The following is a 143,398-nucleotide window of genomic DNA, read 5'->3' on the forward strand; positions in this document are numbered from 1 at the left end:
GTAACCTGTTGGTAGGAATATTTTAATTCCACATAACCCGCAGAGTGCATCATCCTAGAAGCTGATGAGGTTTTAGAGTATTGGTTGAGACTGATGTGCAGATAAATGAAGGAGCATTGGTGTGAACCATTAATCTCATATCCTGCTCAGCTTCTTGTCTGCACACTTTCCCCTGATCCACTCAGTTTTCTTTCCCCTTCTTCTTCTTTTTAAAAAATATTTATTTATTTATTTGGTTGCACCAGGTCTTAGTTGCGGCAGGCAGGCTCCCTAGTTGTGGCTCCCAGGCTCCTTAGTTGTGGCATGTGAACTCTTAGTTGCAGCATGCATGTGGGATCTAGTTCCCTGACCAGGGATCGAACCAAGGCCCACTGCACTGGGAGCGCAGAGTCTTATCCACTGCGCCACCAGGGAAGCCCCTTCCTTCCCCTTCTTAATGAGTGTCTGCTCACTGCCTCCTATGAAAATTGCCCAGTGACTTGGCACAGGTGAATTCCTGATCTGCCTTGTGAACTCCTGCTTCACATAACCCTTTCTTTAGAACAAGAATGTGTATGTGAAAAAAGGTTAATCTGCTTTGATGCATTTATTATTTCTGGCTTGTAATAGTTTTCCCTCATGTTTCCAAAAGGTAAGTTGTTCGCTTCAAAAATTAATATATATTGCTGTGAATTAAAAGGTAATTTATTCTCTGTGGTTACACTCCCATCCTCACCTAACCTCTGTATGGTAGTAGTTCTCAAGGTTTAGTGTGGGGAGAATCACCTGGCAAGCTTGGTGAAGTGTGGGTTTCTGGAAAGATTCAGTCAGTCAGCCATGGGTGTCAGGAATCCTAGACAAGCATCCCCTGGCCCCTGTCATAGGTGTGGTTGGGGAATTCCACTACAGAAGCATTGCTCTATTGTACTGTCCAATGGGCATATGGTGTGAGCCACACATAATTTAAGATTTTCTAGTTGCCACATTAAAAAAAGTAAAAAGAAACAGCTGAAATGTTAATATGTATTTTATTAACCTAGAATGATATTAATCTAAAATATCATTTTAACATATAATCAATATAAAAATTATGAGCAAGATACTTTACTTTTTTTTGGTAATAAGTCTTCAAATTCTGGTATGTATTTTACATTCAGAGCTCATCAGATTCAAATTAGCCAATTTCAAGTACTCAGTCACACGTGGCTAGTGGCTATTTGTTTTGTTCTGGTCTCAGCTTACAGATAATGGTGCTACAGCTAGAAATGCCTGGGGAGGATTCACCTGCACCCTGGGTGCGCCCCGGACAGACATTTCCTCTTTCAGAGCTGATGTTGTGGCTGGACCAGCACTTGCAGTTCTTATTAGAATTGTAAGACACCCTCAGCAGCAACCATCAGGGAGCTTTGCAGACACAAGGGTCATGACTCACAGCTTTCAGAGGGTGCACAGCACGCCCCGGCCATACAGCAAGGTCAGTACTGGTTTGATATTTGTCTGTGAGCCAATTTAATTTCAATTCAGAAGTGACTTTTGATCCAGCAGATAATTGGGTGTTTTTGGAAAGAAATTGTAGGCATCTTGCTCATCCTAGGAGGGTGGTCCAATCAGCCCAACTCGGATAAAGTGAAATCTAATTCTCCATCACGTGGCTCCTGACCATTTGGCAAGACCGTATTTATGGTCTTTAGGTCAAAAAGCTTTGCCCCCCAAACTAAGACCCGAGGTGTGAATGTCAGGGAGCAAAAGTTAACAGCATGTGGTTCGTCATTGCAGGCTTCTTCCCCATCTTCCCACGCCCGCACTGTTTTCAACCACTCTGCAATGTTCCAAGCATCTTCTCCCCTCTCTTCTTTCCTTTTTGTATTTCTCTTTTCTTCTTTCCTTCACTACCCTCTTCTTCAAGTGAGAAGCAGAGTTCAGTAGAAAACAGCTGAAGGGTTGGGGAGACAGAAAAGGGAAAGATGAAAAGGAACAAATCTTGTCCTCCTACCGCTGGGCCTTGAGTCCTAGGAAAAGTCAAGAAAAACAGTGGTGTCCTCTATCCTCAGAGTCAGGGTTTCCCCCTCTGGTGTGAACTGAGCAAAAGGGTGCCCCCCCCCCCCCACCAGGCAGGCAGGAGTAGGATCGGCGCAAGTCTGCACTGGGGTCCGAGGTCTACTCAGCAGACACGAGGCCGTCCGCTGCCCTTGGTCTCGGACGTGGCCTCTGCTGGGTGCCACCAGCCAGGGGAACGTACTCAACAAGTGCACTGGCTCTTCTCCCTCGGCCCCGGGGCCGTGAGGACAGGACTGGAATCCAGGGGGAGGCTGCCCAGGGGGCCCTCCCCATACAAGGGCAGGCTATGGCGGGCCATCAGCTCCCTGGCCATCAGCACGAAGACCTCGTCGATGTTCTTGGACTCCTTGGCAGATGTCTCCAAGACAGCCAGGAGGCCGTGTTTCTCAGCTAGCGTGCAGGCATCCTCAAACAGAACGTGCCGTTTTTCCCACATGTCACATTTGTTCCCTGGGAGTGAGAGAGAAGCAGATATTCCGATGAGTAACTTAATCTGGTTTTTTATTTTTAATTTTTTAATTTTTTAAATTTTATTTTATTTTTTTTTTGCTGTACACAGGCCTCGCACTGTTGTGGCCTCTCCCGTTGCGGAGCACAGGCTCTGGATGCGCAGGCTCAGCGGCCATGGCTCACGGGCCCAGCCGCTCCGCGGCATGTGGGATCTTCCCGGACCGGAGCGCGAACCCGCGTCCCCTGCATCACCAGGCGGACTCTCAACCACTGCGCCACCAGGGAAGCCCTTAATCTGGTTTTTTTAAAAGGTGAACTTGAAAAAGAACATTTTAGTTTAGCAATAATGCACACATGCATTTGTTCACAAATAGTTACTGATGGCAGATTTACTGAAAATGAACCCAACGATGAATGGAAACAGAGCCACTATCTTTTTTTTTTTAATTGAAGTACAGTTGATTTACAATGTTGTGTTAGTTTCTGGTATACAGCAAAGTGATTCATATATATATATAAAATTTCAGATTTTTTCCATTATAGTTTATTACAAGATATTGAATATAGTTCCTTGTGCTGTACAGTAGGTCCTTGTTGGTTGTCTATTTTATGTTTAGTAGTGTGTATCTCTTAATCCTAAACTCTTAATTTATCCTTCCCCCACCTTTCTCCTTTGGTAACCATAAGTTTGTTTTCTACATCTGTGAGTCTGGCTCTGTTTTGTAAATAAGTTCATTTGTATCATTTTTTTAGATTCCACATATAAGTGATATCATATGATATTTGTCTTTGTCTGACTTACTTCATTCAGTGTAATCTCTAGGTCCATCCATGTTGCTGCAAATGGCATTATTTCATTCTTTTTTTTTTTTTTTTTTTTTGCGGTACGCAGGCCTCTCACTGTTGTGGCCTCTCCCGTTGCGGAGCACAGGCTCCGGACGCGCAGGCTCAGCGGCCATGGCTCACAGGCCCAGCCGCTCCGCGGCATGTGGGATCCTCCCGGACCAGGGCACGAACCCGTGTCCCCTGCATCGGCAGGTGGATTCTCAACCACTGCGCCACCAGGGAAGCCCTATTTCATTCTTTTTTATGGCTGAGTAAAATTCCATCGTATATATGTGCCGCATCTTCTTTATGCATTCATCTGTTGATGGACACTTAGATTGCTTCCATGGTTTGGTTATTGTAAATAGTGCTGCTGTGAACATTGGGGTGCACGTGTCTTTTCGACTCAGAGTATTCATGGAGCTGCTGTCTTAATTCACTGTCCTGTAAGAGCATTAAGAGCTGCTAGGAATGGGCTGGAGGTGTGTGTTTTATTGCCCAGGACAGGTGGAGCCCCTGTATTTGGGGACCATCATTCGTGCCAAGTGTGACGAGGTGAAGGCTGTGCTGGTGACCCTCTCTGGCTTCTCTCTACTTGCTTCATATCTTTTTCCTCTTTTCACTTTTTTTTTTTCCCAAGTGACTGTAGAGATGGGGCCTGGTCTCACTGAGGAGACTGTGATAAGATTTGTTGGATTCAAGGCATGGAGTGAATAGTGAAGGACAGAGCTATAATTTACATGCAATAAAATGCACAGACTTGAAGCAGACAGGTCAGTGAGTTTTGACAAATGTCTATGTCCCATAACCGCCATCCCCCTCAAGACACAGAACATTTGCAATTCCCCCAGAAGGCTCGATGAGGGATTTTGCCAGCACAGCCCAGGATTTACTGTAAGAGGAGAAGTACCCCATTTCTTTTCCTCCTCCTCCTCAATCCTACATTCATCTAATCACTGGACTTTGATCTCTCGGAGGCAGGAATCTAAAGGCGAAATTACTTTCTCACCAGGTTTGTTTCACTAGACATCAAGATTTATTACAAAGCTACAGTAATTAAGATGGGCTAGACCAGTGTTTCTTTATTGTCCTCATAGAGGGTCTTTTTAGATCTTTTTTCCCCCTAACTACCCCTTCGCCTCTGAAAAACAGTAAAACTTCCTATTTGGAAGAAAAATTTAGATTCACAGGAAATTGCACACACACACACACACACACGCGCGCGCGCGCACGCTATATATATATACAGAGAGGTCCAGTGTACTCTTCACCCAGTTTCCCCCAATGGTAACCTCTTGCACAACTACAGTACAGCATCAAAACCAGGAAATTAACACTAATACAACCCACAGAGCTTATTCAGATTTCACAAATTATACACACATTCCTTTGTGTTTATGTGTGCATATGTATGTGTGCAATTTGATCACGTGTAGATTCCTACACCTACCAGTGCAGTCAAGATACAGAACAGTTCCATCACCACGAAGTGCTCACTGTGCTACCATTTACAACCTCCCACCGGCTCTAATCCCTGACCCCCTGTTAACTAATCTGTTCTCCATCTGTATAATTTTGTCATTTCAAGAATGTTATGTAGGGACTTCCCTGGTGGTGCAGTGGTTAAGAATCCACCTGCCAATGCAGGGGACACAGATTCAAGCCCTGGTCCGGGAAGATCCCACATGCCGTGGAACAACTAAGCCCGTGCGCCACAACTACTGAGCCTGTGCTCTAGAGCCCATGCTCCGCAACAAGAGAAGCCACCGCAATGAGAGGCCCATGCACCGCAATGAAGAGTAGCCCTAGCTCCCTGCAACTAGAGAAAGCCCACGCACAGCAACAAAGACCCAATGCAGCAAAAATAAATAAATAAATTTTTTTTTAAAAAAAGAATCATACAGTAGGTAGCCTTTGGAGATTGGCTTTTCTCAGCATAATTCTTGAGATCCATCAGAGTAATGTATGTATCAGTAGTTTCTTTTTTATTGCTGAGTCATGTTCCATGGTATGGATGTACCACAGTTCGTTTAACTATCCACCGATATGAAGGAAACTGAGTTGATTCTAGTTTTTTATTATTATGAATAGTGCTTTAGTGAACATTTGTGTACAGACCCTACAAAATTTGTGTACAGACCCTACAGATACACTGTATATCTGGCCCTTTGGGGGCCACAAACCACTGTAATATCTAAAATATTTTTGTCCTCCAAGAGAATGCATGAAATAGACCAGTAGAGTAGAATAAAAAGCTCAGAAACAAACTCAGAAATATATGTACCCTTCACAGAAAGATGGTGCCACAGAGCAGTGGACAAGATTGCCTTTTTAGTCAATAGTACTGAGGCAATTGGATCTTTACATGAATAGTTACAAGTTTTTGGCCCAGACCTCTCACTGTACACCAGAATCAATGCTGGGTAGATTGCAGATCTAAATGTAAAAGTCATAATAAATTATAAACAAACAAATACAGCAAGCAAGGGAGGGTGGGAGGGAGACACAAGAGGGAGGAGATATGGGGATATATGTATATGTATAGCTGTTTCACTTTGTTATACAGCAGAAACTAACACACCATTGTAAAGCAATTATACTTCAATAAAGATGTTAAAAACACAGGGCTTCCCTGGTGGCGCAGTGGTTGAGGGTCTGCCTGCTAATGCGGGGGACGCGGGTTCGAGCCCTAGTCTGGGGGTAATCCCACATGCCGCGGAGCAACTGGGCCCGTGAGCCACAACTGCTGAGCCTGTGCGTCTGGAGCCTGTGCTCCGCGACAAGAGAGGCCGCGATAGTGAGAGGCCCGCGCACTGCGATGAAGAGTGGCCCCTGCTTACCACAGCTAGAGAGGGCCCTCGCGCAGAAACAAAGACCCAACACAGCATAAATTAATTAATTAATTAATAAACTCCTACCCCCAACATCTTCTTTAAAAAAAAAAAAAAAGATGTTAGAAAAACGAAAAACAAATAAATACAGCAAGCAAGCTTCAAAAGGTAATGTAAAGCTATGTTAATGATTTCAATTAGGGTAAATTTTCCTACATAGGATACAGGAAGCAATAATCATTAAGGAAAAGTTTGATGGATTGAAATATATTAAAATTAAAAATGTCTATTTATCAAAATACACCATCAGGAGAGTGAAGAGGAGAGTAAAAGCGAAAGATGAGGGACTTCCCTGGTGGTCCAGTGGTTAAGACTCTGAGCTTCCAATGCAGGGGGTGTGGGTTCGATTCCTGGTCGGGGAACTAAGATGCCACATGCCGCACGGCACGGCCAAAACATTAAAAAAATCAATAAATAAAATTTAAAATAAATAAATAAAAGTGAAAGATGTATTTGCAACACATGCAGTTGACAAAGGGCTCAGAGCTCCTTCAAGAGAACTGACTTCTGGAAGCATAGGTGACCCCAGCCCAGCTGCTCCCCCACTGTCCTCCGCCAGCTGGTGCAGAGGCCCCAGCACAGGGAGGCACTAACGCAGGCCCCTGCTGCAGAGACCAGGGTTCCATTCGTCTACCAGGCAGCTTTGGTTCAGGGCTGAACGAACCTTTCTTAGACACCATCCTCCTTCCTCCCTTCTCTCCTTTCCAGGGGCAGGTCTGCATCACATAGAAGACTCTCCCTGCCTCCTGCTCCTTCCTCTTTACCCCTCACAGCCATTTATCCCAATAAATCTCTTGCATGTCTATCAGATCCTGTACTGACATCTTCCTGGAACACCCGAACCAACATAGATTATTTACAGAAAACATAAGGTACTTGTAGGGATCAATAAGAAAAAGACAAAACAACAGGTAGAAAAATGGGCATGAGAATTGAAAAGAGAATATCCAAATAGCTAACAAGTGTATGAAAAGGTGCTTGACCTCAACAATGAATAGGGACCTGCAAATAAAAAACGCTAGTGATATCACGACACACTTATCAGGATGGAAGAAATGAAAAGGTCTGATAATAGCAAGTGCTGGTGAGGATGTAGAACAACCGGAACTTGCAGACCCTGCCGGCAGGAATATGGAGTCTGAGATGATCTTACTAGAATTGCAGGAGTGTGCAGTTCTGCTCCCAGGTGGGTACGCAACAGAAACGTGTGCCCATGTGGCATCAATAAACATAAACAAGGATGTTCAGAACAGCAATTTTCCTAATCGTCCCAAACTGAAAAAACTCAAATGTCTATCACCAATAGAAAGAAGAGAGACTTTGCAAAGGAAGATTATACAAATCATGCAAAAGAATAGGTTACAGTGACATGCAACACTATGGATGAAACTCATAAACTCCATGTTGAGGCAAAGAAGCTTAGACATAAAAGATATTTGTGTCAGGACTTCCCTGGTGGCGCAGTGGTTAAGACTCCGTGCTCCCAATGCAGGGGCCCGGGTTCGATCTCTGGTCTGGGAACTAGATCCCACATGCATGCCACAACTAAGGAGCCGGCGCAACCAAATAAATAAATAAATATATTTTTTAAAGATATTTGTATGACTCCACTTCTATAGAGTTCAAAAACAATAGCAAAACAAAACTGCAGCATTTAGTGATGTGGGCTTAGGGGGTAAGATGATATTGAGATTGTGTTTACCTTGTGGGGAGGAGAGGGAGTAACTGGGAGGGGCATGAAGAGGAGACTGAAGGGAGGGTGCTGCTGGCCATATTCTTTTTTTTTTTTTTTTTTTTTTTGTGGTACGCGGGCCTCTCACTGCCGTGGCCTCTCCCGTTGCGGAGCACAGGCTCCGGACGCGCAGGCTCAGCGGCCACGGCTCACGGGCCCAGCAGCTCCGCGGCACGTGGGATCTTCCCGGACCGGGGCACGAACCCGCGTCCCCTGCATCGGCAGGCGGACTCTCAACCACTGCGCCACCAGGGAAGCCCCCAAGAATTTTTTCAGTGGACATTACCCCTTCTGGTACTGTGGCAGGCTGAACAATGGTCCCCAAGGTACCAGGTTCTAATCCTTGGAAACTGTAACCATTACCTTATTTGGAAAAATGGTATTTGCAGATGTGATTAAGTTAAGGGCCTTGAGATGGGAGTGGGGCCTGGGGAGAGGAAGATATCTTGGATTAGCTACGTGGGCCCTAAACATGATTATGTACAGTATCCTTATAAGAGCCCGGTAGAGGGAGACTTGAGTACAAACATTGAGGATGTGAAGACGGCAGACACCGGAGTGATGGGGCCACAAGCCAGAGAATGATGGCAGCCATCAGAAGCTAGCGAGGCAAGGAACAGTCTCTTCCCAGAGCCTCCAGAGGGAGCACGGCCCTGCTGACACCTTGATTTCGGCCCAGTGACACTGAGTTCAGATTTCTGGCATCCGCAACTGAGAGAGATCAAATTTCTGTTGTTTTAAGCTGCTCGGTTTATGGTAATTAGTTATAGCAGCCACCGGAAACATTCAGGTACTACCTTCAAGAGAACTACATGCATCTGTGTAGCTAGTGAGGTTTAAGCTGGGGGCAAAGCCCTGCTTCTTGGTTGGTAGGGGAAGGGATGCTGTGGAAGTAGGAATCCCTGAGCCCAGAGTCTGGTCTCCTGCTCTGCATTCCTCACTTTGATCTATGGGGTTCTGGGCCGGGTTGCATTTATAATCTGCTCCTCCCATCACCGCAGCAGATTAATAGCCCTGACTCTCTGCCGTGCAGCCTCCCCAAAGCTGGTGGCTGCACACCTCAGGATGGACCCGGACGCCTGGTGGAAGGGAAAGAAACTGTGTGCTTGCTACATGGAATCCAAGTCCTTGCTTGCTAAGTGCTCTATGTTGGGCACCCAGAGAGATATGGGAAGGGGTCTTCATCTTGTCAGGGAGGCGTGAGAGACACACGGACAGTTAAATAGCCGTACAAGCATTTACCAGGCAGAGACAGGTCAGGAAATACTATATACTAAGGACCAGGTGAGAGGTATGAGTTGTTAGTAGTACAGACATGCAATCCCTTATCTGCCTTTCCCAAATCCGAAACACTCCACAACTCCTAAGTTTTTTGGTAATTCATCTGACAGTAAAATCTGCCCTCAACTGGCCATTTGAAGTTTTTATTCAACCTGATTTGTACGACTATTCATACATTTCACTGCATAAATATTAATGCATTTGACCACAGGGCCTTGGCCCAGACCCTTAGGGTATTATGTAACATAGAATGCACCCTTCTAAGATCTGCCAAATTCTGAACTGTGAAATCTTGTGTTCTAAGAGCTTTTTGCTGAGAGATTGTGGACCTTTAAATATAACAGGGGTTTAAGTGGAAAGTTTGCCCGAGATCCTAAGGGGACAAATAGCAGATGCCAAAGTATGTTAAGAGACAGAACAGCCACATAACCTACAAAAGGAAGTTGGCTCCCAAACCCTTACTCTGAGGGAGTAAGAAGAGTTAAGAAGTTAGAAACAGAGCAGTGGGGGATGAGAAAAAGATAAGAAGCAGCCATCTCCAGGGGGAAAGCAGGGCACCTTGTGAATGATGTTCAGGAATTTGTGCGTTATCTTGGGGGTGATGGGGACACCTAAGGTTTTAAACAGCGGGACAGGGGCTTCCCTGGTGGCACAGTGGTTAAGAATCCGCCTGCCAATTCAGGGGACACGGTTTCGAGCCCTGGGCCGGGAAGATCCCACATGCTGTGGAGCAACTAAGCCCGTGCGCCACAACTACTGAGCCTGCACTCTAGAGCCCGCGAGCTGCAGCTACTGAGCCGTGTGCCACAACTACTGAAGCTCACGCACCTAGACCCCATGCTCTGCAACAAGAGAAGCCACTGCAATGAGAAGCCTGCACACTGCAACGAAGAGTAGCCACCGCTCACCGCAACTAGAGAAAGTCCGCATGCAGCAACGAAGACCCAATGCAGCCAAAAATAAATAAATAAAAATAAAATTAAAAAAAATTTTTAGGGTCTCCCTGGTGGCGCAGTGGTTGGGAGTCCGCCTGCCGATGCGGGGGACACGGGTTCGTGCCCCGGTCCGGGAGGATCCCGCGTGCTGCGGAGCGGCTGGGCCCGTGAGTCATGGCCGCTGGGCCTGCGCGTCCAGAGCCTGTGCTCCGCAGCGGGAGAGGCCGCGGCAGTGAGAGGCCCACGTACACCAAAAAAAAAAAAAAAAAAAAAAAAATTAAAATAAGTAAACAGAGAGACGTTACTGAGGAGCTGGGTTCCCTGTGAATGGCTGGAGGGGGAGGAACAGGACAAATCAACGCACAGTCGTCTCTTTGATTTTGTATGGTGGTGACATTGGCCTCTAGGGGCTGAGAGAGAAAGAGCCATTGTGTGAAGAACCACGGAGACAGAATGGAAAATATGGTGCAAGCGGCAGGGACACTTCTGTGAGGAACAGCACAGTTGGCTATCCCAGATTAAGGCGAGGAGGCCACGGACAGGAAGACCCGTGGTGTCAGCCCTTGGGATTGGGTGCGTCATAAGAGGGAACACTGATCATCTTTGGGGGCGTTTCTAGAACCAGTTAAGAAGTGGGGCAGAGATATTTGTTACAACAGACAGACGAGGGAGTAAATATCAAGCAAAAGTTGTGAGACTCGTGGAAATCCCACCACGTCTTGGCATTTGTTCCCCTACACTCACCTGTTTCTGCAGTAGGGGGAGGAGGAGCGAAGGACCGTGCCGGTGGGGGGCGGGGCCAGCAAGGGGCGGGGCCAGCAAGGGAGGAGAAGGCGGCGGTGGAGAAGGGGTGAGGCCTTCCAAAGACACGGTAGAGGGGATGGCTGGGCAGAGTGGCTTTGCATGGCAGCTTTCAAGGTTCTTCTGCTTCAACGTGTCCTGGGAAGCCTGTGAATTTAATGGAAGAGGGATCCAGCCCACCTTCCTGGGTAACCGCCGGTGAAATTAGGACTGCATGGTTCCGCTCAGCGAGATGCAAGGGGTTCACACCCAAGCTTCCCTTCCCTGGGAGCTACTCTTGGTGGGGTTCCCACCTTCCCTGCCGGCTCAGCTATGTCCCCTCTCTCCGGGGGATGCCCTCTGAGCCCCTCATTCAGCAGGGCAGGACAGCTTTCCTGGATTGAGGTCTCAGCACTGTGCTAAGTGCTTTGTATGCTACCTTGTTTAATCCTTTCAATTCAACAATACCTTTGAGGCAGGTACCAGTTTTATAGATGAGTAAGTAGAAATGTAGAGTGAGGGATGAGACCAAGTTCAGACAGGAAGGACAGAGAGGGAGATTTGAACCCAAATCTGTCTGACTGCAAAGTCCAGGCACCGGAGTGGACGAGACATTGCCTCAACCAGAGCTTCAGGGGGCCTCCGGGGCGATGTCAGCCTCACCAGCTACTGGAAAGTGGTTGGACAGGAACTGAACCACCGGGGCTCTGATTCAAATCCTGCCTCACCCGTCAGTAGGTAACTCAGCTGAGCTCCTTGGCAGGATACTTAACCTCCAGAGGCCTCGGTTTCCTGCTGGGAGACGAGGATGGTCGTCTCTGCTTCTCAGGATGGTTGTGAGGATTAAATGAAGGGACCCAGGGGCAGACTCAGAGTGGAGTTTAGTAAATGTCACCTGTCATCAGATCTTCTTGTCGCCCCTCCTGGTCCTCACACTTCAGGAGCAGCTGTCGTGAAGGGTGTCAGAAACCTTGGCCAGTGCCCGCCTCGGTGCTTCGAAGAAGTGGTTATTGAGGAAGAAATACGGCTCTGTTGGGGTCAGTGTTTATTTTTATAACTCTGAACTCTGCCTTTTTCTTTTTCTTTTCTTAAAAATAGATTTATTTATTTATTTATTTATCTATTTTTGGCTGCGTAGGCTCTTCGTTGCTGTGCGCGAGCTCTCTCTAGCTGCGGCGAGCGGGGGCTACTCTGTTGCAGTGCGCGGGCTTCTCATTGCGGTGACTTCTCTTTGTTGCTGAGCACGGGGTCTAGGTGCGCGGGCTTCAGTAGGTGTGGTTCACGGGCTCTAGAGCGCAGGCTCAGTCGTTGTGGCGCACGGGCTTAGTTGCTCCGTGGCATGTGGGATCTTCCCGGACCAGGGCTCAAACCCGAGTCCCCTGCACTGGCAGGCAGATTCTTAACCACTGCGCCACCAGGGAAGCCCCCTTCTTTAAAAAAAAAAATAAATAAATAAATTTGTTTATTTGTGGCTGCGTTGGGTCTTCGTTGCTGCATGCGGGCTTTCTCTAGTGTTCTTTATATCTGAAGTCAAATCAAAAAAGTTTCTGGTCCCAGAGGGGACCTTTGGCTGAGATGTAACAAGAGAGAGGAGGCAGCTCACTCTTCTCCGAAAAGACAAGTCGCCCTCCGTGTGGAAGATGCTTCCCAGTCTCACTCATCTCTCCTGGTTTCTGCCATGAGGGAAAAGACACAGCCCCTCTGAAAAAAGGGGCTAAGTTTGAGGCGCATTTTCTTTGGCAGCTGGCTGTGGATAGGGAGCTTTTGATCGGATGCAGCACGAAGGAACGAGCCCCGTCTAGGCTCTTGGAATGACTTTGCTTCTTAAGTTACAAGGAGCAGAATGACTTACAAAGCAGCATTCTCTTCAAGGCCGTGCATGTGACAGGGGCTAGACTGTGACTTAAAACAGCAAAGAAAGGGAAAACGTGGTTCTAGAATAACAAGTCCTTTTTGGAATCGCAATGGTAATAATAAATGGGCTAGATGTGCCAGCGATGTGTGCCAGTGACCTCTTCTGTGGACTGTCTGCAGCCCGGCTATGCTTCCTGTCACTGCCTCACCCCCTCAGGGCCCAGTTGTTTGGTCCAGGCCGGGCACCTTACCCCAGGCCTGCCCGCCCGGGGGGTTGGCCAGCAGCCTGGGCCAGCCTTTGCCATGAGAAAGTGGAATGGGGCGGGACTTCTCTGATGGTCCAGTGGTTAAGACTCCGCGCTCCCAATGCAGGGGGCCTGGGTTGGATTACCTGGTCAGGGAACTAGATCCCGCGTGCGTGCCGCAACTGAAAGATGCTGTGTGCTGCAACTAAGACCCGGCGTAGCCGAAAACATAAATAAATAAATATTTTTTTAAAATTAAGTATTAAAAAAAAAGGAATGAGGCAATGGGATTTCCTTTCTGAGGAATGTGAGCTAGAGGGTAGGAGAGAATGAGGGCTTTTGTGGCAGGAGCAGGTGGGGATGATGCTTTGAGGAGCCCAGGAGGGAGTATTCAGGGGGAGAGAGTGCTGCAGGCCCACAGTGTCCTGAATGTAAGAAGCAGCTCGGAGAGGAGACAACCCAGATACACAATGGTGGAGGAGGCTGGTACACAGAGCCCAGCCCTGAGAGGAGGGTCCCCAACTTCCTGCTTGCGATGGGTGGCCTGGCTCCACTGTGTCTCCCGCTCTGGCTGGGCTTGACTGCTGGGCTGGGTTTTCCTAGGTCCCAGGGACTTGTACCCTCACCATAAGCACCCCACCCCATTGTTTAAGGAATACAGAGGAGTTAGTTCCCTCAAACAAACGAACCTTCTAGAAACAAATCCCACACCCGTTATGAAGCACCCACTATGTGCCAGGCACTGTCAAGCGATGTATACACATTATCTCATCACATCTTTACAAGAACCCTAGTGAATACTGATTGCATATTATAGATGAGGAAACTAAGGCTCAGAAGGTAACTTACCACACAGCTAGGATATTCCTGTCCATGGATAAATAATCCACTAAACATGGTATGTTTAGCTCTCAGTCCCACAGCAGCTGTCTAGACCTGTGCTCTGCAAACTTTAATTTGCATATGAATCTCTCTAGGATCCTGTTAAAACGAAGATTCAGATTCAGTAGGTCTGGAATGGGGCCTGAGATGGGGCACTTTTAACAAACCCCAACGTGATGGTGATGCTGTGGATTTTTAGGGCAGTGAAAATACTCTCTATGATATCATCATGGTGGAGACTTGTCATTAGACATTTGTCCAAACCCACAGAAAGTACAACACCAAGAATGAGCCATAATGTAAACTATGATGTTCAGATGACTATGATGTGTCAATGTAGGTTCATCCTTTGTAACAAATGGACCACATTGGTAGGAGATGTTGATATGGGAGAGGCTATGCATGTGTAAGTACAGGGGGCATATGGGCAATCTCCATACCTTCCCAATTTTGCTGAGAACCTTAAAAACTGCTCTGAAAAAATAAGTCTTAATACAAAAAAAAAAAAGGAAAAGAAACCTAAAACCCAAAACGCCAGTGATTCTGGTGCTGCTGGTCCGTGGACCACACTTTGAGTAGCAAGAACCTAAACCAACTTGCCAAAATTAAGCAGCCACTTGGTAAACATTAGTGTCCTTAGGAGGGGCACTGCTTGCAAAGCTAATACTATAGGGAAGTGACAGCACGTTACCCGTTTCTGAATGCACAGTGTGACGGCACGTATTTCAAGCTGTGAGTTCGCTTTGTGTAGTTGAAGTTGCGGTTAATTTTGATGTTGGCTTGTGAAGATTTGCTCAGCATCTTAGCAGGTGTGAGAAGTCATTCAAGAGTGTTGTCAGTCACAGTCATCTGAGTGGCCCCTCCGGGGACTAAGAGCCATCTGACGCCGTGAAGCTCAGACTACAGAATACTTCCTGTGTAGTCTGTACAGACGTGTGTCGAATCAGCCAGGGTGTACCTTCATCTAGATGTCTGGCCCCATCTCAGGTTTTAGCAGTGAGAAACTCTAGGGTGGGGCCCTGGCATCTGCATTCTCAACGAGTTCAAGCCACCCCACTCTCATGCTCAAGTGAACCTGATGGGAATTTCTGGCCCAGATGTTTTCTGAGGTCCCATCCGCCACGTGCACTTTTATGGCTTCCTGTTCCACTGCCATTGGAAACACAGAGAAAGCTGAGCATGGGGGGCGGCGGGCAGTCAAGGAAAGCGAAACACTTTGAAATCGACCTACCAATCAGCATGATGACCAAGTTTGCCGCCCCGTATTTCTCTATCTCGTGAATCCAGTGAGGAACAGACTCGAACGTGGACCGCCGGGTGAGGTCGTAGGCAATGATGGCCGCGTGGGCACTGCGGTAGTAGCTTTGGGTGATGGTCCGGAAGCGCTCCTGGCCTGCAGTGTCCCACACCTGCATCTGGAGAAGGGCAGGAAAGGGGGTCCGCATCAGGAGTTCCCACCCCCGATGGGAACTTGCTTGCCTAAGTCGTTCCCTGGGTCTCAGTTCTAGAGATCCAGATTCAGGAGGTCTGGGGTGGGGCCCAGGAATCTGGGTTTTTTTCAGTTGCTCCCCAGGGTAATCTGGATGTGCTTTCAGGTTGGGGGCCGTCACCTAAGGTGCCCTTCAGTGGGAGAGGCAGATCCAATGTCCTAAGGTCTGGTGTTTTTTTTGCCTTCCTACCATACTCATCCCTTCGTCCAGATGTTGAGCTTTATCTTTTGAGTCTGTCCACTGATGTTAATGCCTGAAAAGGTGATAGCATTGGCTGAACTGTTTTGATTTTAAAGGACCATTCGGCTGTTCATGTTTAGAAGTGTTATCATAATACTACCTTCCCAATTACTGTCCCAGGCAGTGGCGTCAATTTATACCCCCTCCAACAATGTCTGAAGGTACCTGTTTCTTCATACTCACATTATTTATAAAATGTATTTTTTAAAGAAGGTTTGCAAACATACACAAAACTAGAGGGAATAAAACAGTGAACCCTCATATATCCATATAATTATCAAGATTTTGCCACTCTTGCTTCATGGAACCATTTCTGTTGATTTCTTTGACGTATTATTTTAAAGAGAGTCCCAGACTTCATGTCATTTCATGCCTACTCCCATCAATGTACATTCCGAATACAAATGGACATTTTCTTATGTGACCATAACACCATTATCACTGCTAATAAACTTTTCAATAACTCCTTAGTATCATCTAATACTCAGATCATATTAAAATTTCCTGATTGGCTCCAAATGTCTTTTTTTTTTTTAGAAATTGCACTTTTGTTTGATTTAATTTAAAAAAATTTTTTAGCTGCACGGTGCGGCACATGACATCTTAGTTCCCGGACCAGGGATCAAAACTGCGCCTGCCCCCCACCCGCCAATAAAGCAGAAACTAACACACCATTGTAAAGCAATTATACTCCAATAAAGATGCTTAATAAATAGATAAATTAATAAATTAATAAATAAATTAATTAATTCAAAAACAAAACAAAACAAACCTGTGCCCCCTGCATTGGTAGCGTGGAGTCTTAACCACGGGCTTGCCAGGGGAGTCCCTCCAAAATGTCTTTTACTATTGTGTTTGTTTAATAAGGATCCCACGCAAAATCCACTTATTACATTTTCACCAACACTTTTTGATCTTCTTTGATCAAATGGGTAAATGATATTATCTCACCTATTTTAATTTCATTTCTTTAATTATGAGTAACAATGGGCACCTTTACTTTTTCACAAAAATGTATGAGCCAGTTTATATAACATCTGTGAAGTAGCTGTTTTGTCTAATCTGTGAAGTGCCTACATTTTGTATTTGGTTGTTGGTCTTTTCTTTGATGTTTATCAGAGCTCTTTTCACATCAGAGAAATTAGCTCTCTGTCAGTTCCATATTTGCAAATGTTTCTTTCCAGTTTGTCACTCATCTTTGACTTTGTTTATGGTATTTTTGAGTAAGTAGAAATTTCACCTTTATATGATCATATAGAAGAGTATTAATTTGACCTTTAAATAGTTAGAGGGAGCAATATTTTCCCTCATGGCTTCTGGATTCTTGTCTTACTTTAAAGCCTGATTTCTCTATTCCTCAATGATAAAAATAAATACTCCTATGGTTTTTTTTCCTGGTATTTTAATGATTTCATATTTTATATTTAAATCTTTCACTCCTCAGGCATGTGTTTCGGGGTTAGGAACCACGGCTGAAAGAGGCAGACCCACCGCTGTCCCCCTCTGACCTTCACTTTCTTGCCGTTGATCTCCAGGGCACGCACAGTGAAGTCCACCCCAATGGTGTTCTGCTGCGTCTCAGTGTAGACCCCGGACGTGAAATGCCGCACCACACACGTCTTCCCCACGTTGGAATCCCCGATGAGGATAATCTTGAACAAATAGTCAAAGTTCTCATCCGCTGCCCTGGCTGAGCCGGAGAATTGCATGGCTCTTGCCACCTAGGACAGATCAAGGAAGAAGAGAAGGAATTCAGTCTCTCTTTATTTTATTATTTTTTTTTTTTGCGGTACGCGGGGCCTCTCACTGCTGTGGCCTCTCCCGTTGCGGAGCACAGGCTCCGGACCCGCAGGCTCAGCGGCCATGGCTCACGGGCCCAGCCGCTCCGCGGCATGTGGGATCTTCCCGGACCGGGGCACGAACCCGTGTCCCCTGCATCGGCAGGCGGACTCTCAACCACTGCGCCACCAGGGAAGCCCCAGTCTCTCTTTAGTGCAGCCGCCCTCAACCTTTTCGGCACCAGGTTTCGTGGAAGACAAGTTTTACTCGGACGGGGTGCGGGGCCAGGATGGTTCAGGAGGCAAGGCGAGCGGTGGGGAGAGGCTGTCAATACAGATGAAGCTTCGCTCACTCGCCCGCCGCTCACCTCCTGCTGTGCGGCCCGGTTCCTAACAGGCAGGACCGGTACTGGTCCACAGCCCGGGGTTTGAGGACCCCTGTGTCAGTGACCAGCTACCAGGGGCCGGGCAGTATTCTTGGCACTCGGGATTCAGCACAGGACAGGACAGGTCACTGTTCTCCTAGCACTGCCATCCTCGTGGGAGAAGGATGTTAATTACTGGCCAGGTAAGAGGGAGCTGCCCGCACAGCCCCCACCTGTCCTAGGTGAGTTAACATTACTTTAGGGGTGACCTTGGAATGAAGAGGTTCTACAGCTGTTCTCTGCTGGGCCCAGTACACGGTCAGCACTCTCAGGTGCCAGCATTGACTGGGACGTCCCTGGCAGTCCAGGGGGGTTAAGACGCCATGCTTCCAGCGCTTCCACTGCAGGGGGTGGCGGGTTTGATCCCTGGTCCGGGAACTAAGATCCACATGCCTCGGGGCCCAGCAAGGAGTGTTCTACCTGCCAGTCATCAGGTGGGAGACACGCCTAGCTGTCAGCCTATCTCCATGTCACACTGGAGGAAGACAAGTTACTGGAAGACTGAATGGCCAGGCAACCAGCAGCAAGCATCAATGAGCCCTGACAGACAAGTCAGTTTCGGGAAGAGTCACAGAGCCCTTTTCTTCTGGTTGGCACCTGCTTTTTCTTGTCCTGCAAATTACGACTCTGAGAATATTCAAAATGGAAACTGTGGGGAATTCCCTGGCAGTCCAGTGGTTAGGACTCTGCGCTTTCACTGTCAAGGGCCCCGTTTCAGTCCCTGGTTGGAGAACTAAGATCCCACAAGCCTCGAGGTGCAACAACACAAAACAAAACAAACAAAAAAACCCCCTGTGGTTCGAATGTTTGTGCCATACTCTACCATAGGCTGGAAAAGAAAGTTTCTCATGACAGTGTCTCCCAAACGAACTGATTATCAGAATTACCTGGGAAGATAATTAAATATATATATATATATATATTCCTGGAGCCCATCTTAGGTCTGCTAAATAGATTTAAAAACATGCACACACTCCCAGGTGATTTTGAGGACTGGCTAGCCTTGGGAAGTGTTGACCGACACAATCACCCACCTGAAACTTTATTACCACCTTCAGCGTCTCTGCTTAAATATCCACAACATCTCAGATCACAAGGAGCTCACTACCTCCTGAAAAAAATCTATGTTGTGTGCACTGCTCTAACTTACATGGGCTTGAAATCTATCTCCCCGAGGTTTCCATCTGTGGACCCTCATGCTACATCAGGACTCCTATTCCTCATGACAGCAGATTCCTACTCCACGGCCCAGCAGATATCTGGAGCAGCAACCATGTCCCCTCATGGCAGATATACCGGGGCCCTTCAACTGTTCTTCGGTTGTGTTGGGTCTCCTCGTCAGATGTCTCTTAAAAATACAGGAAACCTTATTTCTTTTTTTTTGTAGTACGCGGGCCTCTCACTGCTGTGGCCTCTCCAGTTGCGGAGCACAGGCTCCGGACGCGCAGGCTCAGCGGCCATGGCTCACGGGCCCAGCAGCTCCGCGGCACGTGGGATCCTCCCGGACCGGGGCACGAACCCGTGTCCCCTGCATCGGCAGGCGGACCCTCAACCACTGCGCCACCAGGGAAGCCCGGCAACCTTATTTCATTTGATGACGAAATTTGATGTGCTGCAAATTGTTCCTGCCTACGACACCCTTCTTCATTTCCCCCAGTTTTAGTTTTTGGTTTTCTGAGAAGTCCTAGAAAAGCCCAAGTCTGTATCATCGCACAAATTAAAATCTGTACGTAAAAACCACGAGCTTTAAACGGATGGAGGATCCTACACTTCTCTTGGACTCCTCTGAAATCACTATGGCTAAATGATCCAGCAGACACGAGACATAATCAAACAACTCTTCCCCGGGCTTTTCAAGTAAAGAAAGCCATTCCACTTCCGGTGTCTTATCCCTGTAATTTGAGCTGAAATCTTACTTCCATGCCCGACCCCCACACCAAGTAAGTCCTCAGAGTTTCCACAAAAACCCCCTGCACCTCAGCCAACACGCCCTGCAAGGAGAAACAAGCGATGTCCACCCTCCCAACACCCTCTATCCTGCATCCTGTAACCTGCACCTGTTGCTTACCTGTCTGGCTCTCTCACCTCTGCCAGTAGGTAATGTTTGCTCTTTCTCCTGGTTTTCCTTTTGGTCCTCCGTGCCCCTTCTTCCTCCTGTCTCGAGGCGTGGTGGGAACTGTAGTTCTGTCCCCAGGTGTCAGGTTTGGTGGCCTGAGAAAGCGAAAGGAAAGTGTCAACCCTCCCTCCCTCCGCCTCCGCCTCCCTCCCCATCCGGAGGAGCTGCCACTGGGTACAAAGCACGGGGTGAGGCCACACGAGGTCACCTTTCCTCCGCTTCTTAGCATCACATGTTATCCAGCAAACCCCAAATGAAAAGGACTAGCCTGCCACCTCAGCCAACACCTACTGAGCCGCCCTGTTCTTTCTTTCAGCTCACATTCTCTTAGGCGGCCCTTACCCCCAGTTTTTCCTGCTGTCCCCTGTTAGGCTGGGGTGGGAGTGGCTAGTTGAAGGACAGCACCTTAGAGGAGGGTACAGATCTGGGTTTTGAGTCATTTAACTGTTTTGTGGACTTGAATAACCTTTTCTGAGGAGCCACTGAGAGAAAGGAGGTGATCCAAAGAGAAGATTAAGAAGCGAAAACAACTTTGAATTTGCAGGGGAAGAAAGAGCTGAAAAAAAAAACCGCTTCCTTCCGCCCACAAGGTGTACCGCAGAACCAAGGTTAAATTTCTAGGAAGACCTGGAGTTCGTCAGTCCCTGATGCTGGCAGGAGAAGCGTAGAGCTGAGGTGAATTTTCCTTTTTATTTGTTCCCCACAGAGTCTGGAAGAGTCACTGCTTCTAGCATGGGGACCAGATCAGCTCCGCTCTGTGGAATGTGCTGAGCAGGCAGTTAAGCTATAGGCACAACATGCAAAACAGAAACATCCCGGTCGATAAAATATTAAACTGGTGTAGTGTTTTCAGACTGTGGGCTGAGGCCCGTTAATGAGTCATGAAGTCAAATGTAGTGGGTTGTAACCAGCGTTTTCACAGAAAAGATTAGGAAACCAATTCAGAATGCATTCTATGGAGTAAGAGTATTGTGGCGTGAGCTGTTTGGATCAGTTGTGAACAGGCACGTGTGTGCTGGGGGTGATGTGAGATGTATTTCTTACTGTGGGTTGAGGCCTAGCACTGAAATAGAGGACAATTTATTCACTACTCAAGAACATTTCTCCAGAAAACCTGTAAATGACGATTTCTCTTACCCCAAATTCCATTGACACATCACTTTCAGGAACCTCTCTTTTGGGGAGGACAAACCCAGCGTTGGCAGGTAGAGCAAGAAAACAAAAGACACTGCCAAATACTGCTGCTGCACACCGTGCTGTGCTGTGTTTTTAAAAAAATTTTATTTTATTTATTTTTTTCCCCGTGCCATGCAGCATACAGGATCCTAGTTCGCATTGAGCATGCCAGATATTAGTTCCCTGAGGAGGGAGTGAACCCCCATGCCCCCGGCAATGGAAGCACATAGTCCTAACCACTGGACTACCAGGGAAGGCCCTGCAGACTGTGCTCTGAAAGCCACAGTCATGCGTATGCAGCTTGAAAATGAAATGTAGGTCAAGATCCACGACAAATGTATGGGCAGGGGCAGGAAATAAAACCCGTGAGATTGTGTCAGTGAGGTTAGCTGTCAAAATGTTTTCTTCTTCTGGTAATGATTACTGATAAAGAAAAAAAGAAAAAAAAAAAAAACCCAAACCAAAAAACCCCAGCTGACTCAGACTTTGCACTTGGAGAGCAAATAGAATTCGAACGGTAAAATGCCCGAATGGTTATGGACGTCAAGGAGAGATGCTGCTTTTCCCTACCCCGACCCTCTCCACCAATGCCGACTATAAGTGCAAAGAGCAGAACTTGGGTTATGGGGACGAAGGCATTCTTTTTTTTTGCGGAGCACAGGCTCCGGACGCGCAGGCTCAGCGGCCATGGCTCACGGGCCCAGCTGCTCCGCGGCATGTGGGATCCTCCCGGACCGGGGCACGAACCCGCGTCCCCTGCATCGGCAGGCAGACTCTCAACCACTGTGCCACCAGGGAGGCCCCACGAAGCAGGCATTCTTGACCTGGGTGGTGGTGATGCAGGTGATATACTTATACACACATACATATGTGCATATACACACATATATTTCACAATATATATAATTTACCATTTTAACCATTTTTAAGTATATCATCCAGTGGTTGGTCTTAAATATATTCACATTGTTGTGCAGCCATCACCACCATCCGCCTCCAGAACTTTTTCATCATCTCCAACTGAAACTCTATATCCTGTTAAACAAGAACTCCCATTTCCCCTTCCCCCCAGCCCTTGGTAACCATTATTCGACTTTCTGGCTCAATAAATTTGATTACCCTAGGTACCTCATACAAGTGGAATCATCCAGTAAGTGTCCTTTTGTGTCTGGCTTATCTCACTTAGTTTAATGTTTTCAGGGTTCATCCATGTTGTAGCATGGGTCATAATTTCATTCCTTTCAAGGTGAATAATTGTCCACAATTTGTTTTTTACAATAAATGTGAAATGCCTGGTCTGGTTGATTTATGGTTGCTCCCCATAATATCACATTTCCCCAGCCACACCCTCTGATGACTGGAAACAAAACTACCCCTGCCTGTGTAAAGGCAAATACAAATTAAAGGTAAGAGACTTAATTCTCCTTCTTGAAAATAAGGGAAGAGGACCCCCCTCCCTCCTTTTTCTTTCAAAATTTCTGTCCTTTTTGAATATATGTATATCTTTATAATGGCTAAATAACCTCTGCCGGTCTCACAACTCTGGAATGTTTCCTCCAGGACCTGGGAGCCATCTTTTGAAATTCAAACATCCGGGGAGCTATTGCCCCTAACTCCCAGTTCCTGTGGCAGGATGGGAGGCTAACTTCCGTGGGGGCCTTGCTCCAATTTGCAAAACCATCTCCTGTCCTAAAGGTGTGAGAAGTTTGTTTGTGTAAAGGTGTGAGAAGTTCTCTGGATACGCCAACTCAGGTGGTCTTCCCAGTGACGGTGATGAAGTTAGGAGAACTATTTGTGACACCAGGTCCAGTCGAGTCCTCTCACTTGAGGAGTCGTGATTATCTGAGAACTTGCCTGGAGTGGGCAGTGTCTGCCTGGCAATGTAACGGGGAGATTCCTTTCTTCCTTTGCTACCTCTTAGCGCGTTGCCTGTGATGTGTGTCACAGTCTGGTTCAAAGCGTATTCAATAATAAAACTGTTTTCTAATCTGCTATCTTTGTGGACAGGTTTTCTGGGTTGAAAGACTTAATTTTTTGTTTTGTTTTTTCCCCTAGCAGTTGAAAGACAGCCCAGGAGGGCAAAAGACCCTTGTTCAGAGTCGTGTGTTGTAATGCCTTAAGTTTTTGCTTGAGGCTGCCAGGATCTTAACACTCATTTATTTGTTTGGGTGATGGGGGTGGGAAGTACAACAGTGAATTATACCGACAGACTAATAACCCTGTCCTTATGGGCAACTGTATTTCATTCAACAAAATTTAAAGCTTATGCCCTCATGGCAGGTCAGTAGCGCACCTAGCAGCGCGTTTCTTTCTCTCAAAACAAAATGCAGAATAAAGGCTTTTTGAAAAAAAGATGATTTATATATACATCATTTCTTCCCAGATTATATCTTCTCTCTCCCGCACTGCTTCTTTCCTAACAGTCCTGGCCGGTGTCCGTCCCTCCAACCCCCACTTCCCCCTCGGAGCTGCCGGGTCCACCCAGGCCTCCGCGGCGTCTGGAAGCCGACACTCCTCCTCCCCTCCCCCTCCCCTCCCCTCCCCTCCCCTCCCCTCCCCTCCCCTCCCCTCCCCTCCCCTCCCCTCCCCTCCCCTCCCTTCCCCTCCCCTCCCCTCCCCTCCCCTCCCCTCCCCTCCCCTCCCCTCCCCTCCCCTCCCCTCCCCTCCCCTCCCCTCCCCTCCCCTCCCCGCCCAGTGGCCCTCAGGTAAAGCCGCGCGGTCGGACTACAACTCCCAGCAAGCCGCGGGCACCGATCACATGAGTTCCCGGAAACCCTGGCTGCGGCGGCGCCGGTGAGGTGGCGGCGGGAGTGGCAAGCTTGCGGGCGCGGCGGAGCGAGAGAAGCTGGCTGGAGCGCAACTACTATTGCGGCACTCGGGTGCGCGAGGGGCGGCGCGCCGGGCCCGAGCCGAGAAGGGCCGAAACCCGGTTTGGGGTGGGGGTGGGGGTGGGGGTGGGGGGCGCTACAGGCGAGGGCAGGTCCGAGGAGCTTCCAGGCGACGAGGGGACGGGGCGGAGAGGCATAAGGTGGCGGCCGGTGGGTGTGGCGCCGTGGGCAAGGCCGGCCACCCCTCGTTCCCTCCACGCTGGGCCTGGTTCCTCGGCGCCCAGGTGCTCCGGGACCTGGGGGGCCGGCGAGTACCGTAGCGGAGGGGAGCGGGAGGATCGGGAGGGCCTCCGGGGAGAGCCGGCGGCCGGGCCCCACGCCAGCGCGGTGGCGGGGGCGTCTGTGCAAGAAAAGGGTTTGTCGTCTAGACCAGGTGAAAGGGTACTTCACAGGTAGGCCGGGCAGGCTTTTGGAGAGGGTGTAGTGAGGCCACAGAGGGAGAAGGGTCTTAGTGGAATAACTGGGCTTTGCTTTTTGGTAACTACCACGGTCTCGGGCAGGAATTTATCTGATCGCTTTTTCGTCATTAACTCAGTATTCTTGTTTGCAGAATGTGGTCTGTTTATTCTCACTTCTCACGGGATTATGGGAACGTGTCCACAGGGTTTTTGGTGTTTCCAGAAACTAGGCGATCTCCTCATAACTTACTGAAAGGATGTAGGGAGTTCCTGGGGTGAGCAAAATATGATTCTTAATGGCCACCTTCTTTCTTCAGCGTTTTGAGGCTTGAATTCTTTTTTTTTTCCATTTGTTGAATGTTTGCTGTATGCCAGGCACTGTACTTACTTAATTTAATTTTGGCTGCGTTGGGTCTTTTTAAAAAAATTATTTATTTATTTTTGGCTGCGTTGGGTCTTCATAGACGCGTGCGGGCTTGTCTCTAGTTGTGGCGAGTGGGGGCTACTCTTCGTTGCGGTGCGCGGGCTTCTCATTGCATTGGCTTCTCTGGTTGTAGAGCACGGGCTCTAGAGCGCAGGCTCAGTGGTTGTGGCGCACGGGCTTAGTTGCTCCGCGGCATGTGGGATCTTCCCGGATTAGGGCTCTAACCCGTGTCCCCTGCATTGGCAGGCGGATTCTTAACCACTGTATCACGAGGGAAGCCCCGGGTGCTGTACTGAGAACTCTCTATAAATTGTCTCATTTAATCTTTCAGTGAGGAAATTGAGACTCAAAGAAGTTAAGTGGAGGGTCTTGAATTCCAACTGGAACTTTCATGCCTTTGTGTGGGCCACGGTGTGGCTTCAGATGACAATCTTCTATTAATCTTTGATATCTGGTCTCTGCATCAGAAAATAACCCTGAAACGATACTTTCATAGGCTCAAAGTCGGTGCACCGTCTTGTTGTTCACTAGCTGTCAGGATTCATTGTCTCAGGTTCTGATTTGTCTTGTTCACCAGTGATAAGGAAGTGCCACAGCAATGACCATTAAGTTGAGTATAAGTCCTTTGTCTAGGAGAGTGAAAGATTTTATCTTGAAAACTTGTCTTTGGAATATGTTCAAAATAGGTAGGAAGAACGTGGTTTGAGGAACCCTGAGAGAATTTTACAGAAAAGTGCTAGGTATTTTACATCTGTGGTAAGGAACAATTTAAGAAGAGAGACAAATTACAGGAAGACTTGAGTTTCGAATAAAAGGATTTACATGATACAGGGAAACGACTTCAAATGAGGTCTTGTGGGGTAAAAAAGATACTGTGTAAGTTACAGCACGCACAACTGTCACAATAGGTGCAACTGTCACAATAGGTGAGCTCAACTATCCTTTTAGTACTTTTCCCCTTACCTCTTTATACTGAGTATACATAATCATTTTACTTTGCAAACATAAAAACTGAAGTCTAGGGAGTGAAGTAATTGCCCTTCTTATTTAAGCGTGTGCGAGAACCACAGTTACTAACTAATAAGGTGCTTTTTTTCCATCCTGGATCTATACTTCTGTGTTTAATGTGTGATATTTGTAATTACTGTGTTTTACCCAACTTGGGATATTTTAACCTTTTAACCTTCCCTCTTACACAATATAACGTAGGGTCTAGGGTCAGGTCTGGGTTTGAATGCTCCTTTCACCTTCTAAGAGATAATACTTTTTAAAATCCATTTTTTTATCTGAAAGATGTGGTGAGAACTAAATGCAATGGTGCATGGTAAGTGCCTAGCACAGGGCCTGGCACTTTGAAAGCATTCAGTGTTGGCCATCAGTCAAAGCATTCATTCATTCAGAAAATCTTTACTGATCATTCTAAATGCTCTGCTAGGACCTGGGGTTATAGCTGTGGTGTTAAGACAGATGTGGAACTTAACAGATGAACAATAAACATGTGAACAATTAAAGCAGATAATTAGATTGGGAGAAATGCTGTGAAGGGAAAAAACAAATGGAGATGGGAGAGGTAGTAACGGAGGGAGGCCATTTTAGATAGGACGATCCAGGCAGCCACTCTAGGGGATGACACTTGAGGCTGAGCCAAGAAAAGGCAAGAGCAAGACATTTGCAAAGAACCAGGAGAAAAGCATGTCAGACAACAGAACCGCAAATGCGAAGTCCCAAAGCAAAGAAGGGCTTGGTGTGTTCAGGGGCAAGAAAGGGATTGGGTGCTAGGGAGACGGTAGCCCTGTGGAGGAGTGATGCTGCTGGGGGCGGAGCAAGGCGGGCACAGAGGAGAAGGAAACGGCTAGCTCCACACTGTGTACATAGCTCCACACTGTGTACACCGGCAAAGGATTGGGAACCACCCAGATGTCCCGCAGGAGACTGGACTGCGGCAGCTCTGTAGGTGCAGATGGGGCGGACCTCCAGCCTCTGATAAGTGAAGAAAAAAAATGGTGCAGGACAGTGTGTGTTGTACGCTCCCATTTGTGTATGTGTGAGTGTGCGTCTACGCCTGGAATGCACGCACAGGTGCAGATTCTGCAAGAATGCAGAAGCAATGGTAGGAGCCCTGGGCGACTGCGAACAGGGAGGGAGGTGTCACTGTGTATATACCCTTTGAACTTTCTACCGTGTGTGTATAGCATCTACTGCATACAGGTTTTGGAGGCCATGGCAAAACTCTTGTTTTGTGGTTCTATATGAGTCTTGGGAAACCGTGAAGGCATTTTAAGCAGAAGAATGACAGCTGATTTATGGTTTTGTTTTTTTTTTTTTTTCTCGGTACGTGGGCCTCTCACTGTTGTGGCCTCTCTTGTTGTGTAGCACGGGCTCCGGACACGCAGGCCCAGAGGCCATGGCTCACGGGCCCAGCCGCTCCGCGGCATATGGGATCTTCCCGGACCGGGCACGAACCCGTGTCCCCTGCATCGGCAGGCGGACTGTCAACCACTGCTGCCACCTGGGAAGCCCAGTACCATCTTCTGAGGGCAGTGCTGGGGACAGATGGGTGTGGAGGGAGGAAGTGAAGAATTGTGAAATTGTGTTTTAGTTCCAAGGAGGGCTCTCAGGTGGTTGGTTGGCTGTGCCGCTGAGAGCCCTGGAGGGTCCGAGTTCGAGCTGGGCTGGCACTCTGGGAATCACTGGCAGAAAGCCGTGGTACCAGGTGAAGGGGACAGAGAGCTTGGAGGTTTAGAGAGAGAAGTGTAAGTGGTTATCTTAGATGTTGAGAAGGCAGGTCTTTAGGGAAGTGTGGACTTGCTGGGCAGAGTTGCATGCCCTCTGAGGTTTGTGGTTTTGAATCTGAAAAGTGAAACCAGCCCGCCTCTTTGATTTTTCTCTGGCAAAACTCAGCCACTTGGGCCCAGGGGAGGAGGCCAGAGGCAAGCGAGGAAAAAAAGCCCGTAAGGGAGATAGTCCAGATTCTAAGTTGGGAAAGAAGGGAATGAGGACAGGAGGAGGGTCATGGATGAAGGGAAAAAATGGGGAGGTGGTGACCTAATTGGGAGCTTGCTGAGGTAAAATGACTTTGGAGTGGGGAGTATGAAGTAAGCAGTTTTCTGGAAGGAAACAAAGCAAGATGTTTGAAGTGCAGTTTGGGAGGTGATGCGCTTACTGCTTAGTAGATGACACGGGCCGGGTTTTGACCACGGAGTGGGTTTTGCTCGTGGGATAGAGGAAAAGATTGGTGGGAAGAGGACAAGGGTCTGCTAGGCTACCCATCTGGGTGTTGACATGAGACAGAGCGGAGGGGGCACAGCAGGTGACCAGGAGACGACGGCTGTGAGGGGCAGTGGAGAGCGAGGCCCAGGAGCTTCGGAGAAACTGGGGTCTCGCAAGGAGGAGGAGTGGTTGTGAGAAGGAAGATTGCCTCTGCCTGAGAGACCCCAGAGGAAGCAGTGTTATCTGGGGGCAGACAGGAGTCCGCCAGGGTAGGAAAGGCAAGAGCTCGCAGAACAGGGTCATGGTATGGAGAAGTAGATTAACTGCTTCTCTCCATTTCCGGAGAGCATTTCCTTCCAGTGGGGGTGGGGTGAGGATGGGGCCGATGAGAGGGAGGTGGCAGGTGATCTCCTTTTCTGCCAGTCTCGCCCCTTTCCACCCTGCAGTCTGTTTCCCCCAAAGTGTTCCTAATACGAGACTTTATTTATTTATTATTAAAAAAAAATTAAATTATTTATCTTTGGCTGCGTTGGGTCTTCGTTGCTATGCACGGGCTTTCTCTAGTTGCGGCGAGCGGGGGCTACTCTTCGTTGCGGTGCGCGGGCTTCTCATTGCGGTGGCTTCTCTTGTTGTGGAGCACGGCTCTAGGTGCACGAGCTTCAGTAGTTGTGGCTCGCGGGCTCCAGAGCGCAGGCTCTGTAGTTGTGGCACACGGGTGTAGTTGCTTTACAGCACGTGGGATCTTCCCGGACCAGGGCATGAACCCGTGTCTCCTGCATCGGCAGGCGGATTCTTAACCACTGCGCCACCAGGGAAGTTCCTACAAGACAACTTTAAATCTTACTATGTTTGAGTTGGAATGGACTCTAAATATGTATGGAAAGTGAAATTTGGGGAATGTTTTATATTCCAAGGCAGTGTTTATAAGGGGGAGATTGCCCTCTGCCTGGGCGTGTCACATGTGAAGCCATCTTTTTATTTAGCCTCGATCACACAATATGGAGTGTTCCATCCTGGAAAGTATGTTGTGTGGGTGATCCTATAGGATCTCAGAAAGCTTCTTACAAATCAGATGAATTAATGATCATGAACTAGCCTTGAAAAGTAGAATAAGGCTCAGTGGTTCTGCATCCTTTTGGATGGCAGGGATCTTACTTTTTATAAGTTTTTTTTTTTTTAAGGTATTCTTGTTGTCACATTACAGTTGTATATTTAGTATCCATGGATTAAGAAAATACTAAATGACAAGCTCCTATTCAGAAACACTTAAAATGAATTTTGGCTTTATTAATTGTAACAGCATTTACATACACTTGAAAAATGTTAGACATTTGTTCAGTCTATATTCAGAGCCAGAAGGGAAATGGTCTAAAAGTAGGATGTGCTTAATAGAGTTGGACTTGGCAAAAACTCTGTGCTTCTGCAGGGCTCCAGAGCTCACAGATGATCAGAAATCACTTCTGTGATGTAGGACATATAAATGCAAGGTATTGTTATTAATGATTATAATTATATAGGACCAGATGTTATAATAGTATTCATTTAAAATGGCATTCTGCCAACATCAGATGAATGTTTAAACTATTTTCCCATTGAACTTATTAAGCATTTTCTTCCCTGTCACTGTAGCTAAGGAGAAGGTGGTTTATTTAGAAACTAAATCCAGATGGTCTCAAACAGCTTGGTAGTCATTTAACACCATTAGTGTAACTGTACAGGCCTGAAATCCACAACCATTATTGCGGAAGCAAGTAATTCCAATCTGTTGGAGCATACATTTTTGGAATTATTCTCTTACCTAATTAATTATAGAATTTCATAGCCCACAGCCTTTTCTGAAGTATTCAGTACAGTGTTGTTGTTGTTTTTTTGTTTTTTTTTTTCAGTACAGTGTTTTGAGTTGTGAGTGTGTTCAGGTCAAAGAGCTATGATTTATAAAGAATGGTTAAAACTTTAAGTTGTTTCACTTGGGTGTCATGTTTAATTTGGGGGATAGAGGTAAATTTAGCAGTAACACTAGTAGCTCTAGGGTTTGTAACTTCCTGGAATTACAGACAAAGTTTATTTACATTTTGTGAGTGGAAATTTGTTGTCTTACTTGGCTCATAATTTTGTTTTAACATTTTTCAAGGAGAATGATTATTTGAAATTAACTATTTTCTCCTGATGTGGGATTAACCCTGGGCAGATCAGTGGCTAAAATAATTATCTTAATACCTTATATGCATTGTTTGTTTTGGTCTCAGAAGAGATAGGCCATTTTACACATGACAGTCTGTGCTTCAGAGAGATTGATGTGTCCAAGGGCTCACAGCCAGTAAGTGAATCAGCTATAATGTTTATATAACTTTAACCATCTCAACTTTGTATCTTTTATCCAAAAGTTTCAAGAATGGCCTTTCAGCTGGGTCTCTCAGCATTTAAGGTTTTGGGTTTATCTACCAATCAGTAGTATAAATTGTAATAGAGAACAGGAGTATAAATAGCAGTCACAGGGAACACAGCCTTGGGCAAAGTCCAGTGATTCACTAATTTTAGTGCTGGAAGCTTTTGAGTTTGTCTCCTACTTGACTATTATTGTAGTACGTTTATCATACAAGGTATTTTGTTAATTTAATTTTTTTTAAAGCTTTTTTTGTTTTTGTTTTTAATTTATTTATTTTTGGCTGCATTGGGTCTTCGTTGCTGCACGCGGGCTTCCTCTAGTTGCGGCGAGCAGGAGCTACTCTTCTTTGTGGTGCGTTGGCTTCTCATTGTGATGGCTTCTCTTGTTGCGGAGCACGGGCTCTAGGCATCCAGGCTTCAGTAGTGGTGGCACATGGGCTCAGTAGTTGTGGCACGCGAGCTCTAGAGCACGGGCTCAGTAGTTGTGGCGCACGGGCTTAGTTGCTCCACAGCATGTGGGATCTTCCCGGACCAGGGCTTGAACCCATGTCCCTTGCATTAGCAGGTGGATTCTTAACCACTGCACCACCAGCGAAGCCCCTGTTAATTTAATTTTATTTTTTCCTAACATGAAGATAAACTATAGGACTTTTACAATGCTGTGGATGTTTTCCCTCCTGATTATAAAATTAATATATATATTTATTGTAGAATTTTTAGGAAAATATATAGAAAAGTAAAATTACCCATAATTCCACTGCCCAGAGAGAACTGTATATTCCCTGTTTACTTGTAAATATGTAAATCTAGAGTTCAGTTGATTATAAGTCATATCCTACACGTTTCACTTGCCATTTACTCATTATTATAGTCTTAATCATCATGTCAAATGATAAAATATTCAGCCATTTGGATATACCATAATCTGTTTAATTATTCCCCTCTTATTGCATGTTTAGGTTGTTTCTGCAGACTCATAGCTGGAGACATTAAGTGTAGATGCTTACTTTATGCTTAATTAGTCTTGGTGTCAGAGCGTGGATGTGGCTTTCCGAGAGGACAGAGGAGAGGGGAGAGGGGAGAGGAAGTAGTGGAAAGTGATGGCAGAGGTGTGGCGCTGTCTCTCCCCTGTTCCTTTATGACTGGCACAAAGTTCATTTCTTCACATGAGAGAGCTCTTCCGACTTTGTGAAAATTACCTTTGTGTATAGAGCTGAATGCATGCTGTATTTCTTTAGGAATGAATGCCTGGAAATTGAATTTTTGTGTCAAAGGCTCTCAATGCACGTGGCCAGATCGTCTTCCTATAAAATTGTGTTAATTTTCACTTCCATCAGCAGTGTATGAGAGTTCAGGATCATTAGACCTTAAGCTGCATTGAGCACAGTCTTTTTTAACTATGCAAACTTTGTTACCATAATTAGCATTTCTTACGTTCTAATGAGATTGGAACTCTTATTTGATAAGTTTAATAGCTATTTCATTTCTTCTTGTCTGTTCATTTCCGTTGCTCATTTTCCAGTCAGAATTAGTGATTTTCTTATCAGTTTGTGAGAGTTTGTTCTGTTAGGAGGTAATCTTTCATCAAGGATTTTAAAAAATAATAATAAATTTATTTATTTATTTATTGGCTGTCTTGGGTCTTTGTTGTTGCGTGCAGGCTTTCTCTAGTTGTGGCGAACAGGGGCTACTCTTTGAGTGGGGGCTACTCTTTGTTGTGGTGCATGGGCTTCTCATTGCGGTGGCTTCTCTTATTGCGGAGCACCGGCTCTAGGTGCACGGACTTCAGTAGTTGTGGCACATGGGCTCAGTAGTTGTGTTGTACAGGCTCGGTAGTGTGGCTCGTGGGCTCTGGAGCGCTGGCTCAGTAGTTGTGGCGTACGGGCTTAGTTGCTCTGCACCATGTGAGATCTTCCTGGACCAGGGCTCGAACCCGTGTCCCCTGCATAGGCAGGCACATTCTTAACAACTGCGCTGCCAGGGAAGCCCCAAGGATTTCTTTTTAAAGGACTGGTTAATAGCTATAAAACATAATTATTAATCTAGTTTTCTGGTGTCAACTAATCCATGTAATTTTTATTTTTCTAGGTCTGATTATACAGTGACTGGTTGTAAGTCTAAATAATTCTGTTTTTGGATAATATGCCTATTATGAGTAATGTTAATAATGTGTTTTGTTTTTCCAGAAAGAAGAAATGATGTAAACCATTCACTATCCAGACTTTAAGGTCAAGGTGAGAAGGAAGGTCAGGAGGAACATGGCCTGGCCAAATATTTTTCAAAGAGGAACTTTGCTCTCCCAGTTCAGCCATCATCATGTGACAGTGTTCCTGCTCACCTTCTTCAGGTAAGTGGGCCACTGAAACTCTTCTCTTGTTGTTCTTGTCCTTGTTTTCCTTTTGAAGGAGCTGTTTATTGCATGGCAAGTGCCTAATGCAGTGATTGGCCTGGGCTAGTCATGAGCTAGACCAGCTAGTCCTTCTGCAGTACTTTATGATCGCTCTAATACAGTGGTTCTCGAGGGCTGTCTTGCCCATATTTGGCAATGTCTGGAGACATTTTTAGTTGTCACACTGGGGGAAGGGGTGCTACTTGGATCTAGTGGTTTGAGACCAGAGATGCTGTTACACATCCTGCAGTGCACGGGACAGCCCTCCACAACAGAGAATTTGGGGGGCCCAAAATGTCAATACTGCTATGATTGAAAAGCCTTGCTCTAACATAAAGTCCTTTAATTGTTAAAACCAGGAGCTTGCGAACAAAGGATGTGCGTATTCAGGGAATGCTCTGTGCCTCCTTGAGCAGTAAAGATGGTAGGAGACCTCTTTGAGAAACTTTGGTCACTCGTGTGAGAGCCTGACCAGTCAGTGTGACTGAAGAATCATCCATGTCTGACTCAGTGGCCCTCAGTGGCTCTCTTTAGTGGTTTGTAGATGACTTCTGCCAGGCTTTTTGGTGTGTAGGGCACGTTTTTCATAACCCTGTGACTCAGCTATTTCAATTATTTCTTCTGAATAGATTTTATTTATTATTAATCTTTATTGAAGGCATCGCAAGTGTTGATGATGGTTGTTTTTTTTTTCTTTTAAGGCAGAAACTAGGAAAATGGTTTTCTAATTACATGAGTTGATAGGTAATTTTGGATGCTTGCTTTAGGGGAAATCCATTCGTGAGGGGTTGAGGGAGGCATCAGTATGAGGAAAAGAAAGGCCCCAAGGAAAAAGCCAATGAATGGCTAGTGCAGTGAGTGGCCAGTGGTTGGTAAAGACTTAAAATCCTTTACAGAATTGCAACCATGATTTAAAGGGGTTGCAGTCCATCACATCTCCATCTTCTAGGTCCAGAGACATGTTATGAGTGAATGTGGGGGCTCATACTGAAGAAGACAACTTAATTGTTTCTTTGTTTACCAGAGACTGTTTCAGTGGATAGTTCTTATAAAGCAGTTCCTTCCCTCCCTCTTTCTCTCTCTCTCTTTCTTTCTGAATTTCTCTTTTTTAAAAGAGAAGAATTCCAAATTGTATAAAACAAATGGGAATATATCTGTGATTTTATTGAATCCGTTTTTCTTTCATTCAGCTGTCTTTCTTCTCTCTTTTGTAGTTACTCGTTGCTCCATGCATCAAGAAAAACATTCAGCAATGTCAAAGTCAGTATCTCTAAGCAGTGGACCCCAAGTGCTTTTAACAAGTCAGTTGAACTGCCTGTAGAGGTAAGTAGAACGAAGTTCTGGGGTGGATTTAAGAAGGGAACCATGCCCACCCATAAAATCTTCTAAGTTCTGTTTTGTTTCATTCATCCTTAGGAGGATGGCTTACTATTTCCTATGGCATAAAATCCAAACTATTCTGCCTGATTTCTTAGCTTGCTCTGATTCAGGTCTGTTTTAAACCATTTCAGCCAACTTATTTCTCACTGTTTTGAAATCACACAATTCTGGCTAGGCTGTTTTTTTCATCGAGTTTCGCAAGTACCATGCTTATTTCTGCCTTTGAGATTTTGCCTGTGTTCTTTTGTATGATCTTTCACCTTCCTTACACCCATCTAAATTTTGCTTTTTCCTTTGTGTCAAGATAAAATGCCACTTTTTCTATCAAGTTTTTTTCCCAGCTTCTGCTGATTTTTTTTCCCCTCCTGAACTGTGTGCATTGCATATTACATAGTTTAATGTCTAGGTACTTATGTACTTTATAATCATTTCACTTGTTTTTATCTCGTTTAAGTGACTTGAAGTCAGGGAGTCTGTATCCAGTTCTTATATTCATTTTTGTTTGTTTGTTTTGCTTTTGTTTTTTTGGCTGTGCTGTGTGGCTTGTGGGATCTTAGTTCCCCGACCAGGGATCGAACCCAGGCCCCGGCAGTGAAAGTGCCGAGTCCTAACCACTGGACCTCCAGGGAATTCCCTCTTATATTCATTTTGGACCAAGTAAATTCTTTGATGACTATTTGGAATGGAGATGCTATTCTTTTTTTTAAAATAAATTTATTTATTTTTGACTGCATTGGGTCTTCATTGCTGCGTGCAGGCTTTCTCTAGTTGCGGGAAGTGGGGGCTACTCTTCGTTGCGGTGCACAGGCTTCTCATTGCGGTAGCTTCTCTTGTTGTGGAGCACGGACTCTAGGCTCAGCGGCTTCAGTAGCTGTGGCTTATGGGCTCTAGAGTGCAGGCTCAGTAGTTGTGGTGCATGGGCTTAGTTGCTCTGCAGCATGTGGGATCTTCCGGGACCAGGACTCGAATGCGTGTTCCCTGCATTGGCAGGCGGATTCTTAACCACTGCGTCACCAGGAAAGTCCTGGAGATGCTATTCTTTATGATGCCATATCTCAATACAAAAATCCATACCTGTCAAACTTTACTATATTGTTTGAGTTCTACTTATGTGAAATTATAGGTATATGTTAATATGCTTTGCACTTTTAAAAATATTTATTTATTTATTTTTGGCTGCGTTGGGTCTTCGTTGCTGCGCGCAGGCTTTCTCTAGTTGTGGCGAGCCGGGGCTACTCTTCATTGTGGTGCGCAGGCTTCTCATTGCAGTGGCTTCTCTTGTTGTGGAGCATGGTCTCTAGGCGCATAGGCTTCAGTAGTTGTGGACTGCGGGCTCAGTAGTTGTGGCTCACGGGCTCTAGGGCACAGGCTCAGTAGTTGTGGCGCAGGGGCTTAGTTGCTCTGCGGCATGTGGGATCTTCTCAGACCAGGGCTTGAACTCGTGTCGCCTGCATTGGTAGGGGGATTATTAACTACTGCACCACTAGGGAAGCCCCGCATTTTTATTTCTTAAAAATTATTTCCCCTATTTGGACCAATTCAAAATTGACAGAGATTCGAAGGTTATATGAATATACCCTAAAGTGTAAATAAGTTATTCAGTCAATTGCTTATTCAGTCTGTCTTGCACTGAGGATACAATCAATCAATCAATCAATAAAAGCCTAGAGGATTAAAAAAAGAAAAGAGCCTGTCCTCATGGAGCTAACATTGTAGTGGAAATGCTCTTGAACAATTTTTCTGGAATTGAAGTTATCAGGCACTTTTAAAAGGCAGGCTATTAAGACTAGACAGCTACATTTTTTGATGGAGCCTTGACCAGTGTTGTGTGCACGGTAAGTACGTCTGAATGATCATTAACTGACTCGTCACAAACCCTCAAGGTAAAGTGGCCTTAGAGAGGTCATATGCCCTAACCTCTCAAATGGTATAGAATCCTTCTTTGTCATTATTGACAGATGACCACCTAGCTTCTGCTTTAATACTTCAGGGAGAAGAAACTCCCTGTTTTCTAGGTGGATGATTACATTTTTATTTAACTCTCATTATTAGGAAGTTTTTTCTTATAGTGAGATAAGAGTGTTCTGTTTAATTTTGATCTTTGGTTTTATCCTGAGCCGTGCATACTAAGTTGATTCGTGCTGCAGGACAGTCTGTTAAATATTTGAGGAAGATCCGTCTCCCTAAATTTCTCACGTTGAGGCAAAGCATCCCTGCTCCTTCAGCTGTAGTTTAGTGACACAGAGCACTAAATATCTTTCAGGTACAGGCTGACCAATATATAGAATAATAGGATTTGATTTAGGCACTGAATTTCTGGTTATACAGCCTTTGTTTTTTAGGTGACTGGGTTGGAGATCGCCAGCGCCACCCCCAGGTTTGATGATTCACTAGGGGGACTCATAGGACTCAGCATATGACTCAAAACTATGGTTTATTACAGTGAAGCACACTGAGCAAAGTCAGCAAAGGGAAAAGCACATAGGGTAGGGTCTAGAGGAAAGCAGGCAAAACCTTCCAAGAGTCCCTTTCCAGTGCAATAATATGGATGTGCTTAATTTTACCAGCAGCAAGTCATGACAGCTCCGGTGAGATGTTGTCTACTAGGGAAGCCCATTAGAGACTTGGTGGCAGGGTTTTTACTGGGGCTGGTCATGTAGACACCCTCTGCCTGGCATGTACAAAAATTCCACATTTCCATAAGGAAAGCAGGTGTTCAGCACAAACCATATTGTTTGAACAGACAGTTTAGGTACAGGGAGCCACTCTTAGCAGGGAATGATGGGAACCCTCCCAAGATCCAAGTTTCCAGGGGCCAGCCTTGCAAGTAGGCCTTTTTAAGGGTACATATCAGGTCTGCTATGGTAACTCTTTCCTGCCAGTAACTGTGTCACATTATTAACTTGTGTTGAACTTGCATTAACTTTCCTGCTAAGATATTTACTTACTTATTCTAATTGCTGCTTATTAAAGTAGATTTCACCATTCTGATCTTTCAGGACTATGTATTCAGTAGCTTGGATGGATTGGTTGTGTAGAAGTTGGGTTCTGACTTATCTTGGAGGTCTTTGTATTTCCATACCTGCCCTCATAGAGAGCAGTGCCAACCTTCCACTCCCTTCTGTAGATTTTATTTTTATTTTTTAAATTTTTTTTCGGTCTGCGGGCCTCTCACTATTGTGGCCTCTCCCGTTGCGGAGCACAGGCTCCGGACGTGCAGGCTCAGCGGCCATGGCTCACGGGCCCAGCCGCTCCGCGGCACGTGGGATCTTCCCAGACCGAGGCACGAACCCGTGTTCCCTGCATCGGCAGGCGGACTCTCAACCACTGCGCCACCAGGGAAGCCCTCTTCGGTAGACTTTAAAATCCAGGTATTTTCTTTCCTGAAGCCTGCTGCTGGGAGCAGAGTGGCTAGGGCAGTATGTACCTTTCACTCCTGTGCTTCTGGGTCTGTAACTGTCTTAAGTCTAGCTTCCTTTGGAGACTTACTTTCTTGTCCAAAGTGGACAGGTTCTTAGAACTGGAAGTATATGTAAAATGAGTCAACTCTAAAAAACATTTTGTGTATGTATGTTTTTAAACATTTCTTAAGTGCCCTAAACAGCATCCTGAAAAAGTGCTTATTATAGCTTTCATGTTTGTGCATAGCTATCTTAGGTGCTTTACAAAAAAATTAAGCAGATACAGTCTGTATACCTTGAGAGTTTATAATGGATCCCACTGACATGGGCAAACATTGGACAAAGTAAGAGATCATGATATAAAATCTCTGTTTATAGATAAAGAAGAGGAAATGGTTGAATCTAAGATTTGAGGACAACTTGATTGAAAATTGTGAACAAAAATTTGTTCCATTAAGTTAAAAAGTCATAACTCTCCAGACAGCACAGCCCTTCCAGGGTGTAGGGAATAGTGTAAGAGAGTCTAAACTTCTCTCCAGGAGAGGAAAGCAGGATTCAGGGTGCCCTCGACATTCCAGCTCAACCTCGGCCACAGCTGCTCTTACTCAGATTCTCACAGCAACCGATACCTGACCCCTGAACACAAGTCGGCTTCAGGAAGCGCTTTCGTGTGTTTCCCCACCCCCATGCATAGCTATAGTTCTGTGATAAACATTCTCACTGAGGAAGCCCACACTGCGACCTTTTGTGTTTCCAGGAAGTGCCCCAACGTGGAGCAGTCGTCGTAGCTTAATGCAGGCCCTCCCCTGACAACGCAACAAAGGCCTCCACACTGGCTGGTCCTTTCGCATGGCAATTGTGCATATGTGCAGGCCAACGGGTGACATTTGAGCACCTTAAAGTCACTTTGTTGATGACCTTCAGGTTCATTTCATTCTCTTTTTGAGGAAATATCTGCCAAATACCCAAATCGGAGTAACTAGTCACTCTTACAAGTAAAAATGACATTTCAGCTTGCGACTCACAGTTTTCCTCAAGACAGTCATCTTCTCTCCTGTTCGTATAGCTGTATTATCGATGTTAACTTTCTTCACTAGCCTTTTCTCTTTTATCGTATTTTCTGAATCTTTTTGTTAGTCCTGGTTTTTTTTTTGTTTGTTTGTTTTGGGTTTTGTTTACACTTGTTAAGTAGGCAGTCAGGAGTGTAGTTCAGCTGAATTTTAACCAGAAAAAATCTGTTTGAAACCTGTCAGTTTTTGTGTCAGCCACACCTGCAGGGAGATTTTGGTGGCTTCTCGTAAGAGTAAAGAAACAAACCCTGAAACTTGGAGCAACTGCTTGAATGTGAGCTCCTCGCACTGGTGTGTGCCCCACAGGGCTTAATTCTGGGTCCTTTGAGCCTGGGTGGCATCAGGGATCAAAGATTGTGGTTAGAGAGGAAAGTGGCAAAATAACTCTAATTGGAGATATTTCGGGCCCCAAGTTGGCACACTGAAATACTGATGGGTCTCAGCTGTGTGAGCTGCTTTCTTATCACTCAGGAAAGCAGTGTGTGAGGGAAGGTAACAAGACTGTTGACGTTAAGCCTCATGGAAGTGAGTCACAATGCTTAGGATCACACTTTATATATTCTCTTACAATTTGGGGATTTTACTTTCTGTTAAAAGGTAGAGTGTATTTTAAGTTGCTGATTGCAATTTTTCTCTTTAATATTCCAAAGTCAAATTTTCTGTAATAACCCATCTCAGAAATCATTTAGTATAACAACTTTTTGGTCTGGAGACCCCAAAGAGCTATGGGTTTGTATTTATAGAGACTTACTGTTTTAGAAATTAAAACCAAGACATTGAAGAAAAATACGTTGGTTTTAAATTATTTATAAATGAACTAAATAACCCATAACACATTAACATAAATAACATTTAGTGAAAAATGACTTTTTCAAAATGGAAAAAATCACTTAATAAGGAGAGTGGCATTGATTTACATATTTGCAAATCTCTTCATGTCTGGCTCAGTAGAAGACAGTGGGTTTTCATGTCTGCTTCTGAATTCAGTCTCTTGCAGCTTGATCCTTTAAAGTATATGAAGAGAATTTGGCTTTCACAGATACAGTAGGAAGGGGAGAAGTATTTTAATAGCCTTTCTCGTTAATTGTGGATATTTGTCTTTGATACTACATGAGAATTTGACAAGAGGCAATTTCTTAAAGGTTAGTTACAATGTGGAATCTGAAACTGTATTCATTAACTTTTTTATACACTTGCATTAAGATCCATTTGTCTGTCTTGTACTTTGAATGGATCTTGAAGTGACAGGCACGTTTCTTTCTTTTCTGAGGAAATATCTGCCAAATACCCAAATCTGAATAACTAGGGTTTGTTTGTCAGTCACTCTTTCAAGTAAAAATGACATTCCAGCTTGCAGCTCAGACAGTTTCCTCAAGATAGCCATCATACTTTGGTGTGCATAAGTGCTATATGCATATTTTCTGCTTCATCACATGAAATATTTAAAAAAATGTACTCAGGGGCCAGATTTAATAAAATCAATAATTTTTACTGCTCGACAAATATTTATTGAGCGTCTAGCATGTACCAAGGACATTCTTAAGTGAAATTGCCTTTGTTATTTTTAAACCGCGTGGCATTAAAGAATACATTGATTAATAGTACAGTTGTGTAACCGCCTTGATCCGTGCTAAGGCACAGGAGTTTTACCCACCACTGCTTTTGCACCATCAATGGAAAAGTTAAAGGGAAAAAGCAAATAACATTTTAGTGTTATGCAAATGATTTTGGCCTTGTGGACCTTTTTTGCATATGTTTCCTTATGTACAGAGTGCTGATTTGCTCTTTTCAGTATCACCACCTGGTGATGCGGGGGTGGGTGGTAGTTGTGTGTGAAGGTACTTTGGACCAGCGGGACTGACTGATTCTTGTGTGACTGCAGATCTGGAGCAGAAACCATTTGTTTCCCAGTGCAGAGGAAGCTACTCTTTTCCTCGGAACACTTGACACCATCTTCCTCTTCTCCTATGCTGTGGTAAGTTTCAGAACTCTAGGCTTTTACGTTGAGAAAAAATATAAAATTACTCCAAACCGTATGCAGTTGTCAAGGGAGTTTGAGTTTGCTGACTGAGGAGAGTTTATATTTTGTGTCCTTCCCATCCATCCCCCTATTCCTCCATTTGACACATATTTTTTGAGCACCTAGCATGTGCCGAGCATGTGCCAGGTACTTTTCTAGTCGATGGGGAATTCATCAGTGAGCATCACAGGAGAAATCCCTTCCTTCATAAAGCTTATATTCTTTTTCAAGCTTCTCTTCTTGAGTAGGAGCTAAGGGAGACAAACGGTAACAAAATGCTATAAATAAGTAAATGACTGAGTGTATTCGAAGGTGGTAAGTGCTGTGGCAAAGAGCCAGGCCAGGGGTGGGGGGTGGGGTGGGGGGGTTGTTGTGTATGTAGGATGGCTGGGGAAGACCTCTTGAAGAGCAGAGGCCTGAGTGTAGGTGGAAATTTCAGAGCCCTTCACATATAGATGACTTTTTATTTTTATTATTTTTTTAAAATTTTATTTATTTATTTGGTTGTGCTGGGTCTTCGTTGTGGTTCGCTGGCTCCTTACTTGCAGCTTGTGGGCTTCTTAGTTGCAGCAGGAGGGCTCCTAAGTTGCGGCTCACAGGCTCCTTAGTTGTGGCATGAGAACTCTTAGTTGCAGCATGCATGTGGGATCTAGTTCCCTGACCAGGGATTGAACCCAGGCCCCTGCATTGGGAATGTGGAGTCTTAACCACTGGACCACCAGGGAAGTCCCATAGATGACTTTTTAAATTATGAGACTGGATGAAAATCATCAGGAGAGTTGATAAGGACGGGGAGGAGGTAGGAAGACTGAGCCGGGGCTGGGAGGCTTCCAGTATTTTGAGGTGGGGAAAATGAGGGATGGGCCAGGGAGGCTGAGAGGGAGCAGGAGAACACGAGAGGGTGGCCTCGTCCTGGGAGCAGAGCTGGGGTGGCCGGGGCCAGCTCTGGCTGAGGAAGTGTCCTGGAATCGGGCAGCCAGTGTCTCTGTCTGGCCTTAGGGCTTGTCTGTGGTGGCTGCCGAATTAGAGCAGTGGTGGCATAGCTGGAGCTGTGCCCCCGGGGAGCAGTCTGACCTTTTCTCCCCAGCATCTTACTGTTTATCTTTAAAATGTGTCCAGTTATAAAAAAGCCTTTTAGGTATAAATGTGCAGGTGATGTGAAATACTGGGTGAAAGTCCCAAAGTAATCTCCAAATGTTTATTTGGGTGGTTACTAGAATATCTTTTCTTTGAAGAGGAAACTTACAGACACAGTTGGAGCAGATCTTGGATCATTTAGCCTAGCTTCTCAGGCCAACCTTTTTTTTTTTTTTTTTTTTTTTTTAATTGGGGTATAGTTGTTTTACAATGTTGTGTTAGTTTCTACTGTGCAGCGAAGTGGAGTTCCTTGTGCTATACAGCAGGTTCTTATTAGTTATCTATTTCGTACATATTAGTGTATACATGTCAATCCCAATCTCCCAGTTCATCCCTCCCCCCTCCCCCTGCTTTCCCCCCTTGGTGTCCATACGTTTGTTCTCTACATCTGTGTCTGTTTCTGCCTTGCAGACCAGTTCATCCATACCATTTTTCTAGATTCCACGTATATGCGTTAATGTACAATGTTTATTTTTCTCTTTCTGACTTACTTTACTCTGTATGACAGTCTCTAGGTCCATCCATGTCTCTACAAATGACCCAATTTCGTTCCTTTTTATGGCTGAGTAATATTCCATTGTATATATGTACCACATCTTCTTTATCCATTTGTCTGTCAGTGGACATTTAGGTTGTGTCCATGACCTGGCTATTGTAAATAGAGCTGTAATGAACATTGAGGTGCATGTGTCTTTGAATTATGGTTTTCTCTGGGTATATGCCCAGTAGTGGGATTGCTGGGTCATATGGTACTTCTATTTTTATTTTTTTAAGGAACCTCCATACTGTTCTCCATAGTGGCTGTGGGAATTTACATTCCCACCCACAGTGCAAGAGGGTTCCCTTTTCTCCACACCCTCTCCAGCATTTATTGTTTGTAGATTTTCTGATGATCAGGCCAGGCTTTTCTGTACAAAATCCCAATATAGGATCACTTGGCTTTGGCTGGAGCACTCCCAGTGATGCTTCTCCTTCAGCCTTAGAAGAGGCTGTGTTGTCTCATGGAACCACTAGCTTACCACCACCAACTAGCTATTATAAGCTTGGTATCAAAATGGAATTTAACCTTTTTTTGATATTTAGTTTCCTTACCTACACAGTTATGATGATATAGAATTATGATGATAATAGTTGTCTATAGGATTAAATAGGTTTAGGAGATAAAAGATAAATGCCATGAAAAACCAGTGATCATAGCTCTTTATATTGAGCTGCATTTCCTTCTGTAACTGCCAGGTATTGTGTGGACCTTTGGAGCAATACAGAATAAATTGGTTACCTAATCTGAAACATATTGAGAGATTTTCTTCACCACCGCCCCCCCCTTACTATATATAGTATAAGACCATGTGAACTGGAGCTATAGAACATAGACTCTTCTCTAATGTTTGGGGGTGCCTCTTTTGAGGTAGTGAAAGCTTGATAATAATAAGGGAGAAACATTTATTATGCCGTTTATAATCTAAATTTTCTCTAATATAGATATATTTATACAGCTATATTTATAATATAGTCAATTTATGAGAAACACTTGTATCTGAATTTACGTATTTAGTCCAGACATTTATTCATTTTATATATTTGTGGAAGAAAAAACCTAAAGTGTGTCACCCTTAGCTCTTTGGTCTGCCTTGCTGCCATGATCTTGGCATTTTTAATTCCTGCCACTCAGTGGGAGGAGAGCAGAAAGCAGAACATTTGTGCCTCTCTTCAACTAATTATTGTCTCTGCCTCCGTGCTCTCCTTGCCTCGTGATGTCATGTAACCCAAGGGTCAGGTTAAACAGGCAGTGCATGTGCCCCTGAAGCTTCTGTTCTGCAGGACACGTAACATCTCAATCCAGAACGCAAATGGCTAAGAGGAATCCCTTTGGGAAAGCAGATAACTGGTGTTTAGGAGCTCATCTATTCTAGAAGAGAAAACATTTGTGTGCTTGTTTTTTTAAAATTATTCTTTGGTTTTTTTTTTTTTTTTTTTTTTTTTCCTTTTCTTTTCAGTCTCTTAGGCAGTTAGGGGATCAAATAGAATGGAAATTTGCACTGAATTGTACTGTCTTGGTGCATAAAGTGTTTACAGTATAGTGTGCAGAAACAATTGTCATTTCTTGAAATGTTAGTGAAACTGATTTAGACGGCTAGGCTAGGCATGAGAATTTTTGTGTTTTGTTTGCCTCGTTTGCTTTGGAATGCATTTTACTTTTTCCAGGCTGTGTTGTTATCCAGAGCTATAAAATAAAATGCTTTATTTTTAGGGCCTTTTCGTCAGTGGTATCATTGGGGACCGGCTTAATTTGCGATGGGTTCTGTCTTTTGGCATGTGCTCCTCTGCATTAGTGGTAAGTTGAAAGGTGTTATTCTTATTACTATTACTGTTATCTCAGCCAGGTATTTTACAATCCAAGCAATCCCCCACTTCTGTATATAGAATAGAATAGAAAAATTAACCTTCAGTGTTCTAATCCCTTCTGTGCCTTTTCACTTAGGTATGTCCTTAAAGTATGACTTCAGTTATGCCCCTTGCTTGATTCTCAGTCACCAGCAAAATCAAAGCATCCAGTGCTCCCAAGAACCTGGCCCCAGCCCGCCTCGACAGTCATGTCTGTCCTGTGCTTCACCTCTCTGCTCTCCCAGATCAAACTATCAATACCTTTTGTGGCCCTGACATATCCTGCTCCCTTCTACCTCACCGCTATTGTTCCTGCTGTTCTCCCTGCCTTGAATGCTCTCTGTTCAGCTCTTGATAGTATAACAGCGTCTCCTTCAAGTCATTGGCCAAATGACTCTTGTTTCATTATGCCTTACTTTACCAGCCCCACTCCCAGGAGTCATTCTTTCCTGTCCTGAGCTTCCTTCTGTGCCTGGATTTCTTTGAAGGCACTTCTCTTGTCTGCTGCTCAGCCTGCCCATTTCTGTGTCAGTCTTGCTTTCCCTAGGAGCCTGCAGTGGGTTGATTAAGACCACAGACTTCCCCAGACCTGCACCGCCTGGGTTTCAGTCCTTCCCCGGGAGTTTCCAGCTACGGTTTCTGTGTGCTTCAGCCTCTCCTTTTGAATACCTCCACCTGGGGTTGCAGTGAGGGTTCTGTGTGTTACTCTATGTGGGGCATTTGGAACAGTGCCTGGCATATTAAGTGCTCTAGAGGGCAAGATCCATATTTGATTCATCTTTCTTTGCTTACAAGCATCTGGTGATAAATTGTTGTTGATTGAGTGAAAGCATGGAGTTTAGTTAGACTCTATTATTGTTTTTCAATGTCTGCCATTTGTGTATGGGGAAAAACTTCTTTTTCTATTTCAGAGATTGAAGCACTTTATTTACTCACAAGCTGCTCACCCACACATATATACATACTGTTTTTAAACCTGTGTACATACTTTCTTGTTTGTTTGTTTTTTTACATTTTTTGAAAAATTGAAGTATGTACATAAACTCACTAAACTCACCCTTTTTAGTGTATACTCCTCAATTTTGACAAATGAGTATAGTTGTGTAAGTGCCACCCTTCTTTCTGCCCCCAGCCTGTGGCAGGCACTGACTGTTTTTCTGTCATTATAGTTTTGCTCATTCCAGAATGTCATATAACTGGAATCATACAGTATTAGACATACCGTTTTGAAACCCATGCCAAATATTCCCGAAGGAGACTGACTGCAAATAAAATGCCCACCCCGAGCAGAATGCCTGGAAAAAAGCAGTCCTTTGCTGAATGCCACCAAACGATTGAGCCAATCACAAGTTACGCCGATGCACTCGTTAGGCACGGTGTTAATAATAGCTGGCGCTTTCTGGTCCGCATGATGTGCCTGGGCTGTTCTAACGATATTTAAACATGTGGAGTCAGGTAGTCCCCAGAGCTGCCTTCCATAAACAAGAGGAAAGGGAAATAGATGTAAAAAGAGGTCCAACAATGGGGACTTAACCTTTTCGAGTTGAAGATGCAAGTTGGAAGGATGGTCCTCACTGCGGTTTACGCCCTTTGCCATCTCTGCCTCTCTAGTGGGGGTGGTTGGCGGTGGTCTCGCTCAGCGCTGCTCTGGGCGGGAGCATCTGAAGAGTCGGCCACACGTCTCAGGCCCCAGACATTGACTGTATCTTTCACATGGGGTCTTTAATCGGGGTGTCCACGTGGATGTTACATGTGTCTTTTTCTTTCTTCTTCTCTGAGGTGTTCGTCTTTGGCACTCTCACAGAATGGCTGCATTTCTACAACAAGGGGCTGTACTGCGGCCTGTGGATCGTGAATGGCCTGCTGCAGTCCACTGGTTGGCCCTGCGTCGTTGCTGTTATGGGCAACTGGTTTGGGAAAGCTGGGTATGCCACTTCCTCCTTCTTTCATTTCTCTACTTAAGTAGTTTTAATATGGGATTGTTCAAGACTTGTCAGAGTCAATGCACTTGATCCCTTCGACACCACCCACGTCTTCCCTCTATTTTAGAAAGCTTAGCGCAGCCGGGAGAGGAGGTTTCATGTCAAAGTACATTGGAAATAATGTGGACCCTAGAGATGGTCTAGCCTGTGGGACTCATTCACAGCAGTCTCCTGGCCATGGTCAGATTTTGAGTGTGGCTAAGGCCGTACGTCTCGAATTTTTTTTTTTTTTAAATCTTCCCTTTAGAGAACATAAATAACACACCGTAATAAGAGAAATCTCACGTGCCATCTCATCATGTATCTTCCTGTGGGTTTTGCTTTCCCTTTTTTTGAGACTCAGTGATCTAGTTTAACCTTCTTAAAGATAAGGAAACTGAGGCCAGAAGTTATCCATAGGGCTTGCCCTGAGGTCACAGAGCAAAGGCTTTAAGAAGATGCAGATGGGGCTTCCCTGGTGGCGCAGTGGTTAAGAGTCCGCCTGCCAGTGCGGGGGACACGGGTTCGAGCCCTGGTCCAGGAAGATCCCACATGCTGCAGAGCAACTAAGCCCGTGCGCCACAACTACTGAGCCTGCGAGTCACAACTACTGAAGCACGCGTACTCTAGAGCCCATGCTCCACACCAAGAGAAGCCACCGCAGCAAGAAGCCTGCGCACTGCATCAAAGAGTAGTCCCCACTCGCCACAACAAAAGAAAGCCTGCATGTAGCAACGAAGACCCAATGCAGCCGGAAAAAAAAAAAAAAAAAGGAAGATGCAGATGAAGAATGCCAAACTTTGGGGCTTAGTTAAGTTGGCCATTTTTCCCATAAACCTTTAAGTACTTATCCGTTGTGTGTGTGTGTGTGTGTGTGTGTGTGTGTGTGTGTGTGTGTGTGTGTGTGTGTGTGTGTGTGTGTGTTTGTGTGTGTGTGTGTGGCGGGGGCCATGGTTTGAGGATGGGCACCTACTGCCACTCAAGAAGAACCATACTTAATTTACAGGATGGAAAGTAAGTTGAGCTACCCAAAGACTTGGCTTTGTTGTTTACTGTTGTTTGTGGCACTCTGCCTTTGTTGTTTATCATTGTTTATGACACTTTGCCTTTGGGAATACTGTTAATTTGGATTTCTGTCATTTGTCCTGGATAAATATTTATTTGTGGTGAGATGCACATTTATTTCATCGATGGCTCTGTTTTTTGTTTGTTTACTCTTTTACATAGGGACCAGTCTGCACAGCAGGCATTATCCACCCACCGCGGTGATCAGTGCATGCTTTGACCAGCTCCTCTCGGTTTTCCAGCTTCCCAGTCTCTAGGAGTAGAGGTGCTTGCTGGCTAATGATCTCTGTATTGTTGTGAAAGTTCACCTGTAAAATGCCTTGTGGTTAGAATCAGCACCGCTTAATGAGAATGCTCTGATTATGTTCAGTGTGCTAGTGATTTCCAGTTCTTTCCAACTCTAGTGTCACTGGTTTAACAGAATTGATTTTCGGAGGTACTCATTCCCCCGGGATACTTTAGTTTTCTTTTGGAGTAGGAGATGCTGTCTGCTTGTGTGTTATTTATTTTTATTAAGATTTTTAACATAACTTCATTCCAGTCATGATTTTGGAAAATTATACAAAGGTTACTTGATTTTTGTAGCCAAACCAGATAATATAAATGAACACAGAGAAATAAAGGCAAAACCACCTGAAATCCTTTTACTTCAAAGATAATCACTTTGACATGTATCATTTTGAGATAATCCTTATCTGAACTTTTATACATTGGATGGCACTTGGTGGTAGGTGGCAGTGACTGGGTAGGCTGACCTCTTGATTATTTCTCTGGCTCAAGTCACAAAGACAACAAATTCAAGAGAGCCATTACAGTTTACTTTTGAAAGTAAGACAGTTTGTTTTTAAGCAAATAACACTAGTAAGTGAAATCAATGATGCGTTGCCTGACACACAGTGACTCTTCCTGTGAAATGTAACAATAAACCACAAAGTACCAGTAAAACTATGATAACTTAAAGTCACAGTCGTTTTCAGCCAGTTTCTTCTGAAATCATGTCTTTGGTCAGCCCGTGTTACTCAGACCCTCTAGGACGCTCTTGGTAGGTTTTAGGTTTTAGAGGCTTGGGGCATTTTCACACTGGGGAGAACATAGAGATTATCTAGTTCAAATCATTTGATTTCCAAGTGAAAAAAGTTGGGGAATTAAGTGATCCACTGAGGACGTTGCCTTGGAAAGCTATTACCTTGGCTGAGTCGTGTCCCTCCTCCCGTTGTCGGGGTCATAGTTTTTAAAAACACATTGAGGCAGGTAGTACTAGTAGGTACACCCTTGCAGGCCCAAACTGTCAACTCTGTCACTGCACTCAGTCCTTTGAGGAACACAGCGCTTTCCAGATGAGAGCCCTGAGCCTGGGCTGGGACTTGCTGGAGATCATCCGGCTGGAAGTGACAGAGCTGGGACTTGTGAAAAGACTTTATTTTTCACTGTTAAATGTTGTCTACCTGTTCATTTCTAAGATTCCTTCTGTCTCTGTGAGGTTATAAAAATGTTGAAAGAGCTGAAGAACCTAGACCTAACACCGTGCGTTATTAATATGTATTAAGTAGAATAAAATACAAATTTATTTTTTTATTTTATTTTTAAAAATGTAACATCCTTTAAAAAAAATAAATTGATTTATTGATTTTTTGGGGGGCTGTGTTGGGTCTTTGTTGCTGCGCGCGGGCTTTCTCTAGTTGTGGCGAGAGGGGGGCTACTCTTCGTTGTGGTGCGCCGGCTTCTCATTGTGGTGGCTTCTCTTGTTGCGGAGCACGGGCTGTAGGTGTGTGGGCTTCAGTAGTTGTGGCACATGGGCTCAACAGTTGTGGCTTGCGGGCTCTAGAGTGCAGGCTCAGTAGTTGTGGCACACGGGCTTAGTTGCTCCGCGGCATGTGGGATCTTCCCGGACCAGGGCTCGAACCCGTGTCCCCTGCATTGGCAGGTGGGTTCTTAACCACTGCTCTACCAGGGAAGTCCTAATACACAAATTTAAACATTAAAAAAATTAATTTTTCTTAACTGCTTTTTTTTCTTTCTTTCTTCACCAGCCCTACTGCCATTGCCTATTTCCAGAGCTAGTTGGTTTTCTCTAGGACTATTGTAATAGCTAGTTTCCCTTCCACAGACTCTTCATCCACACATCCTTTTTTTTTTTTTTTTTTGATGGCCTTATTGAGGTATACAATATGCTGCGCATGTTCAAAGGGTACAGTTGGATGAGTTTTGGCTTGCATGCACCTGTAAAAGTATCATCACAATTAAGATAATGACATATCCATCACCCCCAGAGTCTCCTCATGCCCCTTGGTAATTCCTCCCTCCTACTGCCTTCTCCAGTCAGCCATTGATTTGCTTTCTGTCACCTTAATCTGAATTTTCTAAAATTTTATATAAATGGAATCATGCAGTATGTCTTCTTGTCTGTGTTCTTCCACTCGGGACAGTAATGTTGAGATTAATTCATGTCTGCATTGATAGTTCATTCCTTTTTTATAGCTGAGGAGTCATCCATTATACCACAATTTATCTGTTCACCTCTTGGTGAACATTCAGGCTTTTAGTTTTCGGCTTTTACTAGTAAAGCTACTGTGAATATTTGTTCACGAATCCTTGTATGGACATATGCTTTCATTTCCCTTGGATACATACCTTGGAGTAGGATGGCTGGATCATATGATAGGTGTGTGTTTATCTTTTTAAGAAACGGGCAATTTCTTCTAAAGTGGTTGAACCATTTTACATTCCCACCAGCAGAGTATAAGGATTCTAGGTGCTATACATCCTTGCCAACACTTGGTATGCTCAGTGTGTTTTGATTTTAGCTATTCTAGTAGGTGTGTAGTGATACCTCCTTGTGGCTTTAATTTGCATTTTCCTAATGTCTGATGATATTGAGCATCTTTTCATGTGCTTATTTGCATCTTATTTATTTTTTATTTTTTAAATTTTTTGGCTGTGTTGGGCCTTCATTGCTGCGCACGGGCTTTCTCTAGTTGTGGTGAGCGGGGGCTACTCTTGGTTGCAGTTCGTGGGCTTCTCATTGCGGTGGCTTCTCTTGTTGCAGAGCATGGGCTCTACGCACATGGGCATCACTTGTTGCAGCACACAGGCTCAGTAGTTGTGGCACATGGGTGCTAGGGCGCACGGGCTCAGTAGTTGTGGCTTGTGGGCTCTAGAGCACAGGCAGTTGTGGCACACGGGCTTACTTGCTCCATGGCATGTGGGATCTTCCTGGACCAGCGATTGAACCTGTATCCCCTGCGTTGGTAGGTGGATTCTTTTTTTTTAAAAAATATAAATTTATTTATTTATTTAATTTATTTTTTGGCTGCATTGGGTCTTTGTTGCTGCACTCAGGCTTTCTCTAGTTGTGGTGAGTGGGGCTGCTCTTCGTTGCGGTGCGCAGGCTTCTCACTGCAGTGGCTTCTCTTGTTGCGGAGCATGGGCTCTAGGCATGCAGGCTTCAGTAGTTGTGGCACGTGGGCTCAGTAGTTGTGGCTTGTGGGCTCTAGAGCACTGGCTCAGTAGTTGTGGCGCACGGGCTTAGTTGCTTCATGGCATGTGGGATCTTCCTGGACCAGGGCTCAAACCGTGTCCCCTGTATTGGCAGGCGGATTCTTAACCACTGCACCACCAGGGAATTCCGCATCTTATTTTTTTGTGTGTGTGAAGTATTTATTAAAATCTTTTGCCCCTTTTTCAGAAACTTTGTATTTGAGATTATTGTAGATTTATACTCTTTAACATTTTATTGCGTTGTCTGTTTTTCACATTATTGAGGGTTTTTTTTTTTTTTTTTTTGTGGTACGCGGGCCTCTCAGTGTTGTGGCCTCTCCCGTTGCTGAGCACAGGCTCCGGACGCGCAGGCTCAGCAGCCATGGCACACGGGCCTAGCCGCTCTGCGGCATGTGGGATCTTCCCGGACTGGGGCACGAACCCATTTCCCCTGCATCGGCAGGCGGACTCTCAACCACTGCGCCACCAGGGAAGCCCCACATTATTGAGTTTTGAGAGTTCTTTATATTCCAGCAACAAGTCTTCTGTCAGATAAGTGATATCCAAATAGTTTCTCCCAATCTGTGGCTTGTCTTTTTAAATTCTCTTAATGGTGTTTTTCAGTGAGCCCCAAATTGAACTTATAAAATCTTAGAGTTAGAAGAGACCTACCTGATGTTTTGCCATTTGGGTGTACTTTATAAAAACGTGAAAATAGAATATTGATTCTTTGTAATGTGAACCTGCACTACTTTAGCCGTTTTGTATTTGAACTGTACACAAAATCCCTTCTGATTCTGTTATCTTCTGTTTTGCACTGTTCCCATCATAGACGAGGAGTTGTTTTTGGTCTCTGGAGTGCCTGTGCCTCAGTGGGCAATATTTTGGGAGCCTGTCTAGCTTCTTCCGTTCTGCAGTATGGTTATGAGGTAGGTGTTTCTTTCTAGCTTTTTCTTGAGTATATAAATATATATTCTATTTTAGGAAATAATCCTTTGACCATTTAAAATGGCCTAGAGCTATGTCTGGGTGGGGCAAGGTTTGTATTAAGAGTGGACAAACTCTTGGTAAATGCAAACATGTTAAAAAAAATTAGTCCTGGAAAAACTACCAAATCTAAAGACGTATCAGTTGGGGAAAAGTATTTGCAACTCATGTTACAGATAAAGAGCTAATTTCCTTAATATATATAGAATGCCCACAAATTGATAAGAAAAAGACCAACACACAGAAAGAAAGGTGAAGGATTTGAATGTGTAGTTCATGAAAAGGAAATAGAAATGGCTTGTAAACATACGACAGGGTATTCCAGTTCACTCAGAATTTATTCATTCATTCAGTAAATATTTTTAAGCTCCTCTAAGTGCCCCAAGGCAGTAAAGAATAGAGCCCTGACCAAGAAACCATAATCTCTACCCTTAGGGAGTTTAGGTGTTAGTCGGCAGAGAAATGCAAATTAAAACTACGCTGTGTAAAAAAAAAAAAAAAAAAAAAAAAAGAAAGAAAGAAACGACACCATATACTTATTAGATTGGTAAAAACCCAAAAGTTTGGTAATGTGTTTATGAGGATGTGACAAAACAGGCATTGCAGATGGGAGAGTAAATAACCCCCCTTGGGGTCAGTATGGTCTATCAAAATTATAATGGCTCTCACCAAGCAGTTCCACATCTGTGAATTAATCCAATTGGTGAATACACTTCAGCATGTACAGGGAGATACATCTACAAGGTTATTTACTTCAGCATTATTTGTAATAGCAAAAGATTGGTAACAGATGTCAACCAAAAGTGAAACAGTTGTACCAAGGAACTCCTATTCAGTGGAATGCTGTGCAGCTGTGAAATAGAATTATGCAGCCCTTAATGTCCTGACAGGGAAACAGCTCAATGGTGTGTTAAGTGAAGAAAGGAAGGGTGCATAACCGTGTGTGTTGAATGCTGCCATTTGTGTGAAATGGAGGAAGAATTAAAGAGTATCTATTGTATTGGCTTGTATGTTTCCAAAACAATCTCTGGAAAGTAAAAATGAAATAACAGTGCTTATATGTTGGAAAAATGAGAATTGAATGGCTGGGAGAAGGGATGGGAGGGAGGGTTTAACTATACATCTTCTACTTTTTGTTGCTTGAATCATGTCAACCTATTGCCTGTTCAGAACCCTAATAATTAAAAGTAAATTGCTCTTTTGAAAAGCAGATACATTTTTAAGCTGCTCACCAAGTGTTTGGTCCCTGAAGAATTCGGTCTACTTAGGGCCAGTGGGAAGTCCTTCCTGTGTTGACATTCACCTTTTCCCAGGTTTCTTAGCTTCACACCTGGATTGTACTCATTGGCTCAGATGGGAATTTCTGTTCACCCTACGTGCTGCTCCCAGATTTGACTTCTGGGAAAAACTAATTTTGTCACCCGTCTATCCGCATCAGGCTCCACTCTTAAATAAAATAATATTCAGCGATGCAGCCTGGCTCTTGAGTCTTTCACCTGGATAGCACCTTTCCAAGTCAGTGTTCTTCCCTGTTACCCCCAGCAGAAGCCCTCAGCTCCCACCATGCAGAAGGCTTTCCACCTCCCTCCCACCCGGTGCCTTTGCTTCAGCCGTGCCAGGAAAGGTGGTCAATTGCTGTGGTTTTCAGCTGCTCCCTAAAGCATTGTCTCCCTCCTTCAGCCTCTTTAGCTGTTTCCTTCTTCTGAATTCAGTTCCTCTGTTTGTTTCCTATTAGAACTGGGCCTTCAATTCAGCTACATGCTGCCTTATACTATTATTTTGTGTACTGTTTAATCCCCTCAACTGGAAAATATCTTTGACGGCAGATACTGTCTTTTGTAGGAGGCCGAGTAGTGTAAGGAGTATCATTTTTGGAGCTAGTTCTGACTTCACGATCGTAATAGTACCACTCAGTGTCCAGTGGACCTTAATTATCCTCTCTGAGCCCCATAGAGTCACTGGGAAAAACCTGTGAGAAAACACAAAACACTCAGCTCAGTGCCTGGCACAGGCTAGGCACTCAGCGCTCATTTCCTTTCCAGTCGCCTCGTCCTCCCCCCTTGTGCCTCTAATGAATGTGCCTTTAATGAGCATCTCAGATGCGTCAGGAGCGCCTTTCCCTTCCCCCTCCAGTATGCCTTTCTGGTGACGGCGGCTGTGCAGTTTGCTGGTGGGATCATCATCTTCTTTGGACTCTTGGTATCACCCGAAGAAATTGGTGAGAAGCTGCTCTTCTACTCAGAACGTCTCACTATTATAAGCAAAGAGAAATCTGTGGCCAGAACAGCCCATCTCTTTCTTCCTAGGAGAACTGTGAGCTCCTTTCAGTGAACTCAAGGAGCAGTATTGCTGTTTGTATCCTGTCCATGCTGCGGCCTCTCCTGGCACAGCTGCAAATGTTTGAGGGAGTGAGGCTCACCTTTTTATAGATTCAGGGAAAACTCATCATTTGCAAATGGGTTTTATAATGGAGATGCTGGCTAGAAATTAGCATGGCTGTATTTCAAATTTCACTTCTTGAGCCGGATTTCTTTTCCTTCATAAAAATAATTTAGTGTGATACTTATCTGTGGTTAAATACAGGACGTGTACAAGTGAAACCACAGAAGCAGATAGATGTATGATTCTTCTTTTATTTATATATATATATATATATATATATATATATATATATTTTTTTTTTTTTTTTTTTTTTTTTCGGTACGCGGGCCTCTCACTGTTGTGGTCTCTCCCGCTGCGGAGCACAGGCTCCGGACGCGCAGGCTCAGCGGCCATGGCTCACGGGCCCAGCCGCTCCGCGGCGTGTGAGATCTTCCCAGATTGTGGGATCTTCCCGGACTGGGGCACGAACCCACGTCCCCTGCATCGGCAGGCGGACTCTCAACCACTGCGCCACCAGGGAAGCCCTCTTCTATCTTTTGACTCTACTAAAGAGACATGTCAGTTGAAGAGCATGTAATTAATGTTTTTTTTGGTGTTATGTAAGAGAGATAGTGTGATGTAGTTGAAAAAGTTTTGCTTTGAAGCCAGGTCAAGGAGAATTAGAGGCCTGGGTTTGTGGCTCATTAGCTGTGTGACCTCAGTTGACCTTGGACTCTGAACCTTAGTAGCTTCTTCCGTAAAATGGAAATAAAAATAACATGGACCCCATAAGTAATGATGCATGCAAAGCACTTAGCCCAGTGCTGGGCACCTGGAGGGCCCTCTATAAACATGGCTGTCACTCTTGTTGTAGGTCTCCCAGGTATTGAGGCCAAAGAAAATTTTGAAGAAGACTCGCACAGGCCATTAATTAGTGATGCTGAAAATGAAGATGAAGCTGAGCCTAATTATTCAATCCAAGAAGACAAGACTATTACCCAAGTCAAGGCGATAAGCTTTTACCAGGCGTGTTGCCTTCCCGGAGTTATAGCGGTAAAGCCTGTTCAAATCTCCTCACCACAGCCAGTGAGGTGTTATAGCCTGGATAATAACTCTGCCTGGGATAAAGCATCTTGAAGTATTTCGCTTCTCTCTGAGACTTTATTTTTAGGAGTATATGTTCAGAGGAATAGCAAATATTGGCCCTCAGCTTGTTTCTGTATTGGCACCACTTGAAGTTTTATCTGAAATCTAATGCAGGGGTTGGCAAAACCTTTTCTGTGCAGAGCCAGTTAGTAAATGTTTTCAGCTTTGGGGGCACCATACAGTCTCTGCCACAATCGCTCAACTCAGTAGAGGAAAGAAGTCCATGGACGATACGGAACAAATGGGCCTGGCCGTATTTGGCCCGTGAGCTGGAATTTGCTGACTGTGGTCTAGCCTTCGAGTAAGAAGGCAAAACTGATATTTTAAAATGTATACCTTTTGACCTGTTGAAGTCTTATAGAATTATAAATAGCCCAAGAGAGGTTTGAGTCATTCGTTAGGTCTGTTTGATATGCCTACATTCTTACTATTCTAGGGGAAGAAAAGTTTGCCCTTCAGTTAAAAGGTCCAGAGCAGAATACTCCACAGTATTTCCTGGTAATGCATTCCAGTGTTTCCACAACCTTTACAGGTTTTTTCCTAATGTCTAAACTGAATCCCTTCTGCTGCAGTTTTTCTGTCCCGGTGTTTCGGGTGCTCTAGTGTGGGAGTGGAATTTAAGAGGCCTAGGTTATGTTGCCAGCTTACCCATTAACTCGGCCTGGGGTAGGTCACTCAGCCCGTCCTCGTGTCTCAGTTCCCCTGCCTATGGACAGAAAGTCTACCAGTCCTCCCTGGGGTCTGTAATGCTGGGTTATTGTATTGTGAATAAGCACCTTTTAAATTTTATTGTTTAATGGTGCTTTATGAATGTAGCCCCTCAGTTAAATTCAGAGTCTGCAGGTTGTCCTATTTCATACTTTCCAGTTCCCTTCTTCCTGCCCCCAAGCTAAGAGAACTGACATTCACAAACAAGATAGTTTTAAGTGTGAGTTAAAATTTAAGTGTAAGTTCCCACAAGTCTTCAACCAAAAGATGATGTGTAATACAAGGGAAATGCAAGTTCCTTTGGGCCAGTTCTTATGCTAATGATCAGTATTTTTTAAAGTAGTTATTAAAATGTTCTGCTGGTAATAGGTTAATTTCTGAGACAGAACTTAGATTTGTTGTGACTAATGTGTTTCACAAGCTATTGTTCCCTGCCAAGGGCAGGGTGTAAAGGAAATCCAGTTAACTTAATTCCTTTGTCTTTGTGGCAGGCTGTCTGGACAAAATGCACTCCTGATTGGGATTTGGCTCTCTAGGGGGTGGCTGCTGCCCTGCCTGGGAAGCTGCTTTAAAACAAGTGATACCTAGGGAATAACTGGCAGCTCCAAGGAAAAGAATATACTAGCCAGACAGACACCCTTTGAAGTCAGTCTCTCTGTTCCTCCCCCTCTTTCCTTTGATGCTAAATGTCAGTATTTCCTGGTAATAATGTGTTGAGTATAGGATTCTCAGCCCCTCTGCCATCTTAAGGCAGCTGTAACTTTCTTTCCTCAACCTAGAGCCACAAGACCCATGACAATCCTATTCTTTCATTTTTGACTCAAAGCTTGTGGAAACTACCGCGTGAAAGTAGTTTTCATGTTGATGCTTTTCTTGGACCTTGGAACTGTAGTCCAGTCCGGTTGCTTTGCATTGTCCATAATGTTAACTTCACAGGAAGTAGAAGAACCAAAAAAGTCTGGCTGCTTGCAGTAAAGGCTGTGATGTTACTGGATTCATTTGCTTATGGTTAGTCCTAGTCAGTGGCATGAATACGTTTTATCTTTATCTAAATAAAGAAATACGAGTATGTGCCCTGCCTTGAAGGTTCAAAGCACTGGTTTGCTTCTACCAGAGAACCGAAAGGAGAAAGTGGGGGGACAGTTAAGGAGTAGTCCCATGTGTTTTGTGTTTTTTATCCCCAGGCCTACTGTACTGCCTTGCTAGACGCCAAGGGGGAATGAAGAGAAGAGGGAGACTAGGTAAAGTCAGGCAAATAGGGATTTGTAGAAACATTTAATTTGAAAATCAGGTACTATTTGCCCCAAACTCCTCTGTTTTGTTTTGTTGTTTAATTACCTTTAAATGGTAGTTATGTTGCGCTGTTTGTTCCTTACTGGTAGTTGGATGTTTTTCTTATAGTACTCACTGGCCTATGCCTGCTTGAAGTTAGTGAATTATTCCTTCTTCTTCTGGCTGCCCTTTTATCTGAGTAATAACTTCGGATGGAAGGAGGCTGAAGCCGACAAGCTGTCCATTTGGTACGATGTTGGAGGAATTATAGGTAAGGCCAGTGATACATCTTTTTCTGTAATAAGAATTAGTCACTAGTCATATTTTACTGGGTTATGAAATCTGGCATCATTTAAAGTTTTATTACTTATTCCACAGCTATTTTTCCTAAACTGTCCTACCAGTAAATAGCCAAACTTAAAAAAAGAAAAAAAAAGTCCTTAGAAAAGAAGACCTAGCCTATGGCAGCCCAGTGATTTATAGGGCTCTTTTTTCTCAGTCCTTTGTTGATGGATCAGTACTTTTGTCTTGGGAAGTGCAGGGATGTCTCTCTCTGATCTCTTTAAGTGTAACCCTTTTGTACACTTTCAGTGATAGCTTAGCTGTAAAGCAAATTGTATGTCAGAGATTCAAGTTAGGATGTGGATGTATTCATTTTATATAAAACACCGCAGCCAAAGAAGGGAAACATACTAGCTTAGTGTATTGATTGTCAGATCATAAAGGTAGGAATAATAGCAGGGATTAATTTTTTTGTTTTGCAGTTGCTTCATTGCACACAGCAGATTTTAACAGTGACTTTTTGCTCTAACTGGAAGTGTAAACAAGGAAGTAGGAAACTTTAAAATCAGACAGACGTACAGATTGCATGTTAGTGGGTACTGCTTATATGGCTGTGGCAGAACCATAATATCCTTTTTGTAATGTTTACATTTAGAAGTGTGGGAAGACTAAACTGCCCTGCGCGCATGAAAGCACAGTGTATCCTTAGGTGATATACTGTTGCTGTATTTGAACTTGTGTGCCCTTATTCTTAGATCCAGAGCCAAAGGTGAGGTTGCTGCCTTTAGACCTGCACGTACTTCTGATGAGGGTGTACCAGGTGTCCCATTGCCCTAGACTCCAAGTAGGACTTCATCTAAATGTGACTGCATTGCTTCAAGGATCCACATCACTTTTTTTAAACGTCTTGACCTATTAGTTATTACCAAACCATGATTGCTGCATTTAATTTTAGTGAATGTTTATGTTCACTACTACTAATAGCCGATGAAGCACAATCCTTAATTAATTATCTTTTAAAATAAAAAGCAGGAAAAGCCTTCACAGCTGGTTGGAGAAGGAAAAACAGCAAGGAACAGTGGGGTAGTTTTGATGATTTTCCCTTATTTGTAGTGTCCCGTCCCCATCAGCCATCATGGCAGTTAATAGTCAGGTAACCTTTCTATAAGGAAATTACGGAGGAAATTTTTTAGGAGAGCCAGCTCTCTCTCTTTTTTTTTTTTTTTTTTTGTGGTATGCGGGCCTCTCACTGTTGTGGCCTCTCCCGTTGAGGAGCACAGGCTCCGGACACGCAGGCTCAGAGGCCATGGCTCACGGGCCCAGCTGCTCCGCGGCACGTGGGATCTTCCCGGACCAGGGCTCGAACCCGTGTCCCCTGTATCAGCAGGCGGACTCTCAACCACTGTGCCACCAGGGAAGCCCCCAGCTCTCTTTTTGGATAGACCAGTGTCAGGATCCTGATGGCAGGTGGAGGGTATGTGGTAAGCAAGAGTCAGGTAACTGAGCTAAATTAGAAAATTTGATTGGGTTGCACTCTTTGTACTTGAAGGTGGAACTCTGCAAGGCTTCATCTCTGATGTGCTACAGAAGAGAGCCCCGGTGTTAGCTCTCAGTCTGCTTCTGGCCGTTGGGTCCCTCGTTGGATATAGTCGTGAGTATTCCCTTGCAATTAAACTGTTTTCCTCATCTCGTACGACTAAGGCATTTATTTGCCTTGAGTCAGTGATCAACCCTAGGGGGATAGTTGAGACCAGCCACAAAGGCATAATATGACCTTTGTATTGTCCTGTAAATGCCGCTAAAAGTATCACATAGTTTTATTTGTGTTGGGGAGGAAACTGGCATCTCTTCTGCTTTGTTGGTTTGTTTAAAAGCTTTCTTGGGAGTGTATATGCTTTGTTCAAGGGTAGGCTCCAGAGTGACAGCATTAGAGCCAATAAAACAATAAAAGGGACAAGATTTCAAAAGAGGAAAGTTAGTAATTAGTAGGTTTGGTATATGTCCCTTAAGATGCTGCTGAGATAGAAGTAGAGTTTTCCTGTAGCTTTTAGAAGTCACATTAGCTTGAGCACAAGCAAGAAGCAGACATTACAAATAAAAGTTGGGGGAGGTGGTGATGGAGCTGTATGCGCTTGCTTGTTGTTCCTGGGAGTGATCTGTGAGGTCGCAGAGATCCAGGCCCAGATCTGTGTGTACTGTTGGGTGGAGGCACACGTAATGCGCTCCTCGCGTCAGTGTTCTGTGTCTGTGTCTTTCCTCACAGGTTCTCCAAATGATAAGTCCATCAATGCGCTTCTGATGGCTGTCACAGGTATGGCATAGGCTCCATTTCACTGTACTGTTTCTCTGTAAGGAAAAAGGAAAAAAGGAAACTGATTTCTCCTTCAATCTGAGTAATGCTGAAACCATAATTATAGAGAACTCAAAAGGCAAAAGGAAAGATGCCTCCTCCAGATCCTGCTTCTCTGCCCTCGTGTGACCTCTCAGTCCTGTTGTGACAGAGGCAGTCCCTTTGGACAGAGATTTTCTAACATTTTTGACTGCTGCCCCGCCCACTCACGTTACTTGCGGAAGTGGCTTAGGAAGATGCCACATTGGAAACCAATTCACCAGCTTCCTAAAGGTCCGGTATAGCTAGTTTTTCCTCCTGTGTTGCGACTGGTCAGAATTTCTTCACTTGCAACCCAGATGAGACAATTGGGTGCAATTAGGGACCGTGTTATAGAAGAATTTTTATTTTTACACTGGAGATCCTAGGATGGTGGGAGCTGCCTCTGCTCTGTGAGGCACACGGGACTGACCCAGCCTCGCGGACAGATTCACATGGGCCGACTCCTGCTCAGTCCTTGGACAGCCTCGCCGAGAGCGCTGGCAGATAGAACCCCTTACACCGCTGAAATCGCTTTTTCTCCTCTCTTTTTTTTCAATGTTTGGTTGAATTTGGGCAGTCAGATGCTCTGCGCTGCACCTCTACCATAAGAGAATTTGACAAGCTAGTGCAGTTAGTTGTCAATGAATGCACACTTCACAGGATTAGAAAGCTGTGTGTTCACTCTATTTTCTAGAGAAAAGTGGATGCTAACTAGTTTGAAGATGTTACTATCTGGGGGAGTTTCCATTTTTATTGGTTATTTTTTTCCCCTCTTTTTGTTTCTCTCCAACATACTGATTGGAGTATTGGGATTAAGAGTTCGCTTTATTCAGTAGATTCCTAGCATTGTTACAAATAGTGTCTTTATAAGAACCTGTTCTGTTTACGACTTTAGGATTTTTTATTGGTGGACCTTCTAATATGATTAGCTCTGCTATTTCTGCGGACCTGGGTCGTCAGGAGCTGATCCAAGGGAGCAGTGAGGCTTTGGCAACCGTCACAGGAATAGTTGATGGAACCGGGAGCATCGGAGCTGCGGTGGGCCAGGTGAGAGCAGGGGAGGGCTTGACATGGAGTGTTCAGCAGTTCTTCAGCGGTGGAAGAGTTTACCCCTGCCCTCTGGGCCACGGTAGGGTGGCACTCTTGTGCTGTAGTGTGCTGTACTGAAAGCCTTGGGTTTTTAGTCTCTGAGGTCCAGCTGATGTGACCTAATGTGGAAGGTCGCTCTACATTTATCAGTTCCTCCTTTCCACTTTTACCTCCAGATTCTTCCTGTCTGAAAAGAAGCTAACACCTCATAAGACAGATTCTCCAGTCCCAGCCTGCCATCCCCTTCTTCCAGCCTGAACTTGGCACTCCAAGGAGGCCATGAGACACATGCTTCTCATTACCCTGCACCTGACATGCAGGCCCTACCTCTCTCCCCAACCAGACACACACACGTACACACATTCTTCCCATGGATCCCTGCCAGAAATTGTCATGGACTCTGCAGCTGCCCTGAGTCGCTTACTCTGCTTCCTACAACTGTGTCTCAAAAGGTGGTTCATGAATGTCTTATGCCAGAATCATCTGGGGGTTCATTAAAGTACTGAACACTAAGCTTACTGTAGACTTGCTGAGGAAGAGCCTGGGGACCTGTATTTCAGCAAAGCCTTCCTGGCGATTCTTATGCTCGCTCAAGTTTGAGACCTTCTGGGCTAAGATCGGCCTACTCTAGGTAATCAGAACTATTCAAATCGATCTTTGTTGCTTACATTCAGCTTCAGAAAGGCATCCCTTCTCTGGGACAGTCATGAGTCATGCCTCTCCTAGGGTATACTACTCTGGGTCATTGAGTGCTAATTTTGCAAAGTGTGGATTTGAGAATCAACTGCATGGATAAAATGGTTGAAACCGTGGAAGTGATGTGATGTTTAATGGGGAAAGAAAATATAGGCAGAACCTCGGAGGATGCCCAGTGGTCACAGAAACGGGAAGCCAGAATTTGAGGAGGTGTGTTACTCAGATCATAGAGGTAGAGAGGTCAAGAGAAAGAGAATGGAAGGAAAAAGGCTTGTCGTTTGGACATTGAGGTCATTAAATGGCCTTGAAGATTGCTGCTTAATGGGGGTGGATCAGTGGTATCCGATTGCTAGTGGTTAATGCAAGAGCAAATACTGAGGGAGATACACCATCTTAATGCTGGTCTCCACCCAGCCATATATTACACATTTATTTGTTAATGTCTGTGTCTCCCACTGTAAGGTGAGCTTCACGAGGGCAGCATTTTATTTGTTTTGTGTTCTACTGTAGCCCTGGTACCAGGAACGGTGCCTGGCACACAGTAGACATTCAGATATTTGTGGAATGATTGTAGAATGAATGATTTATAGGATCAGTGTGTTAGCATATTTGATTCTGAGACTAAAGGAAAAACAAACTTAGCAAAGGTAGGAGAAATTTGTTCTGGAGTAGGAACTAAAAAAATGCTATTGGCCACCTGTTCAGATGTCTTCATAAAGGGGTATTGGGCATCCTTCTCTGAAATTACTGGATTTTAAGTTTTCCTTCCCAACTAATGTTTTATTCATTAATCAAATGGGTAGATTGTAATTAGCATTTCAAGGAGTTTCTTTTCATTTAGAATGCCTGCCAGTGTTATGATCCCTATCTGTGAACTTGGGTCAGCATTAGATTGACTTTCATGGTTTGGGAAGCAAGATCAGGAGTAAAGCATAGCCAGCTAGCTTTACTCGTTCCCCTGCCGTGTTGATTTTTGAATGATTTCCTATTGCTTGAGGTATGAAATCCCAAACTCCATGACCTAATATAGGACTGGACTTAATAAAGCCCTTAGAAGGAAACATAGGGACGACTCCTCTTGACAGATATATACCAATGGTCAGTAAGCACCTGAAAAGATTCTCAGCATCCTTAGGGAGATGCAAAGCAAAAACATGAGCTACCACTTGACACCTAATTAGGATGGCTGTAATTAAAACAAAACAGAGTAACAAGTGTTGGTGAGGATGTGGAGAAATTCACATACAGTGATGGTGGAAATGTAAAATCGTGCAGGGGCTTCCCTGGTGGCACAGTGGTTGTGGGTCCGCCTGCTGATGCGGGGGGCGCGGGTTCATGCCCCGGTCCGGGAGGATTCCACATGCCGCGGAGCGGCTGGGCCCGTGGGCCATGGCCGCTGGGCCTGCGCGTCTGGAGCCTGTGCTCTGCAACGGGAGAGGTCACATCAGTGAGAGACCTGCGTACCGCAAAAAAAAAAAAAGAAAAAATCTAAAATCGTGCAGCTACTGTAGAAAACACTATTGTGGTTCCTCAAAAAGTTAAACAGAATTACCATATGACCCAGCAATTCCACTCCTAGGTATGTTGTACCCCAAAGAATTGAAAACGGATTCAGATATTTGTTTGCCAATGTTCACTGCAGCGTTATTCATAGTAGCCAAAAGGTGGAAACAACTCAAGTGTCCATTGATAGATGAATGGATAAACAAAATGTGGTATATCTATGCAATGGAATATTATTTAGCCATAAAAGGAATGGCATTCTGATACATGCTACAACATGAATGAACCTTAACATTATGCTAAGTGAAATAAGCCAGACAAAAAAATATTGTGTGATTCTACTTAACATGAAATACCTTGAATGGCAAATTCATCGAGACAGAAAGCAGATTAGAGTTTATCAGGGGCTGAGGAGAGGGGCCATGGAGAGTTCTTGCAGAGAGTTAACGGGTGCAGAGCTTCCGTTAGGGGTGATGAAAAATTTTGAAAATAGGTAGTGGTGATGGTTATGCAACATCATGAATGTATTTGATGCTGCTGAGCTGTACACTGAAAGATGGTTAAAATGGCAAGTTTTATGTTACATGTATTTTTTTTTAAAAAAAAGCATGGATACCTTTTATTAATTGAAAATAAAAGAATATGCTGTAGAGTGTCAAAGTCATACAGTAATCCTATGAGCAAATCGTGTAATTGAAAAATGAGTGGTATACTTAAAAGATGAACTTTAAAAATATATATTTATTTATTTATCTATCTATTTATCTATCTATCTGCATCGGGTCTTAGTTGCGGCATGTGAACTCTTAGTTGTGGCATGTGGAATCTAGTTCCCTGACCAGGGATCAAACCCAGGCCTCCTACATTGGGTGCGTGGAGTCTTAGCCACTGGACCACCAGGGAAGTCGTGAAAACGAACTATTTTTAAAAGCATCAATTATAGTACCCTTCACTGGAAGAAGGAATGATTAAATGGAAGTGACTTGAGGCTGTTCATCATCCGCTCTTAATTTTTTAAAAATAAATTTATTTATTTTATTTTGTTTATTTTTGGCTGCGTTGGGTCTTTGTTGCTGCACACGGGCTTCCTCTAGTTGTGGCGAGCGGGGGCTACTTTTTGTTGCAGTGCATGGGCTTCTCACTGAGGTGGCTTCTCTTGTGGAGCATGGGCTCTAGGTGCACGGGCTCAGTAGTTGTGGCTCACGGGCTCTAGAGTGCAGGCTCAGTAGTTGTGGCACATGGGCTTAGTTGCTCCATGGCTTGTGGGATCTTCTCAAACCAGGGCTCAAACCCGTGTCCCTTGCATTGGCAGGTGGTTTCTTAACCACTGTGCCACCAGGGAAGTCCCCATCATCCTCTCTTAATAGCAAAGTGAAAAAACAATATACCTCCTGGACTTGTGCCTTCTGTTACACAGTTTTTGTATGTGGACTCTGCCAGCTTACCAAATGAAGGCTGTCAGTAAAGCTTAAATAGGAGCATGTATATGCAAGAGCTCTGCAAACTGCAAAACATTATACAAATCCTAACTCCCTTTTATTTTCTAGAAGAGATATGTTTAATCTACTTTTATTTTAAAAATTTATTTATTTTATTATTTATTATTTTGGGCTGCATTGGGTCTTCGTTGCTGCGTGTGGGCTTTCTCTAGTTGCGGTGAGCAGCGGCTCTTTGTTGCAGTAGTACTCTTTGAAGCACGGGCTTCTCATCGCAGTGGCTTCTCCTGTTGTGGAGCGTGGGCTCCAGGTGTGCGGGCTTCAGTAGTTGTGTCTTGTGGGCTCCAGAGCACAGGCTCAGTAGTTGTGGCACATGGGCCTAGTTGCTCTGCGGCATGTGGGATCTTCCCAGACCAGGGCTCGAACCCACGTCCGTTGCATTGGCAGGCGGATTCTTAACCACTGCGCCACCAGGGAAGTCCTAATCTACTTTTTAGCTACTTCAGTTTATTAATTTATAAAGGATTATATTGTGATTTCTTTTTCTCCCTTTTAGTATTTAGTGTCTTTGATCCAGGACAACCTAGGATGGATGTGGGTTTTCTACTTTTTCATTCTTATGGTAAGTGTGTGCCCTTCTTGTTTTTTTTAAACTAGTAATTTTTAAATTAAATTAGTTCAAAGCATTTACTTAAATCACTTTTTTTTACACACAAAGTATTTTTGTTGTTGTTGAGGAATAATTGACTTAAAATAAATTACATATGTTTAACAAGTAAAATTTGGTACCGTTTAACATATGTGCATGCATGTGTGTGAACCCATCCTCCCGATCAGGACAGTAAATGTATCCATCACTCCCAAAAGTTTCTTCATGGCCCCTATGTCATCCCTGTCTCTTGCCTCTCCACCATCCCACCTCTCTCCAGGTAACTACTGATGCGCTTTCTGTTGCTATAGATTAGCTTGCGTTTTCTTGAGTTTTACATACATGGAATCATACACTATGTATTTTTGTCTGCTTCTTTCAGTCAGCATAATTATTTTGAGATTCATCCATGTTGTTGCATGTATCAATAGTTCATTTCTTTTTATTGTTAAATCACTTCTTAAACCAACAAAATTGCTGGCCGCTTTTAAAGATTCTTTTGTGAAAAGTAACATTTTATTATTCTGAAAGACACATTCATTTTTCAAGGAAGGAAGGGGCTGTTAGTTTGCCCTTGACCTGAGTCTGATGAGTATTGTCACTTATAATTCCAGAAAAAATGAAGAGAGGCTTATATCCCCAAACATTAATCAGGGTACTCTTCCAGACTGCTCTCTGTCTGCTAAATATAATTTGGGAATTCTGAAGGAAATGTGTACGCCAAGTCACATAGGGTTAAGAAAGAAGCACTGCTGTAATTAACACTGTGGTGTGCAAGTTCTAAAATGAACCTCGAGTCTCTTGAGAAAATATCTGTTGTGCCTTCGACATTCTTGGCTGGAACTCCATACTTTCTGGGAAATAGCCAATACAGAATAAGGCCTTGTGCTTTTAAAACATTGCTCTCCGTTGAATAAGCATGTGACATACTCTTATCACATATTGAGACGGTGCTCAAGACAGGTCTACTTGAGAGTCTGGTGACGGCTTCATCCACCAGGGGATGCATTCAGTATCCTGTCCCTAAATCTAGGGCATCCTAATTGGAGGCAGCCTCCATTGCCCAAGTCTAGACGCTGTCCTCCAGCCTATCCAAGAAGCCTTTGGGATAGCTCAGCACCTGGAATCCCCTGGAGCTGCCTTAAGGCTTATGTACTCTGCTATCGCAAAGGATGCTTTCTTCTGCCTGAGTGCCCTCCAGCTTCTACAGACTGGGCCATATAACTGTCATCTACTTCTGAGTGAAGGGAAGTATCTCCTGATGAACATGTTGGTATGATCATACTAGAAATGTAATAGAAAGAAAACTGAATCTGTTAGAAGAAACACTGTTTAAATCTGAGCTCCAGTATCAATTTTCTGCCCTACCTATGAGTTATTTACTCTGTGTACCTTAATTCTTTTTTGGGAGACTGTAATGTGACATTAAGTATTTTGTAATATTAACTGTAATTTTCAAAATCATTTTCTAATTCATTAAAGATTGAGTTGTCCTTGTACGAGTCAAAAAGAATGTAATTGTCCAAATTCATTATTAGGTTCAAAACATGATGCTCTAACAGAATTAATTAACTTGTCACTGCATGTTTAATGCTTTTTTCTCTTCACAGACAAGTTGCACAATTCTATTTATTTCACCATTAATAGTGAGGGAAATATGCTATCTTATGCAAAGACGACAAGCTCGCATATTGAGTGGGTGACTGGTGCCCACAAAAGAACAAGAATAATAGGAGACACATCAGGACTGTTTCTTTTCGCTCACCTTATTTTGGGGTTGTCTTAAGAGCTCCAGCATAACCTCAGATTGTCAAGCCTCTTTCAACAATGTCAGCCACCGGAGATGCTGACCAGAGTGAAGGCTGGGCTGTTTTTCTACACTACAGGAATTATTGTTAATGATTTTTATCGCCGTTGTTTCATGAATGTACTGAATGGCCTATGAATCTGCCAGCGTCTTTGTTGGCCTGTGGAGGTTTATCCCTTTAACCGTAAATGCTGTATTGGACTTGGACCCAAGTTCTCCAGCCTGGAAAGCTGAGTGACCACAAGGCAGTCAGGCATGGTTTGGATCAGTGACGTGCTCCACGAATAGAAAGGATCGTTGCGTTTTGCTTTGGTCATGATTTTGCAGTGCGTGCCTCGTCTCTGAAGCATCAAATCCGGATAAAGCACTCTAGCTGGGTCCAGCGTAAGCCTGCCTTGGACAGAGAATCCCTTTGTTAACCATGGTGGGAGAAATCACACTCCTTGCTGATTGGCTCAGTCACTCTGTATGTGCTCTAAAGTCGTTCAGCTCCAGAAGCAGAAATATCTTCAAGTGATTGTCAGCTTGTTCTCTTCCGTCTTCATTCAGAATTCCCTTTGACTCCTGGAAGTCTTTAGTCTTCCTTTCAAGGACCATAAGGTACCTCAATTGTGAACATGCCGGTGTGTAATTTACAACTGAAGTACTCAACCCCAGATTTGTTCTCTGGGAACTTTAGGATCCACTAGGAAGCTAATCTGCTTAGCCCTATTTTCAGAGGATTGATCTCTGTCGCAGCTGGGTTCCTTGCATTACCTCAGCAGAAGACTAGAATTAGAGAAAAAAGAAAGACCTTTTGGCCCTGTAAGTGTTAAGTATGTGACCCTTGAATCACATTAATGGATTACTAGGGCCTGAGGTGTATCTAGGTATCTATTCTTTAGAAGTTTGTAGAATATATGTCTTCAAGGCTGTGAATTCTATACTAATTATCAATACTTTAAGGTCATACTGTATATATATTTTAAATCATGGAAGTTAACAGGTGAAAAATGTGCAATTTTGAGGGCTGCCTAATTTGCATTGGGTTAGGGAATATTTTTCAACCTCTTGCTTTATACTCTCAAATGTGGTGCGTTTATGAACTTGTTAATGTTATTTAATCAAGCAGATTTCCAATCAGTTAATAGCTCATTACTGACAAAAAGGGAAAATATGAAACACAGAAAGGGAAAATAAACTGACTTTTATAATAAATATCTGTCCACCTGGTTATTTTATATATACAGTGAGCTCCGCGCTGTAGAACGTGACTCGTGCCTTGCAATTTCCTGCTACTGAGTGTTCCCTGGTGACCATTCACTGACCCTACAGTGTTGCCAGATTGTACAGGTCTATTTCTACTACATTCTGTGAAAGCCTTCCCTTCCCCTTTGTGTGATCTTGTGCTAAGTTTGGATGAGTTGCCTAGTTGTAATTTAAGAATCATCCGTAGATGAACCCCATTTTTATTATTTAGCCTCTGCCTGACATTTGGCTGAGTTTCCTATCACCCCACGCAATCAGTATGGTCACATCTTCGTATCCTGACACCAACCATTGTTTTCTTTCTCAAGTTTAAACTTAGCTGGACAAGTGTTCTTCTGACCTCTCTGTAGCCCCCAAGTTGTACCTGAAATGAAATTACAAATAAAACAACTGCTGGGCACTGAATGAAATTATATCTTGCACTATGAGTATATTTCCTATTGTTCTCTTTCTGGCAAGCTACATACATGTTATCTTTAAAGAACTCCTAAGAGTTAACTTTCTTATTTTTTTTTCCTTTGAAGAAAAGGCCATAGTGAAGGCCAGTTTGGAAAAGCATTCTTCTCTGACACCTCTATCCTCCGATATTCACTAGGTTGAAATACAGCGCTCTGGCCTGCCTTTTCTTGTCATATGGTGTTTTCTTTTCTCCTTCCATATAGTTTCAAAGGGGGAAAGGCCCCTCTCTACTCCTGCTTATTCTAGTCTCTGCTGCTTCCTGGAGGGCTGGTGTCCCAGTCCACATTCACACAGGAAATGTCTGAGGGCCCCCTGTGTGCGTCGTGAAGTTCAGCGAGATGGAGGGTACAGGATGCTCTTGTCCACTCCTTCCCTTTCCTTAACAACATCAGAAGTACTCCCTCCTCCCACATAGGTAACTGATAAAGCCATTTCTTATCCCTACTAGTTCTTCTGACTTACATCCTATTTTCCTTTTCACAACCAAATCCTTTGAGTTAACAGATGGTATCTGCTGCCTTCCTGGCTGTGCTACTAACTTCCTCCTCAACTAGGTAACTAACTGTATGTCTGTTCGTCCAGGACACTCCTGGTTTATGCCTGATGTTCTGACATAATTATCACGTCATAATTGTAGCACTTTCCTTTGCTCTTCCAGTCTCCTAGTTTGGATATGTTACCCTTAACCTCTGACCTTTTTTGCATCGCTCTCCAGAAACTGTGCAACTGAAGGTCATAGAACTTAGATATCTTTTTTTTCTTCGTTCCTTATCTTTCTTAATCCTCCTCTTACACTTGACTCCGGTAACCACTTCATCTTCTCCAGGACTTTTTTTCTTTGGCTTCTATGGCATTTTAATGTATTGAATCTTCTTATTTCCTATCTTTTACTGGGTTCTCTTCTCTGCTCACCCTCTGCTAGTTTCCAGTAGGGGTCACCAGCTTTCCCAGATGAGCTGTTCTTAATACCTAACAATAGCTCTGTTAAGTACTAAAGAGAGATAGGGCATCCATTTATATAATACTATCTGGTGTTTAGTTAACTGCAAGTCTCAAGGGAAGTGAGCTCAACTTATGTAACCTCAGCCCCTGTCCCATCCCCACCCAGACCACACTGCCAATTGGCTTTATGAATGGTTTTCAAATTTTCTAAGTCATAAACCCTTTTGAGAATCTGACAGCCATTTGCCCTCTCCCCAGATCAAAATGCACCTGTGAACAAACTTTCAAGGTCTATTACAGGGTGTTCACAGGCCAAAACTCAAAGCCTGTCCTTAGACCACAAAGTTAGAAACCTTGGTTGAGAGAATCAAGTGCCACCTGTTAGCCTGAGGTTTCCCACAATCCACCTTCAGTCTGTTTCTTTCTTTTTTTTAAAAAAAAAAAAAATTTATTTATTTAGGCTGCACCACGTCTTAGTTGTGGCGTGCGGACGCTTAGTTGCGGCATGTGAGATCTAGTTCCCCAACCAGGGATCAAACCCGGGCCCCCTGCATTGGGAGCACGGAGTCTTACCCACTGGACCACCAGGGATGCCCCTCAGTTTGTTTCTTTACTCAATCTCCTGATGTCTCTCTACACGAACCTTCTACAAAATCAGACTGGTTAGCTTATTACTTGACTACAAATGGCAGTGTGTATTCATATCAGTTTATCTTTTTTTTTTTTTTGGAAGCACCTGTGTTTTGGTTTGTTTTCTTTTTTTTTGTTTGTTTGTTTGTTTGTTTTGGTACGCGGACCTCTCACTGCTGTGGCCTCTCCGGTTGCGGAGCACAGGCTCCGGACGCGCGCGCTCAGCGGCCACGGCTCACGGGCCCAGCCGCTCCGCAGCATGTGGGACCTTCCCGGACCGGGGCACGAACCCGTGTCCCCTGCATCGGCAGGCAGACTCTCAACCACTGAGCCACCAGGGAAGCCCTGGTTTGTTTTTTAAATGAAAAAAATGTTTAATCGTGATAAAATAAATGTAACATAAAATGTACCGTCTTAACCATTTTAAGCATACAGTTCAGTAGTGTTGAGTATTAATATATTCACATCGTAGTGCTTACCTTCTAGTGTTGATTCACACTTCTGGTCTGTAATACTCCTTCTTAACTCTCTGCTTTCTGAATCTTAGTTTTTCCTCAAGACTTGGACAAGCACCATCTAGTCCAAGAAACCATTTTCCAGGCAGCCTCACTAGCTCCCCATCGTCTCGCCTTGTTTTGGTAGCAATAGCAATATTACTTATTCGGTCCTTAGCTGCTTCGGCCTAACCTGTTTTTATATCTAACTCCCCAAGGTGATTATTGGTCTTTTTTTTTGGTGGGGGGGGGAGTGCATCGGGTCTTCATTGCTGTGTGCGGGCTTTCTCTAGTTGCGGCGAGCAGGGGCTGCTCCTCATTGTGGTGCATGGGCTCTAAGCGCACGGGCTTAGGTAACTGTGGCACGTGGGCTTAGTAGTTGTGGCTTGCAGGCTCGGTAGTTGTGGCGCACGGGCTTAGTTGCTCCGCGGCATGTGGGATCTTCCCGGACCAGGGCTCGAACCCGTGTCCCCTGCATCGGCAGGCAGATTCTTAACCCCTGCACCACCAGGGAAGCCCTGATTATTGGTCTTTTTCTCCAATGCCTAGTTCCTTGGATGGTTGTTGCTGTGTAAATGTTGATCGTATTGGAAAAGGTGGAAGGAAAAGGAGTGGAGGGGGGCCGAGTGGAGTGTGGCTCCCTGACCCTGCATGTGGCTCTTCCCCTTGCTTTACAACATGACACTGCCTCCCACAGTAAATGGCCAGGTTATCAGGCCAGGCCGTGGGGCAGAGAATGCATTGTCCTCTCCTCAGGCTCTTCAGTAGCCGTATCAGCTCTCCTGGAGAGCTAAGCCACAGTGAAGGGCGAGCTTGCCGCTACAGAAGAAACCCCATGTTGTTCAAGCTGCTGTCTTTATTCCTGCTGCGTGTTTTCACTTGGCCCGTCCTCTTCCTTCCAGTTCTTTCTGTCCCTCTGAGCTCCTGATGTCCTACCTCCATGGGACTTTCCTTTTTTTTCTTAATTGAAGCTTAGTTGATTTACAATGTTGTGTTAGTTTCAGGTGTACAGCAAAGTGAGTCAGTTACACATACATATATATATTTTTTGCTTCAGATTCTTTTCCCTTACAGGTTATTACAAAATATCGAGTAGAGTTCCCTGTGCTATACAGTAGGTCCTTGTTGGTTATCTGTTTTATATATAGTAGTGTGTATATGTTCATCTCCTTGGAGCTTTTCCTGATTACCCCATTTCTAATGCTCTTTCCTTTCCTTAAAATTCTAGAGTCGTTACATAGACCGTGCAGTCTGCCTAGGCCAAGTGATTTTACTGCCTTATTTTGTTCTCTGGTTGTTTCTGGTTAAGTTGTTGTTTCCTCAATTAAATTGTGAGCGTGAAAGGGTCAACTCCATGTCCAAGGTTGCAGCAACCATCAATCAAGACAGCTGGTTTATCTTCCCTTGTGGCCTCTGTACTTTCAGGCACATCTTCCTTTTGCTTTTCCTTAAATGCCCTGATCATTTCTGGTGACCAAGTTTTTATTTATTGACTTATTTATTTATTTTTGGCTGTGTTGGGTCTTCGTTGCTGCACGCGGGCGTTCACTAGTTGCGGTGAGCGGGGGCTACTCTTCGTTGTGATGCACGGGCTTCTCATTGCGGTGGCTTCTCGTTGTGGAGCACGGGCTTTAGGCTTGCGGGCTTCAGTAGTTGTGGCTCATAGTCTCTAGAGCACAGGCTCAGTAGTTGTGGTTTGCGGGCTTAGTTGCTCCATGGCATGTGGGATCTTCCTGAACCGGGGCTTGAACCCGTGTCCCCTGCATTGGTAGGAAGATTCTTAACCACTGTGCTACCCAGGGAAGTCCCTCTGGTGACCAAGTTTGTTCCAGCATATGTCCAGAATAAATCAGATTCAGTATGAAGTTTATATATGTGAACACAGATAATACAAATCACCTAAATGGTTATATATGTGTTATAGATAATTCTAGGTGACTATATATATATGTAATTATGTGTTACATTTAACTATACACACACATATAGATATATACATATGTATATGTACATCAAGACTAATATTTGAAAGGGAGTTCTTTATTTTATTTTATTTTTAATTTTTTTGGTCGTGCTGCACGGTTTGTGGGATCTTAGTTCCCTGATCAGGGATCAAATCTGGGCCCCCTGCAGTGGAAGCCCACTGGACCACCAGGGAATTCCTGGTACACGACTTTTAAAAGTGCCCTCCCAAGGCTTCTCTGGTGGCGCAGTGGTTGAGAGTCCGCCTGCCAATGCAGGAGACACGGGTTCATGCCCTGGTCTGGGAAGATCCCATATGCCGCGGAGCGGCTGGGCCCGTGAGCCACGGCTGCTGAGCCTGCGCGTCCGGAGCCTGTGCTCCGCAGTGGGAGAGGCCACAACAGTGAGAGGCCCGCGTACTGCATAAGAAAAAAAGAAAAAAAGTGCCCTCCCATCCACTACTCTCTTTTATCCCCACTGCATTCATAAGGTAGGAGGACCCGTGGTTGTGGCCCTTAGATTTGAGAACGGAGGCTCTAAGAAGCTCATGGGTTCGCCCAGGGTCACACATCTAGTACATGACAGCAGGACTGAATCGAAACCCAGGTCTTCTGACTTCAGTGTTTTTTTCCGTGATGCCACTCGGCCTCTTCTCATTTGACTTTAATCTTGTCCTGGGCTTCCTTCCAAGGTATACACTGTACAAGGCTCTCGAATTCCAAGCGCCAGAGTCCTGCAGGTGAGCAGGGATGCCAGACGCTGCGAAACTTGGGCTTTTTTAAAAAAAATTATTTATTTATTTTTGGCTGCGTTGGGTCTTTGTTGCTGCATGCGGGCTTTTCTCTAATTGCGTCGAGCGGGGGCTACTTTGCGTTGCGGTGCGCGGGCTTCTCATTGCGGTGGCTTCTTGTTGCAGAGCACAGGCTCTAGGCACGCAGGCTTCAGTAGTTGTGGCGCGCGGGCTCTAGAGCACAGGCTCAGGAGTGGTGGTGCATGGGCTTAGTTGCTCCGCGGCATGTGGGATCTTCCCGGACGAGGGCTGGAACCCGTGTCCCCCGCATTGGCAGGCGGATTGGTAATCACTGCGCCACCAGGGAAGTCCGAAGCTTTGTCTTAAAACTGCCTGCAGCTCGCACCTGCTGCTGCACTGAGTGCCCCTCAGAGCCCCCCAGGGCGCCGCTCTGCAGCGCCTTCCACTCCAGGTTTGCCTTTTTAAAGAGCATCTCTTCCCTCTTTCCTGGTCCTTCTGCCTGAGGCTCAGGAAGATCTGCCACCTGACAGACTCTTGCATTGTGATGTCTTCTGTCCTTCCCCGGCCCTGGAGTCGGTGGAGGTGGTGATGTCCCATGCCCACCTGAGCCAGCTCTGCCTCTTTCCCCTTGACCAAGGTCCCTACTCTTACCCGTCTTTTTTTTTTTTTTTTTTGGTGGCACCTCGAGGCTTGTGGGATCTTAGTTCCCTGACCAGGGATTGAACCCAGGCCTCAGCAGTGAAAGCACCAAGTCCTAACCACTGAACTGCCAGGAATTCCCTTACCCTTCCTTCTAATGAATGTTTAATTAACTTTGAATGACGGTCTTATATCAAAAATGCCATTAGCTTTTTATTGCCTGCCATTGCCCTCTGATTAAAGAAATAACTTATTTTTCCCTTTTGCCCCTTCAGAAATTAGATAACAAGTAGCAGAATCATTTGAAACCATTTTAAATCCCATTCAATCACAAGGATGTTGTCATAACTTCATCATCAGTGAAATACTGATAAAAAGGCCACCCTGTTGGATGGGAATGTTGATCTGGATTGTAATGGGATAATTGTATTTAGGTAAAACGTTTCATCCAAGTACTTCAAAGGCCTTCACCTTGTTTAATAGTTATTATCAGGCTCTCAAGAGTGACATCAGGATACCATAGTCCTAGATTGTGTGCGTTTATGTGCACATTTGCTTATTTATTTAGCATTTTGTTTGTTTTCCTAGGCTCACCATAGAAAGTTTCAGGAACCTAACTCTTGCTGTGGATTTCATTAAAAAAAAAACGATACCTAAGGAATCGCATACATAACTTGCCTTTGTTGCATAGGATTAAGATGTGAATGGGGTTACAAAATAAAGAGAGACCGCTCTGGAGCCAGGAGGGTGGAGCTGGGGGATGAAGGAGCAGTGGCTGAAATAGAGGCTGAGGAGATACCCTTCCCCAAATGCCCCCAGCCGTGAGATAGGTTTCATCCTTGTTTGCTCTATTAGGTGGGTTCACATAAAGATGATTCTGTGAAAAAGGTCTTGGAGAGAAGATAATTTAACAGAACTTTTGAAATTCAAAACAAGCCTGTGTCCTGGCTGAGGGAACGGTCCCTATCTCTGCCATCACTTTGAGGCTGTTGAAGCAGCATCTGGATAAAGGGATGGGTTACTTAAGAGAAGAGCCTTTCAGAGAAAAGACTAGCAAAGATTTTTTTTTTTCACCCCCGCACCGTGTGGATCTTAGTTCCCCGACCAGGGACTGAACCCGTGCCCCCTGCAATGGAAACATGGAGTCTTAACCACTGGACGGCCAGGGAAGTCCCCAAAAGACTAGCAAGAGTGGCCGGCAGGGATGCCCCAGTGCTGGCCCCCTTTCCACATCTGTCTGCTGTTTGGTTTTCGCATAGCAGCTCATTTAATGCTGCAGGATCTAACTTACAAGGTGATTTTTAAAAATCAATGTTTATGTTTTCCTCTCTCTAACCCCCACCGCCAAAAGAAACAGTTCTTTCCTATTGGGCTCCTTTCCTCGTCTCAGCTGTTCATGCCTCTTGACTCAGCAGGGGGAGACAAAGTTCCAAAGACCCTGCCCGCTGCACCTGTCAGCACCAGAGAGCCACGTGTACTTCATTTCATTAGGACTTTACATCCGCTGGTTTTGAAACCCTCCTGGCTAGTTATTCTCTCAGAAGTTCTCAGTCCCCCCACCTGGCAGCCTTCTGTTATCACTGGTGATGCCCCACCTATTTTACTGAAAGATCAGGATTATCTGGAGTTTCTCCACTTGGGCATTTCTCTGTTTTGCACAGGAATTGACGGCTTAACTTCACTCTAAATTCCATTCCTTTTGATTAGCTTCTCTCCATCTTTTTTTTTCTAGTCTTTCAATCCTCCAGGCCTCTCAGCTGAGACCTTAACCTTTAACCTTCCCTTCCACACTTTGCTCTTACCATCCCCCTACTATGAATGGTAACGTGTTCTCCAAATGGGTGGTCTTCCCACACGCACCTCAGCCATGCTCTGCCTGTGAGGCTCTCGTTGTTAGATGTGTTCTACTAAGTGAAAATCTTTTTATTAAAAAAATTCATTTATTTTATTTGTTTTTAGTTTTGGCTGCATTGGGTCTTCGTTGCTGCACACGGGCTTTCTAGTTGCAGCGAGCAGGGTCTACTCTTCGTTGTGGTGCGCGGGCTCCTCTTGTTGCGGAGCACGGGCTCTAGGTGCGCGGGCTTCAGTAGTTATGGCACGTGGGCTCAGTAGTTGTGGCTCGCAGGCTTAGTTGCTCCGCGGCATGTGGGATCTTCCCGGACCAGGGCTTGAATCCGTGTCCCCTGCATCGGCAGGTGGATTCTTAACCACTGCACCACCAGGGAAGCCTCCCTGAGTGAAAATCTTACAGTGTCTTCCATTGGTCCTAATTCTTCCAAAGTAACACAGATATATATTTTCTCTTTATATATTTGAAGACAACTTCCCTCTTTCCCTTTCAGCTTTTTATGCTTCTCATCTTAAATTTTTATTGAAGCTATTCTCCCAAGCATTGCTTTCTGTTCAAAGCTGGCCGTCTCTGTTCTTTACTTTTGATGTCGTTAACTACCTTCTTATTCTTTGAATTCTACTTTTGTCTCCATTTTGATATCCCCTTTTCCTCCTCATCCTCAATCGTAAGAAAACTCTCTAGACAAAATGGTTTCATCTTCTGTGTTCCAGACACTCTCAGTCATACTCTATTTTTAGCTATGTCATCACTTGTCCACAAAACTCTAGAAAGTCAGGACTACCTTCTAATCATTTTGAAAAATCCTCTCATACAGTGCCTGGCAAGTAGGAGGTAGAACTTAGTTAATGTTTAATTTTTCTCTGTTCCAGTTCCAGTACTTCTTTTACACAGTTCACTGTTTCATATTTTTCTAAAACCTCCCAATGACGACCAAATTTTCCTCTCTAGCCCCAATTTCTTACTCATTTTCCAATCTTAAATTGCCTGGCGATCACCAGGATGTCCTGCTGGCGGCCCAATGTAATAAGAGTTCATTTTCTCACCCTAGTCCCTGCAAACCCACTTCCCATATAACTTTCCTAGTGGTGTTTGTTTAATAAGCTGCCTGAAGTATTTTTGAGTAACTTTAGGCATCAAGGCACATTTTGATCCTTATTCATTAAGTAACTCTCTTGCATTACTGGACCCGGAGTCTCCACTGTGCCATAATTCTCATTTTCTGGGTTGTCTTTAACTGTCAATGGTAACTGGCGTCTTCCCCAGGCCCCCAGCCTTAAGGATACTTTTGGATACATCTTTTCCTCTCTCCTTGTCCTCAGCCTCCAGGCATTGCTGATGCTTTCTCACTTGCTTTTCTGTCTTTCTTATTGATTTCTAGGCCATTTCCTCTGCCTGAATTATTCTCAATGGCCTTATCTTCGGTGTCCTCCTCTTCTAGCAGTCCTTCCCTGCTCCTGTCTGTGCTGTGCTCAACTCTCAGAATAATCCTGTTAAATAGTATTTTTGTGGTGTTATTCTCCTGCTCATGTATCAAAAAGGACTTTCTTTCCTGGATTAATGTTGAGATCTTGCATGACGCCTCATCTCTAGCTAGAAAATCTGGGAGACCAGAGATCGGAGGGTAAGTAGTAGTGACACCTCTCTTCCACTGATGTCTTTTTTTTTTTGCCATGCTGCGTGGCTTGTGGGATCTTAGTTCCCGGACCAGGGATCAAAGCCAGACCCCCTGCAGTGAAAGTGCAGAGTCCTAACCACTGGACCACCAGGAAATTCCCCTCTGATGTCTTGTTTGTGAAAGTATTGAACACTGCTCTTTCTTTGTATTTTTTTAAAAATAACAACTTTATTGAAATATAATTTACACATACATAAGTCACCCATTTAAAGTGTACAGTGGTTGGGGCTTCCCTGGTGGCACAGTGGTTGAGAGTCCGCCTGCCAATGCAGGGGACACGGGTTCGTGCCCCGGTCCGGGAAGATCCCACATGCCACGGAGCGGCTGGGCCCGTGAGCCATGGCTGCTGAGCCTGCGCGTCCGGAGCCTGTGCTCCGCAACGGGAGAGGCCTGCGTACCACAAAAAATAAATAGATAAATAAATAAATAAATAAATAAATAAAGTGTACAGTGGTTTTAGGGATAGTCATAGGTCCATCTAATTTTAGAACATTTTCATCACCCCGAAAAGAAACCCTGTACCTCTTAGCAGTCACTCTGCATTCTCCTCTTTCCCCAGCTTCTGGCAACCAGTGATTTACATTCTGTATCTATGGGTTTACCTATTCTGGACATTTTGTATAAGTGGAATACAGGGTCTTTTGAGATTAGCTTCTTTCACTTAGCCTAATGTTTTCTAGGCTGTTCTAACTGGGTTTTCTTAGATCCTGTATTTGTCTATTTGGTGTGCATTCATCAGAAGGCCAGCTGTCTTAGTTGTATCGTCTTATTTTCTGTATTCTTGATGCTCCGGCATTTGTGGGCTCGCTGCCCCTCCCAGGACTAGTCGGCTCTGAGAGATAGGAAAGGACTCACCCTGTAGCACACTTTTCGTGTGCAGACTATCCAGTCCAGAGCCCACACCCCGAACCAACCAGGAACCAACCCCGTCCTTTATCAGACTCTCACACACCAAGCTAATCTCTCCCCTGCCCTAAGTCAGACGAGGGCCATGTGCCAAACAACTAGGAGACAGCCCTTCCCAAAGCCTGCCAGAATTACTCAGACAAGTCAGTCCTAAACTCTTTAGCCTGTCCTGCCTTGCCTTTCCTGCAGAAAACACAATAAAGGCTCTGGCTCAGGCTTTCCCTGGCTCCTTCCTCCTCCTGACCCAAACTGAAGCTTCCCCATAGGGCCCGGTGGGTGTGGTGTGCTCGCCTTTCAGGCACTGTGAGTAATAAAAACCTTTCAATGGCACTGACCTCTCCTTGTCGTCACTCAGTCACTTCCATAAGCTAAAATCTCACACGTACAGTTGAGACAAAGGCTCATTTCTGTTGTCGCATGTATCAGTACTTCATTCCTTTCTATGACTGAATTGTGTGCATGCACCACATTTTGTTTATTCACTCATCAGTTGATGGACAGTTGGATTATTCCCACTTTTTGGCTATTATGAGTAATGCTGCTAGGAGCATTTGTATGTAAGTTTTTATGTGGATGTATGTTTTCAGGTTTCCTGGGTGCGGAATTGCTGGGTCATATGGTAACTATAATTAACACGTGGAACTGCCAAACAACTTTCTTTTTTTTTTAACGTTTTTATTGGAGTATAGTTGCTTTACAATGGTGTGTTAGTTTCTGCTTTATAACAAAGTGAATCAGTTATACGTATACATATATCTCCATATCTCTTCCCTCTTGCGTCTCCCTCCCTCCCCCCCTCCCTATCCCACCCCTCTAGCTGGTCACAAAGCACCGCGCTGATCTCCCTGTGCTATGCGACTGCTTCCCACTAGCTGTCTGTTTTACCGCACTGCTTTCTGAAGTGGCTGCACAGTTTTACAATTCCACCAGCAATCTGCGAAAGTTCCAATTTTTCCACGTCCTCGCCGGCACTTGTTATTGTCCGTCTGTTTAAAATTTTAGTCACCCTAATAGATCTGAAGTGCTGTCTTACTGTGGTTTGATTTGCGGTTCTCGCTAACGACTAATCATGTCGGGCATCTTTTCGTGTGCTTATTGGCCATTTGTTTGTCTTCCTGGACATGTGTCTCCTTTGCCCATTAAAAATTGGGTTATTTGTCATTTTATTGTTGTGTTGTGAGAGTTCTTTACATATTCTAGATACAAGTCCCTTATCAGATATATGATTTAATATATTTTTCCTATTCTGTGGATTGTCTTTTCACTTTCTTGCTGGTATCCTTAGAAACACAAATTTTTAAAATTTTGATGAGGTCTAATTTACCTGTTTTTTTCTTTTGTCACTTCTGATTTTGGTGTCATACATAAGCTATCTTTGTCTAGTCCAAGATCATGAAGGTTTACTCGTAAGTTTTCTTCTAAGACTTTCATTATTTTAGCTCTTACATTTACACATATGATCCATTTTGAGTTAATTTTTGTATGTGGTATTAGATAGAGTCCAAGTTCTATTCTTTTGCATGTGGCTATCATTATCCCGCTGCATCATTTGTTGGCAAGACTATTCTTTCCCCATTGAATTGTCTTTCTAAAAAAATTATTTATTGATTTTATTTATTTTGGCTGCGTTGGGTCTTCGTAGCTGCTGCTCATGGACTCTCTCTAGTTGTGGCGAGCGGGGGCTACTCTTCATTGCGGTGCGTGGGCTTCTCATTGCAGTGGCTTCTCTTATTGTGGAGCACAGGCTCTAGGCACGCGGGCTTCAGTTGTTGTGGCACGTGGGCTCAGTAGTTGTGGCTTGCGGGCTCTAGAGCGCAGGCTCAGTAGTTGTGGCGCACGGGCTTAGTTGCCCCGTGGCATGTGGGATCTTCACAGACCAGGGCTTGAACCCGTGTCCCCTGCGTTGGCAGGCAGATTCTTAACCACTGTGCCACCGGGGAAGTCCTGGTCTTCCTTAATTTCTTTCAGTGATGTTTCCTAGTTTTCACTGTACAAATATTGTACTTTTTCTGTTACAGTTATCCTGAAGGGTTGTTTTGTTGTTGTTGCTATTGTAAATGGAATTGTTTGCTTAATTTCATTTCATGTTGTTCATTGCTAGTATATAGAAATACGATTGATTTTTTGTATATTGACCTTATATCCTGCAACCTAGCTGAACTTCTTTTTCTTCCAATAATTACTTTGTGAATTGCTTAGGATTTTTCCTATACAAGATCACATCATCTGGGAATAGAGATAGTTTTAATTTTTCCTTTCCAATCTGGATGCATTTTATTTCTTTTTCTTGCCTAATTTCCCTGGTTAGAACATCCAGTACAATGTTGAATAGAAGTGGTGAGAGTAGCCTTCCTTGTCTTGCTTCTAATCTTAGGAGGAAAACATCCAGTCTTTCACCAGTAAGTATGATGTTAGCTGTGGGTTAACAAAGAGCCTCTTGCCTTTTTGTCATCCTATACTATCCAGTTTCTCTTTCTACTCTCTGACTTTACAGCATAGTGGAAGGAATGTGAACCTTAGAATCAGACTCGGGTTTGAATTGACTGTTTTCTTAATTCTACCAGGAAATGTTGAGTGTTAGAAATCAGTGAATAAAAGCAAATCCCTGCCCCCAAACTACTGCTAATACAGTGAAAAAGACTGTCGTATGGGTTAAATCTTGCAGTGTGATAAGTGCTGTGATGTGGGTATGCTCAGGGCAGTGAGGAGTACAGAAAACAGGTCCTTGGGAAGATTAGTACAACCTGAGGATACGATGCCTGAATTGCTCTTGAACTGTAGGAGGTGGGAAGGTGGCTGGATTCTGTGACCCACAGGTAGGTCTGCGAGGCCGGGGATGGAGTGCTTGCAAGTGAAGGGCCAGAGGTGATCCTGGAGTTAGCAGAGCCGTCTCATCAAGGGCCTTGCAAGCTTCCGAAGGCTTTGTGAGGACTGGATTTGTGTGTTAAACCACTTGGGCAGTAGGGAAAGAGATGGACTAGTGATGGGTGAAACCATGAACAGGGAGACCTGGAGACAGGAGGTTATTGCATAAGCAGGGGAGAATTGAGGGCCTAGAGTATGGATGGAGGAAAAGAGTAGAATCAAGGAAGATTCAAAGGTAAACTTAATAAGGCAAGTTGTGGGCTTCCCTGGTGGCGCAGTGGTTAAGAGTCCACCTGCCAATGCAGGGGACACGGGTTTGAGCCCTGGTCCTGGAAGATCCCACATGCCGCAGAGCAACTGAGCCCGTGCGCCACAACTACTGAGCCTGCGCTCTAGAGCCCGCGAGCCACAGCAAGAGAAGCCACGGCAATGAGAAGCCTGCGACCACAATGAAGAATAGCCCCTGCGCACCGCAACTAGAGACAACCCGTGTGCAGCAATGAAGACCCAACGCAGCCAAAAATAAATAAATAAAATAAATTTATTTAAAAAACAAAAGGCACGTTGCAGTTGACTGTGAGATGTGGAGGTGGATTTTGAGAGAATGATTCTTGGGTTTCTGATGTGGCATCTGGGTTGATTGGTGGATTACCTGAGATTCAGTTTCCTCATCTGTAAAATGGGAAAAATGCTTCACAGATAACCGTATATGCAAATCTCTGAGCACAGGCATGTGGTTGGGACTCAGTAAATACTTACCCTTTTTGCTTTAACCCATTTTGTTTCTGTTTTTTCCATTCTGTAAATGTAGGTCTTCCTTTGGTTCTACCTTCAGAATGCTTTTCTTTGCTGCATCCCACAGTTCCCACTGTTACCCCCATGCAGATGACCCCCAGATCTCTCTCTTCACCCTCATCTCTAAGTATTTTTGACTGTGTTCTGGGCATCTACATGGCCTCTTAGCCCTCGCAAGGGGGAACCATCCCCCAAATCTTCCTCCTCCTCATATCCATAGGCCTTTTAATGGCACTGTCACTTCCTCAACCACTCTGGCTTATAAATTCATCTTCTCTAGTGGAAAAAGCACATCTATCTCCGGTGGTTCCTAGTTTCCTGGAGTCTTTTTTTTTTTTTTTTTTTCCTGTGGCCTGCGTTGCGTCTTTGTTGCTGCACGCGGGTTTTCTCTATTTGCAGCAAGCTGGGGCTACTCTTCGTTGCAGTGTGCAGGCTTCTCATTGCGGTGGCTTCCCTTGTTGTGGAGCACGGGCTCTAGGCACGTGGGCTTCAGTAGTTGCAGCACGCAGTCTCAGTAGTTGTGGCCCACGGTCTTAGTTGCTCCGTGGCATGTGGGATCTTCCCAGACCAGGGCTTGAACCCGTGTCCCCTGCATTGGCAGGTGGATTCTTAACCACTGCACCATGGGGGAAGCCCTTCCAGAGTCATTTTGACGTATCTCTCTCTCTCTCTCTCATTTCCTCACATCCAGTGAAAATTCAGGCTCTGTTTACTCACCTCTGTAACGCTGTACATCCCCACTGTTACCGCCATCCTTCAGGCCTTCATTACTCCCACCTGAACTAGGACAGTAGTTCTCTGATTTCTCTCCCTTTTGATCCATCCCGACTCTCACCCTGTTGAGGATCTTCATTGAGATCTGCACACCCACTGGATCAAGCTGAGCTTGCAAGCTTGTCGTTAAGGCGCTGCACGTCGAAGCCGAGTGTGCCTCTCCAGCTCTGTCTCCCTACATCCTTGCTGAAAGCTGAGACAGTTTTCTGCACCTTTGGCATTACCCCTGTGTCTTCCCTTTTGGGAACTGTTGTTCTCCAAGGCACAGTTCATGAATCTTGCCTGAGTTTCATCAAACCAGATAATTCTCCTTCCTCATATCCTGTAGGACTTTGTGCTTACTTTTTACTTATTTATTTATTTTATTGAAGTATAGGTGATTTGCAATGTTTTGTATGTACAGAAATGTGATTCTGTTATATATATATGTATACACACACACATACACACTCATACAGTTTATCAGGTTCTTTTCCATTATAGGTTATTATAAGGTATTGAATATAGTTCCCTGTGCTATACAGTAGGTCCTTGTTGTTTATCTAGCTTATATGTAGTAGTGTGTATCTGTTAATCCCATGTTCCTAAGTTATCTCTCCCACCCCCCTATCCCTCCACCAATCACTATCCCCTTTGGTAAGCATAAGTTTGTTTTCTATGTCTGAGTCTATTTCTGTTTTGTTTTGTTTTTAACTTTTTACTTTATATTGGAGTATAGTTAATTAACAATGTTGTGATAGTTTCAGGTGTACAGCAAAGTGATTCAGTTATACATATACATGTATCCTTTTTCAAATTATTTTCCCATTTAGGTTGTTATGTAATATTGAGCAGAGTTCTCTGTGTTTTACAGTAGGTCCTTGTTGGTTATCCATTTTAATTATAGCAGTGCATGCATGTCAGTCCCAAACTCCTGAACTATCCCTTCCCCCCACCCTTCCCCCTTGGTAACCATAAGTTACTTCTCTAAGTCTGTGAGTCTGTTTCTGTTTTGTAAATAAGTTCATTTGTATCATTTTTTAAGATTCCACATATAAGTGCTATCATATGATATTTGTCTTTTCTCTGTCTGACTTCACTCAGTAAGATACTCTCTAGGTCCACCCGTCTTGCTGCAGATGGCATTATTTCATTCTTTTTTATGTCTGAGTCATATTCCATTGTATATATATACACCATATCTTTTTTGGGGGCCACACTGCATGGCTTGTGGGATCTTAGTTCCCTGACTAGGGATTGAACCCGTGCCCCTTGAAATGGAAGCACAGAGTCCTGAACACTGGACCACCAGGGAATTCCCAATATACCACATCTTCTTTATCCATTCATCTGTTCATGGACATTCAGGTTGCTTCCATGTCTTGGCTCTTGTAAATAGTGCTGCGGTGAGCATTGGGGTGCTGCATGTATCTTTTTGAGTTAGAGTTTTCATTTTTTCCGGATATATGCCCGGGAGTAGGATTGCTAGATCATATGGTAACTCTATGTTTAGTTACTTTGTGCTTGTGTGAAATGATTTGTGTACATATCTCTCCTACGAGATTTACTCTCCTTGAGGGTGCCTCCTTCATCTCTGTAACACCCACGGTGCCCTCCCTCATATCCAATAAATATTTGTTGGGGAATATCCTACATTTCTCATCTTCCTGAAGCATGAGCTTTGCTTTTCCAAATGCCCATCCCCGAAGGTCTGTGACACAGGCCGTGGTGAGAGGATGAAGGACAACTGACTTTCCCCTGTGGATCTTATAAATTAATACAGAGTAGTATGAGGACGTTACAAAGACTCTTTCTTATTTAAATTCCTGGTAACTGAGTCCCATAGCATTTGGTGAGTTTGGTAGAGTCTATACAGCACTTAACTCTTTATATGGCTTGCATGGATGTAAGTCATCATGGGCTGCATGGGAGCTAGAAAGATGGAGAAATTAATCCAAGTGCTGTGCAGTTATATAGAGCTGTAGGTACCAGTCTGATTTTTCCTTGTAGAATTTAGAACTTAAATTTACATACTTCTTGGGCACTTTCAGTCAAAATAAATAGCCAGGTGATTCATTTGGGAAATTCTACAAGGTATTCCCTGCCCTCCCCTGCTCCTCCCTGGAACGGCTTCTCAGCAAGGCCACCTCAGCTGGGCTTGGACGGAGGTGGCTCTCTGTCCTAGTCTCCTACGGTGATTTCCAGGAACTGAGAAGGGATGCAGGAAGAATAGAAAGCACTAGACAGTTTCTGTCTTGGGCTTTAAAAAAATGAAAAAAAGTCAGTTGCTACAGCACTTGTCTCCTGGCAGCCAGACAGGGAAGGAGAGAAACTGTGAAGGGTGCCAGGGTGCCAGCAAGTGGATCCGTGTCCTTGGCAGCGCTCAGAATAGCAGTCAGGCTCTCAGTGATTCATGACACGCAGGCCTGCCCACTCGTGGTCCAAGCGGCTGAGCACAGGGTGAGTCCGGCCTCCCGCGGCTTCCTCCCTGACTGCGATTCTGTGTCCTCCCCGGTCTCGCTGGGCTAGGAGCAGAGGGGAGGCCCGTGATGCAGGGGAGGCCGTGCCAGTGAGGAGAGGGTGCCTGTTCTGGACGGTTCCTTCCTGAAGGGTTTCCTGCTCCCGTCTGCGCTAAGCCCTAGGGAAATTTGGAGAAGAAGAGGAATCCTGATATTTGGAAGAGAGGGTAGTTTAGGGGCCTGTCTAAAATCGGGGCCACTTTGCCCCCTTGAGCTGAACAGTACTCCTACGCTGACCCTGCAGTCGTCCTCTTTGTGATGTCCTGCCCCTCTCCAATTGGATGGGCGTTCTGTTCTCTTGCTCTGTCCCACTCTCTTCTCTTCGTTCTTTTCTCTGTCCCTTTGCTCGGTAAGAATTATATGTATTTCTGAAATCACAGCTGTTGGATTTTTCCTTCTCAGGATGGTTTTCGACCAGGTGCATCCACGTCTCTTGGCTGGGCCTCCCCTATCCTGGTCCTAATGGAGAGAATAGCCCAGCGTTCTCCACTCCAATCCCCCAGTGTGGACCCAGGCCCGCAGTTCAACACCTTTGTTCCCCTTTGACCCGCAGCAGAATCGCTCGTTGAAAAATCATCCTAATGCCATGTAATGCTTAAAAATGCATGCTTCGTCGTCTGGTCGACCCGAGACAGGCCCTGGGGGTCTCAGGATCTCCTTCAGCCGAGCTCTCGTTCTCTCCTCAATGCAAGGCTCTTGCTGTGTGTCCCGCTTCACTTTTGTAGCAGGTCACTTTCCTCTTTGCCACTTTCCCAGCACTGATTTTCTTGGATCCACTCAAGTTAAAACTGAAGTGTCCCTGTTCCTTCTTCACAGCGGGAGCTCCTCGCTTCCAGCTCTGCGTGTGTCTGTCACCAGACTCGTTCCATGACACCTTATGGCAATGCAGACACAGCTAGTTTCGGTGGCTTGTCTAGAATGACATAGCACTGTCTGGGCGAGAATGATAATTTACTCTTTTAGAGGTTTTTAAATCAATTTATGTATTTCATTATTTTATTTTTATTAATTTATTGTTTCTGGCTGTGTTGGGTCATCATTGCTGCGCGCGGGCTTTCTCTGGTTACAGCGAGCGGGGGCTACTCTTCGTTGCGGTGCGCGGGCTTCTCATTGCGGTGGCTTCTCTTGTTGCGGAGCACAGGCTCTAGGCATGTGGGCTTCAGTAGTTGTGGCTCACGGGCTCTAGAGCGCAGGCTCAGTAGTTGTGGCGCACGGGCTTAGTTGCTCCGCGGCATGCGGGATCTTCCCAGACCAGGGATTGAACCCGTGTCCCCTGCACTGACAGGCGGATTCTCAGCCACTGCGCCACCAGGGAAGCCCTAGAGGTTTTCTATTTTCCCTTCCTTGTGGCTGCGTGGCATACACACTCTGAAGAGAAGGCGGCTTTAGTAACAAAATATCCAAGGGATTTTGTTTACGAAAAGAGCTGGACGGGATGAAGCGCTGGGGGCTGTGTGGATTATACCCTGCGCGAGGATAGGAAACAGGAGGAGGTTGCGTGTGAAAAACACTTCACTTTTGTGGGGTCACCGCTTGTAGTGAACATGACTGGGTCTCTGGGTCCCAGCTAATTGTAAGCCCTGGCAGATGACCCATTTATTTCCAACACATTACACAATATTTTAAAGCACAAGGGATAGTTATCTAAAATTCATTTCAATGAGGCAACTTGGGGCACTTAAATGTGAAGTGTTTTGAAGTCGCTTTCATTTTTATCTTTAGATCAATGTCATGAAATGGGTAGGACAGAGATTGAGGCCCACTGTAAAGTGAGGACACTGAGGCACTGTAAGTGAATGAATGAATAAATGAATGAGGTCATTTGGCATTTATTCCAAAGGGCATAGGCTTGGTTAGCACAGCTGGGACTAGACCCCTGATCTACGTTTGATTTCTTTTGGTTTTTTTAAAATAAATTTATTTATTTATTTTTGGCTCCGTTGGGTCTTTGTTGCTGTGCATGGGCTTCCTCTAGTTGCGGCGCGCGGGCTTCTCATTGTGGTGGCTTCCCTTGTTGCGGAGCACGGGCTCTAGGCACGTGGGCTTCAGTAGTTGTGGCTCACAGGCTCTAGAGCACAGGCTCAGGAGTTGTGGCGCACGGGCTTAGTTGCTCCGCGGCGTGTGGGATCTTCCCGGACCAGGGCTCTAACCCGTGTCCCCTGCATTGGCGGGCGGATTCTTAACCACTGCGCCACCAGGGAAGTCCTGTTTGGTTTCTATCACACTGCTCTCTTTTCAGGAAGCTTCTTTCACGTCAGAGATGAGATGAAGCCACCCCCAGGAAGACCTGTGCTCTGAGTTGTTTTATTAAAGCGGGAATGGGTTTCCTTGAATTATCCACATGCTCTTTCCTAGAGCGGTGCCTGTATCATCTGGAATTTATTCTAAGTCCTGGGAGCAGCCTGCCCTCTACAGTCCCTCAGGGCTCAGCTCCTCCGGCGCTGTCCCCACCTTCCCAGACCCACTCCTGCTGGCGCCCACCTGTGTTTCTCCTGATTGTGCCATTTGCCAACAAGTGGCTCCTTTTCTTGTCAGTTCCGTGGCTTGTAGGGCAGGAGAAGGGAATGGTATACTCCTTGCTCCCCAGAGATGCTTCCCTTCATTCGACAAGTAATTAGTGAGCACTTGCTGTGTGCTGGATTCCCTGATTTTACCACCTGTCGTCACCATGTCCCATCTACCGACTTCAAGAAGTTCTCCCTCTTCCCTAGTGAGTTCAGTGCAGGACTGATAGTGTCCCACCCTCTTTACTGCCATCACTGCCAAGGAATTGAATGTCCATGTTACTGACCACCCAAACGTCCCACCCTTCTCGTTTTCTAGACTTCCTAACTATAGTGCCTCCTTTTTCAGGACGCTGCAGTCACCCATGAGGACATCAGGCTTATTGCACTTCGTAATCACGTGGGACTGTTCCTCCTCCAACCTCTTGCGCTCAAAAATCTCTCTGACCACGTTTCACAGGATTGACAGGCTATGATCTGACTCTCCTCTCCTTTCCCTTGCCTTTGACAGACATCACTAGTTTATGGCCAAGGCACGGAGTCCAGCTGAGCCTGGACACAGCCTTGAAAGTCTTCCTCAACATGCACCACTAATGTCACTACATATTAACATATTTGGTCTAAGAGGTTACAACAATGTTCAAAACATTTTAGGACCACAACCTCTTTCTGTCTTTCTCCGCTCCACTCACCATGACCTTCAGGCCCTGGATCTCTCATTCTCCCAGTCTAGGCTGCCTTCTCTTGTTTCTTTGCAAAGCTCAGAAAACCCCCTAGTTGACCATTTCAAAAATGTGCTTTCTATGATCCAAGAAGGCCTCACTCCTTGGATTTTTATTACACGAATCTTAAGCATACTTAGAACCACCCTCTCAATGCCATAGCTTTTCCCTCTCTCCCCCTTAGAGTGTCAGGCATTGATGGCTGGGCCACCAGGTGAGTTTGCTGCATGTGTGTGCTCTCCAGCCTCAGCTGGGCCCCAGTGACACACGGCAACCATTTAATTCCTCCTCTCGTGGCTCCCTGTGTCACCTTCTGCAGTAGATGTGCCCTTGTTGAACCATCAGAATCACTCCTGGCCCGTCTCCTGAAGTCCAGATGACTTCATTTCTTATCTTACTGATAAGTGTGGAGCCATCTTCCTTCTTCTCCACTAAAAAGTTGTCTCTTCGAATGGATAAAGAAGATGTGGTACATATATACGATGGAATATTACTCAGCCATAAAAAGGAATGAAATTGGGTCATTTGTAGAGACATGGATGGACCTAGAGACCGTCATACAGAGTGATGTAAGTCAGAAAGAGAAAAACAAATATTGTATATTAACGCATATATGTGGAACCTAGAAAAATGGTACAGATGAACTGGTTTGCAGGGCAGAAATAGAGACACAGATGTAGAGAACAGAGGTATGGACACCAAGGGGGGAAAGCGGGGGTGGTGATGGGATGAACTGGGAGATTGGGATGGACATATATACACTAGTATGTATAAAATAAATAACTAATAACCTGCTGTATAAAAAATAAATGAAATGAAATTCAAAAAAATATGTTTATTCATCCCAAAAGCAAAGAGTTAAATGTATATATTAAAAAAAAATGGTCTCTTTGCTTTCTCGCACCCTTTCCCCCTTTGCTTCTGTCTGCATCATCCTGACCCTGTGCCAGGTCTCACCACCCTGCTTCCTCTTCTCTTTTCTGCCCCATCACTTCACTCTTCTTTCTTTCTCTAATCTCCAGTCTCCCACAGGGCACCAATTCTTTCTATTCCTTCAGTCTCTCCTAACCTAAAAACACAGACAAAAACCACGAATCAAAATGATGCCACAAAACCTTTCCCCTCAGCCTACAACCCTCTCTCTTCATCTTCACTGTTAAATGAATTGCAAATCATCTATACCCGAAATAATGTGCCACCATCTTCTGCCCCATCCTGACCCTCCCTCTCCACTTACGACCATCGGCTTCTATGCATTACCCTCCAAGGAGCCCCCTTCCTGTCCCCCCTCGCTCCTTCATTCCCATCCTATGGCCACTAGTCAGGTCCAGACCTTCCTGATCTCTCACCTGGCTGTTTAGGGGCCTCTGTCTCCTCTTTTCAACATATTTTGTGTACCAATGCCCAGCTAATCAATCTCAGGGACAACTTGGAGAACTTCGTTCTTCTGCTCAAAATTAAATGGAAAATTGTTGATTTAGCAATCATGGCGTCCTGTTCCTGGTCCCCTCCTACCTTTCCAGCTACCTCTCTACTTGGACTGGACTCCATACTAAAATATACCCTCTGTTGTTCTTCCTCTAAACCTTGACTCAAGCTACTTCTTCTGGAGCAGCCTCGCCTTCTTACCTGTCTTTCAAAACTCAGCTCAAGTTCCATTACCTTCATGAATCCTTTAGATATTCCCATGACCAGGTGTTATCTCCCCTCTGAATTTCTTTCTTTTTTTTTTTTTAAATCTACCAAGCTCATTTTATTTTATTTTTTATAAATTTATTTATTTATTTGGCTGCATTGGGTTTCTGTTGCTGTGCGCAGGCTTTCTCTAGTTGTGGCAAGCAGGGGCTACTCTTTGTTGCCATGTGCGGGCTTCTCATTGCGGTGGCTTCTCTTGTTGTGGAACATGCACTCTAGGTGCACAGGCTTCAGTAGTTGTGGCTCATGGGCTCTAGAGCGCAGGCTCAGTAGTTGTGGTGCACGGGCTTAGTTGCTCCGTGGCATGTGGGATCTTCCCGGACCAGGGCTTGAAACTGTGTCCCCGGCATCGGCAGGCGGATTCTTAACCACTGCACCACCAGGGAAGTCCCCATTTCAACCATTTTTAAGTGTACAATTCAGTGGCATAAATTACATTCACAATGTTGTGCAACCATCACCACTGTCTTTTTCTAAAATGTTTTCATCACCCCAAACAGAAACTCTATAACCATTAAGCAATAACTCCCCAGCCCCTGGTAACCTCTTATCTACTTTCTGTCTATGAATTTGCCTCTTCTATATATTTCATATGAGTGGAATCATATAATATTTGTGCTTTTGTGTCTGGTTTATTTCACTTAGTATAACATTTTCAAGCTTCATCTGTGTTATATTAAGTACCAATACTTCACTCCTTTTTATAGCTGATTAACATCCCATGGTGTGGCTGTACCACATTTTATTTATCTGTTTATCTGTTGATGGACACTTGGGTTGTTTCCACCTTTTAGTTATTGTGAATAATGCTGCAGTGAACACTGGCATAAAAATATCTGTCTGAGTCCCTGTTTTCAATTTTTCTGGGTATAACCTAGGGATAGAATAGCTGAATCATGGTAATTCTATATTTAGCTTTTTGAGGAACCCAGTGTAGAGTTTTTAAAATTCAAATTACTTGGGCTTCCCTGGTGGCGCAGTGGTTGAGAATCCGCCTGCCGATGCGGGGGACGTGGGTTCGTGCCCCGGTCCGGGAAGATCCCACATGCTGCGGAGTGGCTGGGCCCGTGAGCCATGGCCGCTGAGCCTGCGTGTCCGGAGCCTGTGCTCCGCAATGGGAGAGGCCACAACAGTGAGAGGCCTGCATACCAAAAAAAAAATAAAAATAAAAAAATTCAAATTACTTAATGACTTTTAAAAATGAGGAATTACACATAAAATCAGATTTTTTTCTAATTTCTCTTGAAAAAAATGAGAAAGTCTGGCTCTCCTGGGTCCACGTCTCTGTAGCAATATGATCTGCTGGGGATGAGTGGGGAGCAGTCACTATAGATGAGATGTCTGGTCTCGATTCAACAAGGTCCTTACCCAGCTGGCATCAGATGTTGGCACCCCCTGTCTGGGCCTAGTTCTAAGACTTTGCTGTTGTCCCCTCCCTTCACTGTGCCTTCCCAACCCTCCCATACAGACACTATTTCCCTCCTGTGTTCATACTCACTCCGTGTTATTTTTTTGTGTACATGCTGTTCCTCTCCCCATCTAGGCTGTAATTATCTGAGGGCAGAGTACCTGTTTTTTTATCTCTGATTTACCAGAACTGACTGGCACATTGTTTATACCCAAAGTCTTAATTATATTGAATTTTCGTTTTAAAATATTTTAAATTAATTTTTTTGGTGTATAGCTGACAATGTTGTATTAGTTTCTGCTGTACAGCAAAGTGAATCAGTTATACATATATATATATTGAATTTTAAAAATTGAACAGCTGAGGTTTAGGGCAGAACTAATTTGTAGTTATGACTGAGTAAAGCAAGTGCTAGACTGCATTATGGCATGTTATAAGAAAGGGGAAAAAGTCTAAAATTGGGGAAATGAATTATAGATTACAGGCAATGCAGGAAGGGCTAACCACTTCCTCATTTAAAATATTTCTTCATGAGGGTTTTCTTTTTTTATCACTCTAGGCTGTAGTCTGAAGAAAATCATCTAAAAGATGTTTTATGGAAAACTGAGGTACAGTATCATAGAACAAGTTAATAAGAAATAGAATTAAAGAGTAATATCTGTACCCATATGCAAGAGAATAAATTTGGACCCCTACCTCACATCATATACAAAAAATAACTCAAAATAGATCACTGTAAAGTAGTGCAGCCACTATGGAAAACAGGATGGAGTTTCCTTAAAAAAACAAAAATAGAGCTACCATATGATCCAGCAATCCCACTCCTGGGCATATATCTGAAAAAGATGATAACTCTAATTTGAAAAGATACAAGTACCCCAGTGTTCAGAGGAGCACTATTTATAGTAGCCAAGACATGGAAACAACCTAAGTGTCCGTGAACAGACAGTTGGTTTAAGAAGATGTGGTATGTATAAACAATGGAGTATTACTCAGCCATAAAAAAGAATGAAATAATGCCATTTGCAGCAACATGGATGGACCTAGAGAATATCTTACTAAGTGAAGTAAGTCAGACAGAGAAAGACAAACATCATATGATATCACTTATATGTGGAATATTAAAAAATGATGCAAATGAACTTATTTACAAAACAGAAATAGACTCACAGACATAGAAAACAAATTTATGTTTACCAAAGGGGAAAGGGAGAGGGGAGGGATAAATTAGGAACATGGGATTAACAGAGATGAACTATTATATGTAAAACAGATAAGCAACGAGGATTTACTGTATAGTACAGGGAACTATATTCAATATCTTGTAATAACCTATAATGAAAAATAATCTGAAAAAATATATATAACTGGGGCTTCCCTAGTGGCGCAGTGGTTGAGAATCTGCCTGCCGATGAAGGGGACATGGGTTCGTGCCCCGGTCCGGGAAGACCCACATGCTGCAGAACAGCTGGGCCTGTGAGCCATGGCCGCTGAGCCTGTGTGTCTGGAGCCTGTGCTCTGCAATGGGAGAGGCCACAACAGTGAGAGGCCCGCGTACCGCAAAAAAAAAAAAAAAAAAAAAAAAAAAAAAAAAATATATATATATATATATATATATAACTGAATCACTTTGCTGTACACCTGAAACTAATACACTATTGTAACTCAACTATGTTTCAATTAAGAAAGATTGTCACGTAAATGTAAGAGCAAAAATCATAAAACCCTAGAAGAAAGCATAGGAGTAAATCTTTGAGTCAGGCAGTGGTTTCTTACATAAAGGAGAAGCAACAGAAGAAGAAAATAAATAAATTGGACTTCATCAAATTGAAAACTTTTGTGTTTCAAAGGACACCATTGAGAAAATGAAAAAGCTCACAGAATGGGAGACCATATTTGCAAATCATAAATCTAATAAGGAAGTTACATCCAGAATATATAAAGAGCTCTGACAACTCAACAGTAAAAAGACAAATAACCCAATTAAAAAATAAGCAAAGAGGGCTTCCCTGGTGGCGCAGTGGTTAGGGGTCCGCCTGCCAATGCAGGGGACATGAGTTCGAGCCCTGGTCCAGGAAGATCCCATATGCCGTGGAGCAACTAAGCCCGTGTGCCACAACTACTGAGCCTGTGCTCTAGAGTCCGTGAGCCACAACTACTGAGCCTACTACAAGAGAAGCCACCACAATGAGAAGCCCGTGCACTGCAGTGAAGAGTAGACCCCACTTGCCGCAACTAGAGAAAGCCCATGCACAGCAACGAAGACCCAACACAGCCAAAAATAAATTAATTAATTTTAAAAAAAGTAAGTGAAGAATCTGAAGAGATATTTCTCCAAAGAAGTTATACCAAGCACCTGAAAAGGTTTAACATCATTAGTTATTGGAGAAATGAAAATCAAAACCACAATGAGATACCTACCACTTCATACTCACTAGGATGGCTATACTAATTTTTTTTTAATGACAATAACAAATGTTGGAGAATTTATGGAGAAACTGGAACCCTCGTCCATTGCTGGTAGGGTTGTAAATGGTGTAGCCACTTTGGAAAACAGTTAGGTGGTTCCTTAAAATGTTAAAATAGAGTTACCATGTGATCCAGCAATTCTACTCTTAGGTAAATTAGCAAGAGAAATACAAACATATGTCCACCCAAAAACTTGTACACAAGTGTTCATTGCACCATTATTCATAATAGCCCAAAATTGGAAGCAACCCAAATTTCCATCAACTAGTGAATGGATAAACAAAATACAGTATATCCATGCAATGGAATATTACTCAGCCAGAAAAAGGAATGAACTATTGGTACATGCTATAACATAGATGCATCTTGTAAACATTATGCCAAGTGAAATAAGTCAGATACGAGACTATGTGTGTGATGATTCCATTTATATGAAATGTTCACAGTAGGCAAATCTATAGAGATATAAAGTAGCTTAGTAGTTGTCTGGGGCTGGGGGGTAGGGGAGTAAGGAGTGACTGCTCACTGGTACAGGGTTTCTTTCTGGGGGTGATGAAAATGTTCTAAAACTGGATCATAGTGATGGTTGTACAACTGTGAATATATTAGAAATCACTGAACTGCAAAAAAATAGAAAAGAATCAGAGGACCCAGACATAAAATGCTATTCATTCCTTTTACATAGCTAATAAAGTACACAGTACTCAAAGATGACCAAAAAAAATTTTTTTTCTAAAGTATTTTAGACTAAAGCATTTACACGTGACCTGGAATGATGTGTTGAGTTTGCTTTAAAATGCCCCAGGCATCCTTCCATGCAAAATAAACTTGGGTGGGAGTTGGATGAAGTAAAATGGACAAAATGTGGATAATTGTTGGGGCTGTAGCATGGGCACGTGGAGTTTATTATACTGCTCTATTTTTGTGAATGTGAAAAACATTTTTCCTGTAATAAAAGTTTAAAAAAAAGTCTAAGACATCTGCAATTCCATAGTTACATACAAAATATGTCTGTGTTTGTCTGGGGAGCTCCATGTGGAGAGCTGTGACTGAGGACTCCGTGGGGTCCCAGGCATGTGTACCCATGTGCATGAGGAGGGGTGAGGGTTTTACCTGGCGGAGAGGCCAGAGCGCTTTGGGGATGTGTTAGTTTCCTAGGGCTGCTGTACAAAGTTCCCCAAACCGGCGGGCTTAAAACCACAGAAATGTATTCCCTCATAATTCTGAAGGCTTAGAAGTTTCAAATCAAGGTGTCAGCGGAGCCAGGCTCTCTCTGAGGCTCTAGGGGAGGATCCTTCCTTGCCTTCTCTAGCTGGTAGTCCTTGGGGTTCCTGGCTTACAGACGCACCCCTCCAATCGCTGCCTCTGCTGTCACGTGACCTTCCCCCCGCCTCTCGTCATGTGATCTTCCCTCTGTGTGTCTGTCTGTTTCCAACTCTGTTTTCCCTATTCCCAAGGACACCCCCCTCACTGAATGTGACCGCATTTTAACTTGGCCTCTGCAAAGACCCTGTTTCCAAATAAGGCCATGTTCACAGGGAGCAGGGGTTAGGAACCCAACATGTCTTTTGGGGGGTCAGAGAGACACAGTTCAACCCATGCAAGGGCACAAGGCAGAATAAGCAGAAGGTTCTCATCAGTGCATGTCTCTACAGCTGGGGCGTCAGCTGCCCCACAGGCAGGCCACAGTGGACGCAGTGTTGGCAATGACTAGACTTGAGCAAAATGCATCCCTTCCCCGGCCAGCTTTATCTTTCCTAAACCGAGACAAGCCTTTTCTGGGACCCGTTTCCCACTCGGCAGCCTTGACTGATGAGTGACACATCGAGACTCTTCCAGTCCATCCTTTCACCAGAATGTTCTTGGGGATAATTCTAACCAGTATGCACTTGAGATATAGCTTAGAAAAGGTCCGTTTCCTCCTCTCTGACACAGACACACACAGCACTTTTAGAGTTTATCTTTTGAGTCGGCTGCTGAAGTTATTTTAGACTCTACAGTTAAATTGACCCAGAAATCATTCCTCCTTTGAAATTTCCTCTGAAATGTTATTCACTCCGGCTCTAACTGAGGATTGCATTGTGCTGTTCCCTGCTCTGTAATCTGACTCTGGCCTTTGGCCAAAAGCAATAACATCAGACCTCCATCTTAAATGGTTCTTAAAACATATATAATATATTCTAGTAACTCAGATATCTGATAATTGCCGTGAAGTTCCAGATACTTGCTCGTTTGAAGAGTTTCGTGGAGGCAGGGCAGTCTCCTCCGTGCTCATGAACTGTGTGGGCCACGGACTGTTGGTGACTTTGCAGAGGGCGTTGGAGGGAATAGAGGTAAGAGGAGAAGGAGCTGGGCTTTGGGCTCCATCACGTTCTCCACAGCCATCTTCAACCTGGATTTCGGATCCAGTTGATACGAGTGATTTTCAACCCATTTGTTTTCATCTCATTGCTCTTGGGGGAGTGGGAAAGGCCTAAGCAAGAGGGAGCTGATGCTCTTTGGAGGAGACGGAGGGAGGAGGCTGCCTGACCCAGGTACAGGGAGACGACAGCCAGGGCGAACTTGGCCGCTGGTCTGGAGCTCAGATGCGAACCACTGTGGGCTCCTGGGCTGAGATGAAGAGACTGGTGAGCATGGGATGAAACCTTGATCCCTGGTGCCCCGGCCCCTGTGCTCAAGCGGAGGTTAAGCCAATAGCAGTATCCATACAAGGCCGATAGTGATATTTTAAGAGCATCCACGTATTGCCTGTGTCCTCAGGGCGAGGCACTGTGCTCACAGCTTTATGTGCACTGGGTACCTGCCAGCCACGCTGACTTTCTGTACTGTGTATGAGACTAATTCATTCTCCTACCTTGGGTGGGCTCTTCCACCTAGCTTTTAAAAATCCGATTTACAAAAGGTTCTCAGTTTTACAGTAAAGCTCGTTTCTCCCTTCCCCTATGGTGCAGTTAATATACTGTACACAATTTGTAGAAAGTCTGTTTACAGAAGGCTCTGTAAGAAGATGCCTTTTCTTGAAAGCACAGAAACATGAATAACAGAAAGGCTCGGAGTCCATTGATGGTTCACTTACCACAAGCAATATTTAATGCGATAGAATTAATTGTACCACTAGAAGGGCCTGGGACTGAGGTCCTAGGAGCTTTTTATAACTGGATTGAAAGGCTCCATAGACTCACCCCTGACATCCAGTCAGAAGCTCACCTAACCCACAATAGAACCGGGGGAATATTTTTTTAACTATCCTTTAAAAAAGATCTTCCGAGGCGAGCCCGTTATTTCCTTTGTTAGTTTAGATCAGAGTCTAATAGCCCCAACAAGTCAAAGTTGCTTTGCACTCTTGCTATGATTTGAGTCTATTCCTTTTATGTCATGTTCTCAGTGGAGGTGGAAAAGACACTGTCACCTCGACGTATGTATACCTGTTAAATTCCTGAAAACTGCCATTAAGTCTCACATTAAAATGATTGCTACCTTCTTTTCTAGTGTGTGTTTCTGACCTCTTGGTTATTTATTGTTTTCCTCCTTTCTAGTGTGTGTTTCTGACCTCTTGGTTAGTTATTGTTTTCTATTGGTATTTTTGGTTTCTCTATATTTCTTTTAACAAGAAGCACCTCAGTGTGTTCGCATTGTAATTTCTTTGGCTTGTTTTGCATCCCCCTCTTCTCAAAAGACGCAGGGAAGAGCGTGTTCTAGAAATTGCTGAAAACTCTGTGCAGACAGAGTGAAGGAAAGGGTTGGTGATGTCTTATAGGAGACCAGAAATTCCCAGCCTCCTTCAGGCCAAGCAACAGCCCAATGAGGAGAGCTGGTTAAAATGCCGATCCTGGTCCAGTGGGTCTGGGCTAGGGCCAAGAATTTCACATTTCTAACGAGCCCCCATGTGAGCCTGATGCTACTGGTCCAGGGCCCACACTTGGAGCAGCAGGGATTGAAAATGTGGCTCTACTTCTTTACATAACTGTGAGCAGAAAAGGATATTTGTAGGAAGAGGATGAGCTCTGAAATCACCTCTTTGGTCTGCAGTGAAAGCGATGTAACGATTAAGAACACTGTTTACGAGTCCGCGTGTCTTGCTCCACGTAAGGAATACAGGACGGTCTCTTATACCGACCGAGGCAGTTTGTAATGAAAACTTTGGGCTTACATTGTTGCTAGGGCACTGCCAGGGGAACCAGCCACACAGAGGGAACGTGTAACCTCATCTTATTATGTGTGAAATAAGGAGCTCTGGCCTTGGAGAGATAGGAAGTGTTCTGTTTCAGCCCCTTGCTCAGGTGACAGGTCAGCCCCGGCCTGGGCAGGCAAACCACCATGCAGGGCTGCTGCAGAGCCCTTTCTCTGTGTACAGAAAATGGGGCTGTTGAACTGCTCAGAGAGTCTCTTGGTATGTTCACATCTATTTGGTTATGAGAGCCAGACCCACCAGTGTGTTCCGAGGGTTACAGTAGATAACAGCGTTTAGGAAACAAGCCAGCTACATACAATAGGACCCAGATTGAGGTCATATTAAAAAAGGGACTCAATTCAGGCCCAGGCTGTTTTAAAGGAACGGACCCTTGATGTTATCTCACCTGTAGAGATCAGAGAGAGATGCTACTGTGTGGCCCTGCAATTTTACAGTATCCTTTCTGTTAAGGCAGAAAAATCTACAGAAGCTAAAAAGCAAGGCCATCTTTTCTTTTTAAGATTCAGCCGGAGCCAGCCACTAAGCAAAAATCAAGCCCTTCTGTTGACACAGGGAGCCACATGATTGCAGAATATTAAGTGCTAAAATGGTTGTTGGGGACCACGTGACGGTGTTTAATTTGGTGCGGGGGCAGTTGTTGTATTCCGGAGTCTCTTCCACCAAAAACACACCCATTCACAATCTTCCATGTCATTTCCAGGGATTAGTGGATTCCCTAGCAAATTCCCTAGTAGATTTCGATTAAACACCTCTGATGTAGTACACTTCCTTCTTTTTGCAGACGAGAAAACTGACGCCCAGACAGAAGGTGACTGACTGTTGGTCTCATAGCAATGCTTGGGGTGAACTAACTAGAAAAGAGGATTTAAGAACCACAAGTGTCCCCAGGGAAACCAGGGGTGAGTATCTGCACATAATTTATTTCTGAAGGCCCCGAAGCACGAGTGCCAAAAGTTTTTTGAAAGAGTTAGAACCTTCAGCTGGGAGAATCCCAATATTCGCCAAAGCACATTTGCAGAAAAATAGAAATAACTGGGCCAGAAACGTATGGGACCTAGATTTTATGATGCATTCAAAAGACTTAAGTGAGAAGCCCCACTGCTACTTGGTAACTGTGTGCTAAGCTGTAGTTTGGGGTGTTTTTTAGGGCAGGTAATAAATTTCTTTCAAAGTTTGAAGTCACATACCGGTGTGAATCTTCCACCCCACCCCCAAACTACCCAGGCAAGCTGCCTCATTGAAACAGAAGTCTCAGTTTGGCAACACACTTTGGGGTTCCGCCCCTAACACAATCCCTGGCATAGTCTGGATGCTCAATAAATATTTATTTGAATAAAGGGGTTTCATTTCCCATTATGACAGTTTTCTGGAGATGAGAGATGCAGGAACCCGGAGAGCTACCAGTATACAGTGTGTAAGTACACAGTGGAGAGCTGGGGTTCCTAGTGAAGGATTTAGAATCTCGCAAACATAACGTTGAACAAAAGAAGCCAGACACAAAAGAATACATACAAGATGATTCCACTTACATGGAGAACACATATGGCCCATATTCATCTATGCTATTAGTAACTGGAGTTCTGGTTACCTTTGGTGAGCGGGGGTTTGTTTAGGGAGGGTATGTGGGAAAGAGGGCTTCTAGGGTGCTGGCAATGTTGTTTCTTGACCTGGGTGCTGGGTATACCAGTGGATTCACTTTGTGATAGATAGTTCATCAAATGATACTCCTACGACTTAGCATTTTTTTTCGTCCAGTTTTGTTGAGATATAATCGACATACCGCAAGTAGAAGTTTGTGTACAGCACACATCATGAAATGATTTCACAATAAGTTTAGTGAACATCCGTCATCTCATATGGATACAAAATTGAAGAAATAGAAAAAAATTTTTTCCATGTGATGAGAACTCTTAGGATTTACACTCTTATCAAATATAACACACAGCAGTGTTCATTATATTTATCATGTTATACGTTTCATCCCTGATTTTTATTTATCTTATAACTGAAATTTTGTACCTTTTGACTGCCTTTATCCAATTCCCCCCTCCGCATCCCCTGCCACTGGTAACCACAAATCTGATCTCTTTTTCTACGAGTTTGTTTGTTTGTTTTTGAAGTACAGTTGACCTGCAATGCTATGTTAGTTCCCGTTACACAACATAGTGATTCAATATTTCTATACGTTTCAAAATGATCACCACGATAAGTCTAGATACTATCAATCAGCATACAAATATATTACAAAGTTTTTGACTGTATTCCCCACCCTGTACATTTCATACCCACGACTCATTTATTTTGCACCTGGAAGTTTGTACCTCTTAATCTCCCTCACCTCTTTTTTTTTAAAAAAAATTTTATTTCATATTGGAGTCTAGTTGATTTACAATGTTGTGTTAGTTTCAGGTGTACAGCATAGTGATTCAATTATACACGTACACATATCTATTCTTTTTCAGATTCTTTTCCCAGACTTAGCACTCTTTTATATGTGTTGTACTTCAATAAAAATGTTCACTTAAACACACACACACACACACACACACACACACACAACCCCCCCCCCACACACACACACAATGAAGGATCTAGGCCAGTGCTTCTCAAACTTGAATGTGCATACAAGTCACCTGGATATTTTATTAAGATGCAAAATTTTGACTCCTTTGGTCTTGTGTAGGGCATGAGAGTTTGCATTACTAGGGGCTGGTATCTTCAGGATCTTTTCTTAGAGAGATCCAGAGGTCTGAGGAAAGTTTCCTGGTCCTATCCTTACCTGCGGTGAAGGAGATGGGGTGCAGGGATGTTAACCTAGCAGGTTATTAACAGACAGAGTGTGGTTTCCACGACCAGCCCATACTTGGGTGGGCTGTGAAAGTTGCCTGCTCTCAGCACCTTTGCGGAGGATTTTCTGAGTGCTGGGTGGTGATCAGAGCCTAGGAGTTATGCCACTCGAGTAAAGTGACCAGCCAATGTCCAGCCCCTGCAGCCCACATTAGAGACCCTGGCCTGTCTGGCCCATAGAAGCCCCCGGCTTACCCCAAAGAGCACGCTGAGGGTGTTGGGAGCCTGGCTCCCTTTCTGTCCACGTGCAAGGGCGAAACTGGATTGTCAGCCTTGACCGCTGTGTAAGTGAATTGGACTTCCCAATTCCTCTGTAAAACTCTGCAGAATATAGATGCCCAAACGCCAAACTTATATCAAGAAAAACCATGCTTTTGAGTGGAAAAAAAGCAAGTCACACACAATATGATTCCTTTCATAGAAGCAGTAAAGCCAAGCAAAACTAATCAATGCCTTGTTCAGGGAGAGAGATGTAGGTAGTAAAATATAAAGAAAAGATAGGAAACGATTACTAAGTACTAAGGAGGTGGTATTCTCTGGAAACAGGAGAGGAAGAGGGGGCCACTCAGGGCCTTCCAAAGTGTTAGGAGTATTCCGTATTTTCTACTAGTGGCGGGTTCATGGCTGTGTATTTTATTACTACTTTTTAAAATGTATACTATATACACATTATATATCCTCTTTTACTTGTATGCAGTGTTTACAATCTAAAAATGAAAATGCAGTGTGGTATCTTAAGATAACATTTTACGTTGGTGTTTCTTTGTGTTTGTCTCTTTTTAGGATATTCTGTTATCTTAAAATTTTTGACATAACAGAGTAAGCTGGCAACTGTGATTTTTTGGAAGGACACTTTATTTTGAGATTCTGCCGCTCTTACGTTTTGGATGTTAAACTGCCCTTTCCTTTGCTGGCATTTTAATGAAATGTTGGTGATAGTAACAGTGATTTGAAAACAAAAACTCCCTTATAAGTTAAAAAACAAATTGAAAACTGTAAATTACCTGCAGCCCTTTCCCTTTTTTAAAAAGTTAACTTGAGGGCTTCCCTGGTGGCGCAGTGGTTGAGCGTCCACCTGCCGATACAGGGGACGCAGGTTCGTGCCCCAGTCCGGGAAGATCGCACATGCCGCGGAGCGGCTGGGCCTGTGAGCCACGGCTGCTGAGCCTATGCTCTGTAACGTGAGATGCCCGCGTACCACACAAAAAAAAGTTAACTTGATCTGTGACATTAAAAAGACTGGGAACTGCAGGTTTAAAGAGCTTTTCTTTGGGAAAGGAAGACATTGCCCTCCAGCTCTAAGGAGTTTGAAAATAAAAGACAGAAAGAAAGAAAGAAAGGGAGGGAGGGAGGGAGGGACGGATGGACGGAGGGGAGAAAGGAAGAAAGAAAGGAAGAAAAAGAAAAAGGGGCTAGGGTAGAGGGATAATGCCTGCAGAAGATGAAAAAGATGGGTAGAATCTTCTAAAGTTTTTTTCAAAGAGCTTTTCACATTCTCAAAACTTGTGTGTTAGTCTGGCAATCTTTCTCGTGGTCTTAAAAGAAGAAAATGGAGTGGGTGAAACAGAACTGCTATATGTTATATTTAGTAGGAAACCAGCAAGTGGAACTGTGTTGCAACTTTATTTTCCCCAAACTGAAATTGTGTGTATGTACACTGTCACCAAGTAGCAGTGTTCACAGAATCCAAGAGGTAGAAGAGAATTTAGAGGTAATGTAACAACTATTATAATAACCTGCATTTATTGACCTTTTAGCTATGTGCCCTGTGTGAATGCTTTACTGACACCAGCTTTAATCTTCTTATCAACCTTAAGGGTAAGTGCTTATCCCATAGAGTTGCCTCAAAAAATTGAAAATAGAATTATCATATGATCCAGAAATAACCACTTTTCGGCATATATCTAAAATAAGTGAAAACATGATCTCAAAGGGTTATTTGTATACCCAAGTGTTTTTCACCGTAGCCAAGAAGTGGAAGCAACCTAAATGTCCATTGATGCATGAATGGGCAAAGAAAATGTGATTGATACACACACACAATGGAATATTATTCAGCCTTAAAAACGAAGGAAGTCCTACCATATACTCCTAGGTGGACGAACCTTAAGGACATTATGCTAAGTGAAATAAGCCAGACACAAAAGGACAAATACCATATGATTCCACTTATAAGAAGTATCCAAAGTAGTCCAACTCTTAGAAAGTAGAAGGGTGGTTTCCAGGGGAGGGAGGAAAAGGGAGTTGTTCAATGGGTATAGAATTTCATTTTTGAGAGATGAAAATGTTCTAGAGATTTACTATACAACAATGTGCATAAATACTACCAAACCGTACACTTAAAAGTTGTTAAAGTGATAAATTTTATGTCATGTGTTTTTACCATAATAAAACAAGAACTTCAAGCCTTATAGACAAGTACAAAGGAAAAAACAACAAACCAACCAGCTAGAACAGGAGCTAACCTTTCTGAGCAGACCCTGTTCGCGGTTCATATCCATTCACAGCCCTCCTACCTTCTTTCTTGCCGAGACCCAGTTTTGTTTTTGAATTTGCTCTCCAAGTGGTATTTGCTCAGGGAAGAGGCCCTGCTTTGGAGAGTTTTACTTACTCTTTTTTTTTTTTTTTTTTTTTTTTTTTTTTGCGGTATGCGGGTCTCTCACTGTTGTGGCCTCTCCCGTTGCGGAGCACAGGCTCCGGACGCGCAGGCTCGGCGGCCATGGCTCACGGGCCCGGCCGCTCCATGGCATGTGGGATCTTCCCAGACCGGGGCACGAACCCATGTCCCCTGCATCGGCAGGTGGGCTCTCAACCACTGCGCCACCAGGGAAGCCCTACTTAACTCTTAAAAAGAGTTTTACCACATTGCATTTTCTTCCCCTGGTTGTTGTTCTTGGAATGTGCCCCTTGTCATATAAGCCACTTTTTGTTGGGTATTGTGTTCCTTGCAGGTGAAAACACCCTCACTAATAACCTTGCCATGCGTAGTAGACAGATGCAGCGCTACAATCACACTGTGGAGAGTCTGGAGGACAGTGATGGAGGAAAATCTTCCCAGTGAGCAGAACTTGAGCAGTTCATCTGGTTGTTTGTTTTGCCTGGAAGGAGCAATGGCTAGAGGTATGGGTTTACATCGATTCATGGGCTGTGGCTACTGGTTTGGCTGGATGGTCAGGGACTTGGAAGAACCATGATTGTTGGAAAATTGATGACAAGGAGGTCTGGAGAACAGGTAGGCAAATAGGTTTCTCTGAATGGAAATGAAAGGGTGGTCTCAGCAGAGGAGGATTTTAAGAATCAGGTGGACAGAATGTCATTCTGTGGCTGTCAGTCAGCCTCCTTCCCCAGCCACTCCAGCCACTGCCCAATGTCAGGGATAAAGTTTATGAATGGGTTGGCAACATGGACTTCCACTCACCAAGGCTGATCTGGCTGCAGCCACAGCCAAGTGCCCTGTCTGCCGGCACCAGAGACCAGCACGGAGGCCCTGCTATGGCACTATTCTCCAGGGTGATCAGATAGTTACCTGGTGACAGATTGGTTACACTGGGCCACTTCCACCAAGGAAGGGGCAGAGTTTCGTTCTTATTAGAATGCTTACTCTGGTTATAGATATGCCTTTCCTGCCCACAATGCTTCTGCCAAAACTACCATCTGTGGACTTCCAGAGGGCCTTACCCACCATTGAGTTATTCCACACAGCAACAGCTCCGACCAGAAATTCATTTCACTGCAAATGGAGTGAGACAGTTGGCTTCTACTCATGGAATTCATTGGTCTGAGCATATTCCCCATTATCTGGAAGGAGCTGGCTTGATAGAATTGTGGAATGACCAATTCCACAATTGGAAGGAGGAGGAGGTCTGGGAAGCAGAAGATCCCAGGGGTGCCTCTTAGAACTACTATGTCCTGTGATTAAAGTTCATGGAAAATTACAGTGCAATTCAGGTAGGATTATTGATGTCACAGTACCTTCAGTAATGAAGGTTTGGGTCACCTTGTCACGCAAGAACCAGCTGAGATTCTTGCTGAAGACAAAGGGGATATGGAATTGGTAGAGGAGAAGGAAGTTTTAAATACCAGGTACATCATGGGACAAGTTACACAAATGAGGACTGTAGTAGTTATAAGTATTTCTTCTTACTTTAATATGAATGTATTTGAATATCTAATTTTGTTTGTTGTTTGTTTGACATTCTTTTTTTTTCTTTCTTTCTTTGTTTGTTTTCTAAATTTTTGGCCCCACCACATGGCTTGTGGGATCTTAGTTCCCCAATGAGGGATCGAACTCACGCCCTCAGCAATGAAAGTGAGGAGTCCTACCCACTGGACTACCAGGGAATTCCCTATTCCCCTTTTTTAAGGGAGAAAAAGAAGAAGGTGGTAAATCCAGGATGAACAAAACTATTAAGAAGTATAACCTTAAAGGTAGCTCCTCTCCAAAAGTAGAAATCATAACAAACAGAACTGCATTGCTTTAACTTAGACTGTGTAATATTTTTATTTCCTTTTTCCCCCTCTGTCTTATTCCCTTACCGTCTAAGTGAAATGTGCTAATAAGGCAACTTTATATTTAAGTATTCAAGTTACAGCATCTCAAAGAGGGAATGAGCTAGAAGAGGAATGAACACCACCCAAAAGATGGGTAAAGAGACTACGTGCTTTGTGCTCTCTTTTGGGAAGAGGGCCAACGTGTTTGGGTTGCATAAAAGATCATTGTGTCACGTTAGGTGAATGCACGACTTTGCTATTGTGTTTATTTGGAGGTTAAATGTGATTCATAGAAGTATGTATGGATGTGAAGTTGACAAGGGGTGGACTGTGGTGGTTTGTATTGAGTCAAATAGGCTCAATTGGAACTACATTTCCCAGAATCCCTGTACCTGTAGAGCTGGCCCAACGAGGAATTTACATGAGGTTTGAAAGGCAGGAATGAAACACCAGACATTACTCTCTGAAGGTCACCGTAGTCAGATAGATGCAATGACAGACACAGAGAAGTGCTGGTCGCTTCTGTCTTGTCCTCGCCTCTTCCACCCCTCTTTCAGCTCTTCCTCCCAACTGCTGATCCTGTTGGCCTCGGGTCCACCACTAGTCACTGGGCAGTGGACTCAGAGAAGCAGCAGCCACTCAGAGCCATGGCTTGCCCCACTGATGTCCCATGAACTTTCCCTTTGCACTTCCCTTTTGGTGGTTGGATGTGCTTGGGTTTCAGATTGACTGATAGGTGACATATCTATGATCTTCCAGCTTCCCTCCCGGACCTTCACTTCCCCAAATGTAAGGTCTCAGTCCACTGTATATTCCTTACATATTAACCCAGCAGTTGGTAAACTATGTACAGCTCATGGGTCAAATCCAGCCTGCCATCTGTTTTTGTGTAAATAAAGTTTAATTGGAACACAGACACACCTGTTCATTTACATATTATCTGTGGCTGCTTAATGACCAGGTTGTGTAGGTGTGTCAGAAACTTGAGTGGCTCCTGAAGCCTAGAATATTTATCTGGCACAGGAAGACATTCGCGCCCCTCCTCCACTCATGCCAGGTGTGCTTCTCTGATTGGAACCTGACTGATACACGTGGCCAGCCCAGACATCACTCAGGCAGGTAAAAATATCCAGCCTCTACTGAGAAGAACTCTAAAGTTATAGGGAAAGGGCATGGGTGCAGGGAGAGCTGAAGAATTAGGAAGCTAATGCACTCCACCATATATACTGGTTTAAATTGAAAGTCTATTTAATTTTTTTTTAATTTAAAGAAGAAAGTGAAACAGAAGAAATTGTTCAACTTAAGATAAATGTTTCTTCACCGCAAGATATTAATTCCTAAAATAATCTTCTAAGCCTAAAAAAATTATGAGTTATGATAACCATTAGAGGTTGAATTCACTAGCTTTTGAAATCACATTTCAGTTTTAAATAGAATTGATTTACTCCAAACTATAAGAGATCAAGAGATTAATACTGTTTCGTTGCCTTCCTTTTCCCCTCTCCTCACTCCCAGTTTTTGCTTATACTGCTTTTCCCTTTAGTCCTGTTTCTCTCTTTAAGTGGATTCAGTGCCTACCATCTATTCCACTATGTGATGTCCCTATTCTAGAATTCTTTATTTTGACTCATCTCCTGGCTAGATTTTATCATCAATACTTTTTTTTTTAAGAAGTGACTATAGTTTCTGAATTATTTCATGTTTGAGAGTGTCTGCCTGTTGCTTCTATGTCAGTTTGATTGAATGTGATATTCTTAGGTCACACTTTTTCCTCTCAGATCTTTCTAGATCAACTCTGTGTCCTTTGGCATTGAATGTTGCTGTAAGGGGAGTCTGAGACCAGCTTGATTTTCTCCCTCCTTTAAAAGTGATCTGTTTTTATTTTTTCCTTCTACCAGAACGTTTGAACAATTTTTTTTTTTTTTTTTGACTGCGCTGCTCAGCTTGTGGGGTCTTAGTTCTCCAACCAGGGATTGAACCCTGGCCCTGGGCAGTGAGAGTGTGGAGTCCTAACCACTGGACCACCAGGGAATTCCCTGAACAATTTTTTTCCTTTAAATCTCAACACTCAGAATCTTAAACAGGTATGTCAGTGTTGGTTATACTAAAACAAAATTTCCTGACATATACATGATCTTCTCAATATTCATATTTAAGTTTTCATTCAAGTCAGAGAAATGTATATTTATAAATTTATAATAAATCTATATTATATCTCTGAATAATTTTAAGTTCCTTTTGTTGAGATCTGTACACAAGGGACATCAATTGTCCTTAAGTTAGAACATCTTTGACTTCTATATCTATCACATTCTCTCTAATTGCTTCAATCTCTGTGTCTTTTCCCTCGACTTCTTTTATCTTAAGTCTCTCCTCCATGCTGTTAATTTGATTTTCAGCCATGATTATTTTTTTCTTTTCTAATTTATTTATTATATCTATAATCATAGTATTTTTGTTTTCAATTTCTTTCCTTAGCTCTGCAACCTCCCTTTTCATCTCATTCTGTTACTGTACTGTCTCATTTTTCAGTTTTTATTTTATTAACTTAAAACCATATTACATTATTCTAAACTGCAAAATACTTGTAGAGAATCTGTCTCTCTTATTTGGGTTCTAGCCTCCAGGACTGTGAGACAATACATTTCTGTTGTCTAAGCCTCCCAGTTTGTGGTGCTTTGCTGTGGCAGCCCTAGCAAACCAATACACCAGGACACCTTACTTAACATTCCGGCCAGACCCCAGGACTCTCTCTCCCTCTTCTCTGCTTTATTTTTCTTCCTTGCAACTTATCCCCTTCTAATATATGGTATAATTTCCTTATTTATAGTATTGCCTGCTCCCCCACTAGAATGAGGGCAGGAATTTTTGCTTTAGTTCGCTGATTTATTTCTAGGGCCTAGCACATAATAGAAGCTCAATAAATGGCTGTTGAGTGAATAAATACAACCACATCTGATGCCCTAACCTATGCTCAGGATGACCCAGTGTTAAGTCTCTTGAGAACTAATAGAATCACATTGATTATTGCTTTGTGCTTTGGGGGAAAATGTCTTTGGATTCATTCATCTACTTAGAGAATATTTACTGAGCTCCTACTACATGCCAGGCACTGCTCTCAAGTGTTAGGAGTACAGTAGGAAACAAAAACAAGAGGGAGAAAAAGACAATAAACAAATAGCTTATATACTATCAGGCAGTGATAGGTGCTGTGAAAACTAGTTAAGCAGGGTAAATCCTCCAGATGACTACTGCTGTGGAAAATACCGCCCTGAAACTCCGTGGCCTAAATCAACAATTTTGTATTCTCTCTCCTGGTTCTTTGGTGGACTGGGCCCATCAGGGTGGGTCTTGCTGGGGGTCTCACAAGTGGTGCAGCCAGATGCTGGCCGGGCCTCGAGTCATCCAGAGGACTGGCTGGGTTGGACATCGAGGTGCCTCACCCGTTTGGCTGCCGTGGACGTTGACCTCTGGCTAGGAGCTCAGCAGGCTTCTGACCGGCACGTCTGCTTGTGGCCTCCCCACAAGCTTCTCAGGCTGGCAGCTTGGCTCTGGAAGGAGCACTCCAAGAGTAAGCGTTCTGCGAAGCAGGAAGCAGAGGCTGCCGGAGCAGTGAAGTGCCGGGGACTGGGTCAGCGTCACTTCTGCCGTATTCTGTTGCTTAGAGCAGTGGCAGGGACCCCAGACCCAAGGGGCCAGAGAAAGAACACGTGGCGTAGGAGAGATTGCTGCGGCACCTTTGGAAAACACAATCCGCACGGCTAGGGGATAGTAAAGGATGGGCGAGCAGGGAAGGGAGGTGCTCTTTGTAGGGACGGCCTCCCTGATCAGCCTCCGTGGAGCACAGGCCTGCGGGGAGTGAGGGTATCTGGGGGAGAGCGTTATAGGCCGAGGATGGCAAGTACAAAGGCCCTGAGGCCAGGCCTCAGGCATGGTGCTTGGCATGGTGAGGACCAGCTGAGGTGCGGTGGGAAAGGAGCTGTGAGGCCAGCACTTACGAGATTCAAGCAACGTCTTATCTGTGGGCCCTAGTAGTTCACAGAAACCTGAAGGCTTTTAAAGCTTTGGGGGCCTTTGCTGCAGCCCTTGGTGATGACTCCACCCACGCCTGCCCTGTGTTGCTTGCCTTCCCCATCCTGAACCCACTGGTGCGCTCGCCAGCAGGTTCTCCCTTTTCTCCTTGATCTCCATCAACCCATGAGGCCTTGTCATTAAGTCACCCTCTTCGGCCCAGAAGCCAGGTGCCAACCAGGTTGCCTGTGTTGCTATGTTTACTGCTGTGAGACAGGTTCGGGGCCGCAGAGCAAATTCTACGTGTCTGTGTCATAGCCCTGCTGTCACAGTATTTATACTTCTCAGGTCGGCCTACTGGGGCCCCAGCCCAGAAACGGGGAAGTGGCTCAGAGCCAAAGGGGCCCAGGTGCCCTTTGCTGGAACTGCAACCTGCGCTGCTGCCCGCCTAGCTCTGGCCCGGCCCATTCTGGGGTTGGAACTCTCCGCCCACAACCCAGCCCACTGGCTGGCTGAACCCTTTTCTACACCATCGGATTATCTGGAACCATGACTGACCCCAGCCGGGCTCTGCACTCTTCTGGCTTCCCCACTGAGGGGCCATCTGTCTGATTTGCCACCTGAAGACGAGCAGCTGGGGGAGAGGTGGCAGGGTGGATAAGGGTGCCAATTCGGGAGTCTGCCTGCTTGGCTTTAGATCTGGCTCTGCCTCGCATTGACAGGGTTACCTTGGGCAAGTAGTTCAACCTCCCCGTCCTTTGATCCTTCAATTAGAGGGCCTTTACTACATCTTTAAAATATTAGAAATAGGTCTTAAGAATGATCTGCCATCTAGTTATTTTCCATAGCCAGACAACTCTTAGATCTCCATCAGCCTGCTGAACTGTTCCTTTTTCAGAGACTTTTTCATATACCCTCCAGAAGTGTCCGGCTATCCTTCTAACTGTCGTGGCTTGCAGGATCAAAGTAACAACCTGAATTTGATACAAGTTCCATGTCTTTTCCTTTAAGAATTAACTCCTCTTTCTGGGCTTGAGACACTGAACAAGCAACGCCTGGTTCAAATACTTTCAAACGCTGCTGATATATTTCTCATACAAGAAATTCCAGATTTCAACCAGAGACCTGTCCTCGTGAATTACAACGGTGGTGGGGAAACACACAGATCTCATCTTGGAACGGAAGCCAGGGTAACACCCTCCATTACATTCTGTACATGACAACCGACAGTGCAAACCACAGCCAGTTCCTTCCTATTTCCCCACCATTTGTCCACCCAGAGCCTCTTCTTTTTCCTTCCAAGGAGACTGAGCTTGACCCTGATGTGATTCGAATCCCTCTGCAGCCTCCTGTGGGACACTTGGTGACGCCTGTGCAGCCCTTCTGAGCGATGTCTCCATTTTCTGGACCGTCGACTGCCTGATTGCTTTTATTCTCACAGCAGATGCGGCCAAGAGAGACCCCGTCCCTGTGCTCTTGTCTCTGCATCAGGAAAGTCGGCTGTAGTACTGACCTCCTAAGTTCACTGGGAGAATTCATTGAGTTCGTGCACATATATCAATATTAAGGGCTTGGAAGGATGCCCGGCACATTGTTGGTGCTAAGTGTTGGCTCTAATTATTTTACTATATTAGAGTCTGTGACTTCTTGGTTGAAGCTCTAGACCTTTCCGTGCTGCTCCCCAGAGCCAGGCCCTGTAGCTGGACCCCATCTCGAAGCCCCACACGCCCTGGGCCTCTCAAGTGACGTTCCCCTCCCACTAGCCTGATAACCCATCATGCCCCCGACCTGGCCCACTCAGAGCACCAAGGAGGCAGGGTGTAGAGTCCATCTTGTGATAAAATTCAGCCAGAATCCATTTGAATTTCCAGAGGCTAAACCACAGGACCCAAAGTGGACACTGGAGCCCTTGGAGACAAAGCAGAAGCTCTTGGTGACGGGCAAACTTCAGGAACCGCCACACAAGACGGAGCTTTGGTTGATTAGCTGGGGGTGCTGGACGGGAAGGGGGCAACACGGTTGGAGGAGATGCTGACACCTGGCTTCCGGGTCAAGCTTTTACTTAGATTGTGTCTCCCGGCATGCGGTGTCTGGGAGTACTCTTGGGTAAGTAGGGGAGACAAAGTCCCTCACACCCCCGTTGCGATGAGCAGACACTGGAGCTTTGTCCCCATTTGGCAAACCCTGGTCCGCTGAGTCAGCCTGATCACAAAAGGGTAAAGAATCAAGGAACTTTTTTTTTTTTTTTTGGCTGTGTTGGGTCTTCGTTGCTGCGCACGGGCTTTCTCTAGTTGCGGCGAGCGGGGGCCACTCTTTGTTGCGCGGGCTTCTCTGGTTTCTCTTGTTGTGGAGCACGGACTCTAGGCACACAGGCTTCAGTAGTTGTGGCACACGGGCTCAGTAGTTGTGGCTCGCGGGCTCTAGGCGCGCAGGCTCAGTAGTTGTGGCGCACGGGCTTAGTTGCTCCGCGGCTTGTGGGATCTTCCCGGACCAGGGCTTGAACCTGTGTCCCCTGCATTGGCAGGTGGATTCTTATCCACTGCGCCGCCAGGGAAGCCCAATCAAGGAACTTTTGAAGGTTAGAAACAGGTCCTTGTTTCTGTGTGACTTTTTTTTCCTTATAAAATTATTTATTTCTTTTAAAATTATAATTTAAAAATTATTGTAACAAACAAACACATAACATAAAATTTATCATCTTAACCATGTTTAAGTACGCAGTCCAGCAGTGTTGAATATATGCACATCGTTGTGCAGCAAGTCTTCAGAACTTTTTGCAAAACTAAAAGTCTATACTTGTTGAACTCGCCTCCCGCCGCCCCAACTCCCCCCACCGCTGGTGAGCACCATTCTGCCTCTGTTTCTCTGAATTTGACGACCCTAGGTACCTCATATAAGGGGAGGACACAGGACTGGTTTGTGTGCTACCTTTGAAAGCCTGGGCTTCTGGACACCTCTGTGACAGCTGTCAACACTCACGCCGTCCTCCCACCTCTTCTTCTCAGCCTCCCCCTTAAGGTCTCCCCCTGTGCTCAGCTGGCAGGTACTGCCGTCCTCCCCACTCAGCCCTTGGCCAGTGCGTGGCCCCTCACACTTCTTCTGGGTGGGCTCCCCCAGCCTGGGCTCCAGCCAGTCTCAAACAGCTGACGGCTGCTCCCCCGTCTGGAGTCTTTATCCTCCCTGGGCCTCTGCCCGACCTTCAGGGCTCAGCATTTGGACCAAACGTCAGGGAGATGCCGGCACAGGGGGTCCAGGAACCATATTTTAAGCACTACTACTGCGTCGTAACAGCCGATTTCCTTGTCTGTCTCCCCAACTAGTGTCAGCTCTGTGAAGGCTGAAGCTTCAGCCTTGCAGACATCAGTGAGTGAATGAAGGAAGAAATCCTAAAACACAGCTCAGTAGAAAAGTGAGTCCAAGAGAAGGCTCTCAAGGTGGAGACGGTACATTGAACACATGCATCTTTGCCCTAATGAAACTCCACTCAAACTACAGCAGAGGGATTTAAGCGATAATCCACAAACCCAGGAGGAGGGTGAAGTGGCAGAGCTGAAAGGCGGAGTCACAGGGGGCCGGCGGGAAAGCGAGAAGCCATGGAATCCCTAGAGGGTACAGGAGCAGGCAGCCCCAGTCCCTCTGGAAGTGGGGGTGAAGGCGAGGGAGGGATCATGGGAGCCATCCTAGGGGCGCCCCACCATCCCGTGTGAGCTTACAAGCACTCAGGATGCAGCCCACTTACCCAACCATCTTCCTGCCCAGGGGCCCAGTCTCTTGTCCACACAAGTGCCCTAATTCTGGTGAGTGCTGAGTTTTCCAAACTGTCCCCACTGTCCCTCCGCAGGGCTCTGAACACTTTCTGAGCTGAAGACCCTTTTTGGAGCATCTCATCGTGGGAGCCTTCATCCAGAAACGGCAGTACTGCCCTTACCTTATTCAGCTAGACTTGTGCTTAAAACTCAACGTTTCAAAACTCAACAATTTTTGTGTTAGGTATACAGATTTAGGTGGTGAACTATTTTAAAGGTTAAAAAAAAAAGATGGGCTTCCATCTTTGGAAGGCGGGTTTGTGCCCTGGTCTGGGAAGGTCCCACGTGCCGCGGAGCAGCTGGGCCCGTGAGCCATGGCCGCTGAGCCTGCACGTCTGGAGCCTGTGCTCCGCAACGGGAGAGGCCACAGCAGTGAGAGGCCCGCGTACCGCAAAAAAAAAAAAAAAAAAAAAGAAAAAAAAAAGAATGCAAAAATCAACCAAGTAGTTACCTCTTTGGGGAAGGAATATGATGGGGGAGGAACACAGCAAGGGCTCTGTAGGACATTGAATTTTGTCCCCCCAAAATATGTTCAAGTCCTCACCCCCAGTGCCTGTGAATGTGACTTTATTTGGAAAGAGCATCTTTGCAGACTTAATCAAGTTAAGATGGGTCATACTGACTGGATTAGAGTGGGCCCTAATCCAATGACTCGTGTCTTTACAAGAGGAAGGAGAGGGAAGAAGGCTGGTGACAATGGAAGCAGAGATTGGAGTGATGCAGCTACAAGCCAAGGAACGCCAAGGATTGCTGGGAGCCACCAGAAGCTAGGACAAGGCAAAGACTTTTCTCAGGGGCCTTCAGACACCTTGATTGCAGACTTCTAGCCCCCAGGACCGTGAGAGAATAAATTTCCCTTGTTTTAAGCCACTCAGTTTGTGATCATTTGTTATAGCAGCCATGGGAAACCAACACGAGCCCCAAAGCTTTACTAATGTTGTATTTCTTAACCTGGGTTATGAATACTCGGGGATCGGCTTTAGTATTGTTTTTAAACTATACGTAAGTGATTTCACATTAACAAAATTAAAAATAAATAACAGCAGAAAAGGAACATCCAGCGAGGGTCTGGGCCTTGAAGATGTGTTCCGATTGGGCACGTTTGGCTATGGGTTTGCTGTGCGTGTCAGGACTGTGGCAGGTCTGTGGGATGCGTCCTGGAGGGGGCTCTCTGGGGCTGAGCTTGAACATCGTAGATCATGGGATACAGCAGATGGCACAGGGGTGGTGGAAGCTTCTTGTCTTACATGTGAACATCTCATGTGATCACCGTCCCAGGAGGTGCCATGCCAACAGGAAGATGAGATGCCCCCCATTCCCGGGTGCAGCAGGCTGTCCGCCTCACGGGAGGGTCGCGGACTGGATAGCTGAAGTGGGAAGGGTCCTTCCGGAGGCTCTGTGGGGGTTTGCTGACCTGCAGCATCTGTCTGGGAGGCAGCCCGAGGTCTTCCTTCTTTGCCCTGATGGGGGACGCTTGGGGCACAGCATCCCCCTCAGTGGGAGCCCTGTCCGCCGCAAAATGGGCAAGGTCTGAGCAGCCCCGCCATCTCCAAGATGCTTATTACAATCTGGGGCCACACTTGGCTTTCTGTTGATGGCCCTGTGGAACTTCCAAGAGAAGGGCGTCATCCAGGGCCAGAGGAGCCCCTTCAAGAAACTGAAATAGAGGAGCCACTGGGGGAGAAGCAGCCTCCACCTACCCGCCGTGTCATGGGACTTCCTCCGCACACCTCCTGCAAAACCCTGTTGCCTTCGTGAGCACTGCCCCCGGAGCAACTTTCCTCTTCCCTTTGCTCAGCCAGAGGAATCAGGGCCGTGGGCTTTCTTGGTGTTTTGTGTTTCTCTGCTTGGTTCCCTGCCCTGTAGTTAAGAGGAAATAACAGCCATCCCAGGACTTCTCAATAAATGTATATGATTTAGCTGAAAAAAAAATTGTTAAAGGATGAGAAAGCGAATAGTGAACACCTTATAAACTGTCCTGAACAAATAGATGCTGGTTCTGAGTGTAAATGCGCACTTTGAAAAGAGAGAGACAGGAAAAAGTCACTTTATACCTCCCTAAAAACTGTGTTAAGTTCTGTTTAATGGCTATTCTGGGAAAGGGATATAATTCCTTTAAAAGCTGGACTGCCCTGCAGCTGAAGCCAAGTTGTAAAACTGTTTGGGACGTAGTAGGAAGGTTAGTAAAGAGACCAATCCTAGGGTCATTTCTAACGATTGACGGGAGGGGTATATGAACGGTTTAAATGCTGGCTGTCAAGAAAACCAGTGATTGGAAAAACAACATCACGGGGCTTTTTATATGGCCCACTGGTGTCGTGAGGCAATGTGATTATTTTCCTGACTTTCTGTTTTTGTCACAGGAAAAGGAAGAAGCAAGGGAATCAGAGGAGGGATCAGGTGCCTAATTACCAGTGCTTCACTCAGATAAATTATAAACAGGCAGTTAAAATATTCTCCTGCTACAGCAAAGAAACAAAGCAGCCTTTAAACACTTTGGATGTCAACATGCCCTAATTTCAAAAGCACTAGAGCTATGTATAACCCCAAAGATAATCTCTTTCTCCAAGGAATGAGTAAGCAGTGTTTAAAAAAAACCAAAAAACCCTAACTCGCCATTCCTGGGCCTGTGGCAGACATCATTAATCAATCCAGGCAGATTATTTTTTCCATGCAACCTAAATGCTGCCCCAGAATTCTTCTCAACAATGTGTGCCTGACAGCTACTATAAATAGATCAGAATTGGCTTGTGAGCTGAGCCAACCAAAGAGGCATCTAATATAAAGTATAATCTTTGGAGCCAAATATCAGCTCAGCTAATGAAGCTTTCAGATAAATTTCTTTACCTTCAAAATGCAGATAGTAATAATACCTATCTCATTGGATTGTTGTAAGGGTTAAATTAATCACCCCATCTAAAGAGCTTAGAACAGGACAAATAGCAAATACTTGAAAAATATTATTTTTAGTTTTCCAGAATAAAAAGTTAAAAAAGATTATTTACTATTTAACCCTGGAGGAAGAACTAGATTAAGATTTAGTAGGAATCTATAAGTTGAGGGTTTATTCAACAAAGATATATTTAGCAACTATTATATGCCAGATTGTGTATAAAATGTTGGAAATTCTGTGGCTAGCAAGACAAGTAAGGCGGAACTTCCCTGGTGGCGCAGTGGTTGAGAATCTGCCTGCCGATGCAGGGGACATGGGTTTGAGCCCTGGTCTGGGAAGATCCCACATGCCGCAAAGCAACTAAGCCCATTGCCACAACTACTGAGCCTGTGCTCTAGAGCCCACAAGACACAATTACTGAGCCTGCGTGCTGCAACTACTGAAGCCCGTGAGCCTAAAGCCTGTGCTCCACAACAAGAGAAGCCACCACAGTGAGAAGCCCACGCACCGCAACAAAGAGTAGCGCCCCCCTCGCCATGACCAGAGAAAGCCTGCGTGCATCAACGAAGACCCAACGCAGCCAATAAAAAAAAGACAAGGCACCAATTTTACCTAGGTGATATAAATCAATCTTCCTCAAAATTGTCATCCTTTGAAATGTAGTGATATACTGACAAGATATCGGTTTATATTGTTGTTTTACATCAAAATTATATTTAATAGAAAATGAATAATTGAGAAGCTAAGTGGACAATTAAATATGGAAGCTATCAATCTCATTAATAGGTAGGGAAACAAGTTAATACAATAATGAGAATGGTGAGGAAGATGAGAGAGCTAGAAGATCTATTTAGGCATTCAACATCCAAATATAAGGAGTTCCAGGAAGAGAAAATCATATATAAATTTATTTCTAGACCTGAAGGGCAAGTGTCTCTAGATGTAAAGATCCACTGAAGTGCATGGCAGAATGAGTGAAAAAGACCCTCACCAGGGCATATTATTATGACATTTCTGAATCCCATGGATAAAGAAGCAAACAAACAAACAAATAGGATGGAGGGGGAATGTTGGAAACCAGTTATATGCAAAGAAACAGGAATCAAAGTGTCATTGGAATTTTTTTTAAATTGGGGTATAGTTGTGGCATTGGATTTTTTACCTATAATTTTATACCCAGACAATCTTTCACTCAAGTGTGAAAGAAGAACAAAGATATTTTCAGACTTCAGTGATTTAAAAAATACACGTCTATTAAAGGAATATTTTTTAAAAGGTAAAATCATGAATCTCATAAATATAAAATGAACGTGTGTTAAATATCTTACCTCATTATTAATGAAGGAACCAGTAAGATGTTACAGCCAGTTTAAAGAAGTCAAAGAAGCACAAATTTATATGGAAAAAAGGAATTTTGAAATGAATTTATAAACGGATATGAAACTGCCTTTTGTAGGGAGCCTTGTGTGGGCTGGGGAGAGGGACTGTGGGTTATTTATTTGCATATCTCTAGATAAGAATTATTTTGCATTGTTATCAATTACCTACAATTTACAGAGTTGTAAAATAGCTCAAAGGCAATGAAAGGCACAGAGCCCCCGTAGAATCAGAATCAGAAAACTCAGAAAGGATGTGCTCTAAGCAATGCATACTTTTTCACCAAATTATCTGAGTACACTCTCAAGTGAATTTTATTAGGACACCAGTAGACATGTCCTCCTTCAATAAAAGGAGGAAATAAAAACTTTTTTTAAGTGGGGGAGGAGAGAGAGAGAGGGAGGGAGGTGGGATCCTCAACACAGGGACTAGGGTATCCATCACTGGAGGTGTGAGCAAAGTCCTAGGACTAACAGCACAGCATTAAGCCAGAGCCCAGTCAGCTTGGGTGCAGGAGGAAGGAGGCCGCCTGAGAGGCTCTGGGGAAGAAGAAATGGAACTGATGTGCTTGAGCATATGGAAAATATCATGGGAAGGCCTTTGGCAGAGATGTTAAAGCTTTTAGAGAAACACTAATGATGAGTCATAGAACATAAAATGAATTTTAAAAAACGAGGCCATCATTAACTTTAGGAATACTGAAGGCTGCCTGAGAACAGAGATAAGTAATGTTCTCTTGGCTCAGCAGCGAATGATACTTGCGTAGTCATTATAATGTAAATACCAACTATTTATTCTTCCAGAGGTGTGCTATGTTGGGGTGATGGGGGAGGGGAAGTGATGGCTGTACATGTGAAAGTTAGGTACTCACCTACCAGAGTCTGTGGAGAATGTCTAAACATGATAAATTAAGAAACAGCAGTAGAGAATTCCCTGGAAGTCCAGTGGTTAGAACTCGGTGCATTCACTGCCTTGGCCTGGGGTTCAATCCCTGGTCGTGGAACTAAGATCCTGCAAGCCATGTGGCACGGCCAAAAAGGAAAACAAAAGAAAAGAAAAGAAATAGCAGTAGAAGCACAGTATTCTTAAACATGGAGATAAATATCAGAGAAAATAGCTAGAAGAGTTGCCATTGGCTACCACAAGCAGATCCTGGTGGTGAGAAAGCTTAGGGCAGGGGACTGCTGGTTTTCATTAAAAAGTTATGTACATGCAGGGGGCTTCCCTGGTGGCACAGTGGTTAAGAATCCGCCTGCCAATGCAGGGGACACGGGTTCAAGCCCTGGTCTGGGAAGATGCCACATGCCTCCAAGCAACTAAGCCTGCGTGCCATAACTACTGAGCCCACGTGCCACAACTACTGAGCCTGCACTCTAGAGCCCACAAGCCACAACTACTGAAACCCGTGCGCCTAGAGCCCATGCTCTGCAAGAGAAACCACTGCAGTGAGAAGCCGCAAACCTCAGTGAAGAGTAGCCCCCGCTCTCCACAACTAGAGAAAGCCTGTGCACGGCAACGAAGACCCAATGCAGCCAAAAATAAATAAATTAAAAAAAAACTTATGTACATACATATACACATAATACATACACACACATATATCTATGCATATATTTATTAAAAATTAATTGAAAAAAATGATTACACTTAAAAAAAAGGCATGTATTATTAAGTGCTGGTGAGGTGTGGGTAATCTCAAACACTACTAGTGAAGTATAAATTGGCGCAGATTTTTGGAAAAGCCACTTGGCCGAATCCGATGAAATTGTACGTGTACATACCGTTCAATCTAGCAGCCATACTTCTTGGCCTTCATCCTCAGAGAAACGGTTGCACGTGTGCTCAGGGCAGCATGCCCAAGGACATACCTGGAGCATTGTTTATAAGGTAAAAAAACCCAACAATGCTGTAAATGTCCAATAAAAGGGGGACGGCAGTACAACAATAACAAAAACCCAAAGTCATGACCCTTGAACATGTAAAAAGATGCTCAATCTAACTCATGATACACAAATAATTTAAAGTATGATGAAGTTCTATATATATGTTTTGCCTATCAGTTTGGCAAAGTCTGGTAGTATTTTACTGGTGTGTTGGTAAAGCTATGGCAAAGCAGGTGGTCTCATACATGGGAAAAGAATCTAAAGAAAAAAAAGAGTGGATATAGGTATAACTGATTCACTTTGCTGTATACCTGAAACTAACACAACATTGTAAATCAACTAGACTCCAATAAGAATTAAAAGAAAAAGAGGTGGTCTCAAACATTATTCGTGGGAGGACAAATTGGTTCAATCTCTACAATATCCATCAAAATTACAAATGCACAGGCTTTTTGACTGAGAAATCTCACTTCTAGTAATTCATCTAACAGATAAGTGCATGGACTAAATTTTATATATATATGCATACACAAAGATATTTGTTGCAGTGTTGTTGACAGTAGCAAAAGTTTGGAAACAACCAATAGGGGACCGGTTAAATAAATTTCTCCTTATTTAACGCAAACGTCTGTGCTGCAGAGCTAAGATGCGGTGGAGGTCAGGGAAGGACCAGAGTGGAAGGAGGACTTCCCTTTATTTCACTGTATGGCATTTCTTCCTATGTCCTCTTCTAGGACAAAATGCCACACAGTGAAATAAATGTGCTCTGTGCCTCAGTTTCCTCATCTCTAAAAAAGAGATGGTGATTCTAAACTCCTAAGGTTACTGTGAGGATTGTGAGACGATTCACGTAGGGTGCTTAGATCAGAGCCTGGTGCAGAGAGAGTGCTGTATAAGCTTATTGTCCAGGGCACCACATGTAACAGAGGGGGGCTCATCAGTCATAGGAGGGGGCTCTAGCGGTCAAAGTTTAAGCTGCTTGGAGACAGACATTAGGTTATGTCAGAAAAGTCAGATCAAATGGGGGTACATCAGAGATGGATCTCCAGCTGAGACAACACAGTACCATAGGCAGGGCTGGCAGCCAGTTCCATTTGTGGCTCTCCAAGGAACCATATGTGGTGGTCTTTACACCCTTGTGTGGATCTGGGGCTAGGCTGCTTTCACTGGTAGTGTGTAGAAGCTGGAACTCCTTTTATTTTTTAAAAATTGAAGTACAGTTGATTTACAATGATTCAGGTGTAAAGCAAAGTGATTCAGTTATATATTCTCTCTATATATTCTTTTTCAGATTATTTTCCATTATAGGTTATTACAAGATAATGAGAATAGTTCCCTGTGCTGTCCAGTAGGTCCTTGTTGTTTATCTTTGTTTTTGTTTTTGTTTTTTTTGGGGGGGCCACACGTTGCGCGCCATGTGGGATCTTAATTCCCCAGCCAGGGATCAAGCGGGTGCCCCTGAAGTGGAAGTGTGGAGTCCTAACCACTGGACCGCCAAGGAATTCCCCTGTTTATCTACTTTACATATAGTGGTGTGTATCGGTTAATCCCAACTAAGAAGGCACCTCCTTCTTAAGACCTGTACTGACCACGGCAAGGGTGAACACCCCAACTAGCCCAGCTCCTCCACCAAACCCATAGATGAACAGCTGATGTTTAAGATCAGCAGAGGAAAGAAACAGCATAGGACAGAAGGGTGCCAGATCCTTTCCAGGAGCTTTTCTGGGAGTCCCTCACACTTCTGCTCACATTTCATTGGCTAAAACCTAGTCAGAAAGCCTCATCTCACTGAAGGGGAAGTTGAGAGATGAAGTCTTTGAGCTGGCAGCACTGACACCTGAATAGGATAAATTCTACGGGTGATGAAAATGTTCTAGAACTAGACGGTGGTGATGGTTGCACAACCTTGTGATTGTAGTAAATACTGAATTGTACACCTTAAAAGTATGAATGCTGTTACATGAGTTTTGCCACAGTTTTTAGAAACTGGACTTCTTTTACTGAGGAATAAGATGAAAATGAATATTGGGGCAGGCACCCAGCAGCTTTATCTTACCTGCTTTTATTTTTATTTTTTTATTTTTTTGTGTGATATGCGGGCCTCTTACTGTTGTGGCCTCTCCCGCTGCGAAGCACAGGCTCCGGACGCGCAGGCTCAGCGGCCACGGCTCACGGGCCCAGCCGCTCCGCGGCATGTGGGATCTTCCCGGACCGGGGCACGAACCCGCGTCCCCTGCATCAGCAGGCGGACTCTCAACCACTGCGCCACCAGGGAAGCCCTTACCTGCTTTTAAATTGCAATCAATTACAGTAGGTTTCCCTGGGCTGCGTGGCAGCAGGGGAACAGTGTACGGTGATTGGACAGCCTGGGTCACAGGCAAACCCTGTAGTTGGGGGCTGGGGTCTGTGTATCGGAGAAGCTGGGGAGGGGTGCCGGGTAGACACACAACAATCGTCCTGCCATTTGTCACTAGGATTTAACTACCTTAAAGTAGGTAGGAAGAGCTCTATGGTTCACCTTCCCCATTTCGTGACCATTCCCGAATTGTTTTCCCCAACTGTCAGGCCAAGCCAGGTATTTGCTTCTGAACTTGACCTGTTCGCTCTTTGTAAGCCACACCCCACTCTGAGGATTGCTGTCTCTGAGAACATCAGGGGAAGTTTTGTCCACGTGGGTCTGCATTTCCTCTGCCCCCCCCAAAATGAAGGGGGTGTTTTCCCAACTTTCATGAAATGTTCTCCAGGAAAGAAAGGAGCGAGCGTAATGCAGAGACCAAAAGGGATATGACTAAAAAGTGACTTAGCCGCCTCTCCTGCCTTGTGGGTCCCCTGAGGCCCGAGTCCTGCCCTTTTGCTGAATCAGAAGGAGCGGGGCAGGGGACAGAGAGAAGGAGGAGAAAGAGGGGGTTAAGTCTCCCCAGGTGTTTCAGTGTGATGAGACCAGGGCGGAAGGTCTGCCAGGAACAGGTCAGGTTCAAAACAAGAAGCCCCAGGGCACTTCTCTGTAAATTTTACATGGATCTCAAGGGAAAGTGCTGGAACTGATCTCATTCAGTTGTCTCATTCAGTAAAATATTTTATTTTACAAATCATGTTGTGGAGGAAGTACACAATGAGCTCTCCAGGTTTGCCAGCGACGCTAAATCTCTCCCAGGCAGCAGGAAGCTCCTACAGCACTTAGTGGGAGGGGGCAGGAAGATGGCCCGACAAGGAGCAGGAGGAAAGCGGAATTTGGGGAGAGCAGAGCCAGGCCCTGCTGCCCTGGGTTCTCACAAGCTCCACAAACACACTTCCCTGGGCTCCTGCAGCTCCCAGTATTGGTGTGGGTGGAGCGGGTGGTGGGACAGAAGAGCGGGGCTCCCGAGCCACCTGGGAGCCCCTGGGACGGCCCAGTCCTCCCTGGCCTGCACACAGAAGCTATGCTGTTCGGGACACCCTGAGTCACGGAACTCCTCCTGTCTGCTGGGAGCTTCACCTCAGCATCAGGTACTTTCTTCAGCTTATCCTGCTTGTAATTTCAGATATACTTATTTGGTTTGTCTTATTTCACCTTGGAACTTCCCTTGCCTTCCACTCAGCCCCACAAATGGTTCGGATTCTTGTTCTCCCAGTGTTGAATTTCCAGGCGCCAGGGAGCCAGCCAGCAGGTCTGGTCTCCACAGGCTGGGGAATTAAGTGAGAGGAGTCACAGGAAAGAGAAAGGCTTCTAGCGGTAAGAGATTGAGCCTCGTCCGCCTACTTACGTTAATTACTAGATGCCAGCCTGCCAGCCGTGGCCTTTTGAGGCGTAAACTCAAGTTTAAACTGGTAGGAGGGCAGTCGAAATAACTGATTTGGGCAAGGATCATCAACTATGTTGATTTTTAGGAGGTACATACCGAAGTATTTAGGAGTGAAATATGATTTCCAAAACTTACATTCAAGCATTTTGACAAAAACAAACAAACAAACAAACAAACAAACACAAAAAAACATGCATAAAGAGATAAGGCAAAAATAGCAAAATGTCAACAATTTTAAAATTTAGGTGGTGGGTATACGGGTAATCATTGTGCTATTCTTTCAACCTTTCTGTATATTTGAGCACTTGTGTAATAATAAGTTGCTGGGAGTGAGGGTATGGGTAGTGGACAGCTGGTGAATCTGAGAGTCCTTGAATATATCACAGGCATGAAAGGGCTTAGTAATGCCAGACTTGGAAAAAATCTTTTCATTCTGTGAGGCTCAAAGAGTAGTGTCTTGGGCTGAATTTTGTCCCCTCAAAATTCGTATGTTGAAATCCTAACTCCTTGGACCTCAGACTGTGACTGTCTTTAGAGATAGGGCCTTTACAGAGGTAATTAAGGTTAAATGAGGTCATTGGAGTAGTGTCCTAATAAGAAGAGGAAATTTGGACACAGACTGGTAGAAAAGCTATTGTGCTATGGACTAAAAACCCCCAGATTTGCATGTTGAAGCTTTAACCCTCCAAGGTGATGGTATTTGGAGATGGAAACTTTGGGAGATAGTTAGGTTTAGATGAGGTTATGAGGGTGGAGCCCTGATAGGGACTGAACGTTTGTGTCCTCCAAAATGCATATGTTGAAACTATATACCCCTCAGTGTGGCAGTATTAGGAGGTGGGGCTTCTGTGCTAATAAGCATAAGATGAGGTCATAAGGGTGGAGCTCTCATGAATGGGATTAGTGCCCTTCCAAGAGTCACAAGAGAGCTTGCTTCCTGTGCTCTGCTCTCTGCCACATGAGGATGCAAGAAGTCAGTAATCTGCAACCTGGAAGAAGGCCCTCAGCAGAACATGACCAATGCTGGAACTCTGAGCTTAGACTTCCAGCCTCTAGAACTATGAAAAATAAACTTCTGTTGTTTGTAAGCCACCCAGTTTATGGTGTTTTGTTATAGCAGCCTGAGCTAAGACAGGCCCTCACAACAGGATTAGTACCCTTTTGTAAGAAGAGAAAGAGGCCCCTAGAACCCTCTCCACCATGTGAGGAGACAGTGAGAAGGTGACTGCCTCTGAGCCAAGAAGGGAGCTCTCACCAGGCCAGCACCTTCATCTTAGACTCTGGCCTCCAGAGCTGTGAGAAAACAAATATCTGTCGTTTAAGTCACACAGTCTCTGGTATTTTGTTACGGCAGCCCAAGCAGACTAATACACGATATGAAGACACAAGGAGAAGACAGCTATCTACAATCTAAGAGAAGAGGCCTCAAAAGAAACTAACCCTGCTCACACATCAAATGTCTAGTCACCAGAAGTATGAAACATTTCTGTCATGTCAGCCACATCATTAGGGCAGCCCTAGCAAACATACAAGTATCATTCACCATTGTTTGCACTTCCTTAAATGAAGCACAGCTCTCACACAGGAAAAAGAGTTCAAATGGGGCAAAATTCAAACTCTTCTGTGGTTAGGACAAAACCAGATGGCAGCTGGAGGTCACCCACCTGAGAGAGAGCAGAAAGTGCAGGGGGGACCAGACCATGGGAGCCACTGGGGGCTATACTTGTCTTATACTTTGGAATCTTGACCAAGGGGAATAGAATTTGCTTTTCAATAACTATTTCCTTTTGTTCTCCTGTGATATTAATAGAGCTATGTTTTGTAACTAGGACACAAGGTGAAAAAGTTATATGCAATAACTGAAAATAAGTTTTTCCTATGACGGTCAAGCTAGGAATAATCAACATTTTTTAACATCTTTATTGGAGTATAATTGCTTTACAATAGCATGTTTCTGCTTTATAACGAAGTGAATCAGTTATACATATACATATGTTCCCATATCTCTTCCCTCTTGCATCTCTCTCCCTCCCACCCTCCCTATCTCACCCCTCTAGGTGGTCACAAACCACCTAGCTGATCTCCCTGTGCTATGCGGCTACTTCCCACTAGCTATCTATTTTACGTTTGGTAGTGTATATATGTCCATGCCACTCTCTCACTTTGTCACAGCTTACCCTTCCCCCTCCCCATATCCTCAAGTCCATGCTCTAGTAGGTCTGTGTCTTTATTCCCATCTTACCCCTAGGTTCTTCATGACCTTTTTTTTCTTAGATTCCATATATATGTGTTAGCATATGGTATTTGTTTTTCTCTTTCTGACTTACTTCACTCTGTATGACACACTCTAGGTCCATCCACCTCATTACAAATAACTCAATTTCGTTTCCTTTTATGGCTGAGTAACATTCCATTGTATATATGTGCCACATCTTCTTTATCCATTCATCTGTTGATGGACACTTAGGTTGCTTCCATGTCCTGGCTATTGTAAATAGAGCTGCAATGAACATTTTGGTACATGACTCTTTTTGAATTATGGTTTTCTCAGGGTATATGCCCAGTAGTGGGATTGCTGGGTCATATGGTAGTTCTATTTGTATTTTTTTTTTTTTTTTTGCGGTACACGGGCCTCTCACTGCTGTGTCCTCTCCCGTTGTGGAGCACAGGCTCCAGACACGCAGGCTCAGTGGCCATGGCTCACGGGCCAGGCCGCTCCATGGCACGTGAGATCCTCCCGGACCGGGGCACGAACCCGTGTCCCCTGCATCAGCAGGTGGACTCTCAACCACTGTGCCACCAGGGAAGCCCTATTTGTAGTTTTTTAAGGAACCTCCATACTGTTCTCCATAGTGGCTGTATCAATTTACATTCCCACCAACAGTGCAAGAGTGTTCCCTTTTCTCCACACCCTCTCCAACATTTATTTTTTCTAGATTTTTTGGTGATGGCCATTCTGACTGGTGTGAGATGATATCTCATTGTAGTTTTGATTTGCATTTCTCTAATGATTAATGATGTTGAGCATTCTTTCACGTGTTTGTTGGCAATCTGTATATCTTCTCTGGAGAAATGTCTGTTTAGGTCTTCTGCCCATTTTTGGATTGGGTTGTTTGTTTTTTTGTTATTGAGCTGCATGAGCTGCTTGTAAATTTTGGAGATTAATCCTTTGTCAATTGCTTCATTTGCAAATATTTTCTCCCATTCTGAGGGTTGTCTTTTGGTCTTGTTTATGGTTTCCTTTGCTGTGCAAAAGCTTTTAAGTTTCATTAGGTCCCATTTGTTTATTTATGTTTTTATTTCGATATCTCTAGGAGGTGGGTCAAAAAGGATCTTGCTGTGATTTATGTCATAGAGTGTTCTGCCTATGTTTTCCTCTAAGAGTTTGATAGTGTCTGGCCTTACATGTAGGTCTTTAATCCATTTTGGGTTTAATTTTGTGTATGGTGTTAAGGAGTGTTCTAATTTCATACTTTTACATGTACCTGTCTGGTTTTCCCAGCACCACTTATTGAAGAGGCTGTCTTTTCTCCACTGTGTATTCTTGCCTCCTTTATCAAAGATAAGGTGACCATATGTGTGTGGGTTTATCTCTGGGCTTTCTATCCTGTTCCATTGATCTATACTTCTGTTTTTGTGCCAGTACCATACTGTCTTGATTACTGTGGCCTTGTAGTATAGTCTGAAGTCAGGAAGCCTGATTCCTCCAGCTCCATTTTTCGTTCTCAAGATTGCTTTGGCTATTTGGGGTCTTTTGTGTTTCCATACAAATTGTGAAATTTTTTGTTCTAGTTCTGTGAAAAATGCCAGTGGTAGTTTGATAGGGATTGCATTGAATCTGTAGATTGCTTTGGGTAGTAGAGTCATTTTCACAATGTTGATTCTTCCAATCCAAGAACATGGTATATCTCTCCATCTATTTGTATAGAATAATCAACATTTGAGAGACAAGATCAGCAGTCTGTAGTCTGAGGGCATAGATACAAGGCTTCTGAATGGTATTGTGAGAGGAGCCGTGGCTTTGGCTTGGACAAATGAGAGCACAACTTTTCCCTTTTCCAATTAAGAGCTGTGAGACCCTTAACTGGGGCAATTTGTGTAACTTCTTTGGACCACACTTTCCTCATCTGTAAAATGGGCAGAATACTACCTGCCTTGTAGAGATACTGGAAAGATTAGAGCCATTGTACTTAAGCCCTGGGTACAATGCCTGGACACAACAAATGGTACTATTATTACTGTTGCTATTTTTTGGGAACGCCCAATAAAGGTGATGGAAGTGCAGTGAAGGGAAACACAGTAAAGATAAAAGAAAGCTATCTTTTACTTAGTCAAAATCATAGAGACAAAAAGTAGAATGGTGGTTGCCAGGGGCTGGGTGAAGGGTGAAATGGGGAGTTATTGTTCAATGGGTATAATTAGTTTTGTAAGATGAAAAGAGTTCTGGAGATAGATGGTGTTGATGGTTACATAAAAATATGAATGTACTTAATACCATGAACTATATATTTAAAAATGATTAAGGGAATTCCCTGGTGGTCCAGTGGTTAGGGCTCCATGCTTCCACTGCTGGGGGCCTGGGTTCGATCCCTGGTTGGGGAACTAAGATCCCACAAGCCGCACGATGCAGCCAAAAAAAAAAAAAAAAGATAGTAAATTGTATGCTACATGTATTTTACCACAAGAAGAAAAAAATTGGAAAAGAAATAACTTACACCACAGTACAGCACACTTGATGAAAACACAGGGGAATTGGGGGGAAAAATTAGCCATAAAGGCATTTAAAAATTTGACTAATAAACAAAAATTCTACTGGGCAAAAATCACTCTAAACAAAGTCAAAAGACAAAGAACAATCTCGGAGAAATATTTTCAATTCTATCCAACACAGCTCATTTTCTTGCTGAAGAAGTCCATATGTTAGGAGAATGGCCTGCCAGAAGGCCAGAAAGAGGAGTTCAGAGAACATAAATTCTAGTTTCTCCAGGACCTTCCAGAGGCACCCATGGTGGGGCAGGTAGTTGGGGCAGACAGTTCTTCAGGTTTCATGATGTCCCAGCTCAAATATCCCCCTACATTCTCCATATTGCTTTTCTCTGAATTTTGTGCTAAAACCTCTTTGGACACACATTAGGTGCCAATAAATTATTGAATTATTGAATTATTTCACATATTACAGTGTTTTCGTTTCCTAGGGCTGCTGTAACAAAGGACACAAACTGGCTTAAAACAATGGAAATTTTACATTTAGAGGCTAGAAGTTCAAAATCAAGCTGTCAGAAGGACCATGCTCCCTCTGAATGCTCTGTCAGAGGATACTTCCCTGCCTCTTCCTAGCTTCTGGTGACACCAGGCATTCCTAAGCCTTTAGTAGCATGACTCCAATCCCTGTCTCTCTCACATGGCTTTCTTCTCTGTGTCTCTGTGTCTTTCTTAGTCTTCGCCTCATAAGGATACCAGTCATTAGATTTGGGGCATACCCTATATCCAAGATGATTTCGACATAACATCCTTAGCTAATTACATCTTCAAAGACCATATTTTCAAATAAGGTCACATTCTGAAATTCTGGGTGAATGTGAATTTTGGGGGGTGACATGATTCAACCTTTTAGTTGCAACTTTTTTAGTTGCATCTTAAAGAAAACCCCCATCTAACTAGCTTAAACAAATAAAAATAACTATTGGGACAATTAGCAGGAAAGTCTAGGAATATATGGAACATCAAGAATGGCTTGACCAAGGAAGTCAGTTTCTCTGTTTCATTCTGATCTGTCTTTTGCTGTGTTGGCCTCATTCTTAGGCTCCATTGTGTGGCTTTTGGCAGCTCCAGGTTCATATCATCCTTACTGGTGGTAATCCTAGCAAAAAGTATCTCATACCTTTCCCCAAACAGTATCAGCAAACATCTCATGTATATCATTGGCTTTTATTAGGTTTCAGTGCCCATCTCTAAACCAGTCATTGTGGCCTGGCCTTAAGTCTATACCTCAGCTCTAGAACCAGGCATTGAGAGCACACAGACTAAGGATGGAGGAGGGGTTCTTCCCAGAGTGAACTTGGGATATTATTACCAGGAAAAGCATGCATGGGTCCTAGTTAGTGATAACTGTAGCTATCCACTAGAATGTTAATCCTGCCTTCATAGTTAAAGAGCTCCTAGAAGACAGCAACTCTGGTTTTCTTTTCTGTATTCCAGAGCCCCAGATAGCATCAGGCCTTCACATAAGTATTTGCTGACTTGTTTTGAATTTTAAACAAGATTTAATCTCTGCAGACTTTATCCATTATAAATCTGCAACCCAGGTCCTGAACCAAGGTGACACACCCTACCCCATCTAGATACTCTCTTTGTAAAGCTCTATCTAGGTAGACCAGTTGGCCATCTGTTGTGAAATCATTCTGAAAAACTTCCATGAAAGGGAACTGAGAAAAAAGGCTCATGATTGGGTCAACATGGCAGGAAAGAAACACAAGTGGCAGGAAAGAAACAGTGGGTGAAACTGAGGAACAAAGAAATACAGCGCCACTTCCCCACTTTGTCCCAGCACACACACACACAAATCTCAATATATCTGCTGGGATGGAGTATTGTTACTCTCACATACCCCGGAGCCCTGGTGGAGTAAATAAGATTCTGAGTTTAGGCATGTGTCATCGAGGGGTTTAGGCCTGAAGTGCTGTACCTTAAACACATGCAGATGGGCCTTGTATCCAAGGCCAATGCCCAAAGGGTGAAATCAGACAGCCCTTTAGCTAGATGAAGCTGGACTTGGTAACCACACTGCGGAGTTTAATTTGCTGACCTAGATGTAGTTTGCAGCCCACAAAACCTCATACCACAGCAAAGCTTTTCTTGTGCTGAGACAGCCGGCTGAGCGTGGTGTTGCAATGACTCAGTTCTTGGTAAAGGGTCTGCAGAAATTAGGGACAGAGCTATAGTCCTAAGACCACAGTCCCAAGAGACCTTCCTGTTTATTCCATGGTGAGAGAAGAGGAACCTTCTGTTTGTGGGCACTGGTGTTTCATCAGAAAGGACAAGGCTGGGGCTATGGGTTTGGGCTGCCTATACACAGTCCACACATGATGGTCAGACAATTATATTCAGACTGATCATTCAGACTTAACCACACAGGCCAAAAGCATTTTTGGAAAGTGGTCTTCAAACTGTGTGAACTGAGTCACATTTCTCCTTGACTTCCATTTTGAAATTGGGGCTAGTTTACATGAGGAAGTTGACTTCAGTAAAACTGGGGTTGAAAACTGTGGGTTCTGAGGACTCCCCATTAAACGTAGCAGATTGAACATGTATATAAGCTTCAGCCTCCTCCCAAAACCCCACTAAAATATGAGTGAAGATACTTTTTTTGTAAAAAGGCGTATATCCAGAAGAGAGATAAGAGCAGAGAGAGGGATCAAAAAAATCCTAAGTGTTCACTAAAATATTCACCATCTTTGTGTGAATGTATGTGCATGCTGTGTTGGTTGATTTAATTTTACATAAATTTATGTTCTCAAAAGGATACATCTTAGAGTAAAAGGTGGCAGGGGATTTAAATAATATCCATGTGAGTTTATGACATCAACTAGTACATTTCAACTCTAGCATTGCATTAGAATCACCTTCAAGTGCTTACTAAAAATGGGAACCCTGGGACTTCCCTGGCAGTCCAGTGGTTAACACTCCATGCTTCCAATGCAGGGGGTGCAGGTTCAATTCCTGGTTAGGGAACTAAGATCTCACATGCCAGATGGTGTGCCCCACCCCACCCCACCCCCCAAAAAAGGGAACCTTTAATAAAAGTATATTCCTGGGCCTGCCTCAGATATATGAAATGGAACAGGATTGTGGATGGGGGAATTGCTAGGAATCTGTTTTTCCTTCAACTTTTTATTTTGAAAATTTCAAACTTACAGAAAAGTTGAAAGACTATAATGCTCACCCTATACCTTCCACCTAGATTCTACAATTATTAACATTTCATGACATTTGGAGTTTTTTTCCCTTTCTCTCTTTCTCTAACTATAAAATCTTTTGCTGAGACATCTGAAAGTAAATTTCAGACATCCTGACATTTCATTCTTGTTGCGGGTTGAATTATATTCCCCCCAAAGAGAGGTTGAAGTCCTAACAGCTTGGTACCAGTGAATGTGACCTTATTATAAATAGGGTCTTTGCAGATTAAGGTCTCTCATCAAGTTAAGATGAGTGAATATTGGGTTAGGGTGGGCCCTAAACCCAATAACTGATGTCCTTATAAGGGGAGAGAGAGATTGAAGTCACAGAGAGACACACAGGGAAGGACAAGTGACCATGAAGGCAGAGATGCAGTTAATGCTGTCATAAGCCAAGGAACACCAAGGGTTGCCAGCAACTACCAGAAAGTAGTAAGAAGAAGCAAGGACGGATCTTCCCCTAGGGCCTTCAGACAGAGCTTGGTCCAGCTGATACCTTGATTTGAGACTTCTAGCCTCCAGAACTGAGAGAGGATACATTTCTGTTGTTGTAAACCACCCATTGTGGTAATTTGCTATAGCAGTTCTAGAGAACTAATACAACCTCTAAGTACAGGAGTTACCAAAATGCAGGTATTTCATAGGAGTAAGGACATTCTCCTCATAATCAATACCATTACCACACCTAAGAAAATTAGGAATAATTCTATAATTTCCAATCCATAATCAAAATGATCCAATTGTCCTCAAAATAACTTTTGCAGATTTTTTTTTTCTTTTTGGTCAAGATCCAACCAAGGTATCTGATATTCATTTGATTGCTATCTAACTTCTTTTAATTCTGTTTAATTAAAAGAATGTAATTAAATTATTTTAATTTCTCTAATTTCTTTTATTCTGTAGTAATCCACCCTTTTAAAAAATGACATTAATTCTTTGAAGTATCCAGGTGTTAAAGAAAAAAGAATTCTCAAACTATAAAGAAGACTTTATTCTATTGCAACAGGGGAGAGAGAGGGAGCTCGACTCCAAATTCAACAAGGACAGGTGGGGATTTACAGCCAAAGAGCAGGTGAGGGAGTCAGTGGATGGAGATGTACTAATAGGAGATGTGGTGGAGCAGGGAAGGGGCAATGTTGTTAAAGATAGGTTAAGTCCTTAGACATCGTCGTGGGTAGAAGAGGACGAACTGGATCAGATATTAAGGGTGATCAGATAGCAAGGGTGGAGGGATCATTTAGCAGCACTCTGCTAAGATTGGGTTGGGTAGGCCCAAGACAGGGTGGGGACCAAGGTCGAGGCCTAGTGGAAAGAGGGTTCAGAGGAACCTGACTAAAGTCTGGCCAAGGAGAGAGCCTTCGTCACAGGTCAATTGTCTTAGAGTATGTTCCACACTGTGAATTTGTCTTTGTGATTTCTCTTGGTATAATTTAACTGTTCCTCTATCCCTGTATTTTCTGTAAACTGGAATGTAGGTCATGAGGCTTGGTTAGAAGTATGTTAATCACTTTGGCAGAAGTAATTCATAGGTCGTATTGTGTATTTTGGATTATATCACATCAGAAGGTGCATAATTGTTGCCCTGTTAGTGATGCTCCGTTTGATTGCTTGGTTAAGATGGTGACTACCAGATGTCTCCATTGTAAAGAGAAATCTTCCACTTGGTAATTTGTAAGTCATCTGTGGGTGTTATTTTAACCCAATGCGACTATCTTACTCTCCAATAACCTTTCATCCACTGGTTCCATTGATAATCTATGCCTAAATCACTTATTTTACTGGGGGCTGCAAAATAGTGTTTTCCAATTCTATCATTCCTTCCATTTTTATTGGCTGGTATTTCCCTTCCTCTCTCTTTTGTTTTGAATATCACTGTGAACGTGTGGATCTTGTTTTATTCATTGTGTTACCAACGGTAGTCATTATTTATTTTGATGCTCAAATTGTTTCACATTTGGCCAGTAAGAATCCTTTCCAGCTAGCTCCTATGCCTTTGAATACTTCCTTGTCTTCTGGCACGATCTGATGCCCTCGGCTCACTTTTCCTGCCTCAGCCTTGGGATTGGCCATTTGTTCAAGGGACAGGAAACAAGCCCATCCTTCTCAATTACCCGTAAGTAAGGTGTCACTTTCCTTACCATTGAAAATAAGCTTAGTAATAGCTAACGTTTATTAGGTACTGTGTGCAGGCACCCTGCAAGTGTTTTCCATGCATCACCTCATTTAATTCACGTACTAATTCTTTGTGGTCAATACACTTATGTATCCCCCTTTTACAGATGAGGAAACCAGGGTGTGGAGAAGTTAAGTAAATTGCACAGGACCATTCAGCTAACAAGTGGAGGAGTTAAAATCGGAACTCAGATCATTCTGACTCCAAAATCAAGCTTGGCACCACCATGCCACATTGCCAGTTTCGCTACAAAAAGAGAAACTGCTTTAAAAGAACTGAAGTTCATTATATCTATAACTAGACAAAACAAAAACCCCATGCTTTAAGATGATAGGCATTACGTAAAATTTAAAGAAAGAAATCCTTGAGAAATTTGGTAACTTTCTCATTACTTCTAAATTACCAGTAATCACAGTTTAGGATAACCGGGGTCAGGCCTGGAGTGTGATTAGCAACTCAACCAGAAGCCTTATCATGGAATGAATTGGAGCAGGGACTTTGGACCAAGTTAGTGTTAAAGCCTTCCAAGCTTCTCATAGCTGCAGAATTTTTCTCTGTTTGTGGGGTGGTCAGTTCAGCACTTAAGCTGTACAGGGTAATGGAAGGGGTAGATAGGGGCAGGAGGGAGAGCTGCTGTGGCTATGTAGCTGTGTCTTGGTTCTCGCTGGCCCAGGCTGTTGGGGAAGTTGGGAGAGGTGACTCGCCCAGTCCAGGGCTGTGACACCTGAAAGAAGGGGCCCCTTTTTCTAATTTGCACAAAGGTGCCCTGTGGGCTGGTAGAGGCCCTACCTAAGTAAAGTCCTCCTGGCTTGAAACTGACTGTTCTGGGTTCAAGGGCTAGTGACTCTATTATCTCTTAATGAGAGAAAACTTCCTGCTCCCACAGGAATTTCCAGTTATAGTTATTAGCTTAGGTGTAACCCAAAATTTAAATGTAATTACATTTCTCTTAGAGCTAAGGTTGCTCCTAGAAACCTGCCAGTTTCCTTTCCAGGAGGAAGGTCTTCGGCCTTTTACTCCTTTCCTTCTTTTCCACCTTCACCTTAGCGTCCAGTTAAGCCTGGAGTGGTGTTTAGTAAGGAGCCATAACCCGGACACCAAATGTCTGGCCTGTCCTCCCCCATCCCCTCCCTCCCTGGGTCTTTGCCCAGGGAAGGGAGAGGTACCTGAGTATCCGAGTGGTGGTGAGGGATATTCCACGGAGCGATAGGTGGGGGGACCCATTAAGATAAAGAGGAAGAATAAACAGAAGCAGATGTACCTTCTGCCCAGGGCCCCAGCCGGCTGATAAGAGCTCGTCTCCAGGGCTGGGCCTGGCCTCCTTGGAGCCAGGAGCTGGGCCAGGCTCCCCGATCCTCATCTCTCCACTGGATCTCGTTTCCCTTCCTGGAGCTTTCCCCTCCATTGGAATACAAATCAAATATATTCACAGTCTGTTCCCAATGCCAGTGATTCCTCTAGATTTAAAAGATGTGCCCAGACAACGATTCTCCTGTGAACTACAAAGGTGGAGAGTACACACAGACACGCACACACACACACACACACAGAGAAACACCCATCTAGGCTGAGATTAAAAAGCCCCAATAAGGTGTCTCCAATCCCCAAGATTGATAGTCCCCCAAAGCTGGGGGGCCCCCTCCATGGGACGGGCTGTCCAAGCTTCGCTAAAGGGCTCTGGGCTTGGGGTAGAGTGAGTAAACAGGGAAACCTCTAGGAACCCTTCTGGCCCTAAAATCCTCCGGCTCTCAGGGCTGTTTAAGGCTTACCCACCCCCAATCCAGAAAGGATAAAAGCAATAGAAACTCTGGACCTTTAAGGGTGTGAAGGGCTTGGCGGGCACTGAGGCCAGGGCTGACGGTGGTCTAGGGTCCTGCCCCCGGCATATCGTTCTACAGCAATGTTTGCCTTTGAAAAGAAAAAAATTATCATCAATCCAGAACAGGCTTAAAATGTTAAATTTTTAATATTACCCCAATATGTGCAAATTTCAACCTAGGTTTAAACTCCCTGTGTGCGTTAAGTAGTCCGTAATCATAAAATTCAAGCTGGAAAGAAGGGAGAAGCCTGGGTCTTACCCACACCCACTCCCACCTTCAGGGGTGTCCCCTGTAGCAGCTTCCGTTTCTCCCAGACAGATCCAGTGTGACCCACTGTGTTTAGAGCTTCTGCTGGGTGATCCCCGGGCTCAGGTATCACTGCCCTTTCTCCTGTCCTGTCCCTCCAGCCTCGGAGGGGGGGCCCTCCTGCTGTTGTTCATCTCTGGGTTGCCTCAGCCTCCCCTGTTTGGACGCCTGGTTCTTTCATCCTGGCAAGCTGGAGGGGAGGGGAGGCAGCGTTTCATAGATGTGGGCGTGCAGGTGTCTTAGGTGGGAGGCCCCCAAAGGCACCTCTAAGAGGGAGACTTGCGTTTAGAGTGTTCCCTGGCGAGTGTTCCCAGCAGCAGCAGCTGTGAGCAAGCGAGGGCAGAAGACGTCAAAATGCAGCGCGGCTGCAACCAGAGCCCCATGCTCTGCCCCAGAGTCACCCCAAATGGGGGCAGGGCTGGGACATTGCGCCCCACCTCCAGCCCAGCACGGGTGAGTTGGCCTTGGGCTGCCCCCGGGAAGGGGCCCCTGTTGGACACTGGATGAGGCAGCTCCGTTGAGGCAGGGCCATTCCTGGGGAGGGACTGCCTGGGCGCCGTCCTCCGTCCCGAAGGGGAACCCGGGCAAACGCCACGGCATCGCCCTCAGGTTCAAAGCCCAGCTCTGCACCTTCCTAGTTACGTGCCCTTGACCAAATTCCTTATCCTTATTTAGCCAGCGTTTCAGTTTCCTCATCTGTGAAAAGGGAAACTGTGAGGACTCCGTGAGACTTTGTTCCTGCACAGGGAGAGCCTCCGCCCCTGCTGGCTTCCCTCCGGGGAAGCCATAATCTGTTTGGTCAGGATCCAGGGCACTGGCTCAGCCAGACTCATGAGGGGGTGGGGCTCCTGTGCCGCGCGCGTTTCTCCCACTCCCTGCTCCCGGTGGCTGGGCGACCTTGCTCTCCTCACTGGCTTTTCCAGCTCGGGATGGAATGAGGAAACAACCAGGGTTCTCCGGCAGCCTGGCCTCCTGGCCCTCCCTTGTCTTCTTCGCAGGGCTTGTGTCGGGGGCAGGGGAGTCAGAGCTTTGGATCCTGGTGTCCCTGCCCCGGGATGGTGTGTCAGGCTCTGTGCTCTTTGCCTTTATCCCATGTGTGTGCCCCAGTCCCCAGGAGCCCCGCAGGAAGGGAGGGGGTGGGCGAACCAGGGTAGAATTCCTGGACTCCCAAATTCTACCTGTACTCTCAATAGTAGAAAAGATGGAAAGAAAGTAATAGAATATAGTGGGGGGGTGTGGAAGAGTACAGCAGCACCCCAGACTTCTTCAGGGTCCCCTGCTATATATGGGAACTCGATGTGAATTAGAAAAGGTCCCTCCCCTGGGAGGACACAGCCCCATGAGCGCTCAGCTTAGTGAACGGTGCCTTTGCGCAAACTAGAAAAAGGCCCCCGTCTTCCCCGTGCGCTCGAGGTGCAGTGCACGACCTGCCCAACCTTACGGGGTGACCCTGTAGGAAGGCTCCACTTGATGCCACAGGCTCCTTGCCCTGCCTTCGGTCCCGCCAGTTTTCTCAGCCCACACCGTGCCACGTAGCCTGGGTTCTGCACATTCTGTGTGGTTTATGGGCTTAGGATGGACGATCAGGTTCTACTCCACAGAGCCTATCTTCCCACACATCAAACAACTCTCTGCCTTAGAGCCTTACATGTTCCTTTCTGTGATGACATTCATAGATTGGTTGAGTCCTGGAACTGCAAGGGACCCGAGAGATTACTAATCATTGCTGAGTGACAGGACCAGCAAGCCTGTTCCTTTGGGGACAGACCCCAGAAGCACCCCAGCCCGGCAGCCTCTGCCCCCCTGAGGTTCTTCTATTACGCATGTCCTGCCAGTCTCCCTTGCTCTGCTCAGAGCCCACGCCTAGTGACTTGCGTCCGTGGACATGGATCACAGCAACCTGTCCGTAAGGCGTATTGCTGGAGAGCTAGTGTGGACGGAGCAGAAGTCAGGAGCCAGATGAGTTCAGGGGGATTTAGCTGGATTTGTTTGATCTAGACCCCAGTGTTGACTTTCATGACTTTTCTTGAATAAATGGATAAAATGGGTCTGCATTCCTTCCTGGCGGCACCTGACTGGAACTGAGAGATGTCTCCTCAGCAGAAGTGCAGGAGTGGCCTGAACCCCAGTTTAGTGGGGAAGTGTTATGTGTGTACTCCAGAGTCAGCCAGCCTGAGTTTCAATCCTGGATCATTTATTAGCTATGAGACCTTGGAAAAGTTATTTCCCTCTGCCTCAGTTTTCCCATCTGTCAAATAGGATGATGACATATGCAACCCATCCTACAGGGTTGTTAGAAGGATTAAGTGATTATGTGCTTATAATAGCACGTAGTGCATAATATTTGTTAGCTATCGTAATGACAGCAGGTGAGTTCCCATTGGGCAGAATAGACATTAATGTAAAATTTCCACAAACATCATTTTTTGTCTCAGTGACCCCTGGATTCTCGGCAAAAGATTGTAGCTGGCCTAAGGAAACCCAAGTGGGGAAATTCATCTATGAGATCCCCTCCCCTCAGCAAGGCAATCTTCCAGACTGCCCAGGGCGTGCAGGGCAGTCTCAGCTCTGGGTCTTGCCTCGCTCAGAGCTCTGTCTCTGCCAAGGGCATGACGGGAAGGGCTGTGAACAGGCAGTTGTGCTCCCTGTCTGCAACCTCCAAGAGCACATCCCAATATCCCAAGGCATCCTTATTCCCCTTCCTAAGTCATTACGGTCTGTCAACAACAAAGTGTTTCACAGCGTACTGGGCATTTTAATTTCCAGTCTGACTCCTGCTTGGGGTAATAAGTTCCATGAGCTTACCACCCACCGGGTGAAGTCCGATTTTCTTCTATTATTCCTAAACATCGTTCTCTCAAGCTTTAAGCAGAGCCCCCTGGTTGCAGTTCAGGATTGGGTGAATGAGTTCACGACCACTAACCATAACATCCATGATCAAACAGATATTATTCCTTCTTAGCCTTTGTCCTTCCAGAGAGAAGAACCCTCAATGTATTACTCTGTATTTTTATGGCAGCTTCCCTATTTCCTTGGCCACTTTGGTTGGGCCTTTTTCTCGTTTCCCACTGTCTTTCATGAGGTGTAGAAAACCCACAGGACAGAAATCCCTCCTCAACCATAATTCCCCGTATGCCACATTCTATACACTTGGATACACTTCCAAGTACCAAATGAGAATTTCAGTTCAATACATGCAAATTGTAGTCATTTGATTGAAGAAAACTGGAAGAAGAGGGGATTGGGAGTTGGTGAAAGAAAAGAGTAAAAGTAGGCAGAGCACCAGCAGAGGATTTTGCCATCGAGGGTCGGAAGAGTAAAAGGTGAGATCTTAGAACTCCGCCCCAGAGCTGCTTTACACAGCCGTGCAAGGGTGCATCTTACCCAAGGGCACCCTCCAAGGGGGCAAGTGGGGGCTGGAGTCCAGTTGTCACCCACTCACCATGGTCCTGGCTGCTGGGCTGCACCAGCCAGAAAGCGTTATCTTTTCCTGATTTGTGTAAAGACACCTTGTGAGCCAGTGGCAGCCCTGCCCACTCCTCCATTGGTCAGTGTGGGGGCAGCTGTGTCCCCCAGACAGGGAGGGCAGAAAAACCCAGGTCAGAGCTAGGCACTGAGTCCTGACCCGCTCTGCCGTGAACTTTTCTTCGACATCCATCCAGTGAGCATCTGCTATGTGCACATCACTATTTTAGGTGCTAAGAAGGCAGAGGCAGTTCGCGTTGTCACAGAGCTTATGTTGTAGTCAGGGGAAGCAAATTAAAGTAAATTTAGACACCACAAGCATCACAATGGGCTGGTTCAGGGGCTGCAAACTACGGCCCCTTGGGCAAATCCACCCCTTGGCCTGCTTTTGTAAGGCCCATGAGCTAAGAATGATTTTTATATATTTAAAGGAGTATAAAACAAAATAAACCCTTAGGAGATACACAAAGCCTAATTATCTACTCTTTGGCCCTTTACAGACAAAGTTTGCCCAGCCCTGAGGTGGTAAAGTGGTCTGGAGGACACTGCCGGTGGCCTCCCCAGCACCCATCAGCATCTCCCCAATACATGGCAGCCTAGAGGTTTGTGTGGGATGGGGCCTTAGCTGCCTAAGTCTAATCTGGGTCCTTTCAGCAGCGACTGGTTCAGGGATATGCGAATCAGCATATGCGAGTGTCCTTGGTTAAGTGATGGGTTAGGTGAAGTCCAGTAGTTTCCTTTGAGTGTTGGAGAACAAGAAACTCTCTTTCTGGATGAGGTGGGATATGGATGTGAGGCCAGGGCTTGCTGCAGCCATTTTGCTAACGTACAGGAGGTCATCATGAGGACAGAGCTGACCCACTGAAGAGGGGAACATCAGAGAATCACAGAGACACAGATCCAGGGCCCTGACTTTTTATTTCCACAAGCCACTACATCCCCTTCGATGTTTAAGCCAATTAGGGTTTCCTGTTTCTTTTGACCAACAACATTCTAACTGATACTCAAGGAAAAAAGGAGGTGATGTTTGAGCTGAGACATGAATGATTGTAAAGATCTGGAGGGAAAACCTTCCAAACAGAGGAAAAGGCAAATGCCAATGCCTAGAAGTGGGCATGAGCCAGGCACACGTGAAAAGCAGGACAGTCATTGAGCCCTGGGGAGAATGATATCTGATGAGGTAGAGAAGTAGGCTGGGTCTTGATGACCAAGGAGAGGAGCTTAGATATTGCTCTAACTGCAACAGGAAGCCATTGTTAGTTTGTTTTTTTGTTTGTTTTGGTTTTTGTTTTAATTAATTTATTTTTGGTTGCGTTGAGTCTTTGTTGCTGTGCGCGGGCTTTCTCTAGTTGTGGCGAGCAGAGGCTACTCTTTGTTGCAGTGCACAGTCTTCTCATTGCGGTGGCTTCTCTTGTTGCAAAGCACAGGCTCTAGGCGCACGGGCTTCAGTAGTTGTGGCATGCGGGCTCAGTAGTTGTGGTGCATGGGCTTAGTTGCTCCACGGCATGTGGGATCTTCCTGGACCAGGGCTCGAACCCGTGTCCCCTGCATTGGCAGGCGGATTCTTAGCCACTGCGCCACCAGGGAAGTCCCTCGTTTGTTTTTTTAACTTTTTAAATTGATTTTTATTTATATACAGGAGCAGAGTGCACGAAGCTTAGGGCAGAGCTTGATGAATTTCAGCACTCACGCACATACACATGTATCTCCATCACCTAGATCAAGAATGTTTTCAGCCCCCACAAGCCGTATATGTAATTTAAAATTTTCTAGTAGCCACATGAAAACAAGTGAAAACAGAAACCCAGGTGAAATTGATTTGAATAGCATATTTGATTTAACCCAACAAAATATTGTTTTAATATGTAATCAGTGTTAAAGGCGTTACTGAGCTCTTACATTTTCTCCTAAGTCTTTGAAATCCAGCGTTCATTTTACACTGAGAGCACAACTCACTTTGGACTAGCCACATTTCAAGTGCTCAACAGCCATATGTGACTGGTGGCTACTGTACTGAACAGCGCTGGTCTAGAGGGTAAGGCATGATAAATAGAAATAAAGTAAACAGTGCCCATTGATCAGAATGGAAGTTATGTAAGATGTGAGTCACTGACCTTACCTCTATTTAGGGTACTGACTTTAAAATTTTATTTTAGTCAAAGTAAGGTACCACCCAGTCTCAGTGCCCTAGCCTTATATTCCTCTAAGGTCTTAGATTACTCAATGCAGAAGTTTCCTTCTTTGAGGGGTTTTAGTTCCCCTTTGGGTTCTCTCATGAATGGAGCTGTCATTCTGCACATGCTTAGGCAGTAGGAACATCTATCTGAATGACAGGTTCCTCATCTAACCAATAACCTGCCAATTTCACACTTGGGTTATCTCAGATTTTCTGATGGAAGTCTTTCTATATCTGTGGGTTCCCAATCTAGCTGGTCATCTGAATCACTTCGGAGTACTTAAAAGAAAACAAAACAAATAACACACATCCAGGACCTCTTGAATCACAATCCAGAGATGTGCTCTGTGATGTGCACTTAAAAAAATCTCAGCCAGGGGCTTCCCTGGCAGTCCAGTGGTTAAAACTCCACACTTCCACTGCAGGGGGCACGGGTTCGATCCCCGCTGGGGCAACTGAGATCCCCCTCGAGTCTCTGAACAATAATATATGCTTAAAAAAAAGTCTCAGCTGAAGACTGTGATGGGTATTCAGCCTTGGGCACCATCGACTTTGCCGAACAAGTCAGAGGCTTCATCTGTGGCAGACACAGCAAGTCCCAGAGTGACAGATCCTCTGGCAGCAAAATTCCTTTTAACAGTGTCATTGTGGGACTTCCCTGGCGGTCCAGTGGTTAGGACTCTGCACTCCCAATGCAAGGGGCTTGGGTTTGATCCCTGGTTGGGAAACTAAGATCCCACACGCCTCAGAGCCAAAAAAGCGCAGAAAAACCTCCCCCAAAGCCCCGATGTCATTGTGGCCTGGGGAGGGGTGGGGTGAAGGCCTCAGAGGTCCCTTTGAGTGTAGCCTATTTTAGGCAGGCAAAGCCGAGCCCATGGGACAGGAGGCAGTATCTCCAGCTGGAGACCAATACGAGAGAAGACAGAGAGGGCCTCAGGTCTCCCGTTGGCCTGAGGGCTGTGGGTGAGGGGGAAGTCCACAGCTGGTAACCCACCCTCATTCTCCTCATTTTGCTTTTACCTATGGTACTGGCTTTCCTGGCAGTGAGTCACTGGAATCTCTTCTACACACATAGGTGTATAACAGCAGAGCTAACCTGGGTTTCAAGGGGCAATTTGAAAGAGCAATGGGGACTTCCCTGGCGGCACAGTGGTTAAGAATCCACCTGCCAATGGAGGGGGCACAGGTTCGAGCCCTGGTCGGGGAAGATCCCACATGCCGCGGAGCAGCTAAGCCCGTGCGCCACAACGACTGAAGCCCGCGCACCTAGAGCTCATGCTCCGCACCGAGAGAAGCCACCGCAAGGAGAAGCCTGCGCACCACAACGAAGAGTAGCCCCCGCTCGCCGCAACTAGAGAAAGCCCGCGTGCAGCAATGAAGACCCAACGCCGCCAAAAATAAATAAATAAATTTATTTTTTTTTAAAGAGCAATGACTAAGGTAAAAAAAAAAAAAAAATTAACCCAGTCCTTCTGGATTTCATTTTAATTGCTGGGTGTGCCCTGGGCACCAGGATCGTAAAGCAGGCCTGGTTTCCTTCCTCTGATAAATTTAAAGAGCCCTGGGTTTGCAGTCAGGAAACCTGAGTTCTAGTCCCAACGCTATCACTAACAGCTGTGACACTTTGGGTATACGATTGAATTTATCTGAGCCCCACTTCTCTCGCTAGGAAAATATGAGTGATAATACCTGTCTTTTAGGTTATAGGGATTACCAAGTAAGATCACGCCTGTGAAAGCAATTTGGAAACGAAAGCACTACACAGTCACAAGATGCTAACGTTTATAGTAGGGAAAATAACGCGGGACATAGAAAAGCGGGAGCAACCCTTCAGCAGCTTCCGAGACGCTCAGGACAGGAAGCGTGTTTCCGCCCCTCTGCCCTCCTCCCTTTCTTCCT

At 44.6% G+C, this 143,398-nt stretch overlaps 2 protein-coding genes and 1 pseudogene across 9 annotated transcripts; 1 reads left to right on the forward strand and 2 right to left on the reverse strand.

Moving 5' to 3' along the window:
• Positions 1-989: 989 nt before the first annotated feature.
• On the reverse strand, positions 990-20,027 carry RAB19 (RAB19, member RAS oncogene family). Of its 2 annotated transcripts, none has more exons than XM_067041994.1 (4): positions 19,931-20,027; positions 17,151-17,363; positions 15,144-15,327; positions 990-2,487 (listed from the first exon to the last, which is right to left on the reverse strand). In XM_067041994.1, exons 2-4 carry the CDS (start codon positions 17,349-17,351, stop codon positions 2,219-2,221), a joined length of 654 nt encoding a protein of 217 aa, XP_066898095.1. In that variant the 5' UTR covers positions 17,352-17,363; positions 19,931-20,027; the 3' UTR covers positions 990-2,218. The 2 variants fall into 2 exon arrangements, with proteins under 2 accessions (XP_066898095.1, XP_058930933.1); XM_059074950.2 differs by having other exon boundaries at positions 998-2,487; positions 19,914-19,986.
• Positions 20,028-23,895: 3,868 nt separating this feature from the next.
• Positions 23,896-114,059, forward strand: SLC37A3 (solute carrier family 37 member 3). Of its 7 annotated transcripts, XR_010842059.1 has the most exons (19): positions 23,896-24,016; positions 32,629-32,789; positions 34,046-34,154; positions 40,565-40,657; positions 44,091-44,174; positions 46,004-46,149; positions 51,560-51,656; positions 53,848-53,932; positions 54,950-55,128; positions 57,331-57,472; positions 59,033-59,134; positions 59,747-59,794; positions 60,750-60,901; positions 65,135-65,200; positions 99,296-99,413; positions 103,119-103,179; positions 104,313-104,481; positions 113,184-113,272; positions 113,705-114,059. XR_010842059.1 is itself a non-coding variant. In XM_067041995.1 (17 exons), exons 2-17 carry the CDS (start codon positions 32,701-32,703, stop codon positions 104,420-104,422), a joined length of 1,668 nt encoding a protein of 555 aa, XP_066898096.1. In that variant the 5' UTR covers positions 23,896-24,016; positions 32,629-32,700; the 3' UTR covers positions 104,423-104,437. The 7 variants fall into 7 exon arrangements, 6 of the variants coding, with proteins under 6 accessions (XP_066898096.1, XP_066898097.1, XP_066898098.1 ...); XM_067041995.1 differs by lacking the exons at positions 103,119-103,179; positions 113,184-113,272; positions 113,705-114,059 and adding an exon at positions 73,461-73,508 and having other exon boundaries at positions 104,313-104,437; XM_067041996.1 differs by lacking the exons at positions 99,296-99,413; positions 103,119-103,179; positions 104,313-104,481; positions 113,184-113,272; positions 113,705-114,059 and adding exons at positions 73,461-73,508; positions 88,378-89,550.
• LOC131763024 (large ribosomal subunit protein uL6-like) lies at positions 110,664-111,402 on the reverse strand (annotated as a pseudogene).
• Positions 114,060-143,398: the final 29,339 nt, after the last annotated feature.

This window comes from Kogia breviceps, chromosome 9, assembly GCF_026419965.1.
Source record: "Kogia breviceps isolate mKogBre1 chromosome 9, mKogBre1 haplotype 1, whole genome shotgun sequence".
NCBI classification, from domain to species: domain Eukaryota; kingdom Metazoa; phylum Chordata; class Mammalia; order Artiodactyla; family Physeteridae; genus Kogia; species Kogia breviceps.

Excerpts from the sequence above, each read along its gene's own strand:
- RAB19 (XM_067041994.1), bottom strand. The coding sequence starts at position 17,351 with ATGCAATTCTCCGGCTCAGCCAGGGCAGCGGATGAGAACTTTGACTAT. Across the intron at positions 15,328-17,150 it reads TCAACGGCAAGAAAGTGAAG|ATGCAGGTGTGGGACACTGC; the intron begins GTCAGAGGGGGA and ends GCCCTTCTCCAG. Across the intron at positions 2,488-15,143 it reads CTTGGTCATCATGCTGATTG|GGAACAAATGTGACATGTGG; the intron begins GTAGGTCGATTT and ends TCTCACTCCCAG.
- SLC37A3 (XM_067041995.1), top strand. The coding sequence starts at position 32,701 with ATGGCCTGGCCAAATATTTTTCAAAGAGGAACTTTGCTCTCCCAGTTC. Across the intron at positions 59,135-59,746 it reads GTCCCTCGTTGGATATAGTC|GTTCTCCAAATGATAAGTCC; the intron begins GTGAGTATTCCC and ends CTTTCCTCACAG. Across the intron at positions 60,902-65,134 it reads TCGGAGCTGCGGTGGGCCAG|TATTTAGTGTCTTTGATCCA; the intron begins GTGAGAGCAGGG and ends TCTCCCTTTTAG.